Source organism: Diabrotica undecimpunctata, chromosome 3 (assembly GCF_040954645.1).
Source record: "Diabrotica undecimpunctata isolate CICGRU chromosome 3, icDiaUnde3, whole genome shotgun sequence".
NCBI classification, from domain to species: domain Eukaryota; kingdom Metazoa; phylum Arthropoda; class Insecta; order Coleoptera; family Chrysomelidae; genus Diabrotica; species Diabrotica undecimpunctata.
In genome coordinates this window covers 2,485,844-2,630,022 of record NC_092805.1, presented here as the reverse complement: position 1 = coordinate 2,630,022, position 144,179 = coordinate 2,485,844, and the positions used below count along the sequence as shown (strand labels likewise).

Sequence of the window (144,179 nt, the reverse complement as noted above, 5' to 3'; positions counted from 1 at the left end):
ACACATATTTTCTTCTTTACAAAGCTTCTTTACACAGAAAGCTTCTTTACACACATATTTTCTGTCAGAAGAAAACAATATTGAATCTGTATATGTGGAGCAGTGAGGGTTTCTTTTTACATTTGCTCCCTGTACTGGACGCCTCCGAACGACAGCTTTAGGTGTAATAAGATTTTGTAAATACGTATCTTGTTCATCTTTTGTGGTAAATCCTCTAAATTTTGCATACACTTCTAACTTTATTTCATCTGAGAGTTGAGCAATACACTTCTTCCTGCATCCAAAAGTAACATTTTATGATCGACTGTTTGAGGTTATGAAATAAGAAACACTTACTTGCAACTTTTGTCTTTTTCAATTTTGGGAAACATATTTCCATTATAATTTATATACTCGGGAGCTTGCTTGCGAGCTTGCACCCGAGCTTTTTTAACTATTTCACAATTTCACACTTGAAGGTAACATTTTTTACACCCTTTTTACGTCTTTCTTTTGATTTACGTACGTCGGTATCCATTTTCGCATAATTATTGTTGCTTTTAAATAGCAACAATAATTTAGGCTGAGCGCTCTTCCTAACGGGTCATTTAAAAAACAACATATATCCCGGATATATGTGGTTTTCAAATGAACTGAATATTTTTGGAATGCTTATATCACTAACTAAGGATGGGATTAGTGTGATTTGTTCACGAAATGAGAGAGGCTGGTACAAACTACATGATAAGGTTGAAAAGTTATTTTTAATAAAATGTGGATATATGTGGTTTTTAAAATGACCGATTCATATAGTTTATCTATTTAATTGAAAAACAGAATCATTAGGTATATTAAAAACTGGCATTAGAATAAATAAAAATAGATAAAAAATTTCCCAAATTTTTACCGAATAAGAACAGACTAATAAAATCAACATATTTTGGTTTCCAACAGTTCCAAAGAAAAACAAAGCAATGATTGTCCTTTATACCATGCATAGCAAATATGAAATCGACGAAGACACTCGAAAACATAAGCAAATTTGAACTATTATGCCACAAAAAGAGTTGTAGATACGATCGATCTTCTTCTTCTTCTTCTTTTTCTTTTTCCTTTTTATAAGTAATTCTGCTTGTTGCCATATTAATACCTCTATCGAAGGTTGTCACTCAATCTTTTGCGCGGTCGTCCGATACTTCTTCTGCCGATTGGTGACTTATATCTTGCTATTTTGACGAAGCACGTCTCCTACATTCTGCTTATTTGGTTATACCATTCTTTTTTTCTATTTTGTTGTCATTTATTTATACATTTTACGTTACATTTTCTTCTAATGTCTTCACTTCTCTGTCGATATCTCAGCGTATTTCCTGTAATTCTTTAAGTACTGTCATCTTTGCCGTTTCCAGTAGCCTTTGCGTTGTCGCTATGTGGGGTCTTATTTCTGAGGCATATATCATTATTGGTCCTGCACTGGCTTTATAAATTCTTGACTTCATCTGAGTGTTAATGTGTCTGTTTCGCCATATAGTGTTATTAAGATATCCTGTCAGTCTATTTACTTTTTGAACTTGATCTCTCACTTCTTTGTCCAAGTCGCCACACCTGGACAGTGTCATTCCCAGGTATGTTATTTTCATTACTTGTTTAATCCTGATGCCATTAATTTATATTTTACATCTGGTTGGTTCTTTGTTGACGACTCTTATTTTAGTTTTGTGAGATGAGATTGTCATATTAAATCCTTTAATTCTTATGTTAAATCTGTGGACCAGTCTTTGCAGACTATCTTCATCTTAAGCTATAAATATTGCGTCGTCTGTGTAACAGAATATTTTTATTTCTTCGTTTCCCATTCTATATCCTTTTCCTTTGTTAATGCTTTGGATGATTTCATCCATGATTAAATTGAAGAGCATGGGTCTTAATGAGTCCCCTTGTCTTATTTAGCTGCCCATTTCTATAGGTTCTGTAAGTTGTTCATCTATTCTGACTTCCATTTTGTTGTTTTCGTAGATGTTACCGATAGTTTTTATAACATTTAGGAGAACTTCTCCGTTATACAGAAAATGGATTACATCTTACATCGCTCTCTTTAGGTCAATCAGACACAGAAATGCTGGTCTATTATACTGATAATAGTGATTTCTCAGTAATTTGCTTTATAACGAATGTTGCATCTGTACTACCTCCACTACGAAAACCCTGCTGTTCATCTGCTTAACTTATCCTCTGATTTATTAGACATTTGGATATAAGTGGTATAAATGCGAACATGACTTTTATGTTTAAAAACATTAATAACAATGAGAGAAGACGAGTTTTTTTTAAGTCTGCCTTTACAACTCATGGAGGACCACTTAAATGAATGATGGTTTATACAAAGACTTCCTAAAGACAAGAAAAAAGATCAGATTCCTAGAAAAATAGCAAAAACAGTTTAATCAAATACAATTTTAGAGTTTATTAAGAACCAGAAGACTCATCTTCGGACGTCACATCAAAGGTGAAAGTTGATTTTTACTAGACTTGATAATCAATAACGATTTTTAAACGTTTCAACGTAATTATTCCTACAAAGCAAAGTATGTGCACTGGCAGATCCTTAAGATTTTATACATTTAAAATTTTTTATTTCCAAACATCAATTTCAATACATGCACTCTTAAGAAATGATCCGTAAAGTGTATTTTTAGATAGCATATACGTATTTTTTAGTGGAAGCTACTGATAAGACGATCCTACATATTGGTAAATAGAAATTCTTTCGCATTTACGTCATCCCTATGTAAATCCACGTACGATTACTTTATTAAAATAAAGTTTTAAGATAAAAAAATTGTTAACATCTAAATTTATGTTGAAACAATGTTCTACCAAATAGATTATATTTGTTCTAGAGGGAATGGTATTTATGTTTGATTTATTATTATACATTTGTTATGTATAATTTATATATTACCAATGTTATTGTAAATAGCATTTCATATTTTATTTTTGTTATTTGTTAAATAAAAACAATAAACGATAATTTTACATAAATTTACCATATTATGACTTATTAATTTCGTTATCCTTAAACCTTTCCAAATATATACCGAGCTAATTAAAAAAGCTAGATTTACATTCTAGTCAGTCTTGGATTGGCCATATGGGAGATCGTGAAGTTACTGAAAAGAATATTAAAAACTTTAGAGACAATCTTGAGTTAATCAACAACTTATCTTTTTAATTTTAAAACATATTGCGTTTCAAGTTGGCGTTTATGCTACTGGAAAACGCTTGATACAGTCGTTTTTTTCGTAAATTTTCTGCAAAAACGGCTGTATCCTCAGCGTATCCGATATTGTTGATTACTTGTATAGAAAGATGGCGTCCGATAAGGATGATCGTGACAGTGAAAGTGAAAAAACCAAGTTTACTTGTTGCAAAACTAAGAGAATAAGCACAATAATATGTGTAAAGTGTGGAAAAGCCTTCCATAAATCATGCACAGCACGGGATTGGGCCGGAAAACTTCAAATTTTAGAAGAAACGCGTGTGATTTGTTGTGATTCTAACATAACCTTAAATAGTGGGGATGGCATGGAAAATACGATCATTCATCTGCTAAATGAACTAATTTGTGAGTTAAGAAGTAAAAATCAAATCCTAGAGGAAAATAATAAGCTGCTATGGGAAAAAATAGAAAGCATAGAGAAAAAGTTAACAAAAATTCCATGGAGGTAAAAAATGCTGCAAAAACTAAAAATAACAATAACAATCCATTAATTTTAAAAGAACAAAATGATTTGAAAGAGACTACAAACTCAGTTGACACAGTCACAGAACAGCCACTTTGTTCTGTTGATTTGTCTGAGCTGCCACCTAAACCAAGAATATCAAGCAGTTCAATTGCACCCGTGACGCCTGTTAAAAATATCAACCGTCCGCTGATTGAAGATGAAAATGATAAATGGGAAACCCAAAAAAAAAGAGGTTTTTACAAAACAACTCGTCCAACACTTATTGAACGACCAGATCCACTCCAGGGAACCAATGAGAATGCTGGAAGTATCCTGCGTGTGGCCACAAAACATATGGCGATTTTCCTCTCAGGTTTCAGAATGTACAGAGGCACCCCAGTGTCAAAAGACAGTCTACGGCACACACCTAAAGAAATTATCAGTAATTCACTTAAATACGCAATCAATTAAAACAAGTATTGATGCCATTAATTTTATCCTAGAAGATCATGATGAATGCTTTGCTCTTTGTTTAACTGAGCACTGGAAAACAGAAGAACAACTGCGGGACTACAATGTGCGGAATTTTAAACTAATCTCTTCATATTGTAGAAGCAGTTCACAGGAGCATGGTGGCAGTGCGGTATACATTAAAGACACATTTATTGCAAAAGCCCGGGAAGATATTTCTAGTTTATCAGAAAGAACGGTGTTTGAGTGTTCCGCTGCAGAGGTGCGAATTAATAAGAAGAAGATTGTAATCCTATCCATCTACCGAACAGAAGACCCACAAGTTTTAATAAACAAATTGGACCAAATACTTTGTGATTTTGTTGACAAGGACTCCATCATTTTTCTGGCTGGTGATTTTAACTTAGATATGTTGCTTGAGGGTGCGAGGTGGCCAGACACATTAAAAATGTTTTTGAGTTCCTTTGATATTAAACCTTCCATCAAAGACTATACACGCATACAAGGTAACAAAAAATCCTGTATAGATAATATTTTTACAAATCTTGACATATTTGATTCTCTTGTATTCAATCCTTATACATCTGATCATACTGCTCAAAAGGTAAAATTTGAATTAGTTGAATTTAAGTCAAATATAATAAAAAAACGAATATTTGGCAAGGAGAATAAACATTTTTTTAAATTCATGTTAGGTAATGTAGACTGGGTATCTGTTTTTGAGACATTAGATGTAGATAATCAGTGGAATGCTTTTATGAGTATAGTTCAGAAAATTTTTATACAATGTTTCCACTCAAAGAGATAAATTCAGCAAATAAAAAAAATCACAAAAGTACTAAATGATGATATAAAACATTGTAAATCTAGGCTTGATGTTTTGTTTACACTGTCTACCAATAATGTTGATTATAAAGATATTTACAGGACAGAAAAACGCAAATACAATTCTTTACTCACTCAATCTCGAAAAAATTGTTATAAAGAACGAATTGAAAATAGCGAAAATAAAACTAAAGTGGCTTGGCAATTGGTAAAAGAGATTAAGGGTAATTTCAAAAATCAAGGTAATTTCTGTTTAGAGGGTGACCCTCAGGTGCTTTCTAACGAAATAAATCAATTTATGGCAAATGCAGCACCAGGAGCTGTAAAGAAAATAAAGCATGTAAAAAATTTTCAAATTAATATCGAACAAACTAATCATTGCATGTTTTTAACTCCCGTTTCAGAGAAAGAAATAAGTCACATAATAAATATCTTAAAAAACAAGCATAGCTCTGGTTATGATGAAATATCAACCAACTTAATTAAATATGTTTCATCAGAGATTTCTCTTCCTCTTTCTTTTATAGTTAATGCTTCTTTCAGGCAAGGTAAATTTCCTCAAAGTTTAAAACTGGCAATTGTGAAGCCACTACATAAAAAAGGTGATGTTACTAAGATGAAGAACTATAGACCAATAAGCCTTCTTCCATCATTCTCAAAAATATTCGAAAAAGCAATATATTTCAGACTACAAAACTTTTTCACTATAAACAACTTATTTAGTAGTTCACAGCATGGTTTTCTCGCAGGGAGATTTATTGAGACAGCTACCTATGATTTTATATCAAAAATTTTAGAAAAACTGGAGGCAAAGATGAAAACACTAGGTGCTTTTTTGGATCTATCTAAGGCTTTCGATAGCCTAGATCATGTTCTTTTATTACAAAAATTACATCTTTATGGAATACAGGGACCGGCATTAAACTGGATAAAATCATTTCTCACAGATAGGTCGCAAAAGGTATGCCTGGAGAAAAGGGGATGTAAGGTTTACTCTGATCCTATCAATTTAAAATTAGGCATACCACAGGGGAGTGTCCTGGGGCCTTTCCTCTTTTTGGTCTACATAAACGACCTTCCAAATGCGGTGGTTAGTAGTTCCTCAAACCTTGTAAATTTCGCTGATGACTCAAATGTGCTTTTCTGTGAAAAAACTTTAGAAACACTCCTCACAGTGGCAGAGCAAATTCTAAGCAAGGCTGAACAGTGGTTCAGTGGAAATTGGTTGTTGCTTAATACTGATAAGACAGTTTTTGTCTACTTTAGAACCAGCCAATCACGAGAGCAGTTTCCAGATACAATTAATTTCCTATCACAAAACACGGAACCTGATAGATCAGTTAAATTTCTTGGTATTCATATTGACCAGAATCTGAATTGGGGGGAACAAATACAAAATACGACAAAAAAACTGAATAGAGCCTGCTACTCATTAAGGGTGTTAAAGAGCTATCTAGACCAGGGGATTTTACTATCAGTATATTATGCAAACTTTTATTCTATTATGCGATATGGGGTAATCTTCTGGGGTGCTGCAGTAGATAGCTCAACTGTCTTTATAGTCCAAAAAAAGGCAGTCCGTGTGATCTTAGGATTAAAGGCTGAAATCCTGTAGAGGCCGATTCAAATCACTCAATATACTCACTTTCTGAGCCATCTATATATTTGAATGTATTATGTTCCTTTTTAAAAATTTTTCTTTGTATTGTCACCTGCTTCCCAATCATGAATATAATACAAGAAGCCTTAATTTGAATTTGCCACTTCACAGATTGTCTATAACAGAGAGAAGTCCTTTGTATGCGTGTGTTAAATTTTATAATAGTCTACCATCTGACATTCAACAGGAAACGCACTATAGAGCTTTTAAAAGAAAAGTTTTACCTAGTTGACATTGAGCCCTACACTGTGGCGGAGTACCTGGCCTATCCTTCTCCTTGATCAGCATATTTAATTTGTAATGTTAATATATTTTAAATGTGTAATGTCAATATATATATTTTTTTTAATCTGTAATGAATAATGTGACGTTATTTGCTCAATTATGTTTAAAAATTTATGCAAATAAAAATTTACTCTACTCTACTCTACTTTTCCGCATGGTCTTACTCCTTATTGTCTGTCATCAAAAGCCTCCCTAAATATTTCTTCAGAGTATAGATTAAATAAGACATAAGGGTGACAAAACACAACCCTGTTGTACTCCTCTTTTGATGGGTAGTTTTTCTTTACGACTATCTCCGATTTTGATAAAGACCGCTTGATTTTAGCAGTACTACTAACAAATTACTACTACTTACGAGTTACTTACATGTTGTTTCATAATTATTGATACTATGTTTCGATGCATATGGCCTTGGTTTTCAGAAAAATAGACGGCGTACTTGTTTGCTATAAAATTCTCTATATTTTCAAGGCTAGGAGAAAGATATATGGAGAAAGAGAGATTATGGAGATATATGCCATATAGAGAATATAGGTGTATGCTTCATGAGTCTCACAGTCTGGTATAATGAAATCTCATGAGCAGGCGTAGGTGCGGAGATGCTAGCCATAAAGTAGGTCTATTTTTAACGGGATCCTGGAAAGTACCTACCCTCTACCAATAGAGTTTGGGAGATATTATGTCCTTTGTCTTACTCCTACTTATTTACGAGGTCTTCAAATATTTTTTTGTCATAAGATACACCAGCTAGTAACAAAATTTGTGATTTTTACTTTACTAAAGGCGCATAGTATGGATAAACAATGTTTTATATTCCATTCTTAATTGGACACTTTTTAGCTCCATCAATTCTTTCCTCGTGTCGATTTTTCGAATTTTTATTATTAATCTTTACCGAATTTGTCATCATTTTGTATTTATATCTCTGTTCAGATGATCACTCTATATGGAGAGTACCTAAAAAAATTTAAGAAACCGACACTACCAATTTCTCTAATAAGAAACCCTGATTGGGCTCAGACTGACAATAAAAAAGCTAATGTACTTACAGAATATTTAGAAAATGTATTTACTCCAAATTTAGGTCGAACCATAAATGATGATGTAGTTAGCGAATATCTTGATGTACCCTACCAACTATCACCTCCAATAAAAGCATTCGAAGTTCGCAGAATAATAATGAATACCAACTCTCACAAAGCCCCAGGATACGATTTAATCGATGGGAGAATCCTAAAACATCTACCCAGGAAAGCAGTTCTCATGCTTACTATTATCTACAATAGAATATATAATAGAAATGCCTGGAGTTAAGCCATTTTCCAATCCAGTTGAAATATGCTCATAATAGAATGATTAGAAAGTCAGGTAAATCGGCTCTCGTCCGATAAGCTGGTTACCCTTGATTTCTAAGATATTTGAAAGACTCCTGCTAAATACAATAAACGGACTCGAGAACATAATACCCGAACATCAGTTTCGTTTCCGTCAAAAATATTCAACAATCCAACAATGTCAGAAATAAAATCAGGAAAAGTTTGGAAGAAAAGACTATGTGTGCCTCAGTATTTCTAGATATTCAGCAGGCTTTTGATAAAGTCTGATACAACGGTTTGCTATATAAATTAAAATCTTTACTGCCTAGTGATATATACCTTATCCTGAAGTCCTATATTAACGAACGTTCGTTCCAAAGTAACAATTAATAATAATTTCTCAACCTATCACTCAATCCAATCTGGAGTTCCTCGGGGAAGTGTCCTCGGTCCCTTCCTGTACCTAATCTTTACTGCTGACATACATATTACAGATGACGTCATAGAGGCCACTTTTGCCGATGATACAGCCGTTTTAGTTTCAAACAAAGACCCAGACATAGCATCTGAAAAGCTGCAAAATTACTTGCATACATCAGAGAATTGGTTGACAAAATGGAAAAATCAGCCCAGAAAAAAACAATGCCCCCATTCCTGCTAGAGACGCTGTGAGATATCTTGGGTTGCATTTGGACGAAAGCTCACCTAGAAGCAACACATTAACGCCAAAAAACTCAGCTCAATATGAAATTAAAACAAATGAATTGGTTACTTGGCAAAAAGTCACAACTGTCATTGAAGAATAAAATACTGCTTTACAAAGTCATACTAAAACCAATATGGAATTACGGAGTAGAACTTGGGGCTGAAGCAAGTCTGCAAACACAAAAACTTTGCAGACCTTCGAATCAAAAGCACTGCGTATGATAGCTCACGCCCCTTGGCATGTGAGCAATGCAACCATCCACAATGATCTAGGAGCACCATAAAAGCACCGTAAAATATGTTATATCACTTCAAGCCAACAGGGCCAAAAATTCTTAATTCAACGCACCACAGACAAATTTACAGTGAATTATATCAGCCACCAATGGAGGAAGGCATCACATTTACTAATTACTCAATGTACTGTTTATGAGTAGATTGTTTATATGCATTTAACCCTGCAGCGGTGACGCCAAGTCTCTCAGACCCAAGCGTCGTACTAGATGGTTTTCAAAGAGTGGGGTTTAAACTATGAACTTCGTGCTCTTGGTACCTTAGTAATATTTATTATTTCATCGACCGTCGAACCGAGAACTTTTGCCAGATTTTTATCTTTATTGTTATGGTCTATTTGGGTTCATTAGACTTGGCGCTACCACTGAAGTAACTCAGGTGATTGTTGTTTTATTTTCGATTGTTGTTTCTTGGAATTTATTTTACAAGTGATACAAACTATATCTTAAAAACCTCTCATAGCTCTTGATCATATCATTATTTTTTAACTCTTGTTTTGTTTATATTTATTTACATTAAATATTAATTTGTTTTGTTCTATAATCCACTTTTTCAATAATTATGTGACCTATTTGATTTAAAATGGATTCAGGATTTTTTTATACTTTTGCAACGGTAAGTAAATTAGATGGACTGTACGTCGGTATAGTGAGAAAAACATAAGATAGTTACCGTTGTAGTTTATAAACACCAAACCTCGACCTGTTTATTCAAGTATGTTTGGATTCCAAGAAAACACTACAGTAGTATCATCCTATGTACCCAAGAAGGGAAAAATGTCATACTGGCCTCAAGTATGCACAATAATGATCAAATATGAATGTGGCTGGAATAAAATCCCAAATTATATATCTGGCCAATAATCAAAATGGTAATTTGCCTCGTAGAATATACATAAAATGTTAGGCCGCATATCTAATCAACCAGCATCTAAAGCGTCGCTCCATGGTGGAAAATATCTCTGCAGCTATTCGCAACCGACGCCAAGAAGTGGCTGGAACTTCAATTGAACTTCCAAGAGTTATTTGAGTTCCTTGTTATTTTTGTCAAATGTGCAAAAAATTTATTTGTTTAACACATGCCCAGTTTCAGTGCCCTGATTGTATATAGCCCCACAAAATGTTTAAAAATGCAACTCATAGGATCAAGTTTGTCAAATAAATCTTATTTTTTAATGTTTTGTACCCTTAATAAAATAAAAGTTAATTTGCATAAACTCTTGTTTTATTTTTCACACTTCATCACCAATCCGTCCTTTATTAATTATTTTGGAAGGTTATATTATTTATTGGGCACAAATTACATTTTATTGTTTAAATGATATTCATAAAAAGTAAAGCTAGATAATACACCAGTATTGTTTTGATTTTCTAATTAATAAATTATTGAATTTTGGGTCTGTCAGACTTGGCGCCACTATTGATGTTCCGATATGGGTCGCCACCAGGGCAGCGTTAAAAAAATAAAAAAAAAATTGTGTTTATGACCAGTTCTTCTCTGTTCGCTACTTTAACAAATTTGTTTGTTTTCAAACTTTTATCTTTTCGCTGATTACCATAATTATTGTACATCGCTAATTTATCCGAATCTACATGCAGTCCGTTATTAAGTCATTATAATCAACAAAATAGTAAACAATAATAATTGTCGATACGACATAAAAGTGTTTATAATTAAAGTGAGTACCTAAATATTATTTACTGGAACTTTTAAAAGTTTTATTTTTATTATCAATGAAATTGCCACGTGAGGGTGACTCATTGATATGCATAATGGGTCTCGACTGACGTACACAAATGAAACGTGCTATTTACCCGGCCACCTATATTCTTAATCTTCAGATCTTACTACTTTCACCAAAGTAAGAGTCAATTTTTACGCAATTGTAAGCAAAGAAGCGGTGCTGTCTGAGGTCATTAGTATGCACTTTTTGTATATTATGGTTTTTTATGTAGTGAAACTGAAGAATCTGAATCGACAATATTTTAAGACCACTTACACTTTATTTATACCGATGCATCCAAAACTTTTAAATCCAAAAACCTTTTTATTTTTATCACAATTTTTATTATTTGAAATATTTCTTGAATGCTTTTCGAAAGAAATGGAACATGATTTTTACGGTCTGCAAAAGGAAATAAGGCGCTTCATAAGAGATCAAAGAACTAAGAGGTAAAGGAACTAATAGAACCAAAACCCCTAGAAAAGGATACGTGGATTGACTACCTAAAAAATCTCTATGCAGAGGAAGAACAAACGACGCTAGAACAAAAAAAACCAAAAATTACCACAAATAAAGAACTTAATATAAATGTACAGGAAGTTCGGAAAATACTTGAAAACTTGAAGATCAGAAAAGCAGCAGGTATAGACGGGATACCAAACGAATTACTGAAATATTGTGGAGCAGCAAAACTAAAACAAGTAACGAAGAAGAATGGAGAACGAGCGAACTAATTCTACTATCCAAAAAAGGAGATAAAAAACAGCCAGAAAATTAGGTATAGGTAACAACAGGGTTTTCGTAGTGGAAGATCGTATACGATGCAATATTCGTTATAAAGCATATTACTGAGAAATCACTAGAGTATAATAGACCAGCATTTCTGTGTCTGATTGACCTAAAGAAAGCGTTTGACAGAGTTAGTCTCAAAGATGTAATCCATCTTCTTTATAATAGAGAAGTTCCCAATGGAAGTCAGAATAGATGGACAACTTACAGAACTTTCATGGACTAATAAAATACTCATATTAATATTCATATCAATAAAATTTATATTATCTAAGTACCTACATATTTAAAATTTTTAAATCTGATACATATTTTGCATAAGGTCGACGTATGTGCCCGTATATAATACACCGTTATTATAAAGCAATCTTCTCTGCGCTAGGAAATGAGCCGCAACAATGACCATCATCAATTTTTGGCGAGTAAACGACAAATGATAACAAAAGGTAATCTGCGGTTATTATGTGACGCAACCATTTGTGATAGCAAATAACTAATGCAAAATCCCATTATTTTATTACGTTGCAGTATATCCCAATAATTGGATTCATACATAACAAAATTGTACGTGTGAATTTTATTACACTTTATATATATATATATATAGTGAATATAGTGAGTATAAAAAGTTTAAGTAGCACTATAAATCAACAATACCATTAAAGAAAACACTGGCTTATGAGAATTTCTTTTCCAATTCAGAAAATTTATCTTGTGACAGTGGGAAAGTTATAAATTATCACAGAAATAAATTTCAAAATAAAAAAGTCTGTCCAAGCGCGATTACATCAAACGATTTCAATAATTACTTTACTTCAGTAGCTAAACATATTAGTTTTTTTTAATTCTATAAATGGACCTGCAAATGTATCGGACCCGGAAATGTTTCGTATACCTTAAGAAGGCATTTGACTGGGTCAAATTAAAAGACGTTATCCACTTATTGTACGCAAGAAAGATACCTCTAGGAATAATCAAAACGATCGAAAATATCTACCAAAACAACACAATGAAAGTAAAAGTTGAAGAAGAACTAACCGACCCTATTGAAGCTGGCAATAGGATAAGACAGGGAGACTCCCTGAGTCCTCTATTGTTCAACCTGATATATATATATACCCGGTATTTAGGCGGCACACGCCCTTCCGGTAGGGATCTATGGAGGAGTATCACCGAGCCGCAAGCCCTTATCTCTTGCCGTACTGCTCCACCATAGGCCGATCAGATACCAGCATATTCCAGACTAAGCCGCAGATTCATTTAGAATTTTAAACTGCTGCGTTAGCCTTTTTGTTTTCTGTTCACCGAGCTGGGGATTGAACTGACATCTCTCGCATTGAAGCGAAGGAGAAGCCAGCCGCCCAGCCCGCTTGGCTATCCGATCGGCGTTCAACCTGATTATGGATGAAAAAACCTTCCCCCCCCCCCCAGGACCCTATTCCGACATTGTTACTCACACATTTTAAGGACTCAAAATGGAGGTAACATCATAAAAAAAAATTCGGTGACCAACCAAAACCACCTATAGAGGCAAATTCTAGATGCGCTACTAAATGCCATCAAGGAAATGAATCGTTTAAATGTCAACGTATCTTAAAAGGGGATTGCCCAAATTTAACACTTTGATATTAAAGAACATCGAATATACTACTCAGGTCAACTTATCAACTATAAATATTAAGTGGGAGATATATACAAAAATCTATTGCAAAAATGTCCCGAACTTTATACCAATCAATGAAAACATTTCCAGTAAATGTCAACAACGCATAGAATTTGCAATGACAGATGACCATGAAGAAGATATACATGATCTTTACATTCAAGTAATCATCCTCATCAAAAAAATCCCTAAAAAAGACTGCTTACAATAATGAGTGATTTCTATGCTAATGTGGAAAGAGATAGATCTTTAAAACATATTGGACACCATGGCATAGGAAAAAGAAATGCCAGTGGCGTACAACTGTGTACATTTTAGATTATGTATCTAGAAATCATCAAAAGACAGTAAAGATGATACTTTTATACGAAATCAAATTGGTTATTATAATGATAAATCAAAGGTATATAGATACCTGTAAAGCAGCCAAAACTTATCCAGAAGTGGATATAAATTCTGATCACAATTTGTTAGTAGCAGGAAAAACTAAAAACAAAACAAGACCCAACTACTTAGGTACAATGGAAGAACAATTAATGATCCAGAACTTAAATCATCGTTAGGCTCAATAATGCTTTGGTTGATGTAAAAAAAAGGTCATGAGTGAAAAAATAAATAAATAAAATAGTCTCAAAAGTCACGAACATTGTAAAGAAAGAATTATCGTTATAATCCTTTAGTCTTTTCACCATCTTTTAATGATAACTTGTTGTCACTAACTTATAACTTATCGATTCACACCTAAACATGCTTATTATTCGATGTTGACATATGAAGTTATTGGTTATTAGTTAATAACCACGGCAATTAACTATTTTCAGCCAACATTTTTTTATAACAAATAAATCATGGTGTAATTGAACCAATTTGTGGTTTATTGCATATTATTCTGTGGAAAAGACGTACAAACCTTGACTATTATTTTAATTTAAAAAATCCATTATAAAAATGATTTGCACATGTTCCCTTTGTATAACAATATGATTATACGTTAGATATTATATTTTTAAATTAGCACCGAGACGATTTTGTACTTGGAGATCACCATAAGCTAGTCCAAATAATATTGTTAAATCAGATTGATTTTAAATAATTGATCGATTCCATCGTTCTTCTTCTTCTTCTACGGCACTACAGCCCAAAATGAGCCTTGGCCTCCTTTATTTTTTGCCTCCACCCTTGTCTGTCTGTGGCTGCTCTTCTCCATACACGGACTCCTAAAAGTGCTTGTGCGTCGCTGCTTACTGTGTCTTCCCAGCGCTTTCTTGGCTTTCCAACTGGTCTCTTTCCCTGCATTCTGGCGTTCAGTGCTCGTTTTGGTAGCCTATCCTCTCCCATTCGTATCACATGTCCGGCCCATTGCAATCTTTGTATTCTAATGAAGTCTGACAGGGGTGTTTCCTTATACAGTTGATAGAGCTCGTTGTTATATCGAATTCTGATTCCATCGTTACTTGATGGAAATTCATTTTATGTAACAATAAAACACTGAAAACTTTGTTTTCAAAACTTCCACAAAATTTATTTTAAATTCTTATCACTACAGCTGTTTCGGCTGCTTGCCTTTCTCAAGTGATCTGTTTTTGGCATGGGTTTACACTTTATAGTCTCTAATGAAATAGGTTGAGGAGGGGAGAACTGTTTGTTTCAAGCTGGTCATTCAGAATTATATCTGTGTTTTTTAATTTCTTGATTTCCATAGATTCTAACAAAGATAGCTTAAGGCCTTTATTTTGAATGTGAAGAATTTTAAATTCGTCATTAAAAGAATGATACAGGAGAACAACAGATACAGGAGAATTTAAATACCGAAATATCAAAAATCCTTAAAAATAACAATGAACCGCTGGAAAAGTGGAGTGAAATTAAAGAAGAGATTAGGACTTCAAGCACTAAGTTTTTACTACCTGATAAGAGAAAAAAGAAAGACTGGATGACTGCAGAAATCCTTGACATGATGGAAGAGAGACGGATATATAAAACTAAAGATACTGCCAAATACCGCGAAACCCATAGACGAATTAGAGCTGAGATAAGAAAAACTAAAGAGAAATGGTTCTCGGAGAGATGCGAAGAAATCGAACAGTGCGAAAAGGTATACGACTATCACAATATGCATAAGAAGAAAAGGAACTCACAACAAAGAAAAGCTACAATATTTTATCGAAAGGGCTATGCGATGATAATGGAAATCTACAACTAGACCCCGACAAAATAGTTAGAATCTGGGAAACTTATGTGGAACAACTGTTTAATGATGACCGTCCTAGTGGGTATACACTGAGCAATGATGATACTGGCCCTTCTATTCTAAAATCAGAAGTGGAGAATGCTATAAAGGGTCTTAAAAATAACAAAAGACCAGGCAACGATAACGTATACGGGGAAGTATTGAAAATGCTGTGCGAAACAAACAGTCAATTTCTAGACTCACTCGTCAAACTCTTTAACAATATTTATAACAGCGGGGAGTTTCCTGAAGACTGGCTAGTCAACTTTTGTTGCCATACCGAAAAAACCAAAAGCAAAGTCTTGTGATCAACATCGGATGATAAGTCTAATTAACCACATTTCGAAGGCATACACCAAGGTTATTTACAACAGAATAAGCAAAAAATGCGAGGATAACATTGGAGATTCGCAGTTTGGGTTTCGGAATTCTCTTGGGACAAGAGAAGCACTTTTTAGTCTACAGGTACTCATCCAGCGCTGCAGAGATATGAACAAAGACGTGTACATATGCTTTATAGACTACGCAAAAGCATTCGATAACGTAAAGTACGAAAAGATAAATGAAGTTCTCCATAAGATCGGAGTCGACTACAGAGACATTCGAACAATAGCGAGTCTCTATTGGGGCCAAACAGCTAAAGTGAAAGTAGGATCTACATTGACCAATAAAATTGAGATCAAGAAAGGGGTACGACAGGGCTGTATCTTGTCTCCTATTGTCTTTAATATATACTCAGAAGAAGTATTTAAGACAGCGCTGGAGGAAAGCACAGAAGGCATAAAGATAAATGGAGAAATAATTAATAACATAAGGTATGCTGATGACACTGTGATTCTAGCAAGTAGCATGGAGGAACTGAGTTGCCTAATGAGTAAGATACAAAAAACAAGTGCACAATACGGACTCAGACTAAATATCACAAAAACCAAATGGATGTTAGTAAGCAAAACCCAACAACCACCACAGCAACTGATATTAGACAATGAAAGAATTGAACACGTGGATTCGTACATCTACTTGGGAACAACAGTTAACTCAAATTGGGATCAAGCGAAGGAAATACGTATAAGAGTAGAAAAGGTATTCCCGGTTTTGTTATATGGAATGGAGGCGTGGACAATGACCGCAACATTGATGAAAAAAGTAGAGGCCTTCGAAATGTGGGCTTACCGACGTATATTACGTATATCCTGGACTGAGCACGTGACCAACGAAGAGGTACTACGCCGGATAGGTAAAGAGAGAGAGGTAGGAATAAGTATAAAGAAAAGAAAGTTGGAATACTTGGGTCACGTTATGAGACATAATACATATAGAGTACTACAACTGATCGTTTAAGGGAAAATAGACAGCAGAAGGGGTCCAGGGAGGAGAAGACACTCGTGGCTCCAAAACTTGCGGCAATGGTTCGGATTGTCATCTGCTGAACTATTCAGACTGCCGTAAACAAAGTCAGAATAGCCATGTTGATTGCCAACGTTCGGAACGGACAAGGCACATGAAGAAGATAATGGTAGATACTTTTTGATAGAAGATGAATGCATTGAAAAGAAAATCGAATTAATAAGACCGCCATTTTTGGGAAAAAGAAAACAATTATCAATGAAAGATGCTCTTTGTACTGCTGATATTGTTTCAGCAAGAGTAAACGTTGAAAGAACAATACAACGACTAAACATCTTTAAAATTCTTAAAGCAAGAGTTAATTTATTCCTAGTTCCTTATATAGACTCTGTTATAAACATTATTTCAGGTATTGTTAACCTTCCTGCACCAATACTTAATAATGATAAATATTAATTTATATTTGTATATATCTAAATTAACAGATGTGAGTGTAGTGAAGTCTAAATATTTTTTCCAAGTAAAAGAATATATAAGAAATAAAACAATCTTTTAAAACAAGTTTTTTATTTGTATAATTGGAATAAAACTGATATAGTAAAAAAAATATACGCCTATCAAAACGTTTAACATGTTTTGTATAGATTCTACATCAAATGGTACTTTAATAATAAGTGTGGACTTATCGAATGGACAAAAAACTACAAATGACATATTTGTGGTCCGGTAAGTAACATTTGCAATTGTACTTGTCCATAATACATATGGTTTTTCTTTAAAGTAATATTATTTTCCTTAATTATGCATAAATATTTAAGGTAGCGTAAAATTGATTGCACAGATTTTGTTTTGCCTGTCAGAGAACACTTTATTTCTACACAACATTTTCCTGAAACAATTCCAGCGACATTTACTGCCAGCCATGGTACATCATATGAGATAAGACCATGTATCAGTAAAGACTGGTAAAACTTTATTGTTACCAATAATACTATGACATAGATATATCTAAAACATTTCTTCCTCATAGAACTTTGTGTTTTGATGTATAGGAACCACACTTTTTAAACTCAGACTTAATTCTGAATCTTCTGCATCGGAGAGTAATTATAATAACACATGTATCTCATAACATATATAAACAATTAACATTTCTAGTAAATTTTTCATTTCAGGAAGGGATTTTTCCTCAAATTCTAAATACTGCTTTAGTTGTGCCAATACATAAAAAAAGGCGACAAATCAAAATTTGGTAACTATCGAGGCCTATCACTTTTATCTGTGTTTTCAAAAATATATGACAAGGCATTTCATACACGTCTCCTTTCGTATATTAACAAGAACAACATTATAGAAAAGTCTCAATTTGGTTTCCGTGAAGGTATAAGTGTGCAAGATGCACTACTAGCGCTGTGCAATCTTTTATCGAACTTTGATAAGGGTAATAAAGTTATCTGTTTTTTTTTGACTTAGCACGAGCTTTTGAAACTGTAAATCATCCAATACTGCTGGAAAAACTTTATCATAGTGGTGTTAGAGGAACTGCGTTAAAGTGGATCCACACCTTTTTATCGAAAAGGTTTCAAAAAATTAAGGTCAATGTAAATGGGAATATAATATTTTCTTCAGAAGAAAGTGTCCTCTCCGGAGTTCCACAGGTAAGTATCATTGGCCCTCTTTTATTTTTGATTTTCGTCAATGATATAAATCAATTGATAAACGATAGCTCAACATGTTTGGTTCGGAATCCATTAGATAATTTATTTGATGCAAGTGTTCGAGTAGAAAACGTGGAACAGCAATCAGGCTGTTATGTCACTCAATTTGCTGACGATACCACAGTTGCACTAAATTCCAATAATTTTTTTCATGTAGTACAAACAGCAAACTATCTTGTAACAAGTATGACTCATTACTGTTTAAATAATGCCCTCATCTTAAATGGATCAAAGACCAATATGGTAACCTTTTCACCTTCTACTATGCAGATGAGTCCATTAGTAAAACTTGACAATGGGTCAGTGGTAAATAGCCACTAAGTTGTTAGGTGTTTACCTTGATTCTAATTTGTCTTGGAGCTCTCACGTTAATTATGTAGTGGGAAGATTGTCTGTGCACTGTTATGTTCTATGGCAACTTAGGAATTTTGTCTCCCTAGATATCTTAAAACTTTACTATTTTGCTCATGTACAGTCAATTTTGCAATATTGCTTAGTTTGTTGGGGAAATTGCTCGCGAATTAATGAGGTGCTTGTTCTTCAAAAAAAAAAAAAAAAAAATATTCGTACCATGACGTTTAGAAGGCGCTTAGATTCCTGTAGACCAGTTTTTAAACAATTAAATATTTTAACTGTAATTTCGCTGTATATTTTTAGTTGTGTTGTTTATGTAAAGTCACGTAGATGCAATTTTATTTGCAGAAATGATGTTTCCTTAATGAGTAGTTACAATTTTCGTTACAGAAATGATTTGGTGAACCCTGTTCGTCACTTGACCGTTGTAGGCAAGGGTCCTTACCCAACATGCGTTCGTTTGTATAATAAATTACCTAATTATGTTAAAGAGTCAAATATTTATGTATTTAAAAGAACAGTTAAGGATTTACTTCTGGTAAACACTTTCTATTCGATAGAGGAATACTTGCAGGCATCTTTTTAACAATTTGTATGTTTTTTTGCTCTTTAAAATATACGTCCAAGAAGCATTGAGGAATTGGAGAAATAAATGTAGATTTATGGGCATCGAAGTGGGACAAGAAACTCTGTATACATTGTTGTTTGCAGATGATCAGGTGATGGTTGCAACCGATGAGGAAGATATAAATTATATGAATCGAAAATTATTTGGGGAATATGCCAAATGGGGGCTTACTGTAAACATAAGCAAAACAGAATATTTAAAAATTGGAGGAAATACTACAGATCTGAGGCTTGAAAACGCAGTCATAAAAGGCTGCAACCAGTATAAATATCTAGGAAGCATCATATCAGCAGATGGCAGAGTTAAGATAGATGTACAAAACCGAATAATCCAAGGGAAAAAATGCATACTGAATTCATTACTGTGGTCTAATAAAATAAAGATGCATACCAAATTTCGCGTATACAGAGCAATTGTAGAACCAATTACCACATATGGTGCCGAATGTTGGACGATGACAAAGAATGAACGAGATAAAGTAGACGTTGTGGAAATGGATTATCTTAGAAGGTTATGTCGAGTATCGAGAATGGAAAGAATCAGGAATGAGGAAATACGAAACCGTACAGGAATTAGAGATATTCTTTCAGATAGAATACAAGGAAGGCAATTACAATGGTATGGTCACGTGATAAGAATGGAGGAGGAGCGGTGGCCAAAGAAAGCCTTAATGTATGTTCCTCCAGAAAGATGGAAAAGGTGAAGACCACCAAATTCCTGAAGAAGTGAAATTACAAAAGCAATGCAATCTAGAGGCTTAGAAGAGGGAGATAGGAAAAGATGGAGGCTGAAATGCGGGAAGCGGCAATCGCCGTAGGACCCCCGTTATAATATGATGGGATGTTTTTTTGTATATTTTATATGTTTTTATGTTAACTGTATTTATGTACTTATATTTTTTACTGAGCATAGATTGTATTTGTAATACTTGTAAAAGTCAGATGAAATAAAGAATATTGATTGATTGATTGATTGATAATTCTCTTCTTGCAGTGTTTTTTTTTCATGTGCCAAAACTGGTTAATTGGCACCATACTTTCATAGACATTGTTCTTTTTATTTCCCCACGGTTGCTTGATTTTTGTGGTGCTTGACTTTTCCAATTTTTCCATCGTATGCCTGTAAATAATAAAAAGGAATTATGAACATGAAGTTATAGCAAAATGGTTCTTTTACTTTTATCAAATCACTTACCGAAGAGTATATAGTAATGTGCAAATTATATGTTTGCAGTTGCCTGAATTTCCAGACTTACATGTACAATATTACAAACAACATTTTTAATATTATCAATCACTTCAATTTTCACTTGTCTTTGGTGGGGTACTCCTCTCAAATTGCTCATTTGAAGGTACAATGCTTGTATCACTGCAATTTCCCACTACATGATAATATTCCGCAAGTAATAATATGGTTGGAATCTAAAATTGCTTGCCCTTCAGCTAGGGGTCTTTTAAAATTCCCTTCAAATTTACAATGTCAACAAACGATATTCCTATTTCGTCCGCCATCTTTTTAAGCAAGTGCTGCAACCTATAGTCGTTTGAGAACGCGAATAACACAAGTTACCAGCTTTCTTTGAGTATCGATATTAATGATCATACAAGTTTGGTGTAGAATACTCACGGGCAGCAACCCCATCTTAGTTCACCGGTGGTGATGCTGCGATCAAGCAGGCAACGGGAAACTACCCGATTATCTTTCGAGTGAGCGCTGTAAAATGACGACTATGCAAGACAAGTCTGTGCTCTGTAATCCGAAAAGCAACCGGCACCATATCGATTCCGGGTAGAATGGTGAGAAATAGGCGACTAGCAGGCGATTCTGGAAGACAAGGCAGTATCCGCCATGATACTGGAAGATTAAACTTGGCTTTACGTAGAAAACACAGCATCACAACGTGGAACGTTAGAGAGCTGTTAGAGCCAGGTAAACTGTTTATATTAGAAAATGAAATCAAGTAACAGGTAGATTTCTGCAAGATATCTGAGACACACTGGCAAGACAATTGAGATGCCACCCATTACAAAATTTTCATGTCAGGATCTAACAAATCAGGACAAAAAGGCGTATCAGTATTAATTCAAAAACATTAAAAAAAATAGATAGGAGAATTGTAAAAGAAAGACGAAAACTGTGCCGAAGCGGCACATCAACTTCAATACAAAAAGAAATAGAGAAATACATCAAATAAAGTTGTTAGTGAATGAGATACCTGAAGAATGAACCCTTATATTTTAAACATATAAGATATTTAATCGTATTATTGGATAGAGTTTTTGTGGATTCATCCTTAAACATGTATAAAAATTACCAAACTGTCATGCACTACTAGCACAGACAACAGGATTACAATAATTTGAAACATCGTCAGGGGTTTATTAGAAATCGATTTTTTGAGGAGGCGTCAAGTTGGCGTCGTGAAAACACATTTCAAGGGAATTTACTCTGAGTAATAACAAGCGTCTAAAAGATCACAAACAATATGTATGTTTACCAACTTTTAATAACGTTTTTATGGCGTCCTTCAAGTGAACAATAATATTGAGGATAAAAAATTAATGATTATTTTCACCAAAAGGTAATAGGTGATAAAATATTCTGTGAACGAATTATGACAAAACGTGTCGCCTCGTTTTGAAAAATAAAAATTAATAGATGTAACCTTTAATCAATCAAATGAACACGAACTACACTGAGCAGCAAAATTATCGCATCACCTCAAAAATGGGAGATTTTTATTGTCTCGGATTTCCTAAACCTGTTGTCCGATTTAAGTGATTTTTTTAGTAAGTGATAGCCTTATTATTCAAGAATAAAGCAGATAGTATCAGCAGACAAACTTTTACTAAACGCCTGACGAGCATTTGTAACCTGGTTATCTCGGTAAACTTTATTACAAAATGTCCTTCAAAACTATGGTTTCATCAATGTTAAAAATATTAGTGCCATTTTTACTCGTCTCTTGCAACAAATTATTAATTAATGAAATGTTTGCTGGTGTGAGCACATATTCATGAATTTTGGGGAAATAAGTCTTTTACTCACAATCCGTAATAGGTTTTTTAAATGTTGTAAAAGTTTGTAATTTTTCAATTTCAATAAAAACCTATTACTGATTGTGAGTAGAAAACTTATTTCCCTAACAATCAAAAATTATTAATTATTTCTCTATTAATTAATAATAAGCACGCAACCACAAATCCTACGTCCCCTCATTATAGAAAACGACATCATCGAAGCATGTAACGAGTCCGTCACTTCAATAATTCTTTAATCACTTTTAAATAAAACTTTTAAATCCATATTCCATTAATGTTTCTTAATTCTTAATTTCTAAGTTGGTATTAAGCAGCGACTCCAAGCGGCAGTTTTGGCAGACATGCTCATCCGACTAGCAGCGAGTGGTCACCGTTCACTATTGTTCTGACTCCGGGGAAGGAAAGTTGGGCTTAAGAAGTAGGTGGCCAGGGATGGCTTAGAAGTTGTTTTTAGAATATTAAAGTTTTTTTTGAGGAAACAGAAGTTGTAGAAGGTTTTGGTTTGTTTTTTTTTAAGTCCCGTTTGGTTTGTAGCCACTCCGAGCCGGTAAGTGGATCCAATTATAAATAAAAATAATTTAAAAAATATAAAATTAAAAAAATAATATAAATATAAAAAAAATATATAAGGTTAAATGCTCGAATAAATGAACTTTGATCAGATAAAAGGCATATATCGAGCACAGTTTAATTTAATCTTGCCCAAGTACTTTCGATCCCTAGATCATCTTCAGGGGCATTTCGTCAATTGCGGCCTATCCGACAAGAACAAAATGTCATAAACATATAAATGTACATCACACTACACTACAAAAGGACAAACAAACACTTTAAAATTATTTAAGAAAGGCTACATTACTTGCAGAAGCCAGAGACAGAATGGCTCCCGATCTAACGGAAAAAAAGGTTTAAATATATACGTATAAGGCATTATTATCGAGGGTCTATGTAGGTGGTCCGATAAGTACTTAGTCTCACCGTCCGAAGGCGCCACTATCTTAAGAGAAATCCACTATCGTGTAATACATATTCGTATACGGCTAATGGCAAAATTTAATTGCAGTAAAACCGATGATCACCTATCACAAGTTTAACATAACAGTTTTCTATGTTTTCTCAAACATTAAATAATAATCTTTGTATCGGCATGTAAGTAATATTTATTAATTATTTATTTATTTAATTTTAATAGGTTGTTTTTTTCACTTAATTTTTATTTTGTTTATTTAATCAATTTTAAAGTCATATTTAATAATCACACACCTATAATATTGGCATAATTGCTATATATTCTGTACCAGACAGTACCCTAATACGGGTTATTATATTTTCAGCATTTAGTTTATCATGTACCGTTGACCTGAAGATGCAGACAATATGCGAAACCGGTTGTTGGTGGTAGAATAAATTAATTGTAAGTAAGTCTTATTCTTATTTCTTTTTACCTATTTGAACTGGACTCACACAGGCAGCATATTCAAGATTTGATATGAAAATATGTAGAAAATAACACCCATTTTTTACGAGTCACCTTGTACATGTATAACTTTGTCTAGTGTAATTTTGTCAGTGGAAATATAAAAGTGGTAACAATTAAACCTCAATTTATTCAAATATTCATTAATTAATTGATTATGGTGTTTGTCTGTTTGTATAATGAATTTTGACGAAGTTTTATTGAATGGCATATGTTTTTGAATTACAGGTATTTAACGTCATTGATACTATAAAGAAATCATTACTATGTGCTATGTTTATTAAATGGTAATTAATGTCAATTTGTTTATATTATTATTTAATTAATGATAACATGTATGATTATATTGCTTTAAGTAGATACCTCTTAATGATTTGGTAACAATACATTATGTACTGGTGAAAATTCTATAGCGCTAAGTACTCAATACCTATCTGTCTATTACCTTTTTATATCTTCTAACTTGTAACTTAGATATATTCTATAATTTATAAGTTACTACCCGTTCTTATTATGACGAACCGTCTGTTTAGACCAGCGGTTCTCAACCACCGTGTCGCGACACACTGGTGTGTCGGAGGAACCTATCAGGTGTGTCGCGAGATTTACAAATACAATATTTTTATTTATATTTTTTAGGTACTTGTTATAATATACCAATCATGCATTCAACCATTTTGTTTAACTATTAGGTATATACCACGTTATACCAATCAATAAAGTTCCAATCCGTAATTGTTTGATGAAAAGACATTTGAAACAAAATCATCAAAGCGTTTCCCAAAAACCGTGCGAGTATTTTCAACGTCTACATTGTTCCATTCAATCATCCTTAGTTATAATGGAAAAATAAATAAAACTCTCAGATAAGGCACTTTTAGCATCATTAACGTTTCTGAATTGATTGCCAAAAAACAGAATGTCCATACTATTGGTGAAGAGCTTATTTTACCGGCATGTAAAGAATTAGTTGCTACAATGTTAGTCCCGGAAGCTGTTGAACAAATAACAAAGGTACCTTTATCAAATGACACAGTCCATCGACGTATATTAGATATGTCAATCGATATTCAAAGTAATGTTAGGGAGGTATTGGCAAATACACAATTTGCTTTACAACTGGACGAAAGCACGGACATTTCGGGAAAGGCCCAATTGATATCTTTTGTAAGATTTGTGTACGGACCAGAAATTATTGAACAGTTCTATTCTGTCGTGAATTGGAAACAACAACCACTAGAACTGATATATTTTCTACTGTTGACACCATCTTTCAGGATCACGGACATAAGTGGACGGATTGTATTGCGATATGTACAGATGGTGCTGCTGCAGTGACGGGAAATGTCAGGGTCAGGTAAAAAGGATTTTTAAGTTTCGCACTAAAGAAAAACCAGTTAATAATAATTACTCGTTGCTTTTTACATCGAGAAGCTCTGGTAGTAAAAACTACGGATGGAAGCCAACTGGGTGAAGTTATTCATACTGTTGTTTCTATGATCAACTATATCAAAACTCGTTCGGTGAAATCAAGGGTGTTTGAGAAACTTTGTAAAGACATGGGCTCAGATGATAAAGTCTTATTATTTCATAGTAAAATTCGTTGGCTTTCGAAAGGAAAAATACTAAACAGAGTTTTAGAACTTAAAGACGAACTACTCGAATTTTTTAAAACAGAAGATGGCCAAAGTGGTTTTTGTAAAAACCTTTTTTGGTGTGCTAAGTTGGCTTACCTTTCTGACATTTTTAATAAGCTAAATTCTTTGAATGCAACTATGCAAGGACGAAAGGAAACCATAATATCATCAACTGATAAAATAAGGGCATTCTCCAAAAAAACTTACATTCTGGAAATCGGTTATAGAAAAAAACGATTTGACTGCTTTTCCCGAAACCTCTATAACTTTAATTAATTTGAAATCTGAAAAACAAACTCTACTAAAAGAGCATTTATGTAAGTTGCAAGTTGCAAGAAGGGATAACTAAATACTTTCCCTCTGTCTTGAGTGCTAATTGTGAATGGTTAATTGCATTTGACGAGAACAACGTAAGAAAGGCAGAATCAATCAGTTCTGAAAAGGAACAACTTATTGAAGTGTATTCTGACACAGTTTTAAAATCAAAATTTAGATTTAGAGAAGTAGCTTCGAATGTTATTTGGATTTCAGTTAAGAATGAATACCCAGAATTAGCAAAGAAAGCAGTGTCCCTTTTACTGCCGTTTTCGACCTCGTACTTATGTGAATCTACATTTTCTGCGATGAAAAATATAAAATCTAGCTACCGGTCTCAACTACTTGATGTGGACAGCGAGATGAGAGTGTGTCTGTCTACAATTCGTCCTCTGATAGATATACTTTGCAAAAGTCATCAGGGTCAAATTTCACACTAATTTTATGTATTCTTTCTGTTTTGTTTTTTGCTTGTTATGTTCTTACGAAATAAAAAATAATATGTTTAATATATTCGTCTGTACTTACCTACCACTAGCAAAAATTTGTACATATAAGGGTGTCGAGAATCTGTAAGGAGTACGTTAGTGCGTCGCTGAGTAAAAAAGGTTGAGAACCGCTGGTTTAGACGGAAGACGGCAGCCGGGCGTGAGTGTTCTCACTTACGACGGGCCGTCTGTTTAGACGGAAGACGTCAGCATGCACCGGTCGGCTCAGATCAGTAGTTTAATCTTCGTACACGGTATACCATGGACGACGACGATATTCCACTACTGTGGTGATATTTAAGACAAAGAAGAAGAAGACGACGTAAAAGAAAACATTGGGTGCATGCAAACAAAGTTTTTTAACTACTTCTGAGTGTCTATTTCTGCTTTTAATGATCTCTTTGGACGAATTGCAATGGACGTATTAGTACAAAACACACGATTCAGAGATTGCATTTGTCCACAATAAAGACTGTCCATATGTTTAAGGTAAAATTTTTTGTTTAATTCTAAAACTAATTCTTTACATTGCTTTGTTTAGCAATGTACATTGCAAGAACAACAAGACCAGAGTTATAATGCCAACAGGGGAAACAGAATGCATATAACTAAAAGAAGGAATCCGCCAAGGAGACTCGCTCAGCCCTTTTGTTATTCAATATGGTGATGAATCAAATAATTCACGAAGTAAGAAAACGACACAGATACCACATGGAAGCGCATAAAATCACGATACTATGCTATGACGATGATGCAGTACTAATTGCTGATAACGAAGATAACCTACAAAGGCAGCTCCACACCTTCAATATCACAGCAAACAAACTTAATATGAGAATATCAGTAGAAAAAACTAAATCTATAGTGATCAGTAAAGAGCCGCGTAGATGCAAACTAGAAATAGACGGCAAAATTGTAGAACAAGTAATGAAATTCAATTACCTAGGAGTAGAGATCACCAGTGACAGGGATATATGAACATAGACCACAAGGCAAGCATCAAAAGCGGCAAGAGTAAGTGCAGGATGCAGCTGTATGAATATGTTTTTACCTAGATATTATTTATATACTTACACGGTGTTCTAACGAAAATTTGTACATCCCTAGAACTTGGCAAAATAAAAGTTTTGACAGAAATCCAAATACAGGTAGTTTTTTATATCGAGTAAAAAAAACTAACCTTTATGTCACTTCAAACAAAAATATTTCTATACATTGATTAACTTATAGCTAAAAAATAAAAAAAAAATAGAATAAGTAGGTACCTATATTCTACTTAATATAAAAAAATAGTAAATAAAAAATTGAAACAAACTCACCAAATTCTTTTCTTTTTTTTCTTCAAGTTGTTCAAAATCAGGATTTAATATTGTATTTTACATATTTCGTGCCATGCTGCTAATCTTAAGTTTTTATCTTTATATCCTTCTATCGTTTTGTCCCACAAGAGTTTTATTTTCGATAAGCGATATCAATGCAAACGTATTAAACTCCAATTTTTCACGAGCGTAGAAGCCAAAATGATGTTTGCAAGGTAATTCTCGGGGACCGCAGATTAAGAAGGGAAGTACATCGGTGCCGTCTGATTGGCAGACCCGTTCACATTACATCCGATCTGGTAGTTTATACGGCTCTTCGCAGTGGCAAAACGTCCGTCTAAAAACTCGGTTCCGTCCTTTTTCTCAGAATGTCTTAATGTGAACATGGTCATATAAATTGTATTGTCACTGGCATATCTGTCTCTTCAGACGGGCCGAGAGAACAGACGGAACGGGCTCTTCTACGTAACTTATAAGTTTGAGCTTATGTAGAGCTCATTCTCAATCTTTTTTTTTTTTAATATTTAAATGAAAAAGTCAAGGAACAGTGTATAAATGGAATTAGGTCAGTTTTTTACATGTAGAAATCTTCGTATTTTCCTCACACAGTTTTTTCTTGTTTTCGGAAAGTTTTAGTTTTGTGACTTATGGGGTTTTTCAAATACGTGATTCAAATAGCTTTTTTACGTGCCATAAAATTATACAGATAGTCAAATAAAACGATTGTATAATATGGACGAAACTTATATTCATGCTGTGCATACCGTTGCTACTTGTTAGAACGATAATTCCAATGAAGGACTAGCAAGACCATTCAAAAAGGGCAAAGATTAATTATTGTTCATGCTGGCAGCGAGAAGGGCTTTATTCCCAACGCTCAATTGATTTTTAAATCAAATTCAAATACCGGAGACTACCATCACACAAAATTAATTCTGCAAATTACAAAAAATGGTTGGAAGAAAAATTAATTCCTAACCTATCTCCAAAGTCGGTTGTGGTTAATAACAATGCTCCAATGTTCACAGTGTCCAAAAAGATCAACCAGAGCAGAGCAAAGATGAATTCTATCAGTAGAAAACAAATTATGATGGTTAAGGTCTAAGAATATTTATTGTGACAGGAGTATGTTAAAACCTGATTTGTATAATATCATTAAACATAACATATGTTCGAAAAGTTCCTATTCGTGGCAATATTGCAGATGAGGTCCTTCAATCAGGTGTAGTTGCTGTTCAGGCAGAAAAATTAGATGACTCTTCATTACAAAATAATGATGAACAAGAAATAAATCTCTTATCTCGGGCGAAAGCCTATCTTTATCGAAGAACAGGAGAAAGCATTAACTAAACATATCTTGCAGCTATCTAAAATGTATTATAATATCACTATTAGAGAGCTGAGGCAATTGGTGTTCAAATATGCAGATAGAAATTTGCTGGAAAAGACTGAGTGACTTTGTTCTTAAAGAGAAACCAAGAAGTCTGAGAAAACCAGAAGGGACAAGTATTAATCGAATAATCGCCTTTAATAAAATCAAGATCAAGAAATTTTTTTGAATGACATACCGGTAGTACAAAGACCTTTTAGAATTTTGGGCTCAAAGGAACAGAAAGAAGAAGGTTCTGCAAAGTTAGTTACAGTAGTTTGTGCGATGAGTGCGTCTGAAGGAAACATTCCACCGATGTTCATCTTTCCCAGGAAGAGGATCAATGCTCAACTTCAAAATAATAGCCCGATAGATGCGGTATATCACTGCTCCGACAATGGCTGGGTAAATGACTAGCTGTTTTACGAGTGGTTAAAGCACTTTAAATATCATGTCCATCCTAATGCACAGTCTCCTATTTTATTTTACTTCACAATCAGACCAGTCATATTTCATTGGAGATATATTCTTTTGTAAAACTAATTCAATTTACCTCATATCCATACTTCCGGACACTTCCCATAGGCTACAACCCCTCGACCTTTTATTTTTTAGCTCTCTTAAGAGAGCCTATAATAAGAAATGTGAATTATATCTCAGATCACATCCACATCAAAGAATAAGTAACTTTCAGTTAGCTGAGATTTTTAACAAAGCCTATATAAAAGTTGCTACAATAAAGAAAGAGATTTCTGGTTTTAGGTGTGCTGGTATTTATCCTTTCGATCCAGATATATTTAGAACTGAAGATTTTTGCCTGCTCAATAGTTTCTACCAGTCGTAAAAATGGTATCAAAGTTTGATACCAAGCAACTGGGAGATCAGGTTATTAAAACGACACCATTACTGAAATACATCCAATCCCTAGAGCATCAAAAGCCATTGTTGCTTTTTCAGATTTATGACCACTACCAAAAGTCCACACAACCTCAAAAAAATCCTGACATTCACACCGATAAAGAATATTCTCGAAGAAGCTGACTTAAAGAAGAAAGAAAGAAATGAGAAGAAGCCAGCTGCTACAAAAAAAAAATGGTTGGTAAAGAGGTCAAAAATTCACCCATGTTAAGAAGATTACATTTCAGGAAAGTAAAACGGAGGACGGGAGGAATCGGAATTCGACGAGTAAGACATCTGTGATGATGAACTAGACGATGTGGATCCGACTAACCCAGAGAACAATCTACCTGATTTGTGGAGAATTCGGGAAGGACAGAGAATTGTGGTATCAATGTGCATTTGATTGGGTTGGGCTCATGCCCCTTGCACTGTCAGAGAAAGTTCAAAGGACTATAGGTGATATATGAGTTGAATAAATACTCAGTGTAAAATAAAAAAAGGTTTGTAATAAAAAAATCAATCAAAACTGTATAATTTTTATAATTTGCATAAAATTACCCACATAGATGGGTAATTTTGCGCACCAATCAAAAAAATTTAATTGATAATTTCAGAAAGTGTACTATGTGTCCTATATACGTATAGGATTAACTTTTGTGAGTTAACTATATTAATTTGTATAGTTTTAATAACTTAATAGACAACGATAAAGACGGTTTTGCATAAGTGCGTAGGATTCCCCCACCTTCCCTTACCGTCCCGCTATTTATAATATTTCTTATTTTTTCAATGAAAGAAATCTGCAACAGTAAGTTTATTTAAGCTGTTAATTCTGTGAGGAAGGAATTTCTGAGTTTTCGACTATGAATCTGTCAAAATATTCTCGAGCTGAGCCAATGAACTAGAGCAGATTTGGCACGTGTTGTAAGTGCACGTGTCCAATTCTGTTTGAACCATTATATAATGTACATATTGTTTTGCTTTTTTTGTAAGTAATCAATACTTATCTGATACTTTTAACCTATTACCTTCGTAGGTGATCATCTTCATAGTACGTGATAGCTAAACATCTTTGAAAGAAAACATTTAATACACGAACATATTTGTCGTGCATCCAACAAACCTTACAATTAAAGCTATAATAATGAATATATTTATTCTAGTATGATAGGAGGGTATCGCTTCTTGATTTACTTGATTTACAAATAATAATAAGTTGCGTAATAATGATGGAATGTTCATGTTATAATTACCAACAGAAAAATTACCAACCACAATTAAAATTTTCCGTACGACCCATAAAGCAAAACTATTTATAATTAGATAGTAACGAAACAGAATTTCCGTTTGTTGATTACAATTGATAATGTTAATGATTGTATGTAATAAAATTTATTAAAAATTGAACACAGGATCGCCGTAGATATATATATATATATATATATATATATATATATATATATATATATATATATATATATATATATATAAAGATATAATTATAATTTATTCTCTTTCAGCCCTGAAGAAGCCAAATTAATTCTCTTTGGCGAAAACGTTCGGCGAAACAATTGATACACATTAGAGTATTTCTTGCAGATTTCCCCAATATTTAAGAGTTTACTATTTAACTAATCTGCAAAGATTAAATTTCTTTTCTTTTTAGAGGAACATGGGGTTCTATAACAACATACGGGTTAATTATGGTGCTGAGGCGTTGAGGTTGCTCAAGGATTACCAAAAAACTAATGTAAGACTAGCAAAAGAAAGGAATCGGAGACTTTTTTTATTGTCATGTCATTCTAAAGGTATAACACCAAAACACATTGTTCATGCCACCTCCTCTGTCCAAAACTATATTCACAGAAATGGTTTCTGGCAATTGCAGGGATGTCAACAAATTATCAGGTTAGATAGCAAACTTTTAAATGTTGAGATTGCAACCAATCATAGAGTTCTCAAACAGTTAGAAAAATCACTCACTGAACAAAAAACCGAAATCATTAGATCAACCTCGGAATATGATTGGATGCAATTTTCACATATTCAATCTATTAGATATAATAAAATATTTTATTCAATTAAATCAGACAATATCAAAAAAATTAACTCACTATATCAGTCCTGTTGTAAATCTGTTCTTAAAACTGATCCAAAATGGATTAAAAATTTATCTACCACAACTATTCCTGATGATATTCTAGGTTTCTTGGCATTAGGAAATAAATTTAGCATCGAACCAAAGTTAGGAAAAGATTTTCAAGTAAAAACACTTTTAGCAGACTTAGAATACATAATTTCTTCATTGCCATCTGAATTAGAACAAAACTTAATCCGATCAAGAACCACCAACATTATCACTAATCACATTTTGAATACTTCTAAATCATCTAATACTTTTTTTCATAACTTATATACTAAAACTAAAAAATTTCTTAAATACAATCCTGACAACTCTTAGTGACAAAAGCAGACAAAGGTAATGTTACAGTCATCTTAGAAAGAACTCACTACTTACAACTGTGTTCTTCTCTTATAGATAATGATAGATCTTATGTTTCACTTACATCCAATCCCACTTCTTCTCTGCAAAGGAAATGCAATACATTAATCGCATCCTTAGCCTCTTCCAATGAGATTGACCGTAACACAAAGAAAAAACTAACAACATATAATGGAAACATTGCAAAGTTTTATGCTTTGCCAAAAATCCACAAACCAACACTATCGGTTCGTCCCATAGTAGCTTCCATTGGAACACCCACTGAAAATATCTCAGCTTTTGTTACAGACATACTTACTAATGCATATAATTATGAAAGTCAATATTACATTAAAGATTCTTTTGAGATGGTAAATAAATATAATGGCTACATACTTCCATCACATTATGTCCTCGTTAGCCTTGACGTTGTATCCTTATTCAGCAATGTTCATCTAGGAATATGTTTGACATCAATAGAGATCAACTGGGACCGTATTAGAGGTTGTTGTTCCATGTCTTACGACAGATTCATCGGCATCGTCGAATTTCTCTTTAACAACACTTACTTCTCATTTAATGATAAATTCTATCAACAAACTTTCGGTACCCCTATGGGAGCTAAGATTTCTCCTATCATTGCAACTTACGTTATGGATTATGTATTAGACTCAGTCATTCCTTTACTATCTTTTAATATTCCATTTATTAAAAAATATGTTGATGATATCATATTGGCTATACCCAATGACAAGGTAGATGAACTATTAGACACTTTTAATGGTTATGACCCCTACATCCAGTTCACTATAGAGAGTGAAGATGGTAATTGGTCCGTCCCCTTTCTCGACATAAGGATGATCAGGGAACCAACAACATCAAAATAGATTGGTATCAAAAACCGACCCATTCTGGTAGATACCTTAACTACAACTCATACCATAATAATTCTACCAAAGTCAACTTAATCAAACAGATGAAAAATAGAGTAACAAAACTATCAGATCCTTCATTTCATACAAAAAACCTACAAATCCTACAGAAACTTTTTATTTCAAACGCTTATCCAACACCATTAGTTAATAAGATTTTGTTTAATACTATCCATGACGAAGATATTTCATCTTCCTTCGCGACTAACAATGCTGATCCTGATGTCTTAAGTGGGAACCCAGTCTCTGATACTCCTATAAACAAATATTTTTCATTACCATATTTCAGAGATATCACGCCGGGGTTAACAAGGATTCTGAAAAGTGTTGAAAATAGCTTTGGCAATAATAATAACAACATTAAACTTAATGTATCTTGTAGATCAGCCCTAACAATTAATAATCTTTATTCTAAGATAAAAGATAAGACTCCCATAGATAGGCTTAGTAATATTGTCTACAACATTCCATGTCTCTCTTGCAACAACTCCTACATCGGTCAAACATCTCAATTATTGAAATCACGTATTACACTACACAAAAGTGATTCTCGACTTCACCCTGACCGTTGTGCATTAGCCAAACATGTCCATTCCACTGGTCATCTCATGGACTATACTAACACCACAATTCTCCACCGTGAGAACAATAAATCTAAAAGAGAGTTCATTGAAATGTCTTACATTTTCCTTAACGATTTCTCCATTAATGTTAAGAGTGACATCAAGAATCTAAGCGATATATACCACCTGTTACTTAAATCAGATACCAAGAACAATACTATATCACAGATTACTAACTTGACTGATATATCCATTAACAACTAACATACCTTTATAATTAATTTTCATTAACAAAAAATATATAACATTCCCTTGCTTTTCTTAGATACGTCTCAATAATACATGAACAATATAATATAATTAAATAAAGAAAATCAAAATAATATTTCCCTTTACTGGGATTTAAATTCATTCGTTTTTTACCAATGAACCTTAACGACATAAAGATTCAAACCAACTAATAATGAAGTTGTCAGCGCTTGCGTTCTGGCTTAAACAGAACCTCACTTTTAACTATCTAAAAATCAAAAATTTAGTTATTGCCGACATTTCAAAGAATTACCTCCTTTTAAATGTAGTTGCATTGGGTTTTTCGATTAACCTTGGGTAAGCCTTTACGTGTCAAGTTCGAAGCTACCATACATTTCAATCCTTATAAAAAAACTTTTTTTGCACATAGTAACAAAAAACACCACTATGTTACTAGCAAAGTTTTTTAATATTCTAACTCTACAATTCTAAGTTACGGTAAGATCAATAATGTTTTAATAGATAATATATGGTAGCTAATTATAATTTATTCTCTTTCAGCCCTGAAGAAGCCAAATTAATTCGCTTTGGCGAAAACTTTCGGCGAAACAATTGATACACATTAGAGTATTTCTTGCAGATTTCCCCAATATTTAAGAGTTTACTATATATATATATATATATATATATATATATATATATATATACACTAACAACAAAGTTTATTAGGGTACAGTCAGAAAATTGGCCGGGATGTTAATGAAACACTCTTATGACTTTTTGTCTAGCTTTCGGAATGGTTTTATTCCTTTTTCAAGACATAGTCGTTGAGATTATTTATAAAAGCATAGACACTCAACATTAATAACCCACACAAAATATAAAATAGTGGACAAAATACATTTTAAAATTCTTTAAAATTTAGGTAAAAATAGTAAAAATTTTGTTGTCATCTTTTACTGGTGTGTTTTAACTCTGGCACATAAAGAACTAATTGTCACTTATTTTGCAGTTTGCGAAGCAACAAATCGACTTTTCAACTTTCAAAAATTGGCATTTTGAAGCTTTGTCAATATTCTAAAAAATAAAATTTTGTAATTTTATGTCAATTATTTAGCTTTCTAATGGAGTGCAAAAAATAGAAAAAACCGCGTTTTTTGCATTAAATTGTTAATCATTTAAAAACGGCTCCGAACTTTAGGCAGGAAACAGATAGGTTTTCTTCTTATAGGTCTACAATAACTAAAAAAGTTGTCAGCTACCTGGATTATTGAGTGTCACGAGAAAATCCTTATTATCCTGGACTAATATGACTGGACAAGGAAGTGACGAAACAAACTTCATATATTATGTAAACTTTACTAACAAAAACGTTTAAAATAAATATTCCAATAACTATAAATAATCAAATTCCATATTCAAATACTGCAAAATATTTGGGTATTACTCTTTAATAAGCCCTAATAATGTTATTCAACATTATTTATGAGAGAGTGTATATTTCTTACCTACCTGTCGGCGAGAATCCAGAAGCTATCGACAAAGACAGCTTGTACTGACCGAGAGAGAGTAACATTTAGCAGAACTTTGAGATTTTTTACACTTTATGTTAAAAATAAAAACAGATTCGGAAAGTGGGTCAAATTCTGTAGTGCCCTATTTCAAAAAAAAAAATTTTACGTTTATTTTAACCAAATATATTTGAAAAAAAATATTGTTTAAACAATTTATTAATTTACAACCAAATAGTGCACTAGAACTTTTTAAGACCTTTCATATAAAAAAAGAATCATCTCAATATCTGCCATAGTTTTTGCGTTATTTGATATAAACTTTTACATTGGAATTTAGCTATGCCCAGAATCGCGAGGAACGGCCTTAAATGGAAGTAAAAAATATTTATGATAGTCTATATTATTATTAGATTAATGAAGAAGAAATCATGGATGACAGATCAGATCCTAAAACTAATGGACGAGAGAAGAGAAGCCAGAAATGACCCAGGCAAATATAAAACCTTAAATATATTAATAAGAATGAAAATCAGAGAAGCGAAAGAAAAATAAGCAAGGGAAAGATGCGAAGAAATTGAGACTCTGCAGTCAAAGTACGACAGTCACAATGTACATAGGAAAGTTCAAGAACTCACAGGGGGACTAAGACGAAGGCAGAAAGGAAATATAACTGATTCTGACGGAAGCATCACCTTGGACAAACAGAGTAAAATAAGAAAAAAAATAAGATAAGATGGAAAGAATATCTAGAAAAACTGTTTGAAGATCAAAGCGATAACATTTTTGAGCTAGAAGAAGAGGTAATTGATGGACCAAGAATATTACAGCAGGAAGTTTATTCCGCAATAACACAGTTCAATGATGGCAAAGCGGCAGGCCCTCATATACAAGCAGAACTACTCAAACTAATGGACAACGAATCAATAGCAATAATCGCAAAGATATTCAACAACATATATAACTCTAGAAAAATACCATCAGAATGGCTAAAATCTGAGTTTATTGCACTTCCAAAAAAACCAGGAGCCAAAAAATGCGAATATTACCGTACTATAAGCCTCATGAGTTATCTCCTAAAATTGTTCCCAAAGATAATTCATAAGAGAATCTACAAGCTGTGGAAAGTCATATTTCATACGCATGTCTGGTTGGTTACGAGAAATCGTTTGATTGAGTACAGCACGCCAAGTTGATGCAAATACTAAAAGAAACGGGAATTAACAACCAAGATCTGGAAATAATTAGAAATCTTTACTGGATTCAGACAGCAAATCTCAGAATTGAAGGTGAACACACTGACTATGTGAAAATCAGGCGTGTTAGGCAAGGCTGTATTTTGTCTCCTCTAATCTTCAATCTGTACTTTGAAAGAATATTTATCGAAGCTTTGCATGAAACTGAAAAAGGTATTCTACTAAATGGTTACCGGCTAAGCAACATCAGATATGCAGATGACACCATAGTATTTGCGGACAACTTAAAAGACCTACAAGTTCTTATGAACAAAATCACGTATTACAGTAAACAATATGGACTCAATATAAACGTTAAGAAGACAGAGCTTATAATAATTAGCATGAAAAGGATAACAGGTCAACTCTACGTCAACCAATCCCCTATAGAAAGAGTGACGACGCACTACAACTACCTCGGCACCAAAATGAAGAATTGATCAACAACCAGGAGATTAGAGCACGCATCGGGAAAGCTAGATCCACCTTCAATCGGATGGGGGCCTTCTTCAAGAGTCACAACCTCTCTCTTTATTCAAAAGTAAGAATGCTGCGATGCTACGTCTTCTCTGTCCTTTTTTATGGTGTTGAATCGTGGACCTTGAACGAAGATATGTGCAGAAAACTGGAAGCATTTGAGATGTGGCTATATCGGAGAATGCTTAAGATACCGTGGACTGACCGAGTCACAAATGAGGAGGCGCTCAGAAGAATAAATAAGAATCGAGAGGTACTGACCGCTATGAAATCTCGAAAGTTACAGTTCTTCGGACATATTATGCGAAATGAATCCAAATACGCTCTCCTTCAAGCCATCCTGCAAGGAAAAATATTTGGAAAACGAGGTCCAGGAAGAAGAAGAACATCTTGGTTAACCCTTATCCGGACACTTATTTTTTCTAACGTAGTAGGACAGAGTGTGTCCATCGGACACACGGCGACGATATTACGGCGTTTCATGTTATAATTAATAAAATGTGTATCAAACCTTTTGAATATTTATTTTTAACTAATAAAGTAATAATTATTGAGTGCTTGCTTTATAAAAATTTAAAAAACAATACATATCTTAACCTATAATAATTCCAAAGTATCTACAATATATAGGACATTTATTTATTACTTTATTAGGCAACTACTACACTCACGTTTTACACTGCTGTGTTCGTTACAAACGTTCTTACTGCAACTATTACACGTTTGTTTTTGTGGTGTTCTTGATTTTTTTGATGGACATAAGTAACATCTTTTTTGTGTTGACTGAGTTGTAGCATTTGTGGCAGTTGCTTCTCCTGCAAAGTTCGCCTTAACGGATCTGGTTGATTTAGACAGTCCTACGTTTGATCTGCGGATAATATGGGGCTTTATAAGTTGTTCTGCTGTTTTAATTATGAATAGACGTCTTTTTTCGTGTCTTTTTATGTTCCATTTTGGATGCAGGTTGGTTCAAATAACATAAGATGCTAGACAGCATACATCCAACATATACATAAAAAATTTGCGAAAGTCCAACGGTTTGTTCTACATTTGCACATATATTGATGCACCATCTGGTCAGGCGAGTCAACTCCACCTTTTATTTTATTATAGTAGAGAATAATCTCTGGTTTATGGTTCACCTTTTCTCTAGTGTCATTCGAGTAATGCATTGTTGATAACACTATGACACTTTTCTTAGGCTTAAGCACGTATGATACCAATGTCGCCTTTTTTGTGAATCCAAATGTAGAAGACAATTGCTCCTTGTTCTTACATGGTTGAAATTCAGGAGGAATAAACTTTTTATTTTTTCTAACTGTGCTAACAATTGTTAAACCAGATAGCATATTATAAGCCATATTTAAGTCCGTAAAATAGTTATCTAATGTTATGTTCCTGTTGGTTCGGTAATAAAGATCGCTTAGTAATTCTACTACTTTACGTCCCAAATCAGTAGCTACTTGGTTACCTTCTTTGCCGAGATATGGAATCGCATTTAGAGTATAAAAAGTTTCTAAGTCACATGCACACCATATTTTCATCCCATACTTGTCGGGTTTTGAGGGAATATACTGTTTGAACGGACATCTTCCACGATTGTTATATTTCGTCCTGGCAAATAATCCTTTTCAAATTTCCTAATATTTTATCCCATATATCCCGTATAGCAGCCAGTTTATCTTTTTTGCGTCTCTCGGATCTTGTCGTTTTGTCGTCGAAACGAATGAAACGCAAAAGCTACTTGAACCGATTTATACCCATAGTGGCTCGAAAAAATCTGTGGTCCATAAAGTGAATTCCACAAAGCTTCATAACTTGCATAGTTTGATTTTAGATGCCCGGCGGTGAACAGGAGGCCAAAGAAAGCATACATTTGCAGAAAGCATTGATGTAACGGACAATGTCATCCACAATATTTTCAGTCAAATATAAACGAAATGTATCTATTGGTTCTTCAATGAGTGTTACAGGTGGAAGTTGAACTCTGTGTAATGGTCCTTTTACCATATTCTGAATTCGTGTTCGTCCAGTCGGAAAAGGTTATGATAACCACTCAGTTTTATTTTTTGAAACGTATATTTCTGGTTGACTGTTTCTGATATGTTCTTCAACAGCTGAAATTTTATTATAAAGTATTCTAGTCGATATCTACGTTTTATTTTATACTTACATGGATTTTCCTCTGATATTTGTTCATTCTCCTCTTCACTAGCTTCCGACAAAAAATAATCATCATCTGATTCGGATTCGTCGTCTAAATCCGCTACGCAGTGTCCGTCTTCATCAAAATCAGACAAGTTCTCAATTATATTTTCAAGCTCCGTTACGGTTAACTTTATTTTGGCCATATTTACTATTTTATATATTAGTTTAGTAGATGTGTGAAAACTACAACGTGAAGATATTTCTACGTAAGGAATAAACACCAGTAAAAGAAATTGAAAAACCTACCCGAAACTGCAGGACTACGAAAATATGAAAAATAACAAACAAAGTAAACTGCAATAGCAGAAATGCAACTGAATGACTAGTTAGACAAGTCAGAGCTTGTTTGGTACTTCACGTGACCGATAGTCGATAAATATTGATGACCAGTGGCGTAACCGCATCCAATTATTACTGTGTCCAGTAATAATCGAGAAAAGCGTGTTCCAACTTTAAAGAAAATTGCTAAAAAATACTGAAATCTAATAGTGAAACGTGTTACTCATCATTGGCGCTTAGTTTCATCGTTATCGCCTTCGTGACGTCAAATCTCATGAACGTACGGTCAGTTAGTTCGTGTTAAAACTAATTTGTATGGCGAATAATGTATTTGTTGTCATTAAACTACCCGTCGGCACTGAGTAAAGATGGTCTCGCGTAAGCGGTGTAGAAAAGTAAGCGATACGCCCATTTCAAATCGCAGTGTGCTTGAACTGCTAAAACAGCCTTAAGTAGACTAACAAAGCGATCGAATGGAATGGACATGCGCAGGAGATATAAATAATAAATAAAAGAAAATAATTAAGTAATTTAATTAAGAATATTAAGGTATTATTATAATAACAGTTGGACCTAAACTACGTAAATATTTTTGGTACTGGAAGCCATTTTATGCATATAACTTCATTTTCAAAAATTGTGTGCTGTTTTGTACTCAAATGATATTCATATTATTACAAAAATAAATCACACTTACCTAGTTTCCAGGTTGAGCATGTTGAACTTTTGACTCCATTTCTGTAGTCATAAACAAGACTCGGTTTGCCATTCACTTTACTACTACTGGTGTCATCGACACTATACACGGCTATTTTTCGTCTATTTCCGGATGTGTAACTGATTAAAAAGTATTTCTTCTTCTGTGAAATAATTCGTCCGGTGCAAAGCCCATATATGGGAGGATGGGGCATCATGGACCATGGGGGTAATGTAAACCACATCGGTTATTTTGTTTAAAATTGGCAACACTGCATCTAGTAACTACTACAAATATGCGTAGACAAGACATCTTATCTACTTTTAGTATGAGTGTGAACGCACGGGGAGTACGTTCAGACGTGTTATAATTAAAAACACGTGTTTCGTCGCTGCTGATCTAAGGAATTTACTACTTTTGACTAAAGATTTCTCGGTAAGTAGACATGATTATTTTAACTTTTTGATACTGTGGTGTTGCTTGTAAAATGTGCTTTTAATAATTAAGATTTGCTTTTGATACGTTGTGAACTGGTACGTTAATTTCCATATTTTGAATGTGTACTACGCATGGGGCAACGTGGAGTAGGAGTGGTTCACATTGCCCCATTATATTTTCTTGACACTTTTTTAATTATATGCTTCTTTTGCAGTTAGAAATGGTACGAAATTATGTGAGGAAAACTGAGCAACAATCCTGGTCTCTTGTTGCCTTGAAGAATGCTATCCGGACAGTTAAAGCTGGGGAAATGGGCTATTTAAAAGCTAGTAAAGTTTATGGTATCCCGAAAGCAACGTTAATTCGCAGATGCAAAGAAAAAGTGACAAGAATTTCTCCTGACGAAAAGGGTCTAGGTTTCTACAAAACGGTTTTTACCAAGGAACAGGAAGAAGAATTGTATAATTATATCTTAGATATGGAGAAGCGTTTATACGGAATTACTTTGCTTGATCTTCGTCACCTAGCTTTCCAGTTAGCCGAAAAAAATAACATAGACCATCCATATAATAAAACAAACAAACTTGCAGGTTTAGATTGGGCGTACAGATTTCGAAAACGGCACCCAGGGCTTTCATTACGTAAACCCGAATCAACATCTGCTGCAAGAGCTGAAGCTTTTAATCGTTACAATGTAAAACAAGTTTTTGATCTGTATAAAGCTACTTTGGATTCTAAACATGTCAATCCAACGCGTGTTTTTAACTGTGACGAAACAGGTCTAGGTACAGTCCCCAAATGTAATAGTAAAATCTTGGCGCATAAAGGACGGAAACAAGTTGGACGGCTTCTGCTGATAGAAGTGGAATAACAACAGCCGTTATTTGCATGTCATCATCAGGAATCTTCATACCGCCGATGTTAATCTTTGCAAGAAAGAGAATGAAAGTTGAACTCCAAGCTGGTGCACCTCCAGGTTCAATATTCGCCTGTAGCGATAGTGGCTGGATAAATAGTGAACTCTTTTTAATATGGTTTCAATATTTTCTTCAACAAACGAAACCAAGTGAAGACGATCCGATCTTATTGATTTTGGATGGACACAGCAGCCATACAAAAAACATAGAAGTAATTAATTTGGCTAGGGAAAAACATGTACATATCATTTGTTTGCCTCCACATTCCACCCATCGAATGCAGCCAACCGATGTTGGTGTCATGGCTCCTTTAGCACGATATTATGATATGGCATTAGAAAAGTTTCTTAATAACAACCCAGGCAGAGTGGTAACAGCTTTCCAAATCTCTAAAAATTTTGGTGAGGCTTTCTTACAAGCTGCAACACCTTTGACTGCTAGTAACGCTTTTAAAAAATGTGGGATAGTACCTTATGATCCCAATATATTTACAGACCTCGATTTTGCACCATCTGCTACGACTGAAATAGATTTGGAGAATAATAGTCTACCAGTGTCAAGTCAAGATGAGGCAATTCCTTCAACTTCAACTGCAGAGCCTCACTTAAGAAGTCAAGATGAGGTAATTGCTTCAACCTCAGTTGCAAAGCTTCATGAAGAAGCCAATGAAGAAGGATGGGTACGTTGCTCGGCCTGTCTGAAATGGGCTCATGAAGCATGTGCGGGAATAGATCCAGAAGATGATGAAGAATTTCAGTGTGAATTTTGTATTTCTGAATAAATATAACATGTGTCTATTTTTACTAATGTTCTGTTACCGGTTTTCTAAGTATTTTTAATAAAAAAATTCTTTTTACTTGATTTTATTTACCAAACATAGCCATTAGATAATGAAATAGTGTGACTTTCCTCAGTAGTTCACATTGCCCCACCCTATGGGGCAATGTGAACTTTTGACATATAGTCAGTTGTCATTTTTTTGTTGAAAATACGTTAAATAAATTATGTTTCAATTGCAACTAAATGACAGTTAAATGTTTAATGAACGTCCCTAATTAATTAAACAAAACAAAATCATTTCTGGTTTAACAGTATGTGCATATCTTCCTTAGATGGTTCACAATGCCCCATCCTCCCCTACTTTTCCTATATCTCCGGAATTTAAACCAGTAAAGTTGTTTTCTCTTGTGTGAAGGTTTGTCAGTCGTTCCAGCACTCTCAATTCCTTTATCGATTGTGATTACTGCTAACTTGCTGTATGTATTTCTCAGGGGATCATGCAGTTCAGGACTTTTGCTGAAGCCGTTCCGCTTGTTTCTATTATAGATCTTTTTGTTGTTCTGGTATTAGTTATTGGGGTCTGAATTATTGCTTCTAGCATTGAGAGTGTCTAAAACCTTCTCCGCAATAGAATAACTGGTTCGAGCAACCAAAAAGGTAATAAATTACGAAATGCTTATATAATCATTTTATTTTTGTATATTTTAACATATTAACACTATAACCGCCTAAGAATCACAACCCATCTTGCGGTGGCCATTCTAATTCCACTCCAGTCACGTCTAATGCTACTACGTCTGTCAAATATCCCGTACACTGCGTTAAATTGGGACACGTTCTGTCGAAGTCACCGTGCACGAATTCCTTGACGTAAGTTCCGGCTTGCGTTACCAACTTTAGGCAAAATAAGTCAGGTCGACCTGAAAAAAAAAAAAAAAAAATTGTACATTGTTTCGTACACGTAAGAGTATACAGGTAACTACAATAAATCGAAATCAAAGACTTGCCATCTTATATAAATGCCATAAAGTTTCATGGCTGGACTACAGAGTCCAGTCAAATGATGAATATAAGGCGACTACTGTCACCATTTTTATTAGGATAAACATTGAATAACAGAAATGTAGAAATAAAGAAAAAGTTTTACAAGACAACTTCTATAAGAACATAGATGAGATGAGATAAAGAGTCGAAAGACTTAGCACGTTTTATCCCGAAATAGCAGTCATTGCTGTTGTTTTCTTCTAAAATTCTTCATAAATTTAAATCATACATTACCTTCGACCGCAGTAGCTTCAAAATCGTAGATGAGTCTTTCCCTAACCAACTGTGACCTTCGATGTAAGACCCTTATTGGCGTTTTTTGTTGAAGTACGAGTGGTTTGCTGAGACGGTTGATTAAATCGACCGTTTGGGGAAGATCTGGGGATTGTGTTTTACACAAAGCTAAATAGGTTTTTCTTTTTTCTTGTTCGCCCTCTTTGACAATTTTTAAATCTTTCTGAAAAACCTAAAAAAATAAAAGTTAGATTAAGGGGTATGTTCAAGCCGCATTTAAAATAAGTGGCATTCAAATAAACAAACGTTTAACAATCCTTTGAGCAGATGGCAGCACGTACATCATATTCTAATATTTTAATTTTTCCGAAATTTAATTCTCTGAACAGCGACATTGTTGCCAGCGATGCCAAGTACTGGAACATTGTTCGCTCTCAATCGGCAGTAATCTTGAAGTTGATATTAGTTATTATATATTATAGTTGAAGTATTGGATCATTCCATATAATTTTTGTATTGTGTTGTTTATTTACGTTTGAGGTTAAGTTGCTGTTTTGATTTTGAGTGTTGTTTTTCAATTTTATAAACATTTTAAATAGTGTATACCATCTTGTTTCCTAATATTGATTGACTGAATATTTTTTAACAATTCTAAGTATTAGAAAAAAGATGTAAACACTAAACAGTGTATTTATCCTACTATACACATTTTTAATTATTTTTAAATGTTTACTGATTTTTCAAATTAAAATTTAATAAAATAATCATATTTTTTTCATTCTTTTTTGTGTAGAAAATTATGAGAATAGGAAAAACTGATGTTATATAAACAAAATTTTACTAATCGCTCTAATCAATAACAAAAACCTTTTTATAATTTGATGACCATGATACTTCAACAAAAGCGGCTTTTTGATAATGTATAGCTGGTTCCTAAAAAAACTAATACGACTCTTGGTAAGGTTTGATCATTTTGAGCAGTGTATTTGATTGGTCTGACATTATATTACATTTATTTTGAAAGACAAATAATAAAATAAACAAACAAACAACAAACAATTGATTACATATTTATGTTAATTCATAAATTGTAATATATTATTAAGGTCCAAATTTTGATATTATTTTGAATTCCTGCATTTTATAAAGAGTATATAAATGATTTTTTTTAAAGAAATTTTACAGATAACGCACGAATATTATAAAAATCTCTATAAAAGAGAACAAAAACCAACCCAAGAAATCCGTAATCAGTTACAACTGAAAATAAAGAACGTTAACTCTGACATAAAAAAGGCACTCAAAGAAATGAAGAATAACAAATCTCCTGGGAAAGATGGAATTAGTGTGGAAATGCTAAAAAATGGGGGGAAAACTACAGTGGAAGTCCTTTATGTACTAATGAATAAAAGACTGAACACAAAACAAATACCCACAACATAGAACGAGGCAATAACCCTATTACTATTTAAGAAAGGCGATAGAAAAGATCTGAAAAACTATAGGCCCATAACGCTACTGAATGTATTGTACAAACTGTTAACTAAACTACTAACAAACAGATTAACAACTAAGTTAGATAATTACCAGTCAAGAGAGCAAGCCGGTTTTAGAAAAGGATTCAGTACAAGCGACCATCCGCTTACGATCAAAATATTAATTGAAAAGGACAACGAATATCAAATCCCAATGTATATGGCATTTGTAGACTTTGAAAAAGCATTCGATAAGGTGGAACATTGGGCAGTAAAGAAGTCTTTACATAATGGGAGAATAGACTATAGATATACGGACCTAATTTCCAATATATGATCAAGCAACAACATCCATCATAATAGTTGAACAAACGGAGCCCATTAAGATAGGGCAAGGGATCAGACAGGGTGACACTATATCACTCAAACTATTCAATCAAGCTTTGGAAGACGTTATGAGGAAATTACAATGGAAAAACGGGGTATTAACATAAATGGCCAATACTTGAATCACTTGAGATATGCAGACAACATTGTATTAATAACAGATAAAAGGGAAGAATTACGAAATATGATGGATGGATTAAATAGCGAATCAACAAAAATAGGTCTACAAATGAATTATAATAAAAAGAAAATTATGACCAACCAACCAGAAGAATTAGAACAATAGAACAAGTAAAAGAATATGTATATTTGCAACAACTAGTTAAATTAAATAAAGAAAGTCAGACCGGAGAAATAAAGAGAAGGATACGGTTGGCTTGGGTATCCTTCGGAAAACTTTCCTATATACTAAAAAATAGAAAATACCCCCAATATTTAAAAACAAGAGTCTTCAACCAATGTATACTTCCTGTTCTCACCTACGGTTCTCAAACTTGGACGTTTACAAAGGAAAACATGAAACAATAGCAAAGAGCCATGAAAAGGCAAATGCTGAACATCAGGCTATCAGACAAGAAAAGAAATACTTGGATCCTGGTTGGTTTTATAATAACCAACCACATATTCTCGATTGTGTTTAAATCTGGACTGTAGCTGGGCCATGGTAAGGTTTCGATGTTGTTATTCTGGAGCCACTGGTTTATTATATTTGTAGAGTGAACAGGACAATTATCTTGTTTGAGGATAAAATTATTTACTGGATACAACTGTTCTATACTGGGAAACATAATGATTTCTAGAATATTCAGATAAGTTTGCCCAACAAACCTGCCATCAATACGCCACACCATTCCCATTCCTCTAGATGAAATCCATCTCCATACATTGGCGCTAAAATGACCAGCTGCTCGATATCTATCAACATATAGAGGATTAAATCTATTAGTATCTGGTCTATACACCCCAATTTTGCCCTTTTTAGAAGATTGAAAAATTTTTTCATAAATATTACCCTCTCCCAAAAATCTTGATTTTGTAGCTGATGGTTTAAAGCAAATATAAGTCTTGATTGCTTCTGTTGTGATGTAAGAGCTTGTTTTAATTCTGCGCCAAGTTGTTGTCTTTCTTCCCGGAAACTGTGACATAATTCTTGCAGTTTTCGTATCTTCAAAAGGATTCTCTTCTAATCTCTCCAAAAGCGTACGATCTTTATTAGCGGTAGATATTTTTGGTCCTCCAGAACCTTGCTTACTTTCGAGAGTTTCTTGTTCTCTCCATCTTTTATTAATATTAAAAACTGTTGTTCTGCTTACGTTAAAATGGTTCGCTACCGCAGATAGTGGCCAACCATCCTCTAATTTCGTCACAACTCTTGCTTTTAGTTCGTTGATAGCATGTGGAGCCATTTGTGGAGATTGAACAGAATAAGTTATCTGAGAAATTTTAAGATTTTGCAGTGATAGTGACAGTATGTACTTCAAAATATACTGCTCAATTTTCTACAAAATACGCTTTAAGAGTCGTATCAGTTTTTTAGGAACCAGCTGTACTCAAGGGTAAATTCTTATTAATAAATACAAAACGTTCATTAATTTGTAAATATTTTATTATTAACTGTATTTAGACAGCATTCAGACGGCAATTTTTAATTCTTTACCCGCTCAAAAATATTTATTTTAAACTGATAAAGAAATCTGCAATTGTTTGAAATACAAGTAAAAAATGATCCAAAAAGGAATTATGCTATTTCTCAAGTGAATGAAGATTGGGTTACTATTATTTATAAGAATATTATTTGTAAGAAATCTAAAATATGAATGTCAACAGGGAAAATTTTTTCCTCAGAAAATTTGACATTTTCATCTCATTTCTAATTATTACTCAAGTAAATTTCAATAATTTTTTTCATCATCATCAGTGGCGTTACAGCTCTTTATGAGCCAAAGCCTTCTTCAGAACAATCCTCCATTCGCCCCTGTCTCTGGCAACTCTTCTCCATGCTCTAATTCCGATAGACTTCAAATCATTTTCTAGGTTGTCTTGGTACTTAAGTCTCGGTCTTCTTCTTCTTCGTTGTCCGATCGGCCCTCTTCGGTCAAAAACTTTTCTGACTATGACATCTTCCTCTCATCTGATTACATGACCTATCCATCTGAGGCGTGCTACCTTAATGAATTTTACAACGTCAGGTTCTCCAAATCTTCTATACAACTCAAAATTGTAACACCTGCGCCACAAACCTTGTTCTTTTATGCCTCCACATATTCGTCTTAGTATTTTTCGCTCAAAACGTTTGAGCAATTCTTGGTCATTCTGTGTTAGTGTCCAAGTTTCTGAACCATATGTTAGCACACTGGTCTTATTAGTGTTTTGTATACAGTCAGTTTAATTTTTCTAGGCATTTTTGAGGCCATCTGTCTTCTTAAGCCATAGTAACACTTATTAGCGAGCACTATTCTTCTTTTTATTTCTTCACTGACGTTGTTATCTTTGGTTAGCAGCGACCCTAAGTATATGAAGGTGTCAACACCTTCCAGTTCTAGGTCATCAATTATTATTCGTGTAGGTGTCGGGTTGCTTGACCTAGTGCAACACATATATTTGGTCTTTTGAACATTTATATTTAGTCCCATTCTGTGTGCAGATGCTCTTAACGACCGAAATGCTTCAGTCAGAGATTCTGTGGACCTACCTATGATGACTATGTCATCTGCGTATCCGACAATTTGTACTGATTTGTTAAAGATAGTACCATTCGTAGTAATCTGTGACTCTCGAATTATTTTTTCTAATGCCAGGTTAAATAAGAGACACGATAGTCCATCACCCTGTCTTAGTCCATTTTTGCAATGGAAGGGTCTTGAGAGATCGTTTTGGATTTTTACCATGCTCTCTGCACCTGTGAGTGTAAGTTCAGTTAACCGGACAAGATCAAATGGAATGCGAAATTCTACCATAGCAAGTAGAAGTTTATTTCTATTAACGGAGTTGTATGCGGCTTTGAAGTCAACAAATATGTGGTGGGTGTCGACGCCGAACTCTAGGGTTTTTTCAAGGATCTGCCTCACTGTAAATATCTGGTCCGTTGTTGATTTATTAGGACGGAAACCGCACTGATATCCTCCCACTATTTGTTCGGCGTAGGGGAGGAGTCTTTTGTACAATACGTTGGACAACACTTTATATGCCATATTGAGTAGAGTGATGCCTCTATAATTATCACACACCATCATGTCTCCCTTTTTGTGTATAGGACACAGTACACCTAACTTCCAGTCTGTGGGTGTTTCTGTCTGTTGCCAGATTGCAGTTATCAGTTTATGCATGTGTTTCATGAGGGGGTCGCCGCCATTTTTGAAAAGTTCGGCAGGGAGATTATCTGAACCGGGAGCTTTATTATTTTCAGTGTTGCGATGGCTTCTCTAATTTCTTCTTCGGTGGGGGGTGGTTGCCGATCATCTTCATTCATTTGAAACATGGGATCCTCAATCTCGCCATCTTCGTGGTTGCCGCTAAGCAGTTCTTCAAAATGGTCCGCCCATCTGTTTAGTATCTGTTCTTTGTTACTAATTATAGAACCGTCCCTATCTTTACAGGCTATTATTCTGGGTTTGAATCCTTTTCTGCAGCTGTTTATCTGTTGGTAGAATTTTCGTGAGTCTTTTCCATTATAGTGGTTAACAATTTCGTTTAGAGCGTGTTCGTATTGTTCTTTCTTTTTTCTTCTAAACATTCTCTTTTCTTCTCTTCTAAGATTTTCATAATCTTCCAGAGTTAATCTCGTTCTGCGCTGCTGGAGTCTCTTATATGCTTCGTTTTTTTGTTGGTTGATATGTCTGCACTCTTCATCGAACCAATCTTCATGTTTTTTGGTCTTGATAGGTTTTAATACAGTTTCCAATTCCACGAAACATGTGATTCGTATTTCCATGGTTACTTACATAACCACAAAACTAGTTTTCAATATTTTGCAGATTTTTCTTAAATCCGACAAACGCGTATCTGTCATTTAATGACACGTGAATTAATTTTTCCATCTATTAAGTGACATTCGAACTAATTTCTCACTACCAAAATGATAACTTGTTACTGTAATATCAACAAAATCCCTAGTTTGTAGATTTTAATTGTAATTTTATATTTAGGTACAATTAATTTAAGAATTACGGCAGCATGGATAATGAACGTTTGTTTAAAATAAAGCTTGTTGGATACTTAATCATTTAATATAGTTATTTTGTACCTAAGTTCAAAAATTATTACACAATACCAAATTTTAGGCAGATTACCAAGACATTGATTCATTTAAGTAGAGTTATGAAAAATTTACTACTTTCTTTGGAAATTTAAACTAGATATCATTAAAAAAGAAAGTTTACAGTTTACGTACATAATCACAAGTTGAGGATTTGTTTTGAAATAGTGACGATAGCTATACCTAAAAAGTATATAAATTTTAACATTGTGACATACCACCTTAAGTAACGCCTTAATATCTTTATTATTTTTTAACCTTTAGTATTAGAAACTGTGTAAACGTAACTTATACAGTTAATTTTTCTAAAAAGTCACTTACCTCTTGAAGTTTTCTCACTACTACAGTGTTTGACAGCATTATTAATTTTTCGATAGTCCTACACTGCTCTCTACTAACAGAATTAAATTTTGGCTGTTTAATTTGTATATAGAACGGCCTACCGGTGCCTAGCATCCTAGTATCACTATCTTCTCGACCGCTCGCTGAAAACACCATTTGGTCCCCTGAACACCTAAAACCATTTCCTAGTAAAACCTCTCTGAAACCAATTTAATAAACTATGAAACTTACCCCAATACTTCACTTATTGCAGGAAATATAGTTTCTTGGACGCTGGATTCCGTCACAGCTACATTATTAACGATGAACGGCGTTTGCCCCATTTCCCGAGAAAATTTCAAATATCTTCCTCCTAAATATACGGGATCAGTCGTATAGCTTATTTCCGCCGAAACGGATTTGTTCGGAATTTCGGGTGGCACTGGAAAAACTTCTTTGAACTTGTCATCCCTGTAAGTATTAAGAAAGGCAGCCAAATTTAATTTGGCGGTTACTTTTGGATGTGCTTTAATGAATCCTTCTGTGTCCTAGAATAAAGAATATTAAATTATTATTTTAACTGATAAGGAACAATATAAAAATTGTAGAATGTTTAGTTAATGAGCATTGGATAGCAAGTTACCTTATGGTTTGTTTCTTAACCAGGAGGAATAAACTAAAAAGACAGATTCACACCCAAGAAAGTTAATAGAAAAGTCGCCAAATACATTTGCTTTTTTGGTTGATTATCTCTGCCTTACGGTAATCCAGTAGTCAGTATTTGACAACCTCACACGTTGATTCTAACCTAACTTTGTTTATGTTTGGGGAAGGATAGAAGGTTGACCGCCAATATTTTTAGGACATTTTACTGTTCCAGTTCCAGTCTGCTTATATTCCTTAATTGTTCTGTAAATAGTTAAATTCGCAACACCTAAAATTAGCACAGTACTTAGTACTTAGTAAGTCTTGATTTTAACAATAACTATTGTGCAAAACACATATTGCCTGTTTTATTTTTGCTACCATGGCTGTTATTTTCATTCCAAGATTATCAATTTTTATTTGTTTGTACATGTTTATAATGCATTGTTTTTCATTTGACGATAAATGACCCAAATCTACTCGGCATCTTTTTAGGTGGAGAAGGATAATTACCACTAGTACTTGGCATTGAATCCATATTGTTATCTTAATAACACTAATATGTCACTCAATAGTTCTGAACAGAACTGTTTTTTATAAAAATGCAAACGAAAAATCTAAAAATTAAAGGAATAACTCAGAAAATACAAAAAAATCATCGATATAAATTTTGAAATTTAAAATTTCATAAATGTCATTATTGTCAAAATGTTATAATTTAATGGAGTAAACTTGCCTGCGGTTGGACCAATTACTAACAAGCATTAAGGCGCGGTAAATTTGAATTACTCCTCCTGGTTAAAAAACAAACCATTTATATTATTGATCTATAATTGAACATACCTTAGTGTCATCTTCATATTTTATATTTATATTAACTTGAAATTTTGCAGTAGGAGAATAAGCTTTGTTAATTTTTTGGCTTATCAACAATGATGATGTTGTTTTAAAAATTCTCTTTGAACACTCCAAGTCTAAATAAAAAAAAATAAATGTATAAAATATAATTTTAATTTATATACCTTAAATTGATTTTTATCTCCTATATAAACACTGAAAATTGTTCACAAAATCTAAGTTTAGAATGCAAATCATGTATTTTCAAAAATTTAAAGGTTAACTACTGACGTCAGGATCAACAGCAACAATAAAATTAAAGTTTACTAAGAAATCATGCCAAAGGCTGTAAGTTTTAACATCAGAAATAAGTTGGCTGATAACAGATGATTCAAAAAATTTCAAGAGCAGAGGTAAAAGAATTAATAGACAAAAAAAAACATTGAAAAGAAAAACACCATTTGAGTTGTGGTACCAACCACTTCAAATAAGGTAAAATAGAATTTCTGATCAAAAATTGTGTAAAACGATCAAATCCATTCTATTATAAAAAAAAAAACAGGAAACTCCATGAATATCCACAGAGTATTTTGTAGAATAAGATGGGGAGCTGACCCGAATATTGCATTGCTATTCTATCCCTCAATGATTCATCCAATTTTTGACTATAGTTGTCATTTATATGGGTCCAAGTCAACAGGATATTTTAATAAAATTGAAACCCAAAAGAATAAATGTTTGGGGCTGTGCCTTAGTTACTTAAAATCTACTCCAATTACTATTATTGAAATTGAAAATAAGGAACCACCACTTACAATACCCAGACAGTTTTGCAAAGATAAGTTTGTAATTAGGGCTACCTCAAAAAACTTCTGCTACTCAAAAAATATTCGTAACTTGAAGATAATAGATTTAAGCCACAAATTTTGGTGTAATAAAAATCAGGCATATGCATTGAAACTACAGGAAACTAACAAGATATGAAGACTAATTGTACAAAAATAAAATACCGCCAATTTACACTCAATTTCTCGATACTCTTTTTTCTAAAGTAATACAAACATATTACATAGATTCAATCCATCTAGGCAGCACTGTCAACAAAATAATTAAAGATAAGTGGCCTGCATTTAAATATATTTTATTTATGGCTTCAAAAATAAAAAAGCAGGTTGTGTAATATATTACTTGGTATGGACTTACCTTTGGATTTTTAGATTACTTTTGGTATGGACATTACTTATGGAAAGAAAAATAATACTCACCTTTTAGATTTACACCTGCATATATATTGGGAAATTTGTTCCTTAAAGCAACTAGCATACTGTGCTCCCTGAGTATCACAGAAGTAGGAAGTGTTGCACATGTTGTAACACTAGGAATTTTATAATCTTCAAAGTCAGAAGGAAATGTAGTTAAATAATTTTCCATTGATTGTTCACTCAAAATATCCAAACAGACCCTACACGGGTTTGCTTTCATTTTCTTAGCTGGGTTTTGAGACTCTAAATTGTCAGTGTTTTCAGTAACACCATTCTAAAAGGAAATTATACTTGAAATAATTTTAGTATTAATCATTTTACAACTATTCAGCAGGTGATAAACTATTGTGACATTTGCCCATATCACTAATGCCTGGAATAGTGCCATTTTTATTAATGACAATATAATATCAAGGTATAGCGAAAGTAGATATTAACAAAGAAATACAGAATAATATAAACAATCACATAAAATTTGGTCAAATTAAAGTACAGAATAAAATAATTTCTTACATTAAAGAACTGAAAATACCTAAATACTCATTAAGGAAGCACTATAGGTTATTATAAGAGTGGAAACAATTGTGAAAATCTCTAGGCTATATAATATGCTTTGATTGAAAGAATCATGCAAAAGTATGTGAATCACAAAAGATGTGTAGAAATTTGATGAGGCTGCATTTTCATCTAATAAAAAATGTTCAGCTTTTAACTTATATTTGCGAAAACTTGAAAGACATTTTACATAAATCTACTACTCATAGATACAAGATATAGTACATTTCATGAGGTAAACAAAAAGTATGGAGAGTATATAACATACATATTAGTTCAAATATTTATTTACTCACCTGTTCTTCAGCATAAATTCTTTCACCTTCATCATATATTGAATATCCTAGGTATCGTAAAACGCATCGTTTGCAGCATTCAAGTTCTTCTAAATAACTTTTGACGGACGATTTTATATCGTCAGGTATATTAACTTTCATATTAACTTATTGCTGAATTTTTTTAGATCTCAAATTGTGTTGTTTTGTATTAGAACAGAACACAGCATTAGAATTAATTCTTTACTTTGTTTTTTTTTAATATAACCAAACCGGGTATGTAAACTTGTGAGATGAATTTATCTATGGTTATGTTATGTTCTTCGTTCTTCTTCTTCTTTTTTAATATTTATACATTGTGTACAATAAACACAATCTGTCCATTGTATGCATAGTAAATAAAAAAATTCTCTGATTGTATGTCATATCCCTTAGGCTCTGATGTTATGATTCACTAGGCACTCAAAACTTTTAGTTTGTTTAAATTACTGATTTATTTATTTATATTATATAATGATCATTTTTGTGGTAGTAATTTTCTCATACATATTTCTTACAATCGTTACATATGCAGGGGATTTGCTTATTAAGTGCCTACCAAAAAAAAAACGGGGAACCCCATTAATGTTTTCTCAAGATCAATATGAGTGACATGAACGCTTTGATCTTTTTCCGAAATTTTTCCATCAGCTGCCTTATAATGAAAATTGCACCTATTGTTACTCAGCATCGCATAAATTTATAATGATTTTTGGATATTTCGTTCTCTTCACGTATTCTTCTTAGAGTGCCAGTCCGCTCCAAACGTAGGCGATTATTCTGCTGGCTATGATGACTTTGTTGGTTGCTATACGAAATAGTTGTGTTGAGGTCTTTCTATTACCATGCTCTCAGGTTAGCAAGCCAGGATATTCTTCTTCGTCCTGGGGCCCTTTTTCCCGGCTATGAATTACTCTCTCATATATTTATTATTATATAAGTAGTATTATTTTGTTTTGGAATTCAATTTAGACTTTTTGTAGATTTTGCTCATTTAATTGGCACTCTTTCGTAATTTTCGTTGAATTACTAAACATTTACTTACTTACTTACTTACTCCGTGGCGTTACAACCCTTCGTGGGTTTTAGCCGACTCGACAACATGCCTCCACTGTTTTCTGTCTTGAGCAACCTCCATCCAATTCTCCACGCCCATAGTGCTTAGGTCTCCTGCTATATTATCTCGCCACCGGAGACGAGGACGTCCGCGTGGTCTCCTTCCAGTTGGGACTTCCTCCCACACGTCTTACTGTTCGTTCATCAGAATGTCTTTTGAGGTGTCCTGCCCACTTTATTTCTTTTATGATGTTGGCGTCTTCGAGCTCTTTGTTAGTTCTTATCCTATATTGTCCTGATGCTTCATCTAGCACAGGGCCAAAGATCTTCCTTAGAATTTTTCTTTTCCAAACACATAGCCTCTCTTCGTTTGCTTTTGTTATTGTCCTTTATTATCGTCCACGTTTCGCTTTCATACGTCACAACGGGTCGTATGATTGTTTTATAGACCTGTATCTTCGTACGTCTTGTTAGTTGTTTCAATTTTATTAGGTTTTGGAGGGCAAAAACACATCTGTTGCCGGTCTGGATCCTGTTGTTTATTTCTTGTGATCTGTTATTGCCTTCAGTTATTGTTGTTCCAAGATACTTGAATTCTCTAACGCGCTCAAAGTTAAAGTCATCGATGGTGATGTTCTGACCGATTCTGTCTCTGCTTTGGTTATTGCGGCTCATATACATATATTTCGTCTTGTTTTCGTTGATTTGGAGCCTTATCTACTCTAATGGGGAAATTACTAAACTTTTTAAATTTACTTGGGAAAAAGTGATATATGTACCTACCCAGACCCAGAGCACATATGGAGGCTTATAGAGAAATAAAATTAGGGAAGCGGACCTTGCATAAGTATAAAGACAAAGATAAGATGAGTAATAAGACAAAATACTCTTCTAGTTATTTTATTAGAATGAGTCAATAAAAATATATAAATATCTGTACAATAATACTAATAACAATACACTAAAATTGCTTATTCATTACACTTTTGTGTTTTCAATACCGTTCTTCGTTATATCTATATCTTCAAATGCTGTATTTTCTATGCCGTCAGCGCTTTTCTTTTCGTCCACTTCATTCCAAACTTGAGTTTCTCCGGTGCCAAATACACAGAAGATTAGTCCACAAGCAATGTAAACCGAGGATCCGATGTAGAAGACAGTATGCCACTCGTCCAGGCCGTTCTAAAAAATATATTAAATTTAACATTAACTCTGTTAATGAATTTTAATAAAATACCAAATATGAATACACTGAAATTCTTGATAGAGCAAGCCTGAAGGCTTATGCACGTGAGTTTAATTTATTATAGAGAAATAGATAATTATGTGATTATGTAGCATCATCATAATTATTACCATTCGTAGATTTCGTCATTTTCCAAAGAAATTATAATTAACGAATAGCTTCGTTTAAATATGGTATCATTTTTCGCGATTTATCATTTCTTTTTAGCGCAGCTTTGTTCAATAACCCAGTCCATTTCTTATGATATTATTTATTTGTTTTTACAAAGTTAAAACCTCCAAATCTGCGTAGATATAGCAATGTATATTCCGATACATGCTACAGAATAATCACTAGCATCTCCAATGCTATGTTAAGTCTGCATTAGGTACTTCTCTTTAAAATAGAAAGTGGCACATATTATACTCATTCAAAAACCTGGTAAAGATCCAAAATATGTCAACTCATACCAACCGATTAGTCTACTACCAGTCATTTCTAAGGTTTTTGAAAAACTTTTGTTGAGAAAAATCAAACCAATATTGGACAAAAAGGATCTTATACCTGAACATCAATTCGGATTTCGTAACCAACACGCTACACTAGAACAAGCAATACTGTACTGCAGCCTTTTTAGATGCCTGTCAAGCTTTTGACAAGATGTGGCACACAGGACTTCTGTACAAGTTAAAGAAAAACCTACCTTACACTTACTTCAAACTGCTTAAACCATACCTTACAGAAAGAAGATATCTAGTAAGGTATAGTGAAGCTCACACAAAACTACCCCATCAAATCTGGTGTACCTCAGTGTAGCATGTTCGGACCGATCTTGTACCTGTTATATACGACTGACTTACCAACAACAATAACCTAACGCTTGCAACATTTGCAGATGATACTGCTTTCCTAAGATCTCATAGTAATCCAACAATAGCATCAGAGATACTGCAGCTACATTTAAACAAGACTAATGAATGGTTTAAACTCTGGAGAATTAAAGTAAATTCCTCAAAATCTACATTATCATTCTGGCTTTACATCCCTGCGTGGGTCCTACAGCCTTCTCAAGAATTTCTCTCTAGTTTCTCACAAGGAACCTTGTTCTGGGTCTTCCTTTTCTTCTCTGACCAATGGATATATCAAGGAGCGTTTTTCTAGCTGGGTCATTATGTTCCATCCGTATTACATGTCCTTTCCACCTTAGATCGTAATATGTTTTACGATATCAGGTTCCTGGTATATTCTATAAAGTTCTAAGTTGTATCATCTTCTCCACACTCCATTGTCATTCACTGCTCCATAGATTTGCCTTAGTACTTTTCTTTCGAAACATCCTAAAATGTTTTCATTATTTTTTGTTAGACTCCAGGTCTCTGAATAACATGTTAGGACTGGGGGTATTATGTTTTTGTAGAGTTTTATTTTTGTATTTCTAGATATAATTCTGGAATTAAGGAGATTGAGCCCAAAGTAGCATCTGTTGGCCATGCAAATTCAGCGGTTTATCTCTGCGGTAGTATTATTTTCAGTATTAAAGATCGCTCCCAGTGTTCATTATTAAACCCATTTTTGTAGCTGATTTTTTTAATGCTACATATGCCTCTCGTACAGCGTTTTCGTTCTCCCAACAATATTGATATCAGCATAGGCCAGGATTTGCACTGATTATTATATATTGAACCAGTGATTGTGACTTGTGACATACGTATTACTTTTTCCAGAGCCAGATTGAACAGTATACAGAAGAAAGGGTCTCCCCGAAGCAGCCCATTATTTGTTTTACAAGGTTCAGACAGTTATGTATCAGTATCAATGCCATATTCCTGTGTTTTTTCCAAAATTTGTTTCAGGGTTGCAATCTGATGAATTGTAGATTTACCACCCCTGAAACCAGCCTAGTATTTTCCTACTATCCGTTCTGCGTATGGTACCATACGCTGACATAGTACTGTAGAAAATATTTTATAAGCTGCATTTAGAAGCGTAATTCCTCTGTGGTTAGAGTATTCAAAGATATCTTCTTTTTTGTGTATGGTGCAAAGTATTCCAATCATTGGGGAGGGATTTCTGTGTCCATATTTCTTTTATAAGCTGCTGTAATGCCATAATGACCAACGATTAACATGAATAAAATATATATGGACTAAAAGACTACAACTAGGAATTCTATACAGAAAACTTTACTGAATGCTGAAAACAAAATTCACACCTATCGGTTGACAACAAGCCGCTTATATACAAAAAATAATAAAATTTGTTTGAAACATATGCTTCTCAGCTCTGGGAATCAGCTAGCAAATCTAATGTTATGAAAATACAAAGATTTCAATGTAAAACTCGTAAGAACAATCGCCAATGCCCCTTGGTGTATCCAGAATGACGTCTTACATAGAGATCTGCAAGTACTAACAGTGTCTGAAGAGTACAAAAGAATTTCTGAACAATATCAAAACAAGTTGCGCGTGCATTCTAACACCCTGGCATACAATCTTCTCAACAATCAACAAGCGAAGAGGTTGAAGCGATATGATCCCTTGGACCTATCAAACCGTTCCTGACAGTGCCTACAGTAGTGGAAGCTACGCCTTCAACAGCGCCCAGCCATTGCGATCTGTGCCGCTTTTAGCACTCGTGTTCCTATAAGCCAATATTTGTGTTCTGATGCTTTGGTTACTGGACCTTTCATCTCTCTGACAATGTAAAGACAAAAAATTTTACTTATTGTTTTTATTGTGAAACATATTGTAAAAAATCTTAGATGTTGATAAAAAAAGACTAACGAAAAATATATAGATCAAATAAAAATATAATAAAGTAAAGAGACATCCCAACAATAACACAAAGAATAAATTTTATATAATATACGTACGTGTTGGGATGTAATGTATCCCACGATGGCAGGATTTATGAACCCTGTGGTACTTCCTACGCTGTTAATGATACCATAAAGCGTTCCAGCGAAATTTGGAGATAGGTCTTGAGAATTCTGCAAATTTGTCAATGTAGAAGCCCCGTTCATTCCCAATGAGAGAGATATTAAAACTATAGCCCAGGTAACATCACATCCGGTTAAAGTTTGTATGAATAAGAATACTCCTGGTAGCAAATGAGCTGCAAAATATACAATTATATTTACTTAAATGTAGTTTATTTATATCTAATTTATCTTACAAAAATACTATAACATAAATAGGAAATGTTTATTTTGGATGTATCATTTTTTCTCAACCCATTAATGCCCAAAATTAAATGTTTATCAAAACGAAATCAAAACTTCAGAATGAAATAACGAGAGGTTGTTTTTGTTGTGCAAAATTTATGTTCTTTTTTTTCTTTGTAACTGTATTTTTTTGACGTATGATATATCATATGCTGGTCAGTGAAGGACACAATATTTCATCAAACATTATTTATTTCAATTTAAAATAACAAGAAATGTATTTAAAAAACCTATTATTTACGTCTTTTATGTTCAGTTCAGTTCAGTTCAGTTTTCTTAATTCTTTTGGTTGGTATTTAATTGGAAGTTTCCAAAGTTAGAAGTTCACTCCTCCTCCCAAGGCAAATGTTTGACAAAATGTTCGAACTTCTCAATTCTTCAGAATACACACGCGTCTCAAACGATCCCGCCACCTATCTAGAAAAAACGACCAAATCCAATATAAATAAGTCTACTGTACCTCCATACGTCAAAAAATCTCTTTTGCTCAGAGAAAAATCATCCCAAATTCATCACCGAAATCATCACCTGAATGAAATATATCCCAGTATTCAGCTCAGTCTGATGCTTCTTTGCCATTCTTTGATGTTCTTATTCAGAAATTCCCACCTCACAGTTTTTTCTAATACGTGTACTGGAAACCAACCCATACAAATCGTTATCTCAATGTCCAGTCACGTCATCACCCCGCCCAACTCAATTCACTTATCAACACTCTTGTTTCCTGTTCCATAAGACTTATAAGACAATAAGGTAAAAACTCTTACACAACGGCTATCACAAAATCCAAATCAATAGGAGCATTAAAAAACATCTAAACCCCATTCACTACTCACTTCAAGCTGTCCAATCTCGCCAGATCCGTAAAAGACCAGATCCCCAATGAAGACCATGGTATCTATGAGATATCTTGTTCCTGGTGTCCACGTACATACATAGAACAGACAAACCGAATCCACAACCGTATTTACGAACATTCTATATCTGTAAAACATTCCGATACTATTTTAGCCCTAGCCCAACATCAGACGGGTCACAAAATATATTTCGAAAAAGCAAAAACCATCTTCTTCTTCTTCAAGTGCCCTGTCCGTTGCGAACGTTGGCTATTAACATGGCAATTCTGATCTTATTTGCGGCGCTTCTGAATAGTTCGACCGATGTGAGCCCGAACCACTTCCTCAGATTTTGGAGCCACGAGTGTCTTCTCCTGCCTGGCCCTCGCTTACTGTCTATTTTCCCTGGACAATCAATTGCAGTAGACGGTACTTATCGTGTCTCAATATGTGGCCTAGATATTCAAGCTTTCTTTGTTTAATTGTATTCACGATTTCTTTCTCCTTTCCGATTCTTTGGATTACCTCTGTGTTGGTGACATGTTCGGTCCAGGATATACGAAGAATGCGTCGGTACACCCACATTTCGAATGCTTCTAGTTTTCTCGTGAGCGTCTCCGTCAGCGTCCAGGCCTCCACACCATACAGTAAGATCGGAAAAATGTAGCATTTAACTAGACGTAGTTTTAGGGGAAGAGACAAATCCCTGCTTATGAGGAGCTTTTTCATATTGCTAAATGCTGCTCTAGCTCGTTCTATTCTCGCCTTAATTTCTGTGGCCTGTTCCCATTTTGCATTTACGTTGGTGCCAAGGTACACATAAGATTCTACATGGTCAATTAGCATGTTACTTATCCGTAACTGTCGAGCAGGCTGTTGCTTCCTGCTTATCAGCATCCACTTTGTCTTCTTGAAGTTGAGGCTCAGGCCGTATTCCTCACTAACTGAATAAACTCTTTCCATTACCTGCTGTAATTCGTCTATGGTACTGGCAAGGATCACCGTGTCGTCGGCATATCTTATATTGTTTGTTAACTCGCCGTTTATTTTTATGCCCTCATTTGCATTTTCCATACATTTATTAAATATTTCTTCGGAATAAATATTGAATAGGAGTGGGGATAATATACAACCCTGACGGGCACCTCTTTTGATCTGCACACTTTTAGTGAGTTCGTTGCCAATTTTTGCTCTTGCTGTTTGACCCCAGTATAGGTTTGCCACAATTCGAATGTCCTTGTCGTCAATACCTGTCTTTCGCAGAATATCTATCAATTGTTCATGATTGACATTGTCAAATGCTTTTCTAAAATCCACAAAGCACAAATACACGTCCTTATCAACGTCTCTACACCGCTGTATAAGCACCTGGAGAGCGAAAATTGCTTCTCTAGTTCCAAGTGCTTTCCGAAAGCCAAACTGCGATCTATCAATATTTGACTCACATTTATCATATATTCTTCTATGAATGATCTTAGTGAACGCTTTAGTGACATGATTAATCAAGCTTATAAGCCGGTAGTCATCACAGATCTGAGCCTTTGGTTTCTTCGGGATTGTAATAAATGTTGACTGCAGCCAGTTCTCCGGGATTTTACCGCTATTATATATGTTGTTAAAAAGTTCAACTAGATTATCAAGGAACTGTTTGTCTGATTTACATAGGATCTTTAATATTTCGCAGGGTACATTGTCCGGACCTGCTGACTTATTGTTTTTTAGTGCTGCAATGGCATCTTCTATCTCCGATTTAAGGATTGAAGGTCCTGTTTCTCCTTCTCCATATAGGTGATCATCAGTCCTGTCAGATGCAAATAATTTTTCTATGTATGATTTCCATGTTTCTAAGATCGCTGATGGCTCCGAGATAAGATTTCCATCGCCATCTTTTATGCTGTTGAGTGACTTATTGAATTTCCTCTTGTTTGTCATTTGTTTTATTTTTTTGTGCATATTGTAACTGTCGTATTTTCGTTCGTATTGTTCTATTTCCCTGCATTCGTTGGAAAACCATTTTTCTTTGGCTTCTCGAATTTTCGTTCGCTCCATCGCTCTTTAAAATCGAGAATTATTCGTAAAGCCATCGAAATTTAAAAAAGACCTTACAGACTAAAAGACTGCCAGCAACATGGCGATCTCTGCTTCAGCGACCCCCTCCCCAACCGATCCCTCTCAGACAGACCATTTCAGACAGCTACACAGGGTGAGACTGGGCGAATACTAGGTACGATGTCGGAAAACAAGTACAGAAAAAGATGCCAAGGAATCAATGACAGAAAAAGCCAAAGTACGAGAGAAAGCAGTTCAACCAGTAGGCGTTGTAAAAGCGGGACGTCAAGAAAGAGGACTATGATATATTAGGTTGAAATATCTTAAGTGTGAAATGTTAATTATACTATTAGGGCAATAAACGTTTTTATTTTTAAAATCGTAGACTAATTTTCGAAACCAAATTCAAGAATTCCGCTTTAATCTGTGCCTTCTAAGAATTGCAAGGCAAAACAGACGTTGATAAAGATGTTAAGAGAGACATGGGGAATCTAAAAATTGCATTCCACAACATATCTCCTCAACTAAGCAAAATTCTTAGCGAATTGGTTTCTAGTACTCGTACAGAGTATATCGAAATAAAAAGGAAAAGACAGTTAAGATTTTATTTCATGTATAGGGAGCTTGCGCATCCGTTTATACGTATTTCAGCCCAATAGGCATCATCAGAACGGCTTTCGCAAACGCTCTGAACGTGAAATAAATCTTTTCTGTCTTAGGAAGCAACTCTAACATGGCTTCGTATAGACGCAATGTAGCGACATCTAATAATAAAATCGTAGACTAATTTTCGAAACCAAATTCAAGAATTCCGCTTTAATCTGTACCTTCTAAGAATTGCAAGGCAAAACAGACGTTGATAAAGATGTTAAGAGAGACATGGGGAATCTAAAAATTGCATTCCACAACATATCTCATCAAGGGGAGATATCTCTCACACTGAGGAGTAAGCAGATTGAAGCCTCAGTGCCGTTTGACGATACTGGTACGTCACGAGTGAGGGGAGTAGGCAAATTGAGACCCTGAACTCTAAAAAATACCTATACTTTCCAACCCCAAATTTCGACTAATAAAAATACTTACAAAATACGACGAAACTCTTCCTTATCATAGTCTTCCTCATCAGATCCTTTTTAATGATATAGTCGCCGATCTGTCCAAATATTATTCCCAGTATCAACCTAACTAAATATGGCAACGCTGCTAAAATTCCAGTATGTCCTAACGTGAATCCTAGTACCGACGAAAGAAAATTGGGTCCTGCTGTCATCAGGAAAAATAGGCCCCACAGGTTACCGAAATGTAAAATCAATAACGCCCAAAATGGGACAGTAAGGAATATATCTTTATATGGTGGAAGTCTCTAAAATACAGAAAAAGCTTATGAAATTATATATAATCCATAATAATATATTATAACATATACAGGGTGAGTCATGAGGAACTTTACATACTTCTACCATATGTAGAGTTCCTCAGGGAGCATATCACGTGGCCACTAAAAAATGTCAACTCCTCTTCTTTATTAATTAACAGGGTGATTTGTGTAATTGACCATTTATTTCATTTTACTGTAGTGTTTATACGGCTCATTTGATTTTTTAAATTTTTGCATGATACAGTACACTACTATCAAGCATTCGACTGGTATTAGCTAAACTAAAAATTCCAGGACTGGCTTTGGAAAAATTAATTTAGGGATTCGTATTAAATATTACACCCTGTATAATTTTTTTTTAAAATGCAATAAGTGATTTTCAAACTACATAAATAGCCAATGAAAACGACATATGCGACAATGTTGTCGCACTTTTATTAAATTTTTAGTGAACGATCAAATCTTACCAAAAATAGAACAACCATAATGAAGTATCAAATTATAAGGTATTAATTTAAACAAATGTTATAAATTTCAAACATTTTAATTAAAATGAGTTCCTACAACATAATCTAATACGTAGAAAATTAACATCTTTACTGTCACTTTGTATTATCTTTACGATAGAATCAATTGTTTTTCAATTTTAAATTTTTACTCATAGATCGTATTGGGGCATTATTTTCGATAAATAATAAATTAAATTGATTAAAAAGTCAAACCTCTTGTATGTGTTAGTTTTTGTTGATTGTAAATGATTAAAATTTTATGTCAAATAATAATACATTGCATCAACTGTACTAAATAAAAATAAATCTAAAAAAGTTTAAAATGAAGGTTGGAGTTGACCGTTTGACGTTTCTTGATATTTTATACCCATTGTCATTATTGTCATTATCAATTGTTATTTATGTGTACAAGAATACATATTTCTTCTGTTATATCTACGTTAAGTACATTGTGTTAGTTTTGGTAGAGCTTTTGTTACTTTCGTTCAAAATGCCACATCAGTTTTCGACCACAGAATATGCAGACATAATATTTGTTTATGGATTCTGTAATGGGAATGGTAGGGCTGCTAGTAGAGAATATCGCAGGAGATTTCCTAATCGTCGAACTCCCAGTCATCCAACATTTGGGTCAGTTTTTAATTATTTGCGAGAAAATGGCACTTTTCCTAGTGGAACAACAGAGCGACATGTAGATGAAGCGCAGGAAGATGACATTATGGACGCCGTTACTATGAACCCTACAATAAGCACTAGACAAGTAAGTCGAGAACTCAATGGTACTCAATCAAAAGTAAGTAGAGTCTTACAAAAAAATAATCTATACCCATATCACATTCAAATGGTTCAGCGACTACATGCTGGAGATAAGATCGATAGGTTGGAATTTTGTAGATGGATTAACAATAATCGACCAACGCTATACAGGACACTATTTACAGATGAAGCCCAATTTACCAGAGACGAAATAAATAATTCACGAAATTCACATGTGTGGGCAGAAGAAAATCCCCATGCTATTCGAGAACGTCGTTCTCAGTTAAGGTTTTCGGTTAACGTGTGGATTGGTGTCATAAATAACCAATTAGTAGGTCCTCACTTTTTTGATGGTCCTTTAACAGGGCAGGTCTATTTGAACTTTCTACAAAATATTTTGCCGAATTTGCTTGCCAACGCGAACGTTGCTATCCGAGATATGTATTTTCAGCATGATGGGGCACCCCCACACTTTTTACTGGCAGTGAGACAACATCTCAATAATGTTTATGGCAACAGGTGGATAGGACGTGCAGGTCCTATTTCGTGGCCTTCAAGATCCCCTGATTTCAATCCCGTTGATTACCATATTTGGGGACGATTGAAGCAACTAGTTTACGCAGTGAATATTAATAACCGACAACAATTAATTGATAGAATTATACATTGTTGTAATACTATTAGAAACGATCCCCAGAGTATCCGTATAAACACTACAGTAAAATGAAATAAATGGTCAATTCCACAAATCACCCTGTTAATTAATAAAGAAGAGGAGTTGACATTTTTTAGTGGCCACATGATATGCTCCCTGAGGGACTCTACATATGGTAGAAGTATGTAAAGTTCCTCATGACTCACCCTGTATAGAACATGTTATTTAAATATTTGAATAAGCTTATTTAGATAGAAAATATATTATTTTTATGACGAGTCCATATCACAGAAGTGTTATTTTTAGTAGAAATTTTACAAAAAAAATCCTTACAGCATACAGCAAAAATGTTTACTATTTGAGGATAAATTCACGTGTAGTCGATAATTAGTTATTCACGATTTCAAGTACTTATTAAAAGTAACGCAGATGTAATACGTGCATCTTAACATATCCTGTTGTATGTTAAATTGCATGTAATTATCAAGGTATCAATTAGGTATCAATGCATGAAGCTTCGTTACTTTCTAAAGATTCTGGTCGCAATTCAGCAGCTATATTTCTGAGTAACTTTTGGTTTTAAAGAGATTTACAGCTGGTTCCTATAGTGTATTTTTATGTATGAGAGAGTAATAAAACAATAAATTATGTATGCAAATCCCTAAACTGTTGATACGGGTGACTCAATGAAAAACAGATATTTGTCAACAAGTTTACAGAAGTATATAGGAAAACAATTTTAAATTGAGTATGACCACCAGGTATAAAGGTTGGAGCAGAATAGAATACAATAGTTGTGAGGATTACTAATCCCTAAATAAGATTGCCAGTGTCGGAGTGATGGAGGTTAACAGGTACTAATGAATTTGCGAGAAATGTAAGATGTTTATTTTATTGGTTATATATAACCAATAAAAGTTTAATAAGTACCTACCTATTTGCAAAATAAAGTTTAATTCTTTAGATAAAATAAAACGTTTTATTTTATCTATTTGCAAAATAAAGTTTAATTCTTTGCCTATTTGCAAAATAAAGTTTAATTCTTTAGATAAAATAAAACGTTTAATTTTATCTGAAATGAGTGCATTCCACGAAGTAAGGGTTTCAACAATCAAACATTTAATTCTTTAATTCCAGGAATCTACGACAGTAATTGACTAGATAATTACCTTCTAAACTTATTCCACAGAAAATGTGATAGTGGGTTTTTCCATTTTGTATATAGGAAGGTCCAAGTGGCGTATTCAAAATTCTTAACAGTTCACTAAAAGTAGGTACTTCAGTTGCAAGGTGCAGTTTATTGTGTATACTAGTGTTATGGAAAATTTGGAAGTGCCGTGTAAACGCCGAAAAATTGGTCCTCTAACAGTTAATGAAAAAACATTAATATTTAATTGTTTTAAATCATTTACAGACAAACGTTTATGTGAAAGTGTTGATGAGACCGTTGAGTTAGTTAGCAGTACACTTGGTGTTGGGAAATCTACGATTTACAGAGTTATTAAAGAAGAGAAATGTGGTAGTTTTCAAATGCCACGTAATGCTCCAGGGAAACCAAAATTTCAAATAGAATATCATTTTAAAGAAGGACTTCGACGAAAAGTGCATGAATTCTTCTTTAGACAAGAATTTCCAACATTGGATAAAGTTCTTGTCTCAGTTCGAGATGATAAGGATTACCCAGAAATGAGTCGAAGTACGTTATGGAAACTTTTAAAAGAAATAGGCTTCCGCTGGAAAAAGAATCCCAGAAAGTCTATTTTATTAGAAAGAAGCGATATTGTCATATGGAGAAGACATTTTCTAAGAACCATAAAGGAAATGAGAAACCAAAAAAGAAAAATATTTTATCTTGATGAAACATGGATCAACGAGGGTCATACACCAAATAAATTTTGGCAGGATGAAACTGTTACAAGTCAAAGGCACGCTTTTGTAAATAACTTATCTACTGGTTTAAACCCACCATCAGGAAAGGGACGCAGGCTGATAATAGTACACATTGGCAGTTCAGACGGTTTTGTTGAAGGTGGTTTATTAACTTTTGAATCAACTCGTACCGGTGACTACCATGAAGACATGAACGCTGATGTCTTTCAAGAATGGTTCGAACAAATGATAGATCTTCTTCCTAAGAACTGTGTAATAGTAATGGATAATGCAAGTTATCACTCCAGACTTATAGAAGGACTGCCCACAACCAAGTGGTTAAAAAAAGACTTGCAGAATTGGCTGAGATCAAAAAATATTACGTACCATCCCGGATCTATAAGAAAGGAACTTTATTCGTTGTGTGCCCTTCATAAAGAAAAATTTAAACAATACGAAATTGATGAAATTGCCAAAAATCGTGGAATGACAGTACTTAGATCCCCACCATATCATTGTGAATTAAACCCGATTAAACTGGTATGGGCACAGATAAAGAGTGAAGTGTCAAGAAAAAATACCACTTTTAAAATTCATGATGTTAAACAGTTGTTTTTGGAGGCCGTAAATAATGTAAAACCTGAAAACTGGGAAAAGGCAGTAAATCACACTATTAAAGAAGATAAAAAAATGTGGAAGCTGGACAATATTACTGATAAAATGATCGAGCCAGTTATTATAAATCTTGGTTCTGAAAGTTCATCTTCTGAATCTGATTTGGATTTGTAACAAGTAGCTGTAAGTTTTATATTAATATTTTTATTCATCTATTTAACATACCTTAGACGGTTTTAAAAACTCTTTTTCTCTTTTGTAATTTTTAAAAATTAAAAAAAATGTGAATTTTTTAAAACCCTTTTTGATGTAGGCCAGTCAGTTCTAATATAGTGTGTGATAAAAGAGGTCACTTTTGTTTACATACACATAACACTTTATAACACTGAAATAATTTATTTATTTTTTACAATTATTCAAAGTAATTTTTCAATTAATCTTGAGCACGCCCATGGAGTGGTCGGAGCTACCAGTTAAAATTATGCTAATTACTCTCTCGTTCATAAAAATAAACTATAAAAAACTGATACGACTCTTAGTAAGATTTGACCATTTTGAGCAGTGTATTTGATTGGTCTGACATTATATTATATTTATTATTATAAATATTAACAAACAAACAATTGATTATATATGTTAATTCATAAATTTTAATAATTATTAAGGTCTAAATTTTGATATTATTGTGAATTCCTGCATTATATAAAGAGTACATAAATGATAGTTTTTACATAAAAACGGTTGTTGTTATTATTTTTATTATTATTGCAGAACCAAAGTTTTTCTATTAATAAAAAATGGAGGGGACAAGAAACTCTCGAAAGAAAGCGGGGGTCTGGAAGACCAAAACCATACTAAATTTAGGTATGTAAAAATAAAATTCTTCAGAGAGCTCTTCCCAAACCTGTTGTATACCATGCCACAGCTCTTCAATTTTGAGGTATAAAATTGCGCCGATACAACGGTTTTATAATACCCCCCCCCGCACATTCTCGATTGGGTTCAAATCTGGACTGTAGCTGGGCCATGGTAAGTTTTCGATGTTGTTATTCTGGTGTCACTGGTTTATTATATTTGCAGTGTGAACAGGACAATTATCTTGGTGGAGGATAAAATTATTTTCTGAATACAACTGTTTTACAATGGGAAACATGATGTTTTCTAGAATATTCAGATAAGTCTGCCCAACAAACCTGTCATCAATACGCCACACCATTCCCAGTCCTCTAGATGAAATTCATTTCCATACATTGGCGCTAAAATGACCAGCTGCTCGATATCTATCAACATATAGAGGATTAAATCTATTATTATCTGGCCTATACACCCCAATTTTGCCCTTTTTAGAAGATTGAAAAATTTTCTCATTTGTATATTCTTCTTCTTCAAGTGCCATCTCCGCGGCGGAGGTCGGCAATCATCATAGCTATTCGGACTTTTGAGACGGCTACTCTGAAAAGTTCAATTGATGTACATCCGTACCACTCTCTCAGGTTGCGCAGCCATGACATTCTACGTCTCTCTATGCTTCTCTTTCCTTGGATCTTTCCCTGCATAATCAGTTGGAGCAAGGTGTATTTCTCTCCACGTGTAATATGTCCGAGATATTCTAATTTTCTTGTTTTTATTGAATTTAAAATTTCCATTTCTTTGTTCATCCTTCCCAGAACCTCTTTGTTTGTAACGTGTTCTGTCCATGATATTTTCAGAATTCTTCTGTACACCCACAGCTCAAATGATTCCAGTTTTTTCATTGATGTCGCATTCAAGGTCCAAGATTCCATTCCATATGTAATTGTAAATATTACCTTGCCGCAAAAATCTTGATTTTGTAGCTGATGGTTTAAAGCAAATATAAGTCTTGATTGCTTCTGTTGTGGTGTAAGAGCTTATTTTTTTTGCTGCAGTTCGGTACCTAAGACGCGATGCTTTAGTTCTGCGCCAAGTTGTTGTCTTCCTTCTGGAAACTGTGACCTTCCATGACCGATAGTGACTAACCATATTCTAATTTTGTTACAGTTCTTGCTTTTAGTTCTTTGCTAGTATGCGAAGTCATTTTTTGAGGTTGAACAGAATAAGTTATCTAATAAATTTTAAGATTTGACAGTGACAGTGACAGTATGTAAATCTTACTTAGTTATTTAGTCCTAAGCCTTTCTACCGTTAGGTGTAAGGCTGGTGGAGTTAAGTTTTGCACTGTTGTCTCCATGCTTTCCGGTCTTGTGTTAGTTCGTGCACTTTCCCATGTCAATTCTTTCTTCTCAACTTCTTTTCTGATTTCGTCTATCCACTAATTCTTGGTCTTCCTCCTTTGTTTTTCCCTTGCACTCTCGTTTCAAACATTCGTTTTGTTAATTTTTCATTCGACATTCTACACACGTGCCCGAACCATCTTAGTTGCCCCTCTACTATTTTTTCGTTTATTGGTTCTAGTTTTAGGTTTTGTCTGATTGTTTCATTACGTATTTTGTCTGTCCTCTTTCTGTTTGCTATTTTCCTCAGGAACCTCATTTCCATAGTATTGACTCGAGATTTTTGTCTTCCAGTCAATGTCCATGACTCGCTATTATACATGATTGTAGGTCTAACTACTGATTTAACGACTGGTGTTTTTACCTTCTCCGGTATTTCTTTTTTTCCCAAAAATGTTGTTTTCATAGTATTAAATAAGCTTCCTGTTCATCCCATTCTCCCATTTATTTCCCTGTCTTGTTTACCGTTTGATTCAATTATTACTCCTAGGTATTTAAAATGTTTCACTTGTTCTAGTTGTTTTCCGTTTAATTGTATTGCGTGTGTCTTTCTCTTATTTGAAATTATCATTGTTTTTGTTTTCTCTGTATTTATTTTCATATTTATGTTTAGCAGTTCTTCTTCTAGGATTTCAAGGTTGTTCTGTAGGTCTTCTCTGTTTTCTGGTATGAAAACCATGTCGTCTGCAAATAGAAGCTCTGATAGTTGAGGTTGTTTCATTTGCCAGTATCCTAATGTTAGTTTTCTCATTCTTCTCTTGGCTTTCTTTATTGCTTCATCCAGTACCACTGAGAACAGCAGTGGGCTCAACACGCATCCCTGTTTGACGCCTTGACTTGTAGTAAATTCTTCGGATTCCTCGTTGTTGGTTCTTACCGTATTTGTATTATTATTGTACATATCCTTTATTACATCAATTGTTATCCTGTCAACTCCTCTTTCCTTTAATGTCCTCCATACGTCCTTTCTTTGTATTCTGTCAAACGCCTTTTCCAGATCGATAAAGCATAAATGTATTTCTCTATTTTTATTAATTACTTTCACACTTACTTGTCTTATTGTGAATATGTGGTCTTGCGTGCTTCTGTCCTTCCTGAATCCACATTGTGTATCTTCCATAGTTGGTTCTATTTGGGTTTTTATTCTTGTTTTTATTATTCTTGCGAATACCTTCCCAGGAATACTTGATATAGTAATACCTCGGTAATTATTATAGTTTCCCTTGTCGCCCTTTTTGTGTATTGGTAGTATAATGTCTTTCTTCCAGTCCTGTGGTATTTCTGCTCTCTTTATGATATCATTCATTAGTTCTTTCATGCTGTCCACTCCCTCTATTCCCATAAATTTTATCATTTTCGGGGTGATATGATCCTTGCCTGGTGCTTTGCCTAATTTAACTCTTTCAATTGCCTTTTCTAGTTCCTCTGTTGTTATGGGTTCTACTTTTTGTTCTTCATTTATTTCTTGTATATCCATTATGTTGTCTACGTCTGTATGAGTTAGCTCTTTGAAATGTTCTCTCCATCTTTCCATTATTTGGTTTTCTTCTGTTATTACCTTTCCATTCTTATCTTTCATATTCGGCATTATGTGTTCTTTCTTTTGTCTGAGCCGTTTTAATGCGCCATAGAAGAGTTTTTGATTTTTTCTATAATTATTTGTCATTTTTAGTCCAAACTTTTCCCATGACCTTTCTTTTTCTGCTTTCACAGCTATTTTAACCTCTTTTCTTTTTTCTTTATATGCCTCATAATCTTCAGGGCGCTTTGTACTTAGTATGTAAATAATAAGTATTTATCCTTCAAAATATACTGCTTAATTTTCTACAAAATACGCTTTAGGAGTCGTATAAGTTTTTTTAGAAACCAGCTGTACATATAAATAGAAGAGGTTTCGAAACAATATGACATCTGTCAAAACATACCATTGTGCCGACATAAATTCAACCTACAATTTACTCTGCTCTAATTCCTCTCCTTCTTTTCCCTTTATTCTATTCTACTTTTAGCTAACCTTAACTTTAAACTTACCTTAACTTTAGATACTCTTCCCGACAAACTCTGCACTATATAATTCTTCTCATCTTCGGAGATTCGCGGGTGTTGCTCTGGCGAATCGGTGACGAAAACATACCACAAACCAGTCCAACAAATGACAAATATTCCACATCCAATAAACGCCCACGACCATCCGAATTTTTCGATAATGGCCCCTAAAAGAGGCCACGTTATCACAGTTCCTAGTGAGCCACCCAAAAGTGCTCCTATAAATTTGCCCTTTTCATCCGGCGGCGCCCAGCGAGCAACCAAACAGTGAAGACTTGGAAAAACTACACCCTAAAAATAAACTAAATCAGTATTGAACGTAATTCAGTAAATTGCGTTTGGAATTTTTAGATTTCTTGAAATTGTTTCGAGCTGTGCTTCTTTGTAATATTTGTTATAATATTCGTTGAAAATCATGGAGGATATTTTTTGTTTATCAGTGCTCTATATAGGTACAAATTACTTAAAAGTATCATTTAAGACAGTGTGGTCCAACCTTTTAGACGTTGCGGGCCATATTAAATTTAAAATTATTATGAAGGGCCAGAAAACTAGACTCGTTCAAAAAAAGTTTATTTTAAAAAATAATATACAAACGAAATATTATTTGCAAGTATTTTATTATGGTTTACAATTTACATGTAATGTTTAAAATTTAACATAAAATAAAAAAATCAATGGTATATTTGAGGCAAGTTTTTATCGTCTACTAAGTTTTGCACATCTATATCTATGCTAGTCGTAGTGAGTCTAATACACGCTTCCAGAGAATTGTTTTCCATGCGATTACGTATTTTAGATTTAATATGCTTCAAAGCAGAAAATGTACTTTCGCATATATACGTACTACCAAACATTGAATATAGTTTCAACGCAAAGTTACGAAGTTTAGGAAAACGATCCTTGGAGACTAACTTCCAAAATAGGTACTAATGTCTTCATTTTTCTTTGCTTAAAAAAAAAACGAATCGGACTGTAGTTCGCACAGCTCTAATTGGTATTCTGCTGATTGGTTCTGTATGTTGACTCCCATTGGGTTGTTAAAAAGCTCAAGATCGGGTTTTAGTGCATCAAATTCCAAAAACCATACTTCGAATTCTCTTTTTATCTCTGTAAGAACTTGTGCAAACCTCGAGAAATCGACCATGGTTTCTTCTTGATTTATTTCGAAACACGCAGGAAAATGTGTGAGGTAGTTTATTTTTATGCAGTTCTCGAAAAGATCAAGTTTTTTGCGAAATGTTCAATTTGACCAATCAACTGTGATGCTGTCTTATTTTTCCCCTGAAGTTATAGGTTTAATATGTTTAATTGAGAGGTAATGTCTGTTAGAAATGCCAGTTCACGAAAAAATGTTTTGTTCTAGATCTTTGTTATAAATACGTCTGTGTTAATAACAATTTCCGTTTCAAAAAACAGTAAGATCTCTTTTCTTAAAGAAAAAAAAATTTCTAAGGCATTTACCTGCACTTAACCAGCGTATCTCTGAATGTAGGGGGACGTTCTTATATTCAGTATTTAATTCCTTCAAGAAAGAGATGAATTTTCGGTGTCGCTGATCTCTGTTTTCTCTTCTTAAGCTGTTTACTATCTGCACTACAGTTTTTATAGTATCGTTGATTTTAATAATCTTTCCGCAAAGAGTCTCTTGATGGATAATGCAATGAAACACAATGAACACCATTTTCCCCCAAAAGTCTAACCAATCCCGTTATGCGTCCCGTCATTGCTTTTGTTACGTCGATGCAAACGCACGAGAACTTTTGAAAACCGCCTATATTTTTCACAGCGTTACTAACTGCTTTAAATATATTTATACCTTTCCTTAGCTGCAAACTTCATATAAAAAATTTGATTTTATCTTGTCCAAAGCGATTAAATCTTCTAAAAATTCTGGCCAATAAAGAATGGGGTGCGGATCGCCAGGCACTTTTGATGTTATAAAGAACATTAATCAGATGAAAATTAGATTATGGATCTACTGTATACTCTACAGCCATTGCTGTACAGATATTGCTAAAAAAACTTGACAGTCTTCACAATCTCTCTTTACGTATAATATCTTGAGCTTTTCGCACAACACCAATCGAAAGTATTTATTGTGAAATTGGTGAACCGTCCCTACAAGACAGAAGACTTTATTTAATGCAAAAATCAGGTCTAACTCAAAAAACCCTAGTATTCAAAACTTCTCATAAATAAGCCAAGAATGGCCAAACCCTTCTACGCAAAGATTAGAAGTTACTTAGATCAATTAAACTACACGTTCCCAGAATGTTTTCCCTCCCAATTGTCCTCAATTCCTCCATAGCAAATAAAGAAACTTCAGTGCCTAACCCGCCTCATTTCTTTCAATAATATGCTTTACAACTGCAAGGATTATACACATATACACAGATGCATCTAAATCAAATAAAGGTACTGGTGCTGCAGTCATAACCCCAACATCATCATCATCATCACGTAGCGCTACAACCCTGGGTGGGTCTTGGCTGACTGTACAACTTTTTTCCAATTTGTGCGGTCTTCCATCAACCTAGGGTCAAATGGAATGTTCATTTTCCGGAGATCTGCTTGGATGTTATCTCTCCATCGCATTCTGGGACGTCCGAGTGGTCTTTTGCCTGTGGGAATCTCTTCCCATACCAGTTTTACAAGTCTATCGTTATGCAGTCTGTGCACGTGGCCTGCCCATCTTAGTCGCTGTGATTTAATTTCTTGGGCAATATCGGCGTCATTGTAGAGTGCTTTTCCCCCAGGAGTCATAACCCCAACATCTCGACAAATAAATACAAGCTCCCTTCAGAGTACTACATTTACGCTCCTGAACTATACGCTCTATACCAGGTCACCCTTGCTGTCCACGCATCCAATAATACCAATTATATCATACTCACAGACTCTCTAAGTTCCGTATAGTCAATCCAATATGTGTACCCAACTAATCCTTTGGTCGTATTCTTTATCCTTTAATAATGTAATCCTTTAAAGCTGTATTTATGGTTTGACGGACTGTAGACGTAACAGACGGACTGTAAATAATATTTCAATTTATAAATCGACTGAGTGGAATTTTTGCGCATGAGTAGAAACAGTGGCTAGAGTTGGTAACCATGATACTATCTTCTTCTTCTTGTGCCACTCCTATCGGAGATTGGAAATCATCAAGGCTATCCTGACCTTGTTTACAGCTGACCTAACATGATACTATAATATCCTTTTATTATATTTATTATTATTATTTTATAAATTCTTAACGTCCATTGTAACAAATAATCAACAAAATCAAAATTCGAATATGTTGATAAACAACTTTACAAAATGGTGAGCAGGCCAGAGAGTTCACTTTGGTTGACAGCACAAAATTCTTCCTTTTAATTGGCCAGCCGCAAGTAACGCATTGTAAAATATGAAAGTTGACCAACTCTTCGTTTAAGGCGGTTTCACTTACTTTCCGTTAAGCGTTTACGTTCATTTATAAATAAGAATACACAAAATTCTATGTTGATCTTTTTCCAGTGCGTCTACGTTTACAGTCCGTCAAACTATAAATCCAGCTTAATCCTTTGACTCCTCAACTGCATGGAAAAAATATTATATTCTTTTGGATACCATCCGATATTAGAATTCAAAGAAATGAAGAGACAGACAACGATGCAAACGAAGCTGCAACTAGTGATATTGCAGAGTGTACTGAAACATTTACGAATGCGAACATGAAAGCTGCGGTCAAACGTAAAGTGCGATATATGTGGGAAGAAAAGTGAAAAGTGTCATCGGCCAAGTTACGCGATAGTAAAAAATCGATAAAACTCTGGCCCACATTACCAACAAGTCGGAGAGACCAGGTAATATTAACGCGACTTTGGCTGGGTCATACGCTATTAACTAATAGCCATGTGTTTTCAAACAAAAAAGAACCAAGGTGTGGCAACTGTGAAGAAAATTTAACAATCATACATATATTAGAGAAATGTCGAACATTAACGCCAAAACGCATGTTTTACAATATACACAACAAACTAAGTAGGTAATATTTTAGGTCTGCAGTGCAATATGTCAAACCTAAAAAGTTTCTTATCTTAAATTTACATTCTAAACGCTATCTAAACAAATAAATGTAATAGAAATTATTGTTCGCAAGTATTGTTTCGCTAATAGCCAATTTTGTTGATGAGATTTACGTTCAATTCAGAACAAAATTTTTTAAAGCTATACAAGTTGTATCGTCTATATATACTGCAAAAGAAGGTACATTAAAAACTTCACAAACAACTTCACAATCAATAAAAGTGTTAAAATAATATCTCCTATAATGTATCATCTGATAATGTATATAACCTTGAAGTGCCATTTCATTAAACCTTTTGCTCTGTGTTAAAATATTAATTAGATGAATAATTAATTATATTTTTTATCACTGTTTTACGTGTTCATAATATAAGAATTATTTAAATCTATTTCTGGTATTGTTCAATCTATACGATGCTGTAAAATATTATTAATTTGCAACATTAAATGTGGTATCCAGACCTTGACATCGTCGTAAGCTTTGTAAAATTGTTTACTGTTGCATATGAATATATAACTTTAATTGTTAATTGGTATTGTGTAAAATCCGAATGAAAACACATATATGTAATAACAAAACACCAGAATATACCACAAAGATAAAAGTCGAAAGCGCACACGATGACTTCACAAGATAAATATTCCAAAAAAGAATAACCGAAAAAGGCAGAAACACGTATATCACAGGAAGTGATTGGCTCGAAGAAAGCTGGACAAAAATTTAGTCTAATATCTTAGCCTCGGCCAAGGACGTTTTTGGTGAAAGAAATATAAATGAAAATAAATCGTTCCCAAGGCGAACAACTTCAAGGTTTTCTATAAAAGTGAAGGAAAAATGTAAAGAAAAGAAAGAAGCTTACATGTCAACCAAAACACAAAAGGCATACCATAATTACAAGACAATTAGAAGTGAAACACTTCTAATTGTCTTGATGCACTTGTAAGAAAAATGGAAAATGATCACTGGATACGCTTTTCGAAAGAAACGGAATATGATTTTTACGGTCTGCAAAAGGAAATATGGCGCTTTATAGAAGGGCAAAGAACGGAGGTAAATGAACTAATAAAACCAAACACATAGAAAAGGATATGTGGATTGACTACCTAATAAAGCTCTATGCAAAGGAAGAACAAACGACGCTAGAACCGGAAATACCAGAAATTACTACAAATGAAGAAAATATAAATGTACAAGAAGTTAGGAAAATACTTCAAAATCTGAAGAATAAAAAAGCAGCAGGGAAAGACGGGATACCAAACAAATTATTGAAATATTGTTGAGCAGCAATGACAGAACAATTAACAACATTAATTATTAAAATTCTAAAACACAATAAAATACCGGAAGAATGGAGAACGAGCGAACTAATTCTACTATTCAAAAAAGGAGATAAAAAACAGCCAGAAAACTACAGAGGTATAAACTTGTTAAATACTACGCTAAAACTTACACTAAAATTTTACAAGCGCTAATAAATCAAAGGATAAGTTTAGCAGATGAACAAGTGGTTTCCGTAGTGGAAGATCGTGTACAGGTGCAATATTCGTTATAAAGCAAATTACTGAAAAATCACTAGAGTATAATAGACCAGCATTTCTGTGTCTGATTGACCTAAAGAAAGCGTTTGACAGAGTAAGACTCAAAGATGTAATCCATTTTATGTATAATAGAGAACTTCCCCTAAATATTATAAAAACTATCAACCAAAACAACAAAATGGAAGTCAGAATAGATAGACAACTTACTTACTTACAAGGGGATTCAATAAGCCCCATGCTCTTCAATTTGATCATGGATGAAATGATCAAAAGCGTTAACACAGGAAGAGGATACAGAATGGGAAACAAAGAAATAAAAATACTCTCTTGAGCAGACGACCCAATATTGATAGTCCAAGATGAAGATAGTCTGCAAAGACTGGTCTAGAGATTTAACATAAGAAAAACATCTCAGAAAACTAAAACAATGGTAGTTAGCAAAGAACCAACAAGATGTAAAATAGAAATTGATAACATCAGTATTGAAAAAGTAATTAAAATAAAATAACTGAGAATTACACTGTCTGGCTATGGAGACCTGGACAAAGAAGTGAGAGATCAAGTACAAAAAGCAAGTAGACTGGCAGGATGCCTTAATAACACTATAGGGCGAAACAGACACATTAACACTGAGATGAAGTCAAGAATTTATAAAACCAGTGTAAGACCAATAATAACATATGCCTCGGAAACAAGACCCGACACAGCCACACCGCAAAGGGTACTAGAAACTGCAAAGATGAAAGTACTGAGAAGAATTACAGGAAATACGCAGAGAGATCAAAAGAGAAGTGAAGACATTAGAAGAAAATGTAACGTAGTGTATAATTGAATGGACACAAAATAGAAAAAGGAATGGAATAACCACATAAGCAGAATGGAGGAGACGTGTGTCATCAAAATAGCAAGAAATAAGTCACCAATTGGCAGAAGAAGTATCGGACAACCGTGCAAAAGATGGAGTCACAACCTTCCATATAGGTATTAATCCACCAATGTACAAGCAGAATTTCTTATAGAGGGTACTAGACGCAAAGGGTACTAGAAACTGCAGAGATGAAAGTACTGAGAAGAATTACAGGAAATACGCAGAGAGATCAAAAGAGAAGTGAAGACATTAGAAGAAAATGTAACGTAGTGTATAATTGAATGGACACAAAATAGAAAAAGGAATGGAATAACCACATAAGCAGAATGGAGGAGGCGTGTGTCATCAAAATAGCAAGAAATAAGTCACCAATTGGCAGAAGAAGTATCGGACAACCGTGCAAAAGATGGAGTCACAACCTTCCATATAGGTATTAATCCACCAATGTACAAGCAGAATTTCTTATAGAGGAAGAAGAAGAAGAAGAAGAATTATTAATTGTTACTGAAAACTTGCAAGTCTACAATAAATCATATTATGAGAAACAAGGAGGAAGCTCTGACGTGAGATAGCTTGAATATCCAACGAAACATTCTACAATTTATCTATTAAAAGTTTATCGAATTGGAAAGTGCCACTTTACTTTTGCTATTTCTTCTATTGCTTCACGTAAATCCTTATACTTTTTATCGCCGAGTTGTTTATTTGAATGTTAGTAGGTTATCCATGGTATAGGGCAGCAGCTAGGCCATTACTAATTTCAAGGATAGAGAAGACTGGCTTTTTAATAAGCTTGGAATAGTTGCTTACGGCAACAATCAGAGATTGGTTTAATACGCTGTAATACTGTGGTGTGTAAGGCAAGGAGAAACCAACACATTGAACCTTCTGAAGATAATTATGATTGTGACAAATTATGGAAAATAAAAAGTATCTATTCAGTGGCACACCTTAAATAGCCATAGCCAATGAGAGCTTAGAATCCCCGCGTTAAACACTAGGTACCACCCGAAAGCAGTGGCGGCTAGTCCTTAAGAGCCACAGGGCCATGGCACTGGCTTTGAAAAATATATTGATCGAAAAATATATTGTTCACTAAAAATACTTTTAAACTTTGATCAAATGAAAGGCAGATATCGAGCACAGTTTATTAAATCTTGCCCAAGTACTTTCGCTTCCTAGAGCATTCTCTCAACAGGAGAGAAAATCAAAAATACTTTTGTTTTTACTATGTTTTTTAAATATCAATGCATTATCTATATACATTATTTATCATTACGTAATGTAATCTCATTATGTAATGTAATATCAAATAATTCAAGCGAATTGACTACCCGAGCCCATTTCAGCATGGCTCGAGATTTGACTTCAAACGAATAGGAAAAGGTTAGACGCGGTCATCTTACGGACGTTGTATCGATACGAAAACTGGATTGTACGAATTATTTACATTTCTATGCACATCAGATGAATCTTATAATGAGCAGTGCGGCTTCAACTAATGCATCTATTCTGATTTTTTTCGCGCATTTAACTGGGATTTGTTCTTTTTTTACTACATCACCTCAAATAACAATGGTATTAGATGAGATAGCTCATAAACAGTTACCACGATCATCACAAACTAGATGGAATTTTCAATCACGTGGAGTCAATACAGTTCATGAATACCAAATGTATGAATGACAAAAGTATTAAATTGAATTAAACGATTGAGCAAGCCGGTGGATATAAACTTAGAATAAAGAATAAAGATTTTATATTTTGTGGAGCCAAGGAGGATGTGCATATTCATATAATGTGCAGCAGAAGAATATCCAGTCTTTACAGTAGTAGGGCTAGATATACAGTATGGTGGAAATGAAAGGAATAAATTCGTTATTTCGTAAACCGGAGACTTTAAGGAAAAATCCTGAAACCCGTCGATTTTTATTTTTAAATAAGCTATTCGTAAGAGTACATTTTTATTTTTGACGTCATCTATGTGAGCGTGATGACGTCATTGCTAAAATTTTTAAATGGAAAGGGGGGTATTGTAATACATCATTTGAAAGGTCTTTTAAATACCTATTGAGCCATATCAATATGTCTGAGTATTTGATGTTTGTAACTATTGATATGATGTATTATTGACACCCAGAAATAAATTTTATAAAGGCCATCACTGGTAATGAAATGTCTTTTGTATCTACTTTTTACCTTTTTAAAAAAACTAGTTACCTTATCAATATGAACATTGATAGTTGGACATTGAAACTTAATTATCTTTCTGTCAAGTGATTAATAGTATTATTGTAGTAAACGTATTCAAAAAGTCTTTGTATCTTTGAACATGAAGCTAACTGAAACGCAAAGAATTGAAATTCTCATAATGATTGGTTATGGAGATAAAACACGTACGCAGAAAGAAGTATGTGCGTTATTTAATAATAAATACCCCCGTCGAGAACCAACTTCACAATCCACTGTAAGCAAAATTGAGAAAAAATTTAGAGAAACGGGTCATGTTAAAGATCTTCCTAAAGGTCTAAACCAATATCTGAAAACCAACAAGTAGACGTTCTGTTAGCTTTTCAAGATAATCCTCATAACAGTTCACGGCAAGTAGCATTAGATAATGACATGGACCATTCAACAGTTCTTAAACAGCTAAAGAAGGAAAAGTGGCATCCCTACAAAGTAAGTTTAGTACAAGAACTTATGAAGATGATTTTGATAGACGAATTGAATTTTGTGACATTATAATGGAACGAAATAACAGAGATCCGATGTTTTTAAAAAAGATTATTTTCTCTGATGAAGCTACATTTCTACTAAACGGTCATGTCAATCGTCAAACTTATCGGTACTGGGCTACGGAAAATCCACACTGGATGCCAGATTACCGTACTCAATACCCAGAGAAAATTAATGTTTGGGTGGGAATAATAGATAATAGGTGTATTGGACCATACTTTTTCGAAGAAAACTTAACAGGTCCTCGATATTTAGAATTTCTTCAAAATTTCTTGCTTCCAGAATTGAACCGGTTGTTTCCAAACAGAAATGATTTATGGCTACAGCAAGATGGTGCGCCTCCACACTATGCTGTTTTGGTACGCAACTACTTAAACAACGTCTTTCCAAATTGGTGGATAGGTCGAAGAGGAACAATAGAATGGTCGCCTAGGTCACCTGATTTGACTCCTCTTGATTTCTTTTTATGGGGATATTTAAAAAGTAAGGTGTATCAAAATAGACCACAAAATATTAATGAACTGAAAGAAAGAATACGTAATGAGGTTGTTCAAATAACTCCGGAAGTTTTAGAGAATGTTAGAGAAGAGTTCGCGGCACGCCTTTCTCATTTTATTTTAGCTGAAGGTAAACAATTTGAGCACTTAATTTAGGTTTCGTTGTATTTATTGAATAATACTTAATAAATATTTATTGTAATAATAAAAATTTAATTATTTTTTTAAACAATTACAAACTTTAATTACTTAGACATATTGATATAGCTGAATAGGTATTTAAAAGACCTTTCAAAGTATGTAATACAATACCCCCCTTTCTATTCAAAAATTTTAGCAATGACGTCATCACGCTCACATAGATGACGTCAAAAATAAAAATGTATTCTTACGAATAGCTTATTTAAAAATAAAAATCGACGGGTTTCAGGATTTTTCCTTAAAGTCTCCGGTTTACGAAATAACGAATTTATTCCTTTCATTTCCACCATACTGTATACCGTCTGGTTCTGGTGACTTAAAAGGGGTGAAGCACAATATGGCCCATTTCAACTTTTCCTCATTAATCATTATTTTGGCGAGATGCCAGTCGTTCAGTCAGGTTATGATTGTTTTTTCCGTCCAGGTAGGTGCTGTTGCGACGCTATAATCAGGGAAGTGGTTTTATCAGGATCTAAGCACTTTCGCAAAGGCCGAAAGTTTTACTTCCATCTTCCTTCATTAATATGCCGATGTGGGTCCTTTAAGAGCGCTATTTGTAGCCTGGAAGTGTTCTTAAACTATCTGAGGTTAACTAGCATAATTTCGATAAAAAAATCTAAGAACCTTTTCCACTATAGGGCAATTTACAAGAAAGGAAAGAAATTTTTTGTGTTTTTAAAAAATTTACTATATCTGAATACAATAAATAAAAAATTGACTTACCCCAAATAATCCTATCAAAAATCTGGATGCTATTAAAACCCAGGCATCCCAACTGGCAGCCCATGGACCTAATAAGGTCAAAAATCCACACAGTAGAAAAGAAATGGTGATACATTTCGACGGGCCAAATCGTTCCGCTAAAACTCCTCCAGGGATTGCGGAAATCGTGAATCCCCAAAAGTAAGATCCCAGAATTAGCCCTTGCAGTTCTGTGCTCCATTCAAATTTAGTACCATACTGAAATAAAATAAAAATTAAATAAAAGATAGATCGATTTGATACGATAGCCATTAAACATTAATTTACATTAAATATTAATTTTTCCATTTCTTCATTTTCTTTTCCATTTCACACTTCTTTTTTTGATTATTTATTTTTGTCTGTCTGGGCCCATAACCTGTTAGAATTTATTGTTTTCCAGTTATGGTAATTAATAGTTCTCAGTGAATTATTTAAAAGGTTTATTCTACTGTAAGAAATATGTGCTACATTACTAAATAAGATTACAAGGGGCGGTTCACAACCGGAATCACTGACATTTGATATTTTGAACCAGTGCTATCATAACATACCTATTTACAACTTGTATATCGATTTCAAACAGGCGTTTGATGGAGTAGATCGACAAAAGATGTTAAAGCAACTATCTATGTTAGGGATACCCAATAAGTTGGTTAAACTTATACGAATGACTCTGGAGGGTTCCAAAGCTATGGTGAGAATAGATGGAGATATGACGCAGGCCTTTGATATTGAAAATGGAGTTAGACAAGGGGATGCCTTATCAACAACACTGTTTAATCTAACTTTAGAAGCTGTTGTTAGAAAACTGGATATAAACGGCTGTATTAATACAAGATCTATGCAAATATGCGCATATGCGGATGATGTTGCCATAATAAGCCGCAACAAAAGGGTATTAAGCGAAAAAGTTATAGAACTGAAACGAGGAGCTGCTACGTTTGGTCTATATATAAATGAAAGCAAAACAAAATATATGGAGTGCACAAAATCGAATGAACATGAGAATCTGAAGGTAGATAAGCATACCTACAAATATGCCTCCACTTTTCCCTACCTAGGCTCAATAATAAATGACAACAACAACATCAGTCAAGAAATACAAGCACGGATTCTTAGCGGTAATAAGTGCTTTTATGCATACAAAGACTTAATGAAAAGTAAGTTACTGAATCGTGAGTCTAAGCTGAGAATCTACAAAACAGTAATTAGACCAGTGGTCACATATGGATGTGAAACGTGGACCCTCTCAACCACTGATGAAAATCAACTGAGAATATTTGAGCGCAAAATACTAAGGAAGATATTTGGACCAACCCAATGCAGCGATAGTTCGTGGAGAATTAAAATGAACCACGAGCTGGATGAACTAATGCAGAGCGCAGATATTGTCAGATTTGTAAAATCACAAAGACTAAACTGGCTTGGTCACCTAGAAAGAATGCCAGATAATCGAGCTGTAAAAGTAGTCCAGAGATGAAAGCCCCAAGGAAACAGAACAAGAGGAAGGCCCCGTAAAAGATGGATAGACGACGTAGAGAGGGATCTTAAAACCATGAACATCAGGCAGTGGCGAAGGAAAGTATCCGACAGGGCAGAATGGAAGAACATTGTTAAGCAGGCCAAGACTCACAAAGGGTTGTAGCGCTATTAGAAGAAGAAGAAGAAGCTGTCAAATACAATTTGGATAAAAACTGGGAAAGAGTACATTTAAATACGATTTATGATAATCAGTATTATTTTACTGCTAACTAAAGTTAGTCTTTTATATTTTAACAATATTTAACATAGTTAATTATACTTAACATATATTTATATGTAGAAATCAAATATACTTACATCCGGTTCGTCAGAATGAAGAGCTTCAGCTACGATACTATCGTTGCTTGTAGATTGTCTAAGTAGTTTACATTCCGGTACAAAAGTAGTGTTGCCTTTGGTCATAGGCTGTACCATAGCCAGAATTATAATGGACAAATTTATTCTTAACATGTACAGGAATAATGTGCAGGTGAAGCACATTATCCATATTATAGCTCGCACTGGTATACATTCTGAAAAGAGAAAAATAAAAATTTGTGACTTACTAAATTAATATAGCGCGAATAAACCTAAAATAAATTTACATATTGGCTTTCTATCTAAAATTGTAAAACGAGGCGTAGTTTTCATGGTTTTATACTATTATTTTCATTCATGGTTGTTAATTTAGATGCCAATGATTGACATTTCAGCTATTTTGCAAACCGTAAATGTCATTAAAATCTGGTCAGTAAGACCAATTATCAATTTGTTTCTAACTTAAATTACTAATGAAATCTTAAAATTAGGTGTCTACTCACTAGTATCGTTCCTATTATTTCTAATAACTAGCATTAAATTTAGCATGCATACTCGCACAACACTTTACTCTACTTTTCACTCACTCATTATACCAGTTCAAAAGGCTTTGTTCTTTTGAGCCTTCTTTCTAGGTTCGTATTGTCGAGGAGCTGGATAGCCTCGACGTTTACATGATGATGTGAGTCGTTGTTCATGGCTCCCTGCAAATTTCTTGATTATCTGATTGACGTCTTCCATCTTGAGGTCCCGGTGAAGGTCGTTGTTCCTAACGTACCAAGGCGCATCTACGATGTTCCTCAGTACTTTATTCCGGAATATCTGGATTACTTTGATGTTACTAGGCTTGGCACAGCCATAGAGTTGGCAGCCATAGGTCCATACTGGTCTCAGTATTTGTTTATAGATTAGGAGTTTATTATTTATGGATAGAGAGGAATGTCTTCCCATTAACCAATACATTTTCTTGTAGCGGATGCCTAGTTCTTCTCTTTTCTTCTTCACGTGAGCTTTCCAGCGAAGTTTCGCATCAAGAGTGATCCCCAAGTACTTTGCTGATGTTGCAATAGGCACTTGGACATCATTTATTCTAATAGGAATATTATTAATTCTCTTATTGGTAAAATTTATATGGACTGATTTATTCTCATTCAGTTTAATTTTCCATTTTTTGGTCCATTCATGGATTTTATTTATTGAATTTTGTAGTTTTTCTGTGGCTTCTTCGACGGTGTCACTTACCGCTAAGACAGCAGTGTCATCTGCGAAGGTAGCTATGGTGTCGTCTTCTAGTTCAGGTATATCACACGTGTATATTAGATATAGGACTGGACCCAATACCCTCCCTTGTGGAACACCTGCTTCAATATCCTTAAGATCAGTGTATGCATCTTCTTGTTTAACTCTAAAATGTCTGTTCGCTAGATATGATTGTAATATATTTGAATATTGTTTAGGCATGAATGATTTAAGTTTATGTATCAAACCCTTATGCCAGACTTTATCAAACGCCTGTGCCACATCTAGGAAGGTTGCAGAACAGACTTTTCTTTTCTCTAATGATCTTTCAATTATAGCAGTTATTCTATGCACCTGGTCAATTGTCGAATGCTTATTTCTAAATCCAAATTGATGATCTGGAATTATTTTCTTTTCTTCAATTATTGGTAGGATTCTTCGCAGGAGGAGTTTTTCAAACACCTTGGACATCACAGGTAGGAGTGATATTGGTCTATATGATGTCACCTCATTGGGGGGTTTCCCAGGCTTTGGTATCATGATCACCTCAGCTATCCTCAGTTTCGATATGATCGCCATGTTTTGCTGCCTGTACGTTCCCATAACTACCTCTCGCAGGGTTACCAGGTCTACTGATTTTTCAGTAGATCTACTGTTTTCAACTTCAGTTTACTGATTTACTGAAACACTATATCGATCTATTAAAAATATGTAATGATAAAATCATGTTCAAAAAGTGATCATTAAGTCAGTGTTTAATTATAAATTTTGAAAAAAATCTATTTATTAATATATATCCATTATTCTCAATCTACTGAAGAAATAAAATATGACCTGGCAACTTTTCTGGTGCCGCTTTGGCTTCAGTCAATTCCATAGTCTAAAAATTTAATTTTATTTGTCTCGTTTATATTAACAATACAGACATGTATTATACAGGGTGTCCAGAAACTCTAATGACAAACGCAGACCAGAGATTCCTCAGATAATTTTAAGACAATTTTATCCAATTCACCTAGTCCAATAATGCTTCCTAAGGAAGCTGGACCTCTTTGAAGATGGCTCCTTGTAATTAGTTTTATTTTAATACCTCCAGAATGTTTCTACTTACAAAATCTAAAATTGCTACGATTATATTATAGTCTCCCGTTTTATACCGCTTCGCGGCTTTGGGAGTATAGCAGGGTAGTTCGCTATATCTAGGGCCTACGGTATACAAGGAAGGTAACATGGCCAGTGCTACGCTTCAACCGCCTATTATTACCCCTGGTTTTACCCAAGGTACTCATTTTATTCAGGCTGAGTCGACCTGGGGCCTATAGACATTTTTAAAAATGTCTAGTTGTTCTTGCCGGCGGTAGGATTCGAACTCCGGGCCACCGGCATGCGAGGCAAGCATCCTACCGCTTGCGCTAGGCAGGCCCTACGATTATATATCATCTATAGTTGAATCATAGGCGTCCGTTTTGTGTGGGTCAACGGTTATTTTAACGCATACCTTTTTTGTCTTTATTTTTTAAGCGTTTGTTACACTACCTCACAGCAGAAAGACCATGCATAGACCACATATACACACTGGAACAACTGTTGGAAATGAAAAATGCAAAAAATAGAGATATTCATTTGGCATTTGTGGACCTGAAAAAGGCATATGACTCTGTACCAAGGTCAGAACTATGGGAGGCAATGTACAAATTAGAAATACAGACGGAACTCATAAAAGCTACAAAAGCTCTGTATAAAGAAAATAAAGTATCCATTAAAATGGGAGATCATGTTAATGGGTGTGGAACAACTGTAGGGTTGTTCCACATCTCCAACACTATTCAAAATATACTTAGAGAAAATCTTGACTAGATGGAAAAGAAAATGCGAAGGCATAGGAGTACCGGTACGAAACGAATATCTATATACCTACGTTAAGCTTTACAGACGATCAAGTAGTTATTGCACAAGACCAAGGAGACCTCAGTTACATGATAAAGAATCTACAAGAAGAATATACCTAGGATGGCCTAGATATTAACCTCGCAAAAACAGAGTACCTATCTACAAGTGAAGAAGACATAGAAGATCTACAGATTGACGAAAACGTAACAATCAAAGGAAAGGATAAATAAAAAAGGCAACAATAGAGGAAGAAATTACACAAAGATTAGGACAAACAAGAACAGCAATCCGACAACTTAACCCAGTATGGTGGGATAGACACCTAAATATGAAGACAAAAACACAGATCTATAAAACATTAGTCCAAAGTATTATGACATATGGGTTGAAAAGTTTATTATAAACAAGAAAAACAGCAGTAAGATATTAGCAGCAGACATAGAATGCCTACGAAGATGCTGCAGGTTAACAAGAATGGATAGGAGAAGTTATGGCAAAATAAAGCAAAGAACATCAATAGACACAGACATACTAAAGTCATGAACCAAAAACCAAATATTTTTCTCAGAGAGCCCTAATGAGTCACACTAACTTTAAAAGTTATTTTTCTAAAAAAAAATCTTGGTTTTTTGAAATAGTTTCAGTAATATAGATTCAAATAAGGTATAGCTACTCTATTTTGTTAAGAAGAATTCCAAATGAGGAAAATTAAGCTAGTTTTTGTCTAGTTAAGTCACACATAAAAATTGACGCTATAGTTTCTAAAGTTATTACATATATTGTAGTATTGATTGAGTCAAATGACCCGTCAAAAACGTCCCATGGGCTTGTAGTCTATAAGAACCACTGAATATACGTTTTCCATGTACGTGATTCTATTAGTTTAGTTCAATTTAAATCAATTAGTCACAATCATAATTATATTAATAACACTAATAACCTTTAAAAATTTCATTTCAAGGATTAGCTATATTAAAAAACCAAATTAACAATATTTCGCGATGAGTATACCACTAAACAATATGAAAACAATTTCATAAGTTTTAGTTTAATTGATATTAAAACACTATTGTGTTGTTTTCTGGAAACTATTTATGTCATATAAAAAAGATTAATGATGTATTTAATTATACTTTATGAATCTGCTATTTTCGTTGCCATTTACGAGACAAAGTGAATAAATGTATAAGGAATTTTATATATAACATTTACACTGTTTTATCTATGACTAACATCGTGACTAACTTATCCATGACTAACATTGGTCAACATCGTGAAGGGCCGTAAGCTGCAGTACTGGGGACAGGTAATGAGAAATCAAGGCAGATACGAACTACTCCAATGAATTTTTCAAGGTAAAATGGAAGGGAAAAGGGTCCCAGGACGAAGAAGAAAGTCCTGGCTTGCAAACCTGAGAGCATGGTATAGAAAGACCTCAACACAGCTATTTCGTATAGCAACCAACAAAGTCATCATAGCCAGAATGATCGCCAACGCTCGGAACGGACAAGCACCCTAAGAAGAAGAATCTATGACTAACATATAAAGTAAACAATGTAGTTTTTGTAGTAAAATGCCAGTAGGATCACTGCGAACTCCCAAAAGGTGCTTTAGATTTTGATAAACCCATAACTCACTCTGAACCTGACAAATTTGACACCAAAATATTTTTAGTAAAAATTTTGCATAACTTTTTTAATTCAAATTTTTTTATTGGACTCGAGAAACATGTAAAAAACAAGAAAAAAAGCAAAAATTTTGCTTTTATAATTTTATTGAAACTTTTTATTTACAGTATGTTAAGTTTTGAACTAAATATTTCACACTGCCTACAGCGTCAAAATTCTCAACATTGCCTCTTCGACCTACTTAATTGTAATTCTCCAATTCTGTCCGACACATAACAATGCATGAGATATACACCTTCTCATTTCATTTCTTATAACATAAACTCGATAAAAATACACTGACCTTTCTAAGGCGGTGCATTTGTATCGGTTTTAAATACTGTAAACAATTTTTTTGTGGTTGAATTAAAAATAAAAGCGCATTTCTTTAAAATGATAAAACAAAAATATACTTTTATTGAAAATAAAAAATAATTCCTAATAAAATAGGAAATAATTCTTTATGCTCTACAGAAATGATTTAAATATTTGACCTTCTATGCCTAAACAGTATCCCAATCTGTCATAAAAACTTCTGCGAACAGAGTTTTTGTTGTAACATAATTGGTAACTTTCTTATTCGGTTTTTTAATTCATCCAAATTTTGGGCTCTAGTCTCAGGATGACCGTAGATGATGCTTTTTAAATGTCCTCAAAAAAAGAAGTCCATGGGTGTAAGATCTGGTGATAGCGCAGGCCACTTAATATCGCCTGTTTCACTGATAACTCGATGCAGGAAAGTATTGTTTAAGTACTGCGTAATTATTCGAGCGTTGTGAACTGAACAGGCATCTTAATTAAACCAAATATTCTCCAGATTTACATGTTTACCAATGGACAGATTTGATGTAAATATCAGGATCGAAATTGTTTTGTAATGCCCTTTTGTCCGATTCTTCTCGATCGACGATGGTAATACAATAAAATGTTGAAGTCGTGGAGTAAAAATTTTAGTTTTATTGACAGCTACTGATAAAATTACACTATAGTTGTTGGTTAGGTAACTTTCTATAATAGACTGCATGATGAGGAAGGTAATACTTTATTCAATTTCATGTGATAAGTCTTCATATTCCTTCATAAATTTCCTGTACTCTTTTTCTATGTCTCTGTCTCTTTGAAATTTCTTCTCTAATTGCAGCAGTCTCGCATATGCTTGCTGTTTTGAATCCCCTAATAGGCTTGTATTAGAATTAAAGGGTATTTTAATTTCAAATCTTCCTTCGTTATCCCTTTTTACGGTTCTTTTACAATATTCTTCACACTCTTTTTCTTCTACTGAAAAAGTACTGCTTTGATCTACTTCTTCTAACTCTCAGTATTTTTTTATTTCTTTATCCATCTGTCGTCAAGATATGCTGAGTACTTGTATATTAGGGATATTCTCTTGCTGTGCTATCCCTGATATTATCCAACCGAATTTTGTATTTTGGGTGAGCAAACCATCCTGTGTTCGATCTACTCCATCCAGTAATATCAAACTATATTCTTTGGCTCCTAATAGAATATCTATTGAACCTGTTTCATTAAAATTTGGATCCGCCAGGACTAAGTTCATATGGTTCCTTTCTTTCATCTTTATCTCCTGCTCCCGTAGATTTTTTGTTATTTTTCGTAGTACAACAGCTTCGGTCCTCATTTCAAATTCATTTTTGAAATGCGCCTCTAAGTTTAATGTCACGCTCCATTTCGACGTCCTTTGGTCTTCATTGCCAATTTCAGATATCTGAGCGTGGACAGTCTTTCTTTTTATTCCGAGACTTGTAGCGGACTGCTCCGTAATGAATTACGACTACGATCCTTGGCCAATCAATGCTCTCATCAATTGTGAGCTTCCCTTTAAGTTTCTTACTCGTACTAATGCCGTTGCAAGTAGCACTTCTTCATTCTGATGACTTAAACAGCTCACAGTATTCTCTTGTCTCCTTGACGACCTTCTAACCCACTAGAATTTGGTCTATTTTGTGGCCTTCTGTTTTCAGAATTCCTTCTGTTATCATACTGACCTTCTAACATATGTAGTAATGAATGGTGTTGTCCACCACATTCTGCACATCTATAAGAGGAATAACATGGTACTTCCCTTTTGTGTAGTAGGCATCTACCGCACCATTGCTTTTCCTTTTACGATTTTGTTTCTTTCACGTACTTAAAGACTTAGAAACTTTGTACATTTGACCAGTTTGTGTTCTTAATGACACACCACACAGGTTATTTTTTTCTTTAGCTGTTGTCTGTGATCTGTTCCTTTGCTTTCTGCTTCCAACATCTCTAATGTCTGGAATCTTCCTTGTAGGCATTCCTGTGTTAACTTATATGTCGGAATGCCCCTACTGTCTTGAATTGATGTTTCATATATTCTCCTGGTTTCTGTCTCCCACTTTAACATGCTTATCCTTGCTATAAGAGGGCTCCAAGACTTTGTCATTATACCTAGTCCACTAATTGCTTCTAAGTATCTAGAAGATTGAGAATAGCGGGAAGAACATATTTCTGTAACAAATCGACGTATACTCTACTATTTAAGTTGTCCTCAATAAAAAATAGACCTATTATGTGGTCTCCTAAAATGCCAGTCCAGACGTTAACTTTTTGAGGACGTTGAATTCGGTAAAGAACAGTTCTGTGCTGGTTTTCCCGCTCCCAATACCTCGTAATGGAAGGATTGTGTCTCCCCACTAATGAAACAGAAGATTCAACAGTGAATAAAATGTTTTTAATGAAATTTGATTCATTATTAGCCTTCATTATTAGAGTTTCACAAAACTCCATTCTTCGAAAGTAGTCGTCTGGATATAGTCGTCTGCGTTTTTGACTATTTAAAATTCTTGTAATCGTGCTTTTTTCATACTTTCGTTATAGTCCACTTCCTAAGATTAACCAGCCAGGATATACGTCTACGTCCAGGGGATCTCTTACCCTCAATCTTGCCTTGTCGAATCAACTGTAAAAGTCGGTATATATTATTACGCATGAGTGCAAGTAAGTCAATTTTCTGTTCTTTACGGTGCTAATTTCTTTGTTTTTCTTAGTCTCTGGCGAATAGTTATATTACTGTTGTTTACAAAATTAAAAATCTACGCTGTTATTGCTTTAAACAAGCACGATGTAATGACAAATGATTGTAGACAGGTCAACGGAGGTTTGTGTAAAGTTATGTTGCCATTTATAGGGTGTATATCTACTTTACCATTAAAGGCACAACAGTTTAAGTTGCCTTCTGAGCAGGAGCTGATTGTTTACTGAGTACTGAGCAGTATACTTACTTTTGATAACTAATTGAGCCATTTCCACGCTAATGTTTGTTGTGCCTTAAACGAAACATTGGGAATCACCGGTGAGAACAGGAAACTCCTGCAACAGAAAAATTATACAGAATTATACAGAAAAATTATACTGTAATATTACATTACTTTGTAATGTATTACAAAAAATAGGTTTGTTCAATTTAGCAAACCAAATAGTATATTAAACTGATGAGTTTTTAATCTGTGAAAAATTACAAACAAAACAAATTTTAAAAGAGTATTATAAAATATTTTATAATACATTATATAATTAATATTATATAATTATAAAATTTATAATACTCTTACTAATACTTAGACAAACAAATTCCCCAAGAACAAGCAGGCTTTGTCAAAGGGAAGGGTACGAGAGAGCAAATCCTTAATATGCGGCAGCTCATAGAAAAGGCCCGCGAATTTAAAATTCCAATAATAATCTGTTTTCTAGACTACCAAAAGGCATTTGATTGTGTGAAGTGGGAAGTTCTCTGGACAGTTCTTCATGAGATGCGAGTTCCAGATCATTTGGCAATATTAATTAAAAACTTATACGAAGATAACTCAGTTAAAATAAGAATTGAAAACCAGCAATCTGATACCTTCAAAACCAGCAGAGGTGTACGACAAGGGTGCATACTATCTCCAGACCTGTTCAATTTATATGGAGAATACATAATGAGGAACGCACTCGATGGATGGAGAGGCGGCATCTCCATTGCAGGAAAAAAGATCTCAAACTTAAGATTCGCAGACGATACAACACTGATAGCAACATCTGAAGAGGAGATGTCGAGACTGATAAAGAGAGTAGAAACCGAAAGCAACAAGTGTGGGCTCAAGATTAATAATCAGATAACAAAAATCATGATTGTGGACCACGCAAATATCCTCCAAACAACAGGCGCCCTAAATCAATTCGAGAAAGTAAACGAGTTCACGTATCTAGGATCTTCCTTAAGCAATGCAGCCTCCTCCCATACGGAAATTCGCAGAAGAATAGGGATGGCCAAGAACGCGATGAGTCGACTGTCAAAAATATGGAAGGACCGCTCTTTATCCAAAAAACTCAAAATGAGACTGGTACGGACACTCATTTTTTCAATCTTCAGTTACGGTGCCGAAACATGGACAATAAAATCAGAGGATAGGAAAAGGATTGACGCATTCGAAATGTGGTGCTGGAGACGAATGCTACGCGTCTCGTGGACGGAGCACAGATCCAATCAGTCGATTCTCGAAGAGCTAAACATTCAGACCAGACTCTCCTCTCAGTGTCTTGCAAATGTTTTAAAGTTTTTTGCCCACATTGCGAGAAGAGACAATGACAACTTAGAAAGACTAATTGTATGCGGAAACGTAGACGGACGTAGAGGCAGAGGACGCTCACCTATCCGATGGTTAGATCAAGTACAGAAAGCCACTGGGGAGACGTTTTCCGAGTCCATGAGAGCAGCCCAAAATCGCAAGAGATGGAGAGAATTAACAGCCCGCATTGTAGGAAATCACGATCCTCAGCAATGAGGAAACGACAAGAGAGAGAGAGAGATAAAATATTTAGTTTTGGCAAAGTTATTAACGGAAAAATTTATAAATAAATTAAACAATTTTTCAGCGGCCATTTTGCATGAATTTACATCTCTTATTATACATCTTGTAAATATAATTCTAAACGAAAATAATTCGTCCTTGTGGAAATCTGAAATATCACTGCATTTTTAAGTTGCATTTAATAAATATTTTAATAAACAAATAGAATCGTAGAACTCGTAAACGAATTAGTATTTTTCCACCAAATTTTGTGGGTACCTTAAGGGTATCTAAAGCTAATTGGTGAGAAAAGTTTTGAAATTATTTATGCATTTTGGTTTATTGTAATGCCAATTGTAATTTTAATTTAAACGGTTTTGTAAATTATTTAACCTTCCATCGGGCGCGGCTATTCAAATTAATACAACACAAAATGTTTTGTGCCAGTATGTGTGTCTCGTAAACAGTCGGAAATTGTCGTCACTATCATCAGTAACTATTCTTTGCTAGAACGAAGATATTTGAATATTTTTCATTTTAATGTACCGCGCCCATTATTGTAACTAAATTAATTTTGTAAATTTGTGAAATTTATTAGTTTGGTAAGTACTATTTCTTTATACTACTATTATCTTTACTTTTTTTATTCAAAATTACATAATTATACTTACACTTACTTACTTCATAAACATGAAACTGATTCACTGCGCCTGGTTGGAGATTTTTTTTGTAAGTTAACAAACTTATATTTGTTTTAGGTCGGAAATACGCTTATCATGGCAAGCTGTAGTAAAAAATATAACTTTGAGGATCCTAAGATGTTGAAGAACTACAAAGATTGATGTTTGTCAACGACGAAGGTAATTCACATCACGATTTTGATGATGAAGAGGATACACATGCAGAATATGAAGTCGAACCTCGTGACGGCGATTCAGATACTGAGCAAGAAGTTAGTAACAATGATGATTACGATGGATCTAACGCAGATGATAACAACTTTTTTTTGAGAGAGAAAAGTAAAGAAAAGAAGCCCTTTGAAAAAACAAAATGGAATAAAAATCCTCCATCACAAAGAGTTCGTTCAAAACAACATAATCTTATTCGCAAGTTACCAGGTGTAATTGGTGCTACAAGAATAACAAAAACACCTTTGTAATGCTGGGGTTGCTGGGGTTGTAATGTTGGGTTAAGAGTATTATGGATGACGAAATATTGCGTATAATTGTACAACAGACCAACCAATACATTCAAAGTGTTATATCGCTCTTCAAACGTAATAGAGATGCCAAGACTGTAGACATTGTTGAACTGAAAGCATTTATAGGTTTCTTATACTTTACTGGTGTTCACAGAAATAACAGACAGAGTGTGGAAGACCTGTGGGGATCCGATGGGGATGGTATTAAAAAATTCTGACTTGTCATGAACATCAAAAGATTTAAGTTCATTATAGTTCAGGAAATGATGCTCGAAAAAAGTTAAAACCTCGCAATTTTTTCGTCCTGCATGGATTGAGATGAAATTTTAACAGAAGGTAGGTGATAGCCCAAGGATCAAAATCTATATCGAACCGAAGTGCGCTGAAGGGTTTTAGGGGTGAAAACTACCCCTAATTGTCAAAAATTATAAAATAACATATTAAACCTGAATATGGGTAAGATTTGGTTTGAATTAGTTAAATAATGATTATTTTATACTTTTGAATAGAGTTCCATCATATTTCAACCTTTAAAAAGCAACCCTTGTTAGAGATTAATGTAAAAAAATTACCAATTCTAAAAAAATGATTTCGCCTTAGATCGATTTGGATAAAAATTTGGATTTAAGCTCAACTCACCCTCTGCTTTATAGTTTATGTCATGCCGATGAACCCTGATTGTTCTTAGGGGTGAAAACTACCCCTAATTTTCAAAAATTGTAAAATAACATTACAAATCTTAAGATGAGTGAAATTTGGTTTGGATTAGTTAAATAGTGATTTTTTTATACTTTAAAATACAATTTCATAAATTTTCAACCCTTAAAAATCAATTGTTATGAGTGCTATAGGTGAAAACAATTTTTTGCCAAAATTTTGCAACTTTTCAACTTTTGAAAATCACACTTTACAACATTGCAGTTTTTATAAACTAATTTAATAGATATAAATTAAAAAAAGTAAAATTAAATACAAAAAAATTTATCAACATAAAAAGGCACCATATATTCTTATACATTTACATAAATAGTAAAAGATTTACATTTATAGGTAAAACAATTATAATATTAAAAAAAATTAATTGGGTTTTTTAACGTATTTCCTTCATTTTTAACGATAGAGTGTTTCTTCAAAAACGATTTTGTAGAGGTTTTTAAGAGCTACAAGGATCTGTGAATTAAATCTTTTTGGAACCCTTGGTTTTTAAATAGGGTGAGTTTAAAGGGCTCGAAAAAGATGGTGCTTGATCGTAAATCGATGCTTTAAACGGCTATATCTCGCCAAATATTCATTGTACAACAAATCTAAATAAAGAAAAATTTTAGTCATTAAAAAAGATACAATTTAGTACATTTTATTTTTTTTATATATTCAGTATTTTCGGGGATATTTAAAAAAAGAAGGGTAAAAAATATGAAATTGTAAATCGTTTCTCGCTTTAAGCTATACTTTTTCTAAAACTAAGCATTTTAAATGGGTCAAACTTCTTGGACGTATTAACAATACATGTACAAAGAGAATTGCAGAAGAGTGAAGATCGATTTTAATTATGCTGGTAGTTAAGGGGTTGTTTTCATCGATTTTTTCGTAAAAAAATGAGGTATTGACCTTATTTTCATCATAACTCACTCAATTTTTGAGCTAGAGTCTTTTTTTATGATAGGTCTATTTATGGTCTTAAAAAGGTTCTATGAGTTTTCTTCCAAAAATGCATCATTTTCCCGATATTTGACTTTGAATCTTTCAAATTTGGCATTTGAAGAAAGCCGCTGAATATTGATAGGCCGTATTTCGGTTCCTATTATACCGCAAAAACATTTTAAAAAATGAATTGTATTTGTCTTTTTAAAAGCTACAAATTTGTTTTCTACAATTTTTTTGATAAAATGCACCATTTTCGAGTTATTCGCGAAAAATCGATTAAAAACGTCGATTTTTTCGTCTAAAAGTTGTTACTTTCAATCGCGAATAACTTGAAAAATATCAGTTTTACAAAAAAAATGTATCAAATATTTTTTGTTTAGAATCTTTTTTTTTAATCGAAACCTGTGGTTAAAACATAAAAAAAAATTTCACCCCCGAGATGGGGTGGCAACCACCCCCAAGGCTTTGGCGCACTTTGGTTCGATATAGATTTTGATCCTTAGACTATTACCTATCTTCTGTTAAAATTTCAAGTTAATCCACGCAGGATGAAAAAATTGCGAGGTGAAATGCTTCATTTCCTGGACTATTATGCGATTTGATGATCGTACCAGAAATGAAAAAAAAAACCGATAAAATGGCAGCAATTCGTGAAATTTTTATAATGTTAGTAAACAATTCACAGAAATCCTACAGTTTAGGATACAACGTTACGATTGATTAAAAGGAAGATTGGAGAAATTAGAAGGTTTTCGTGAACGGTGCGGTTTTTGTGCAACACATACCGAATAAACCTAATAAATATGGTGTGAAAATCTACGCAGTTGTAGATTCCCAGGTTTATTATCTATATAATTTGGAAATACATGCAGAATTACAACCTGAAGGCCCATTTCGATTGAGCAATTTATCAACGGATGTTATTCTGCAACTTTGCCAACCTATTTATCAGACGGGACGAAATGTTACTGCTGGTAACTGGTTCGCCAGTATTCCCTTTATAGATGAGTTACGACGTAGGTCGAAATTCCACTTGAAGTCCTACCAACTAAGACGAGAGCTGGTAATAGTAGCTTGTTTACCTTCAAAAATGGGGGCAATTTGATTTCTTACGTTCCCAAAAAATTAAAATGTGTAATTTTGGCTTCAAGTCTACATAAAGATTCCTCTATTGATCTTATAACAGGAGATAAAAAAAAGCCATATATTATCACCTTTTACAATCGCATCAAAGGCGGAGTTGGCCTTTAACAGATAAATTATATGGATCATACAACGTAGCTAGAAATGTTCATCGTTGGCCAATGGTGGTATTTTTCGCTATGCTCTATATTGGTGGAATCAATGCTGAGGTAATAAATTTTGGCAATTATCAAAATAAAGAAAAAAATTTTGAAAGATTTGTCACATGCATGAGTTTTATCTCATATGGTTCGACGGAGTTCAGAAACGTCAGGAATTCATATTGGCCTGCAACAACGTCTAAAAGAATTTGCCCCAGTAGAACAAGGAGAACAGAAAATGAACATGTCGGAAAACGCAAGAGATGTCATACATGCATTGGACAAAGACGTTTGCCTAAGTATCACTGCAAAAAATGTAAAAAACCCATTTGGCTGATTTACATAGACAGCTTTTGCAATATTTGCAGTCAGATATTTACAGAAATACCACAAAATGCCATAAATGAGGGAAAGGCACAATATACAGAACTTTATACTTTTTTACGAGTACTACGCCAGATTTTAGACAAAAGTAGTGAGTAGACTTCGGCAAATATGCATATTGCATATTTTGCATATTGTGCATATTTTATGCAAATATTTCATATTTTGGCATATTTGTATAAAAGTTTGCATAAAGTGCATAAAAGTTCAGATTTTTATACTGTATGTGAAAATTTTTAAACATACCAATTTATTTCAATTCTTGTATAAAATTTTGTAGTCATTTTAATCAAGAAATGATCTAAGTACGTAATCTCTACAGGTACAAAACATTTACAATTTCAAAGAAGATCAATTTAAGTAGCCCTCAACATTCTTAGAAAGTCTCGGTCACTGAGGCATTCAGTTATTGGATAATCGCTAAGGGTTCGCTCATTTGCATTTTATGATCTAATCCCCAAATCTATCTACAATTTATTGTATCTTAACAGCAGGTAAACGGCTAATAGTTTTGTTCCTAATTTAGGGATTTTCCAAAATCTCCCAGTTTATTGAATTAGGTACCTAAACATTTCTAATTTGATGCTCAGATTTGTAAATCATTTTTGTTTTGATATTCAAAGCGTAAACACTCGTTGTGCGTAACAAACAGGAAGATTGTGATTTTATAATGCCTAAAACAACCAGTGCTTCAACTTGGATTAAACCTTATAAAGAGCTGTCTATGGATATGGGAAAAATCTACTGTTCAGTCTGTGGCAAAATTGTAAGTATCTAATATTTTCTATTAAATATCTAATATTTCATACATACAGGGTGTTTCCAAATGACACTTACAACGTTTGACTGTAGATACTTCTCGAAAAATTGAACAAAACGATATAGTTAATAAGGGGTCAAACTTATTTACTTTTCGAGATACAGGGTGTTAAAATTAAAAAAAATTAAATTCTTTTAGTTAATAACAACAATAACTTTAAAACCAATAAACGTATTTACTTGAAATTTAGTACTCGTAGGTTGTTTTTAAATGAAAAATAGCTTCCTTTAGTGAGAAAAAATTGTCCATGGTACAATACAATGGTGTGTATTTAGAAAAATTTTTCACCTTTACTTTTTTTTATGAAATCAGCTATTCTAAAACACAATTATTTTTATTGTAATTGAATTAACAAAAAAAAAACTTTTGTTGAATTTTAAAATAAGTTATATGATGTACTAATGGTTAGTAACAAAAACTAATTTGTGGATTAATACTGCATTTAAAACACTTAGCGAGTGTTTTTTTTTCCAAACCAGTTATTTGATTAACCAAAAACACCTTGTATATTTTTATATTTTAAAGGTTGGGTTAAAATAAAGGTTTTTATTTTTATTTATAGATAGCATGTGAGAAGAAATTTCAGATAGACCAACATGTGAGAACTGCTTCACACATTGCAAGGAAAAATAGGAGGAAAACATCAAACTTCAATGGCTAAATGTTTCCAATCTACTTCAAAAAAATTAGATGAGCAAGAAACTTTTAATGAAGACTTGTGTCGCGCATTAGTGTCTGCAAACATACCGCTTTCAAAATTAGCAAATGTAAATTTTAGTTCGTTTCTAAAAAAATATTGCAAACTTAATGTTCCAAGTGATCGGTCTCTAAGAAGAAATAATGTGAACGGGCTATACTCGTCGGTGTTAATTAATATTAAGGAAGAAATTGCAGATAATTATTTTTACATATCTGTAGACGAAACCACTGATTCCTCAGGAAAGTATATTGCTCATTTATTGATTGGTGTTCTTAAAGAAGATACCTTACCAAAATCTCATCTTATTTCATGCCAGCAACTTGAGAAAACAAATGCTTTAACAATTTCGCGTTTTATACAAGAAACATTAGCAACTTTTTTTCTTCCGACAACTATTCCTTCTAATAAATTACTGCTTATTTTATCGGATGCTGCTCCTTATATGGTGAAAGCAGGACAAAATTTAAAAATATTTTTCCCAGATTTAATACATGTTACTTGTGTAGCGCATGGATTAAACAGAGTTGCAGAGGAAATACGAAAAAAGTTTCCTCTTGTAAATACCATGATATCCAGTGTCAAAAAAGTATTTCTTAAATCTCCTATAAGAATTCAACTTTATAAAGAAATGCTACCTAACATTCCTCTTCCACCACAACCTATTTTAACGCGATGGGGAACATGGTTAGAAGCAGCTAATTTTTATGCAGATCATTTTGTTAAAATAAAGAACATAATTGATACGTTAACAGATGAAAGTTCCCAATCTCTTTTGGATTCTAAACAAACTTTTCAGAGTAACTTGCTTTAACAAGAACTTTCATTTATAAAATCAAATTTTAGTTTTGTTCAAAAAACAATTACTCAGTTAGAATCACCAAAACTGTCATTGTTCGAAAGTACAGCATTAATAAAAGAATTTGCATCATGTTGTCGGAACGTTAGAGGTAATATTGGAAAAGATATTTTAAAAAAATTTGAAGCTACTATGGAAAAAAATAAAGGTTACCATATTCTTTCTGAAGTAGTCAGTGTTCTAGCTGGAAATATTTCGGAAACAATTAATTTAGAACCAAATGTTTTGGTTAGTTTGAAAAATGCTCTCGTTACATCAGTTGATGTTGAACGAAGTTTTTCCATATATAAATATATGTACTCAGACAGAAGCCACAAGTTTTTGTTAGAAAATTTTGAACACCACTTGGTCATTTATTGTTACCATAATTCTAAATAAGTTTATTCATACTTAAAAATGATGTAGTTACTTAAAATAAATGTAAATCTTAATGAATAGTAGGAAATATTTAGTTATGTACACTTTTTTTTTTAAATAAAATTGTTACTATTTTACGATTTTTTTATTTATTTGTATGCATATTTTGTAAAATATTTGCATATTTTCGGGTAAACACGTGCATATTTATGCGCATATTTTCTACATTTTTATTTGCATATTTGCCGAAGTCTAGTAGTGAGTTAACTTTTGCGTTAATCATTTGTATTCGAATGTATGTTTAAGTATTTTTTATATATAAACATACATAGATGACATGTATTAGATGCATAGTATTAAAATAAGTTGTTATTAAAAATAAGAGGCGTAAACAGCCGCGTAATCAATTTGATACACCGCGCCCATTTCTTTTGGTTTGAAGACCGCACCCGACGGAATGTTAAACAAATTACATGTAAAATTTTATTAAGAAAGTCTAAAAAGATGGCTTTTAACAAAACACTTCTAAGAAAAAAACTAATAACTTCTATGGGAACACCGATGAAGAAAAATGTGTAGCGAATTCTGGTTGAAAATACTAAAAGAAAAATTAAATTAAAAAACAAAATTTGTTTAATTTACTAATGTTTGTATTTTGAGAACGATTTCCGAAGTGGAAATTGAAACGTCAATAAACGTATTTTAACCTTTAATTGTGGCTTATTCCCATTTAAGTATAAATTAAGTAAAAGAAGAGGTCAGCAACAAGAGCAAATCAACATTAAGGGATTAAGAGAAAGTCCTAGTGACATCATCTACAATTATACATATACAACACAAAATACATTAACATATAATAAAGAAATTCTAAAATTACAACAAGACATATATTTCTTCCAAAATAGTTAAGACTTGAAGTTATGTGGATCAGAATAATCGCCAAGATCCAATGAGAAAGAATGAAAATACAAAAAATTTATATAAAACAAGAAAAATTTATGAAAAATTTGAAGAATCAAAAGAATTTATTGGTGGAATATTCAATAATTGAATATTAATTTTATATCAAAACAATTTGTGGTTGTGTGAAGTGGGAATACAATGTTGTTTGATTTACCAGTAATTTTGTTTTGCTAAGAAAATGATACTCATTACCTTGGAATTGTAATAATGTAAATTACATGTCAATTTTCTGGTCACACGGTTTTAAAATAACATTTGTAATATATATATATATATATATATATATATATATATATATATACAGGGTGAGTTTTTAGTGGTCGATAACTCCATTGTGGTACAAGATATCCAAAAAACTTTTCAGAAAAAATGGAGGCTGATATTCTCCTTACTCGGAAAATATATAAAATTCTACAGAGTGATTAATAACTACGTCTATATTTTTTCATATTTATATTTCACTCTTACCTCTTGTTCTTATAGTATTGGTCTTTGCATTACTATACAGAGTATTTGACAAGTTATGACCATTTTTATTTCGAAATCTCTATGAAATCAAAACCATGTATATAAAGAAGTAGGTAATGCATAAACAATTATTTATTATATATAATAAGCTAAACAATATATTGTAGTTTTTAAATTAAGTTTAACTGAAATTATTGACTAAAATTTGTATACAGGGTGAACTTATTAAAAGCTTCTCTTATTCTATTTTTTATATTGTAGCATTTGCAAATTCTTTGGTACATAAATTCCTTGATATATATTGGAATCTCCTCGTATAAGCATTAAATTTAAATCCCATCATAATGTATTAAAATAACGAAGATTGTTTTCCATGTATCTCTGTTCCTATCGTACAAGTTAAAATACCCGAAATATATTTCAATTCCTTCTTAGGTCGGCTCGAGTTAATATAAACCATTTTAGAGTTGTGGTATATAATACCCCATGTGGTAGGCAAAAATATCATCGTTACAATATTATCTAGCGTCGTTGGAGGCTTCTGGTATACAAGGTATTTTATATAGCTTCACATAAAAAAATCAATTTTGGAGAATTCCGGCGATCGCGATAGTCAAACAGTTGGTCCTCCTCTACCTATCTACCTCTCAGGAAAGTTATTATTTAGATGATTGTGAATAGGAGCAGTGTTGTGAACTGGAGCACCGTCGTGTACAACCACATTCGTTATCGAATATTAAGGGGTACATTTTGCGGTAGTATATTTAGGAAATCCAGATATATGGCACCACTCACACGACCGTCGTAAAAATGTGGACCAATCACATAATCGCCAACAATACCACCCCAAAAATTTATAGACCAAAAGTTATGTCGAAAAAGCACATAATCGAAAAAAAAATCGGTCTCTTTGCACTTGCTGCTGAGACCATTGACAAAAAGCTAATCTTCGATGATAATCATCGACTGTCAATTTTTGATGTAATTGTATACGGTAAGGATGCAGTTTATGTTTACGAAGAATTTTTGCCACCGAAGTTTGACTAATGTCATGTTGACGTGAAATTTCACGAGTGCTGATGTGAGGATCTTCAGCAGTAGCTATCAGTACATCATATTTCTTTTCGTCACTCAGAACAGCTTTGGTTCTCTCATTTTTTCACATACAACTGACCCAGTGCGAACAAAACAAACCATTAATTTCTGGTAAACAGCTACCAAAACATGCCTATTGCAAATACATTCTTTAAGAAAAAATCGAATAGAAAATATGGACTTGGGTAGCACCAAGTGAAACCACCAAGAAGAAATTGACTTGACAATTGACGAGCGATGTATAACAATGTATAACAAAGAGAGATCGAAAACGAATAGAATGGATCAGAGAGAAAACCACGGTCACTGATGTAATCCAAAGAATTAAATTTTAAAAATGGCAGTGAGCGGACATCGAGAAGAATTGATAATATATGGAATACTAGACGTGCACTGAAGGTATCCAAGAGACCAAGAAAACGTCCAAATTTAAGATAGGATTATGAAATACTGAAACGATCCGGTACAACATGGAAAAGAAAAGCGAATAATAGATAATGGTGGGCAGAAATGAAGATCGACTATGTAAAAGAGGCTGCACCATAATTGGTAGAATACGCTGAAAATGATGATGATAATATATACTTGTTATTCATCTTTTTGTCATGTTTTCTCTCCTTTATTTCAAGGTTTAGGCATTTATTGTCTGTTTCTGCCTTTACAATTCGATCCATACTTTCAAGGAGCACTCTTCACTTTTGTTTTCAATTGAGATTGAGATCAATGAGATTTTTTGTTATTACCAAGACATTTGAGAGTTCCCAGAGCTATAATTTGGGAATGTTTTTCAATTTAAATATTAACCATAAACTTATACAGCCTTAAAGAGATAATAAACTGTATCCTAAGCAAAAATGTAAGCTCAGAGCTTTTCAGAACCAAGGAAAGAGTGAGACAAAGAGTATATTTAATTCCCTTGTTGTACTTATATTATGGATGAAATAATCAAGCCAGTCAGACAATCCAGCTGTGAGCAAAAACTATAATCCCAACATAAAGAATAATTTTTTAACAACAAAACATAACATTTTTTTCTTTTACGGATACACTTTAATTATTTCTTCTTATCTGAGTGATATTAAATTGTTTGCAATCGACTCAGTATTTAAATTTTTCCAGCTATTAAATCACATCATCATCATCACCCAGCCCTTTGCGTATACTGCTGGGCATAGGCCTCCCTCATTTTTGTCCATTGTGCTCTATCTTGGGCACTTTTCGTCCAATTTCTTGAGATCGTCAGTCCAACGAGTAGTGGGTCTTCCTCTACTTCTTTTGTCTAACCTCAGCCTTCACTCAAGCAATCTCTTCGTCCACCTTTCATCACTGATTCGGGCGCCGTATCCAGCCCAGTACCATTTAAGTGTCGCAATTCGGGAAATTATATCGGTAACTCCTATTCTTTGACTTAAGTCTTCAGTTCTAACTGTCACGAAGCGATATACTTAGCATTGATTTTTCCATTTTCCTCTGAGCTATTTGCAGCGTTTTAGAAGTTGTAGCTGTCAATGTCGAAGTTTCGGCACCATAGCTCATCACAGGCAACACACAAAGGTGAAATGTTGTACGTTTTAAAGAAGCTGGTATATCGCTTTTAAAGATGTCTTTGAGTTTTCCATAGGCTACCCATGCTAGGTTTATTCTTCTTCGTAGTTGGCGTGTTTGGTTGTCTCTTGTGATCTTTATTTCGTGTCCAAGGTATATGTATTTTTCCACCAGCTCGACTTCGTTGTCTCCAATATTGATATTTCCGCTAGGTACTAGTAAACTGGACTTCACTGGACTGTGGAATTTCTGGGAGAACTGGACTGAGAATCTCTGACACATGAACAAAAGGACTGCATCAATGGTCTGGAAAGACGACCAGGAAAAAATAAGTGAGGTTGAAACTTTTAGCGGCACCTTGGACACACCCTGGAAACGGCTTTTTAAAAAACTGGAACCATCTTATTTACTTTTCAAATTTGTTGTATTCGACACAAATCTCTTAGAAACATAGTGATTACTCTTCCAAATTTAACATATTACATAGAGTAAAATTTCACTATTTTCAACAAATTTTGTCGGTTTCTTTACCGACTAACTAAAACGTCTGCTTACAACCGTCCCCCTTTTCAACCTAAAACTTGAATTTATTCGACCCTCGATATCGGCCGGGGCCAGTTTTGCGTACGACCTCTCTACCGTTTCTTCAAACATCAAACGACCCAAAATTCCTGTTAAACCGCTATCACATCGCAGAAAGACCTTGAATCAAACAACTTTTCAAATTGTAGAAATAACACGTACAAATCAATAAAACCATATATAATCATATTTAACTTAATTGCTAGCCGCTCATTGTGTGTACCGACGCTGTTAGAAGCCGCCCACTCCGGGTCAGACGCTTCTAGGTTTGTGATCAAGTGGTAGAATTGACGGAAAAGTACATATATCTTGGTCATGAAATCAGAATAGGCAAGGACAACCAGACCTGCGAATTTTAACGACGAATAACACTTGCTTAGGCGGCGTGTGGTTCACTAAGAGACAACTTTAAGAGCAACATCCCGATAGCTATGGAACTGAAGACATTTGACCAATGCGTTCTTAAAAGTAAAAGGTGAAACTGGAACAAACCATGAAGTGGAAATATCCAGGAGAGGCTAGTATACCTGTTGAATACAAAGCACGTGGTGTTCGTGTGTATTAAGGTATAAAAAAATTGCTTATTACAAGCTTAAATTTTTTATTTTAAGAAGATCTTTTCGGAATTAAATCATTCCATCATCAGTTAACTAAAAGAGAGAGTAAAAATACCAATATTAAAAAACACAAGTTAAAATTTAAATATATAGAAATAACAGGTTGGTTTTTTACTACTTACATAAAAAGTTGTTAAAAAAACATTGTATGGCCACTTAAAAAAACTTTCGAAGGACATCCGTATTAAAATATAATCCTCATGGTTTTATCAAGGTAAATGCAATAGACTTAACTTATTGATTATTAAAAACTGAAGATGGGGGCATCTTACATGACCCCCTGTAGCTGGTGAAGTTTTTTCGACTTACATTACCTCTGATCTGTTCTGGAGTCTTGGGCTAACTGATATAAAGATGGTATGAAAAATCAGTTAGTACCCATCAATGTCAAGTGGAATGATGTAGTAGGAGCAAAAGTCATTGTGCTTAAGTTTGTGAATAGGCAGTTTTTAGTGAAGTATTGTGTTTTGTGTGTAGTAAAATGAATAGCAATTTTTGGTATTTTAAAGAGGTGGTAGAATGTAAAACAATGAGTGACTGTGATGTAAAATAAATTTGGTATACCAGGGTAAGGCAAAATTTAAGTTAGGTAGTTGAAATTAAAATTGAATGAAAAATTTAAGCTTGTAATAAGCAATTTTTTTGTACCTTAATACACATGAACACCACGTGCTTTGTTTTGAAAAATTTAAGCTTGTAATAAGCAATTTTTTTATACCTTAATACACACGAACACCACGTGCTTTGTTTTCAATGCGTTCTTCCTATTATGACATACGGAGCACAAACTCTCACGCTCACAAAAACAACAGCACTAAAAATGCGAGTGGCACAAAGGCGCATGGAAAGATCAATTCTCGGCGTGACAAAAAAAGACAAAATAAGGAATCAAGACTTAAGGAAAAGAACAGGTATCAGTGATGTCGTCGAACGTATAGCCAAGCTGAAATGGAATTGGGCAGGTCACATAGCGAGACTGAAAGACACAAGATGGACCAGAACACTAATTGACTAGCGCGCACGAGAAGACAAACGCAGCAGAGGACGACCACCAACACGCTGGATGGACGACATTAGACGAATATCCAAGAAATGGCAACAAGAAGCACAGAACCATGAAGAGTGGCGAAAAATGGGAGAGACCTATGTCCAGCAGTGGACAGAAGAGGTTGCATGATGATGATGAACTTAATTGCAGAATTCTTTCTTGGGGAGTGTGGGATGTGTACACAAAGACACCAAAAGTTATATATAGCCCAGGAGCGTACTAGATAATTTTTACACCTATTCGATATTACCAATATTCGATAGTTCTTTAAGGAATTTGCTGCATGCTACAAGCATTGTGCTATTTGTCGGGTATATTACTGTCCAAATTACAAACTACACAATCTTCGACTGGAGATTTGTTATTCTCAGCTTTTCTTAGGGCTAGTTTTATTTCGTCTATTGTGATTTCCGGTAATAGTTCTGATCCTTGGTTGATAATGCTCTTTTTCCTTGTTAATATTTCTGGTACTTGATCTTCTCTGCTATTTGCTTTGTGTTGCCTTGTGTACAGCAATTTGTAGAAGTCTTCAAATATTTTAAGGGTTTCCTCTCTGTTGGTTGTAAGATGACCATTTCCATCTTAAATCTTTATTATCTGCCTTGTCTCCGTTCTTAGTCTTTTTCTCAATACTTTTATACTTCTATTGTTCTCAATGGTATGTTAATTTGTTAGCAGCTTTAGATATTTCTTTATTTAATTGTTGTAGTTCGTCGAGTTTAGTTTCCGTCTCGCTTCTAATTTCTCTTCTTTTTTGCATTAGTTGCCTGGTATTTTGGCTAATCTTCTCTTCTTTTTGAGTTTTAGGACAGAATTTGTTTTGACTTTCCAGTAAGGCATTTGTTAATTTATTATTTAAGTCGTTATATTATTTTCTGTTTCAAGACTACCAAGTATGTCGGAAATACATTGCTGAAAACTATCTACATCTGATGGTTCCATCCATGGTTTTCATCCAGCTATTACATAGTGGTCAGATAATGTTACAGAATAATTTTAAACAGGATAGAACGGCAGACCACCTTGTCTTTGATAATATTGATTTAAAACTTTGAACTCTTGAAAGTTTTTGACTTCCACCTCAAATTCACATTTGCCAAAACTTTGCCATATTTGCCAAAGTTGATATTATTAATTTTGTAGGTATAACCACATTAGCAAGTACTTGATATATCTTTTCTCTAATTATTGTATCATAAGTCTTTTTAAAACTCTAAAATTCATATAAATATATTAAATAATGTAGACTTCTAAATTTATAATGTGGAATACAGATATATACGCTTATATGGCGGCAATTGTGGAAGTTATACACCTAGATTGCAACAAAACAAGGTTATTGGTAATTGCATTTGTATTATAGGAAAACATTATACTAAAGAGTTCATTGAAAAATAAATTATATCTTCATGTTAGCCGATAAAACAGGCAATTTGTTGGGTTTATTAGGTTGTTTAGTAAACCACACAATTACAATGAAATAAATTCACTAAAAATATTTTATAAAAATATTTTATAATGCGGATACAACACACCAAAGAATTACCATGGATTTGGAACAGGTTTTGTTATAGGAAACAATATATTGGATTCTTTCGTGAAATTTAAGTCAATAGATAAATAATTGAAAATAGTAGATATACTATATATGTCTGAGCGCAACCCCTAAAATCGCAACCCCCGGTCGTAAGTTCCAAACGGCTTAACGTAGGATGACGTACGAGGGCTCGTTGGAAAGGGGATGAAAAATGGGGTTGAACGCAGTATGTGCCGTGCGCATCGGAGCATGCCAAAAGGTCATTACGTCATATCTTTGTTTCTATTGGTCCGATCGTGACGTACGAGGGCTCGTTGGAACGGGGAGGAGACAGGGAATACTTTGACACAAAAAACAAAGATGGCAGCATTGCCAAATGGGCGCTAAAACGTACCTTTGTTGCTATTGGGACTACTGCTATGAGACTCATAGGTCAAAATCAGGCCAATAGCAACGAAGATACGTTTTAGCGCCCATTTGGCAATGCTGCCATCTTAGTTTTTTGTGTCAAAGTATTCCCCTTCTCCTCCCCGTTCCAACGAGCCCTCGTACGTCACGATCGGACCAATAGAAAAGAAGATATGACGTAATGACCTTTTGGCATGCTCCGATGCGCACGACACATACTGCGTTCAACCCCATTTTTCATCCCCTTTCCAACGAGCCCTCGTACGTCATCCTACGTTAAGCCGTTTAGAACTTACGACCGGGGGTTGCAATTTTAGGGGTTGCGCTCAGACATTTATAGTATATCTACTTCTAAGCCACCGCTATCAGTCACAACATGTAACCTAAATAGTAGTGTTAAAAGGGATAGGACAGATGGGGAGAGTACTATGCTCAATTCATTCTTCCTAATGGCGTCGACGCTACAAGGTGGGGGATGACATGGCAAGTGACGTATGACGTTGACATAAATATATTGTTGCCAAAATTTCACCATTCAACCAACTTACACCTCTAAACGATTAATGGAATTAGCAGAAAACCTTTTGTTGTAGTAAAAGACACGGTAAACTGCACTGGAACTCTCCATAATCTATTTAATTACCTACTTTGTTTAGAATTTTTGCCTCTATTATCACTTAGAGTTAATTTGTATAAAATGAGGAGCAAAAAATCAAATGGAATTTTAAATATTATTGTTTATTTGGCTAATAATGAATGTATAAATATAATGGTTAATTTGCTGTACAATTATTTTGTAAATAACATTATAATAATGTACTTACTGAATATTTAAATTTATAAATCATCATCATCATCACTAAACTCACTACCGCTATCATTATGTAAATATATAATCATTGGACTAATTTCACTAATTTTATTTTCTCGGATCCACCACTCTTCTATTAATTTTTCACATTTATTTACAGTTTTGGCCCATATTTCTGGAGTTGTACTTTTAAGAGCTTCTTACTACATTTCTCTAACTGCATCGTCACTGTATCCACTGCATCCAACGTGATTATCATAATACGTTTTACATAATATACTCCAGATGTGTTCGATGGGATTAAACTGGCAGTGATACGGCGGTAACCGTAGTACTTGATGTCCATAACTTGATACAATTTGGTCAACTATATAAACTATTGGTTTTTCATTACTTTTCGAAATTTCCAGTGAAGGTGTATTCCGTAAAATTTATATATTTTTAACTAACCAATTTTTTATGCTCGGTACGTTCCACGACTGTTTTGGTTGTTTCTCCAAAATCTCCTATTGGTAAGGTGCATTATTTAAAACTATAACTGATGGTTCACTCAGACTAGGTAACAGTTTCTCCTCAAGCCATTTAACAAACATATCTACATTCATGTTTTCATCAGCAGATTTTGATTTTGCAGCAAAAATTAAATATGCGTTTTCTGTAAAGCCTTCTTTCCCTCCTGTATGAAGAATTATGTGTCTTTTGCCTTCACTATCTGTGTGTTTGATTGATTTTATGCTGTTGTCTTGCCAAATTCTTTTAATTCCATCCTTTGCAAATATTCATGTATCATCTAAGTATACGAATGTTGCATTTTCAGATTTAAGTCTAGTATATTCTTTCAACCACACTTTCGCATAAAAGTAACCTATTATTTTCTTTTTTGAATTTAAATCCTTAATCTCTCAACTCTCTCCAAATGCTAGTCCTTTTAATTTCAGAAACTTGTCTTTCTTTTATTTTGACCAGTAAAGTATCTAAACTGATATGTTGATTGTTTTCAGGCATTCGATACCAAATATTGCGAATTTCAAATTTTTCTCCATCAGATAAATCAATGCTACTAGAATGTTTACCAGTTGTTTTCTTGTCTTCGTGATACTCAGTCACAGTAAGATCTTCTTGAGAATCTCTGACAGTTTTAATTACACTTTTTAGCTTACTGTTACGATAAATATCATGGCCTAAAATAACTGTAAATATATTATGACTGATTCTGTTTTGTTGTAGAAATTTCGGCGAAGGATCTAGACCCAAATTATGATGAATCATCCGACTAGAGGTTTCCAGGTAGGCCGAATGAGACCGGTCTGAGCTTCTGGTTACTTCGATGGGAGATCGCCGCTGTTCTCGAATAACAGGATTTCGTATATAATAACGGAACTTTAATTGAAGAGGGTCAGTTAATTTTGAAGACGCGCTCGCGATTTTAATTGTTACGTTCGTCCAGATAAATTATGTTAAATAAATTGATTGTTATTAGTTAAATAAATTGATATAAATTATAGTGCTTTTTAATAAATTAAAGTAGGAACAATATAATAAATTAGTAAAGACATTATAAATTAAATAAAGACATAGCAGTTAAATAAATTCATTACATTACTTTCACTCTAACACAGACATTTATGGTCAATCTAACTACCACTATTTAAATTGACAAAATGTTCTAGTTTACTCCGAAGTACTTTTCAATAAAAATTAAGAGTAATATTTTAGTACTTTGTATATCTAGTCTGAATATAAATAAATCCATAGCACCGTAGTATTTGTTTCAGAAAAAAATTATTAAACAAGTAGGTTAAAGAAATTTACGTTAAATAACATTATGCAAGAAAAATGTATTTTTATGTAAAATTTAGCAAAGTGTTAAACATTATGAAGAAGACCAGTGCAGTTTACCGTGTCTTTTACTACAACTAAAGGTTTTCTGCGAATTCCATTAATCGTTTAGAGGTGTAAGTTGGTTGAAGGTATTGTACATATACATACATATTGGTTTTGGCACTCAGTACCCAGAAAGGATCTTCGACATCCATAAAATTTGCTTGTCATTTGTTTAAATCTGTTTGTTTTTCTATATTTAGTCTATTTCGAACTTTTCCATCTGTTTTTCATACAAAAATTTTTAAAATTCTTTGGTACACCCACATTGTAACAGCTTCCACCCATAAATTTCAAATGCAACGCCGCCAGCAGTTCTGTTCGGTGGACCAAGCTTAACAGTACTGCTGCCGGCCCCAAGCCTATATAAAGAAGGAGGGAGTTTTCAGCAAGGTTAGCACTCTACTGATGGACTATAGATATTTTGTTCATAGAGACAGGGTAATGTCTTGGAACAGGATAAGTTAAAAAATAACAACTGATTATTACTATGTCTCAAAAAGAATAATTTACATAAAGATTAAACTAGAGGTCAAGGCGTTAATCTTAGATGACGTTAACGTCATTAGAGACGTTAAGATGTGATAGCAATCTATTCGCCGGAGACTAACATAGATGTGAATAGAAAGAGAAAGCTTCTATGAACACGGCCAGAGCACAGTAAACAAAATTGCACAGAAGTATACAAAGGAATACTACTGAATACTACTCCGGTCAAATTAAATGTTTTACAAGTATTCCCCAACCAGCGATAAACCAGAAGAATATGCAGAGCAATTCTATGAGTAGTTGATAAATTCGCTTAAAAAATTAAAAAAGAAGATATAAATATTATTATGGGACTTAAATGCGAAAAATGGTAAAGAGAAAAGAGGTGAATTCATCGGTGACTTTGGTTTAGGAAAGAGAAATGAAAGGTGAGAAAGATTAAAGCTATTTGTAGAGAAAGAAGAATTTGCAATACTAAATACGTTTTTCAAACTACCACCAAGACGTTTGTATACTTGGGTCTCTCGGCAATATCAACCAGGAAATATAATAAGGAATCAAATTGATTACAAAATGGTGACTAAAAGATTCCGTAATGGATGCCTATCAGTTAAAACTTACCCTCGTGCTGACATATCGGCAGATCATGTTCCTGTTATTGGTAAATTTAGATTTAGATTTAAAAAGGTTACAAAAAAAATAATAACAAAAAATGTGATATGAGAAGACTAAAAGATAACGAAACAAAAAAGACAGTCGCACCGATTATTTCCGAAAAGCTAAGTAACACATAATCCACCAAAATCACTCCAGAATATATGTGAAACCTTTAACAAGATCAGAGAAGGGCATCTAATAGAAACGAAAGAAAAGGAGAGAAGTTGGATGAATGACAGTATACTGCAAATCATTGAAAAAAAAAAGAAAATCAAAGAACAACAAAAAAATGTACAAAAATATTCAGAGACAAATAAGAACCAAAATACGAAAGACCAAAGAAAATTGGTTAAAAATACAGTGTGAAGAGAAAGAGTTATTGGAACAAAAACACGATACATTTATTATGCATAAAAAGGTAAAACAAGCAGCTGGTTTTCAAAAACCTACTACAGCTAGCAAGCTGCAAGATCAACAGAGGAATACATTCAAGAACTCGTTGATGATAATAGGTCCAAACAAACTAATAAGTCCTATATATGTAATGACCACTTACCAATCACATCAGATGAAGTGGTAAAAGCAATATCACAACTAAAAGATGGCAAAACTCCTGGACCTAACAATGCATATGATGAACTCATAAAGCTATTTAACACCGATGGTACTCAACGACTAACAAAAATATTTAATGACATATATTTAAACGGAGTAATACCAAGATCATGGCTTAAGTCAACGTTTATTGCTCTACCAAACAAAACAAAATCCGTATCCTACAATAATTTCCGGACCATCAGCTTAATGGACCACATTTTAAAATTATTTCGAAAAATTGTAAATCAAAGGATATATAGACTACACAAAGAAAAAATCAGTTGTACACAGTTTGGTTTTCAGAACGCAGTGCGTACGAGAGACGCTCTCTGTAGCATACAAGTGCTATTTCAACGATGTAGAGATATGAATTGCGATATTTATGCATGCTTCATTGATTTCCATAAAGCATTTGATATAGTAAAACACGACAAGCTGACGGAGATATTAACAAATATTGTTACAACCAGCTGGCCCGACCAAAGTGGGGGGGGGGGCAGGGGGGGCAAAATCCCGGGGCCCGGGCCCGGCCGTTAGCAAATTTTAAAACATTCCTTTTATTAAAATATTTTACAACAGATTGAATTTGCTTGCGGTTTTAATTATGAAATTATTATAAGGAATATTATGCATTTGGAAAAGGCAATATGCAAGAAATTATTTCTTTGCATAAGTTACAATTAATAAAAATATATCGGTAATACATTGCGCGTGGAAGCTCCTGATCAATGGGGTTTAAGAATATCTTAACACCTTCAAGTGCATCCTCATGGCGTCAATTTGGGTTAAAGTGTTGGTACCCATCAACTACAGAAGTCAACTACTTCAAACTATGGACGCTACTTTGGATGTTGAGAGTAGTAATATAGAGAGCCTAATTGATGATTTAAGTGCCTTAAGAAATAACTGGGACAAGATATTGTCTGAATGCAAACATGTTGCAAATGCTTATGGTATCGAACCGGAACTCTCCACTTCCCGTGCGAGAAAGAGGAAGACTTTTCACGGTGAAACAGCTACAGAAGATGTAATGTTAAATTTATCCCCGGAAGAACGCTTCAAAACAGAAGTTTTTTACACAATAATTGATGTTTTGGTGGCCAACCTGAAAACGAGGTTCACAGCACTGAGAGAAATCGAAATGAAATTTTCATTTTTATTGAAGTTTAACGAAATGGACGAGAATACGATCTCAGAAAGTTGTGTAAGATTCGCCGAAGAGTACAATTCAGATGTAAGCAGGGATCTAGTTGATGAAATGATTTACTTGAAAACTGTTAGTAAATCAAACATCTCAGATACGTCGCTGAAACCATCAAAACTTTTGAACAAGCTCGTGTCCCTTAATGTGACAAATCTTTTCCCCAATGTGTGCATTGCTCTTCGCATATTATGTTGCCTACCAGTATCCGTTGCTCAGGCCGAGAGATCATTTAGTGTTTTGAGCCGAATTAAGAATTGTTTAAGATCTACTATGGGTCAACAACGATTATCTGATTTGGGACTGTTAAGCATAGAGTCGAAACTTGCAAAACTCTTGATTTCGACCACGTGATCCAAAACTTTGCGGATATGAAAGCAAGAAAAGTTATGTTGTAACTAACAGTTCTATTGTAAATAATTAAAAACAAAGTTTAATTGTTAAAACTGTTTTAATTTTCTTCCTTCCTGTGTCAATAGCATGAGTGTTCACTATTACATATCCCAGTTTATGAGTTATCAGATTTTTGGGAATTTTCGTTCAACTGGGTTAGGGGAGGAAGAGCGAAAGATATAGGTTTATGCAATTAGTTCTTCAAGAAAAAGTAGAAGGAAAACGAGGACCAGGAAGACGAAGAATTTCCTGGCTGAAAAATCTACGTATGTGGTTCAACACAACAACCACAAATCTTTTCAGAGTAGCAGCTTGCAAAACACAGATTGCCATGATAGTCCAACATCCGAAACGGATAGGCACTACAAGAAGAAGATATAAAGGAAGAAAAACAAAAGAATAAATTTGTTTTAATTTTTCTATTGCACTTATCGAATCGCACTATACATCAAGTTTTTAAAAACTTCCTTATTTAATAAGGTAAATAGATATAGTTTATCAGACATGCGGTTTATGTCCTTGACAAGATTGCTTCAGGTATTTCTATATTATCATTTTAATTTTGTCATTTGAAACTGTGTTAATTTCTTGTATTTTATCGTTTTGATATAAACACGAATTTGCTTTGAATAATTTGAACAAAAATACTACTAAATTGCTGAACGGGTTAGGATCGAAGGCAGGTTGCAATAAAAGTCTTAAAAAACGAAATATTTAAATCAACCTGTCCTATAATCCAAGAATCGTATATTAAAAACGGGTTTAAAGAAATTAATGAACCACTTTTATATTTGACATAAATTTCTGGACAGGTTTATACCGGATATTTATCTTCAAGTTTTCTTTCTCCCTTCGAATTCAACATCTTATTATTCGGCCGAACAGGCATGCGAAAATGTAGTCTTTACCTGTTTTGAAGCCACAGCAATATATCATAAAAATCATTCAATGCAATATATGTATGTTTGTCGAGATTTCAGTAAAGGTTGTATAAATCTTTAATTAAATGGTTTTTTATTACACTTATTACGATAAAAATTTCACACACTTGTTAGATATAAATGTAATTCAAGTAAACACCTTAATTAAATCATAAAATCCATTGTTTTGGTGGCACGTTAATTATTAGCAAAGGTTGTTCAATACAAGTAAAATTAACAATGCGATATAAAAAATAAACCAACGATAATTTTAGTTTTTTTACAAAAGTAATAATCGTTTTATAAAATTTTATTCTTTACCTATCCACGGAATGTTTATACCAAAAAAGAATATCAGAGAAAATTGCAGGGAATGACTTATTAGAAAACGATTACATTAGTAAACGTAGTAAAAACTCAAAAATGACATAATTAACGCAGCAACAGAATCACTTGGAGAGAGGAAAGTAACAAACACTAACATATCAAAAAAGAAAACATCATGGTTTAGAGAAGAAGTGAAGACAAAACGTGAAGAAAATACCTTTTTACAATACAGAACACAACAGGCTTACAACCACTTTAAACCAATTAGAAATGAATATGCAGATTGAACAGAGGACCAGAAGATCCAGAAGAATCACTCCAGAATATATGTGAAAACTTTAACAAGATCGGAGGAGAACATCTTGTCACCTCGGGGGAACAAATAAAGGTCTAACCACCTTCTGTTATCTCCGGGTGCTCTGTAGAGGGCTTCGAATATCGCAGTCGAGAGCTCCTCTACCCAAGTCCATTTACTGGGTATGGACTTGTAAATATTTATCTTCTGATGGCTATTCTTGAAAAAGACAAGATATTTCTTACATGACAAAATATAGATCGAAATAAAACATCAGATTGTAGTTGAATAATATCTCAGCCACAGAGTATAATTGGAACAGCAGGAAGCAGCGCCCCAAGAGCACTAAGCTCTCGGAGAGCCCGTGAGGGACTGACATGGCTGATCTGAAAATCGCCAATATTTATATGCGCTGTTCGAGCGATAAATAGGGATTTCCAGGTCAAAAGCCAATGGGAAAATTCGAGGCGGGGCGATGCGCATCGAAATGCGTACTAGTCCACAGACTATGGCATTCGATGACATCCCTCCTCCTCTGGAGACTCTGCGGCTGGGAAAAATATTTATTAATTAAAAAATACAAATGTGAAAATACACAAGAAAATATGCATAAAAATACAAGTAAAATGTTCAAAAAGAAATTCACACAACACTGCACTACTTACAGGGGGAGATCGGTGGTGATGAAGGTATCTCAAGCTCCTACAGGTTCATTCTCGATCGGCGTGCCAACTCCTCCAACGGGTTCGTCTTCTTCTCGGTCGTCCGGATCCCATCTGCCATATCCAACGGGGTTTCGTAGAGTACCAGTGTGCCGAAGCCTACGTGGTCGTCCAACCACTTTCAGTAGGGGGGCGATGACTGGGTCTACTCCGGGACTTCCATCGGCATCTGGGGCTTCTAACTTCGAATAAGCCTGGCTCGTCAAAGGTGTCTGCACGTCGAAGGCGTCAGGTCTGCAGAAGGCCTCGATGTCGGAATGTTAGAGTATTGCTTTCTAACACTACGTGGTTCTCCCCATTATTCTCTTGATTTCAACCCATGTTGAAGTCAATGGTGTGTTGCCTTCTGTGAATTCGAGCTGGGTCGTGGGTTCGGATTTTAACCACGTTGTCGGGCGCCATGTCACCTCGGGCGAACAAATAAGGGTCTAACCACCTTCTGTTATCTCCGGGTGCTCTGTAGAGTGCTTCGAATATCGCAGTCGAGAGCTCCTCTACCCAAGTCCATTTACTGGGTATGGACTTGTAAATATTTATCTTCTGATGGCTATTCTTGAAAAAGACAAGATATTTCTTACATGACAAAATATAGATCGAAATAAAACATCAGATTGTAGTTGAATAATATCTCAGCCACAGAGTATAATTGGAACAGCAGGAAGCAGCGCCCCAAGAGCACTAAGCTCTCGGAGAGCCCGTGAGGGACTGACCTGGCTGACCTGAAAATCGCCAATATTTATATGCGCTGTTCGCGCGATAAATAGGGATTTCCAGGTCAAGAGCCAATGGGAAATTTCGAGGCAGGGCGATGCGAATCGAAATGCGTACTAGTCCACAGACTATGGCATTCGATGACAATATAATAGAAGATAAAGAGAAGAGAAAAGAGGAGGGAGGACTGTGGCACAGGCAACTGGATTAGTTCCTGGCGCAGGTGCTCACAAGACACGGGTGTTTTAGGGCCTACCTCTCTAGGTTCGGAAAGGCTGACACAGATGAATGCCTATACTCTGGATACTAGGACACTGTGACACATACGATGTTAGATTGCAGCAGATGGATAGTCGAAAGGAACAGAATGGAAAGAGAGACAGTTGTGAATTTTGTGAGAAACAGAAATGATTCAGAGAATCATTCAAAATAAATCAGGTTGGACTAACATACACAGCTATATCCGTGCAGTGATCAAGAAAAAGAAAAAGGAAGAAAGACAGCTGGACCAACGGCAAGAGTAAGAGTGAAAAATGCTGAAAGTTGAAGCTAGAAAAGTGGGTCACACTGTATGAGTTAGATAGGCGTGAGTCAGACTGTGGGAAAGGAGGAAATGCCCGGTCGGGAATGATGCCGTACAAAAAGCGCGATGAGGGTCTTCTACGCGCTACCTGGAACGACACAGGGAGCCTCCTTGCTGATGAATGGAGTGTGGATATGTATGGATGGAGAATGAATGAATTAAGGTAGTGCTTTGAAAGTGATGCCGGCCTTACAGCGGCCATTTAGCTTCAGGATCGCTGAATGAAAGAGGAGGGTCTGGTTTAGCAGGTAGGCGTTCGGCGTAGACTCGGCGACGAGAGGGCATTTTGAAGTACCTCGGGAACTATCGCCGGAAGTACGAAGAACGAATCCTGCACTAAGGTCAGTCAGGCGGCGTCCTGGACTGAGGTGTCTTTTGAAGATTCCAGACCCCCCCCTCTATAAAGACGAAAAAAAGATGCAAATTCGATGTTGAAGTAATTGTAAATTGTGAGTTGTAAAAAAAAACCTTTTAGTAACAATAAAACGTTAAAAAAATACAGGTGTGTGATTTATGGCTTACAATTACGTATTTAAAAGCAATAAAATATTTTATGATCGGCTAATAAAACCTTTTAACGGGAATAGATCATGCAGGTGTCCAGGACTCAGTAAAAATTACTTCTTTTGTGATGACTGCTCGGAGTAATACACTTATAGATGTATGAGATAAAAAAATTAGATATTTAACAAAAATCTCGAGCCTTTTTTGCGAGTTAAATAGATATCTTCTTCTTTCAGTGCCTATTCGTTCCGAATATTGGCAATCATTCTGGCTATAATTATTTTATTGACTGATGCTTTAAATAGATTCGTTGTTGTTGTGGAGAACCATTTCCTCAGGCTCTTCAACCATGATATTCTCCTTCTCCCAATTCCTCGCTTTCCGAATACTTTACCCTGTAGGATTACCTTCAGTAATCTGTATTTAGTGCTGTTTCTCATTATATGTCCGAGATATTCCAACTTTCTCCTTTTAATGGTATACATCACCTCCCTTTCTTTGCCCACTCTTCGTAATACGGTCTCGTTGGTTATCTTGTCTGTCCATGATATCCTTAGAATTCGCCTGTATAGCCACATCTCGAAGGCTTCAAGTTTTTTCTCCATTGCTTCAGTTAGTGTCCAGGATTCAACTCCGTAATACAATATTGAGAAGATATAACATCGTAGGAGCCTTACTTTTATCTCCAGATTAAGATTGTGGCTTTTAAAGAGTTTGGCCATGTTATTGAATGCACTCCTAGCCTTCTCTATTCTACATTTTATTTCCTGTGAGTGATCCCATTGTTCATTTACTGTTGTTCCAAGATAGTTATACTGTTTTACTCGGTCCACTGGTGTATTATTGATAAGTAGTTGAGCGTCTCTAACTTTATTTTTGCTGATGATCATAAATTTAGTTTTAAAAAGATATAATGTTATAGTTGTAATATATAGTTTTTTAAATAGATATAATGGAAGGAAAAAGAATACAGAGCTGGAGTATGTTTGTAGAGAATGAAATACGGAGCAGTATTTAGGAAGACGTAAGTTTTGTCGATATATTAAAAAGGGTGCAACAGATATCTTAATAAAAGAAGAAGTGATAGCAATTAGCAGTAACGAAGAACTTAAGGTAGAGTTCAGAAATGAGTACCAGTAGTTCTGGGATCTAAAAGCTATAACTTTTTCTTATTCTTTATTTTAACTGTTGTAGAAAGGTTTTTGATGGTTTTTCCATTTTTTCCCTAGGGGATTACCAATCTGTTTAAGAAAAAAAGAGAGGCATTTTTTTTTTATTTAAATTAATGTGTCTCGGCTGCAAAGACCATTGACACAAACAATATTGTGTACAATAATTACAATAAGCACATGTTACTAATTGCTACAGTTAATCTGTAAGCTTAGAACCTATGACTAAATAATACAACAGTTTTATCACTAAGTTATAAGTTAAAAGTAAAGTACATGGAAAACAAGGGGTCATACTCTGTTGAAAAACTGAATGTCTTTCAAGAAAAAAAAAACTCGGTTTTTGTTAAGTTGTAATTAGGTGGAATATATGTATTTTATATGGTTATTTGGTCGTGACACCAGACAGTTATTGCTTCTTCTTCTCATTGCGCCGTCTCCTTTCGAAGGTTGGCGATCCAAATGGCAATTGTAGTTTTGGAAACTGCTGCGCGAAAGATCTCTGCGGATGAGCGGTCGAACCATCTCCTCAGGTCTTTCAGCCACGAGTTCTGGCGTCTTTCTACTGATCTTTTGCCCTGTACTTTTCCTTCCAGTATAACTTGAAGTAATTCATATCTTTCGCCTCTCAACACATGACCCAAGTATTGCATTTTCCTCTCTTTGATTATTCTTAGTAATTCTTTTTGTTTACACATGCGACGAAGTACCTCAACATTAGTAACTCTTTGTACCCATGGAATCCTCAACATTCGTCTGTATATATACATCTCAAAGGCATCTATTCTTTTTTCTATTTCAGAGTCCATTGTCCAACTTTCACAGCCATACGGTAAGACAGAAAAAACGTAACATCTGATCATTCGGATTCTAAGCTGTAGACTAAAGTCTGATCTTGTAAAAAATGTTTTCATGCTCATGAATGTTTTCCTTGATTGTTCGATTCTTGATAACATTTCTTTTTTTGGATTACACTGACTATTGATATTTGTTCCCAAATATTTTATGGAATTTACCTGTTCTATTATTTGACCCTTGGCATACACCTGTACGTTTATTGGTGTCTTTGAAAATACTAAAGTTTTGGTTTTGGAAACGTTTAGATGTAAACCGAACATTTCGCTGTGGTGAACTACCGCTTTATTATATTTTGTAGTTCTTGTGAGTTGCTTGCTATTAAGACGGTATCATCAGCATATCTGATGTTGTCTATGCTGATTCCGTTAATCTTAATTCCGCCTTGGACCTCGTCTAATGCTTCTCTGAATATAGACTCCGAATACAAATTAAAAAGTAGCGTTGATAAGACGCAACCCTGTCTCACTCCTCGTCGGATTTGTATGTCTTCGGATGTTGTGTGTTCTATTTCAATTGTTGCCGTTTGGTGCCAGTATAGTTCTGAGATAATTCGCAAGTCTTGTTCGTCAACAGTTATTGCTATGGCCTCTAAATTGGTAGTTAGGATATATTGTATAGAAAATAAATGATAGATGCTCCTCCACTTGTTCTTGTATACTTAGTCCAAAGGAAATGGTAACCTTCAAAATTTTTAAGATCACGTCTCTGAGTTTCCTTGAAATTGGTTTCTTGAAGGCAGATGATATCTGCTTTTGTATTTGTAAATGACGAAATGTAGATATTTAAGACACGATTTGAACTAGAATAATTTATCTTTCTGTGTATTTTCAATAAAAAATGAGTTAAACTTTTATATATTTTTTTCAATTATTGCCTACACAAAAAATGAAATAATAAAATATAAAATAAATAAATAAATTCTATAAAAATGAATTATAATTCTATATTGATACAACCTTAACATTATGATATTTCCTAATAATCAAAACTAGCAATCTGACAACGATTTCGTCAAATTCTTTGGAAATTCATCGAAACTATTAATTACAAATTTTGAATACAACTTTTTGGGTCAATCCTAAAAGCGTTTATTGAATACTAATAGTCATTTTTTAAACAACTCATTTAATTATATACAATTTCTAACAAAGAGATATTCCCAAATAAAACGTATCATGATTTTTGTTCAAGGTGATTCTTTTGGTAATTGATTGTGCAATCAATATTCAATCATGCGTTGTGTTATCGGTGTTTAATTAGGTATGTATATATAGTTTTTATTTACATAAAGGTTATAAAAGTTGCAATATCAACAATGTAATGTTAATGACAAATTTATCGGAAAGTGGTTACTATTTTAATGGGAATAAGCCACAATTGAAGTTTAAAATAACCAATTTCCACTTCGGAAATCGTTCTCAATATACAAACATTTTGTATTAAACGACATCGTACGAGAGAAGCGTACCAGATCGTTCCTATAGACTCCCCTTCGTAATCCGACTTCCCATGGTGGGTCAGAACGCAAGAAGAAGTCACTAATACTTGAAATATACCTTTCTTCTTACAAGGTCCAATACATTTTTGTTATTCTACATTTCCATTAGAATAATATTTCGTTTACTTCATTTACCTTTTAATATCATTCTTTTATAAAAAAAAATTGTTTTCTAATAAAGCTTATGTATCATTTTTGTACCATGCCGTTTTACTTTCTCCAAAACGAAAGTCCAATTTTACTGACTTAAACAAAGCTTTTAGATGTCTCAAATTTGCCTACAGGTTGTCTTATAACTGAGGGGTTCAAAATGAGACATAGAAATATCATTTTTAAATGATACTTTATTGACAAATTGACCATATGAGAAGGTTCTGTATTTACGAGTATATTTCTGTACATAAACATGTTTTTCGCTTTTAATTATATTGCCGTTTTGGCATCAAAAATGAAAAGAATTAAATATTGTCTCATAATTGTCCCACTTAACCCTATCTCTTAGAAGTCAAAATACACAATCAAAATAAATTCAATTAAATGTAATCTAATTCTGTTTTTTGTTTTTACAAATTTATTACACATACAGTGTGTTTCAAAAAAAGGTGTCTCTAGGGTAGGTAAAAAACTGAAAAAAAATTGGGGTTTGCTTAGTAAAAAAATTTTGTAACGCCATCCGTTTTCAAGATACAGGGCGTTGAAGAAAAAAAAATTTACGCATTTTTTACGATTTTGTCGAAACTACTGGCAACATTGTAATGAAATTTTATACGAATATGTTTTGGAAGCTAATACATCCCATGAATTTGTTTTTATATCTGATTCTCATAGAGGGCGCTAGTTACCCGGATCATACTAAGTATTAGTCAATATAACTTTTTTAAGAGTATAATTATTAATCAAAATTTCAAGTAAACTTAAATATCATTCAATTTTACACGAAAAAGGTACTCTTGGTAAAACTCGATACTGTGTACCGTTTTCGGAATATTTTGATTTGAAAATTATAAAGTAATAATTGATGCTGGTATAAAATAGTTAGTAATTAAACAAAACTCACAAGAAGAAAATTAAATTAATGACTAAGAACATAAAATAAAATTCAATTACAGTAAGTGTTCAAAATGCCCTCTCTTTTCGCGAATACAAAAGTCTATTCTTTTTTCTAAAGATTCCATTAACCTTCTAAACGGTAGGAGATCAGCTATGATGTCATTAAATTGACGTTGAATTCTTTCTTCCAATTCTTGGCGTGAATTTACCTCTGTAGCATAGAGTTTTTCCTTAATATACAACCAAACTGCGTAGTCCAAAGGGTTAAAATCGCATGACCGAGGAGGCCAATGAATCGGAGCTTCTGCACCTCTACCAATCCATCGATTCGGAAAATGATTACTCAACCAATTACGACACCTTCTATCAAAGTGTGGTGGAGCTCCATCGTGCATAAAAAATAAAGATCTTCGCTCGTTTAGCGTTAAATCTTCTAATATCTCGAATAAGGAATTGTTTAAAAAATCAAGATACATATCACCATTTAAATTTCCAGGTAGAATATGATAACCTATTAATTTGTTACCTAAAGTTGCTGCCCAAACATTAACTTTAAATGAGTGTTGGTAATGTGATACCCTTTTGACTCGTGGATTCTCCTCACACCAGTAGTGTGCATTATGGGAGTTAAACATACCTTGTCGCGTAAAGGTGGCCTCGTCCGTAAAAAAATGCATTTTAAAAAATTTGGATTGTGGGCTGCCCTTTGTTGCAATGTTTCACAAAAATCCACTCTAACCGGTAGATCATCTGGCAAGAGCTCTTGGACTTGTCTGTAATGATAAGGATGTAATTGCTGTTCTTTCAGTATCCGCCAAGTACTTGAAGAAGAAGTATTTGTTTGTCTTGATCAAGTACATTGATGGCGTTACAAAAATTTTTTACTAAGCAAACCCAATTATTTTTCAGTTTTTTACCTACCCTAGAGACGGGGTTACCTTTTTTTGAAACACCCTGTATAACTTTACAGAATTAAGAGCAAGTGCAATAAAAGTGGGCATCACACAAACCATGACCGAAAGACATCTACAGGATGATGACTGGCGAGATAGAAAGCGCTGGACATTACGAGCTACGAGTATACCTATATATTTCCCCGTCTAAATGTTTTATTTGCGATGTTTATAGTAGCATTGTTTATAAATGTTTATGCAGCAATATGATTCATTAAGCAATAAAATTATCGACTATTAATCATATACAAAATACAAATTGTACAAACAAACGACCTGTAGCAACAATCAGTAAAGAAAATTGATTAAATGTAAATTTAAATAATATTAAAGGAAATTTTTTTAATTAAATATCACAAGGAGAAATGTGGAAAAACATTATAATTTAACATACAAGCAAAAGTAAAAGAAAATATAAGAGTCAGAAAAATTAACTTAAATCAATAAAAATGTCGAATTCATATGGTTCAACATAGGAGTCAGAGATTTGGAGAAGAGAAGGTCATCTCTACAATAATCTAGCAGTAAACTAAATAACACCTGCCAGTAATACAAAGATAGAAGAAACAAGAAGATAAGCAAAGACAGGGAACACGACCTATCTTTTTCTTCTTGCAGTGCCTATCCGTCGTGTATTCTGGTTCTTATTTGTCTCATTTCGAATATTTTTGTACATTCTTTTGTTATTCTTTGATTTTCTTCTTTCTTCCATGAGTTGCAATATATTGTCATTTATCCAACGTTTCCTCTTCTCTTTATTTTCTATTAGATATTCTTCACTAATGTTGTTAAAGGTTTCACATATATTCTCGAGTGATTCTTCTGCATCATATGTCTGCTCAATGCTACTTAGCTTTCCTGAAAGAATCCGTGCAACTGTCTCCTTTTCTTTTAGTCTTCTCATCACATTTTTTTGTTACTATTCTTTTTTGTAACCTTTTTAAATTTAAACTTAAATTTACCAATAATAGGAATATGATCTGACGATATGTCAGCACCGGGATAACACGACCTATGTAAAATCAAAAAAGTGGAAGAAAACTTAATAATGAATATAAACATCTAAACAAAATAGAAACATAACAATGAATATCTAATATAAAAGAACTTTACAGTAAATAATATTAGACCTACAAAAGCAGCAGCTGAAGAACTGATACTGATGACAAAATGGAAATCACTTAAGAAGAAATCAGAGATAGCCTATGTAAACTAAAAAAAAACTTTATGATAATTAAAAGCATAGACGTACTTTTTCAGGAAATTAAAAACATCAAGCAAGTACCAGATCAGTGGAGAACCAGCATTAAAATAACAGTACACAAAATAAAATAAATCATTAAATCCTACCAATTGTCGTACAATTCACCTTACTCCACAAAACTCTTAAAACGCTAACGTGGATATTTGTCAATATAATTAATGAAATATATATATAATCAGTGAAGAGCAACAAGGCTTTCGACAAAATAAATCAACCATAGATGCTATTATACCTAATAAACCTTTTTGTGCAAAATTACCTTAGCTACATTTTTTATTTGAAATATTTTTTCCATGGCCTACAGATTCTTGGTAAATCGTTTTTTTTTGTTTTCCCCCCTCTACGAGGGGATTTAAGGAGAAAGCCCAAGGGTAAAAGTGGTAAACTTTTTTACATCTTTTTTGACGTCCTAAATATTACGTTCTCGGCAAAATTCAGCTTGTTCGTATGATTTTTAGAGGTTCATTGGCATTTTCGTCTCTGATGACTGGAGTATAAATTTACAGCCTTGTAAACTTATTAGATTAGAATATACGTTTCAATACGGAAATGAAAGATCTATAGGAAATGAAAGACGGTAAAGAGTAGGGTAGCTTTACACAGCAGTAGCAGCAGCTCCACGAAATATTTTACGGCGTAAACAATAAAGGACATTTGCTTTTACAAAGATTGTTTTATTTTGAAAAACCTTTATTATATTGGGGCATACAAAAAACTGTTACGAATTATATTTAAGAACTTTGACATACTGGATTTAAAACGAGTTTGCAATAGTTTTCCAGTCTTATAAAGAACAGAAACGAAAAAGATTCAAAACAAACCAGAAAAAACCAAAACTAGACATAAACTTACTGAAGAAAGAAGAAACGAAGCAAAATATAACATATGGCTTGTTATAAATTACATCTTTATCCGCTTTTCGTATATCCTGGTGCATGTACTGAAATTAGCATCAGAGATAACACACGTATACCCAATACGAGGACATTCATACCTACCTTGCGATAGTGACTTTCGTCTCATTTCTCAGGTAAAAAAAGTAGTTGTTCCAGAAGAATGGGATGATCTTATTCGGTAGTCAAGGTCTAAACCTTCTCCATTTAAAGTGGTTAATGCTGGGAAAGCAACTGACTGGTTTCTTATAAACGAAAGTTCTAAGAATTTATGTTTTAAGATCAAAAAGGAATTATCATAGGAGGAGAAATAATTAACAATATACGGTACGCCGACGATACTGTGATTCTAGCTGAAAACATCGACGATCTGCAGGAGCTAATCAATAGAGTTAACATGGAATGCACAAATTGGGGACTGTCGATAAATCTCGATAAAACTAAATACATGGTGACCAGTAAAGTGGATATCGGCGCAACCCAACTGATATTAAACCAACAACCGCTGCAGAGAGTTCAGAGATTCAAATACCTTGGATGTTGGATTACCCAAAATCTAGATCCATCCTTCGAAATTCGATGTAGAATTGAACAGGCAAGAAACTCATTTCAAAAATTCAAGCCTCTATTATCCAATAACCCATTAAATTTAGAAATCCGTGAAAAGTTTACAAGATGTTACGTGTGGTCTGTACTTTTGTATGGATGTGAAACTTGGACTTTAAACGCCGATATCATGAATAAAATCGAGGCGTTTGAGATGTGGTTGTATCGAAGGATACTAAAAATTCCATGGACTAGCAGAACTAGAAACGAAGAAGTTCTTCGAAGAATGGGGCATCAACGAACTCTATTAAATATTATTAAGAGGCGTAAACTAGAATATCTTGGACATATAATCAGAGGACCAAGATACGAGTTCCTTCGGCTAATTCTCAACGGTAAAATCGAAGGAAAGAAATGGATAGGACGGAAGAAACTCTCTTGGTTGAGGAATTTGCGGCAGTGGACAGGTTTGACAGCGAACCAATTGCTACACGTAGCGCAAGACCGAGATCAGTATAAAAATATTATAAGCATGGTAGTCGCCGACGTTCCGTAGGGATATGGCACTCTAAGAAGAAGAAGATGTTTTAAGAATACATCAAAAATTTCATTGAAACCAGCAAGAATGTACCGAATACCTGAGAAGTATCCTGGACAAATTTTAATAAGTCAAACTTATCACGGCCCATGGACGTTCCACACCATCACTGGAAAACAACACCAAAACAAATAACACTGATACCAAATAAAGCGAAAAATAAAATAAGTCAACCAAAGTTTCGCGATCTAATGAAGCTAACTTAATCAGAACCAGAATCCGGGGAAACCAAGGACCATACTCCAGTCGTAGAACTATTTAGCGATGATAATAGCAGTGGTGGCGAATAAACATCATAGAATTTTTTGTTGTTTCTATGAGAATATTATATATGTTCATTTTCCAATACATTTTGCTAAGTTTCTACCGATTTTTGTTTAAAATATTAATAAAAATATGAAATCAACTTGTACAATTATTTTAATATCCACATTTCTTCTAATGAATCTCAAAATAAATTGAAACTGGGCAGTTTTTCTTGATTTGATAAGATTTTAATTTTTGGACAAGTGTTTTTCAAATAAACGCTTCAATTTCGAAAGAAAAAATGAAATGTTCAAATGAGTAGAATAGCAGAAAATAGAAAATATAGTTAGAATAGCTCGATATAAGTCCTTTATCGGAAGAAGAAGGACTGGTTGATGTAAAAAGAGATAAAATAAATGCAGTAATCCATTCATCAAATTGCAAATTGATGCAAATAAAGGCAATGTCTTAAAATTTTCTGAAAAAGGGTTTTCTTAAATATCTTTTTCAGGTCTCATATATATGTCTCTATAACATACAATCTCAAATGTTGATTTTTTCGTTTATTAGAGTTTCCATTAACTACAAGAACTACTTACAATAGAAACAGTTAGAAACTTCCGTATGTATAAACAAAGTATATATCAGCGTTGAAAACCCTAATTGTTATTTAAATAAAAAATTTACGAAGTATTGTTACTTTACCTTATCTTTGTATTGTGTTGTTTTCAAAATCACTCAAACTGTAATTAAAAACCACCTCACGAAAAAAATATTTTATTCACATTGAAAAACAAATACAATTGAAGTTGTAAATCACCGAGATCCTAATGAAACATTGAAATCAGCTCGCTCACGTTTACTCGCACACGTTAATGTGGTATGACTACCTACTACAGGTACTACTGCAATTCTAAGGTACCACCACTACCGGTACTTCTTGCTTGCAAAATTAATTCTGTTGCCGTTGGATTCTGCAGCCTGACCAAAATCTTTAAGAGTGCATTAACACCGCAGATTTTCTTTCGATCGATATTTTAGCCGCACAAAGTACCAGCGCCACATTGGTACATAAAGACATATTATATTCAAGGTAAAGGTCTGCATTAAAGATTTCAATATATTTCTTCGGATATTTGTTGCACCAATTCGAATGGTGTCTTCATTTTTAGTCATCTTCACTGTCTTGTACCATTAAGGCTTTATCTTTTTTTTACATGACACACACATACACACACTTACATATATTTTTGAATTTGAAAGATATTTAAGAGTAAATGGTAATATTACATGAAAATAAGTATAAGTATAAGTATGAATATAAAGTTACATATTGTGCAAGACTAGTGGTAGATCTGCAAGTAGATCTCAGCCAAGTAGATTAAATCCATGAAAATTTACAATGCAGTTGCAACCAGGTTTTATACACTGCCTAAAGTTCACAAACCCACTATTTCAATGAGGCCTATTGTCTCTTCTATTGATGCTCCCAATAGTAAACTTGCACTTGCCTTACGCCTTACAGATATTCTCACAATTTCCTACAACAAATCCAATGAATTCTATATTAGAGGTTCTTTCACATTTAGTAAGTTCATTAACAATGTTAAAGTTCCGAATAATTATATATTGATTAGTGTAGATGTTATGTCACTGTTTACAAAGTTACCACTATTCTGAACAGCATCAAAAATAACTGGAACAGCATCTCTCCGCATACCAAGAATTTTAACATTTATATTTGACTCTAACATCTTTTTGTTTAACGACAATTTCTTTAAACAAATATTTGGCACTCCAATGGGCAGTAAAATATCCCCAATACTATGTAACTTTGTTTTGAATGAACTTATAACAACGTGTAAAGAAAATATACCATTTCAACTGATGTTTAAAACACATTTAACTCCCAATGTGATCACACCTAAAGTTTACGGTTGAGAGAGAGGCAGATGGTATGATTCCTTTTTTAGACATGCTTAAGACCCGTTTACACAGATAGAGTCATGATGCAAGTACTTGGTAGAGTATAGTAACTCTACCCGTAAAAACGCTCAGCGCAGTAGAGTAGCAAGTAGAGTGCATAGTACGTGGTAGAGTAGAGTGACTAGCAACATGTGGCAAAGTAACTCTACTCTACTACCACCACCACCGCCAAAATATCCACTCGCACTCTACCCATGGAACGCGGTCAATTCTGGTAGAGTAGAGTAGGTAGGAGAGTGCATAGGGACGCTGTCATTCCGTCTGGAGTTGTGTTTTGTGTAAATAGTGAAAATGAAGTTCACCGAAGATGAATGAATTTAGGTAGTGTACACTACAGAAATAAAAGTATGAGGCAAGCTGCGGAGGATGAAATCGTCGAAAGAATGGCAAACGGGGGCTTTGGAGTAAACGAGCTCAAGCACAAAATTAAGAATATAAGGTGCACTTATAATCAATAGTGTTTAAAAATACAAAAATAAAAAAAAATGGGGTTCAGGTTCAGCCGATGTATACGTTCCGAACGTGAAATGGTTCATTCCTATGGAAGCAATCATGAAAGGTGCAAAAAGAAACAAGAAAACTAAAGGCTCACGGGCAAGTTACAAATTATTATTACTTGTTAATAAAAAATATAATAAGAAATAAAAAATGTATTCTTATCAAGATAAAAGAGCTGAGGCCCCGTGTGTATTCCTTCTTTTAAGCCACTCTCTCATCCACTGTTTTCTTTGTTACAAAGCGACCTCAGTTACAAATGCATTTGCAACAGTAGCTAAACAATTTTGAATCAATTTTCTTTTTCTTGAATTCATTTTGTACCAAACAAACAGCTACTCCACAGTATACTAGCATAAGTACTAAGTAGATAGACTATGTATATCCTGGCACATCCCCTAAATCGCATCCCCTAAAATCGCAACCCCCGGTCGTAAGTTCCAAACGGCTTAACGTAGGATGACGTACGAGGGCTCGTTGGAAAGGGGATGAAAAATGGGGTTGAATGCAGTATGTGCCGTGCGCATCGGAGCATGCCAAAAGGTCATTACGTCATATCTTTGTTTCTATTGGTCCGATCGTGACGTACGAGGGCTCGTTGGAACGGGGAGAAGGCAGGGAGACAAAAAACAAAGATGGCGACGTTGCCAAATGGGCGCTAAAACGTATCTTCGTTGCTATTGGCATGATTTTGACGTATGAGGTGTCAAATGAAAGCGTAGGTGACACACAGAAGCCATGTCAACGATCAGTATGAACATTCTTCTTCTTCTTGTCCATACAGTGCCTAATAGAACGTGACATCCGACGTAGAACGTGACATTCGAGACAGGACGTGACGTTTGACGTAGAACGTGAAATGCCACGTGACATTCGACGCAGGACGTGACATTCGACGTAGAACGTGACAGTTATGTGACATGCAACGCAGGACGTGACATTCGACGCAGGACGTGACATTCGACGCAGAACGTGAAATGTCACGCGACATTCGACGTAGAACGTGACAGTTATGTGACATTCAACGCAGGACGTGACATTCGATGCAGAACGTGACATTCGACGCAGGACGTGACATTCGACGTAGAACGTGACATTCGACGCAGGACGTGACATTCGACGCAGAACGTGAAATGTCACGCGACATTCGACGTAGAACGTGACAGTTATGTGACATTCAACGCAGGACGTGACATTCGATGCAGAACGTGAAATGTCACGTGACATTCGACGTAGAACGTGACAGTTATGTGACATTCAACGCAGGACGTGACATTCGACGCAGAACGTGAAATGTCACGTGACATTCGACGCAGAACGTGAAATGTCACGTGACATTCGACGTAGAACGTGACAGCTATGTGACATTCAACGCAGAACGTGACATCCGACGTAGAACGTGACATTCGACGCAGGACGTGACATTCGACGCAGAACGTGAAATGTCACGCGACATTCGATGTAGAACGTGACAGTTATGTGACATTCAACGCAGGACGTGACATTCGATGCAGAACGTGAAATGTCACGTGACATTCGACGTAGAACGTGACAGTTATGTGACATTCAACGCAGGACGTGACATTCGACGCAGAACGTGGCAGTTATGTGTGTTAGTCAAGATGTTGCTTGACATAAAATGTGACATTCTACATAGGACATAGTTAGTAGTAATATGAATCCCATCGAGTACATACATAGAGTAATAGAATTTCAAAGAAAACTTGATCGGTTAAAGATCGACATTAAATCATATGAGGATTTTAAACATATTACAAGACAATTAGATAACCTGCATTTTGACAACAAAACGTGGAAACCCGAAGCGTTGAATCTACAGCAGCAGCAGCAAGACACCTGGGCCTGTAGAAAACTGCCACCAGCTACATATCCATTAAGACGTATTCAACCAATACCATGTTTGTCAGCAACAACAACACCACGGGTGTCAGCAGCAACAACAACAACAACAACACAACCAGCGAGTATATGAAAAGTGAAATAGATAATGTCTTTACAATGTCCTGTGTAATATTAGCATCTGTATTTATCTTAATTTTAAAAATTATTTTTGAAATTGTAAGAAGAAAATTTGAATCTTCATGTAATATAAAACTCAATCAATAAAGATGTTTTAAATAAAAAAAAAAGCGTTTAATTTCTAATATATTTATTTATACATATACAAAAATTACAATGGTATTATGTTATTGGCAAACCAGTGACGTAGACGATCCACATTTCTTTCGGTGCATGAAAATAATCCAGCGGCATGACATGGGTTTGCAGTAGGGCCAACGTTTCCAGTAGCACGAGGCGTACCATCAAACTTGCAAACATCAATAATAATGGGAAAAACTCCAAAAACGTGACGTTTCTTATCCAAATATTCTGCTTTTTGTTCTCCTCGAACGTAGATGTAATCTGCTGCATACAACAACTTGGTTTCTAGTATTTCATTGATTTTGGACAATTCTACTTGCCCATCAGAGTATCGAATTCCAAGCAGTTTTTTCTCCACGTATGAGGCAGTCTTCTTATCCCCATTACTTAGCGCATTAAATGGTCTCTGAGGCAAAAAGATGTAATGACTTCGTTTAAAACCTATTTCAATGGTAAGTTCTTTGGGAACAAACCATCCGTCCACATCGAATCCCTGAATGTCTACGAATGCTACTCTCATGATGACTGCTCGTTCACTACTGGCAATTTATGCATCTAATTTAGACTTTTTACAATTTCGGTGAGAGGGAAGTACTCCATTACACAATCATGAATTATAATGCAATAAGCCTTGGTATTTTCGGGAAAACCATTATTCGCTTCAATATCGAGTTTTACGTCAACAGTGGATGCTTTCATGCTTTCTTCTTGTTTCGAACAATCGATGACAAACAATGCGTGATTCTTGAAAGCTGAGAAATCGAGTAGAGGTCGCTTTTGTTGGGAATGTATGTAGCTAGGATAAAATTCGGTATAGTTGAAATAGGCCTCATTGTAGTCAGTTTTGCTAAAATCCAACTGCATTCGCTCGTTTGGCCAATATTCACCATTTAAAGATAATCTGATACTTTGAATATCGACATTGTCAAATAAGGTGGGATCAGCTGAATTCTTGTCACGTTTGTTGGTTTGAAAGAAAACAATGACATAACGGGGTCTTTCCACTGCATTGCTAGTTTTTACAGCCCAAACTTCACGTCTAGCGCCTTTGGTAAGTGCTGGTAATTCATGCAATTCCCACTTTCTAAACGGAATAACTATAGGTTGATCTTGTTGAATGGATTTCATAAGTTCCAATTTAATATCATCATTGGGAAATATGTGCTTGACTCTGAGCTCAATATTGGTAATGTTAATCTTAACAGTAGTAACTTGGCCTTGAGTTTTTTCTTTGACAATTATGCAATCGTTGTCGTTTCGAGCTCGAACTAGTCTTATTGTTTGACGGCCACACGTAATCAAAGGATAATCATTGAAAATGTTGAACACATGCTTAAGAGGCATCTGTATGTTGAATGAATGATCAGCAGCGTGTAGAATTGGATCCCTAGGGTAATTCCAGCCTGCCATTGCCATATGACCGGAATCTTCTTGAGTATAACATGTCATAGCACGTACAGCGCTTACGATACCAGGATCCCGCACTGTTTCCATCTCCCTTGCGCTTTCGCTGTACGTACACGAATCGAAAAGAAAAGCACCAACATTATTTGCTAGTTTAACGTCACCAGTTCCGTTAATTGCGAGCGATCCTTTAATGCATAACAAGGTTTCGCTCATTGCAAAGAACGAGTCGACTTGATTGATGCTAAATTCCACAATGTCATTGCAATTGAATGATTTGATGAATGGTGCATATGTTCGGTATTCGGCCTTTCGAATCGACTCGTCAAACATCGGCTTACGATAAATATCAAATATTGGTGGCATTATGCTGTTTGAACGTGATCGTTTTCCATACATAGTTGTCATGTTTTCAGTTTAAAACCAAGTGATTGCAAAAATAATTTGTTTGCAAACGTAAGATGTTGCCGCTTAGATGAAGACGTAAGATGTTGCCGCTTAGACGGTTGCTCAACTAATGGTGTACTATGAGCAGTAGATTGCCTTATTAATAATCCCATTTCCCTCTTGATCTAAGTTCCAGCACCAATGTGCTCTGTTCTCCTCTAAAGTTTACAGGTCGTCCTTCTTGATCGACAGCCAACACTGTGATATTGGTGATTTCTCGTTGCGGTACAACAGGTAAATACAACAAATTGTGTGGAGTTTCGTCAATTGCGTACCCAGGATTTGATTGTATGACAAATTCGTAGATCGTGTGAGCAGGTCTGTTACCATCGAAGGCTCCGGTACTAATGTTGCATTCAAAGCGTATGCTAGATACTTTAATAATCCTAACAGGTCGATCTGAAGAATGCGTCTGTCCTGGATTTAGTAGTGCAGGAGAAAATCCCAATACTGTACCAAGACTGTCAGGTTGCTTAAACGAAATCTTATATTTGCTGAAAATTTGACACTGCAACGTGTTATGGTTAGGTTTTAGACTAAATATCGTTTCGGGTTTAAGCACATTATCAGCACCCAATTTCTGTTGTATGTATTCTTCAATATCGGCAATTTCATAACATCCATCGGGGATATCAAATTGTTGCAATTTGTTTTTGTCATTGTAGTAATAAAACTTGTTATTTTCAATGTTTGGTATACTGTTGTAGGAATGGAAAAATCGAAGAGCTATCTCATAATCTTTGTTCGGATCCAACACGATCGGTGTGGGAGGTTGAAATGAGAATATGTAATTGGTGCTGTCTACTCTCAACAACTGCGACATGATGACTGACTCACGTCAATGTATTAATAGGTTATTATATTAGAAAAAAAACAACAATATTTACTTTAATAGTTTTACTTGTTCCAAAGCAAGTTTACAAAAATAACATGAAGCTTGAGAATCAGGTGGGCCATCCCAGTGAGTCCTCCAATCCGGTCTGTTATAATGTACGAAGCAAGGAAGTAGTATCTGTAGGTTAAATTCTCTTCGATATTCTTCAGGCAATTTATGCCATATTTGTAACAATTCGTAAGGTCGTACAGTTCGTTTAATATAATCTAGCGGTATGTATTTTAGTTCTTCTTCACTGAATTCTGTAAAACATTTTTTGTAAAACATATGGCCCATAAGCAGTTCTGTACTTTTAGTAGGCTCCATTATATAAAAACTTTAAGCATAAATGTCCACAAATAATTTGATTGTATGTTTGATACTGATGGTTATTATAGGAAATGTTGGCACGTGCACCACCCAGATACTTAACAAGTTCTTTGGTCGGCTTCAAATTACCAAATGAATCGAAATACTCTACGTTGTTGTTTATCTTTCTGTATGCTACCCAATGTGTTCCGTTATGTGTGGACACATCCAAGTTTACTATTGCACATTCTCGTTGTCGAGGACCGTCTCTAGGCAGAGCGTCATTCATGAAAACACCTCGAAAATGTGGTATTTTAAGGATCTTCTTCGCATAATGTGCAATCTCCACATCATATAGCGGACGATTGGGTAGCTTTATTGGAAGTTTTTTTTCAAATATAAGCCGAATCCACCTCTGGGTTTCTTACGTAGGTACAGACCCGAACCGATGTGTTCCATTGCCCTGTTATGGCGAATATCCTCTTCCAATTTCTTTTGAGCATTCTTAGCGTCGACTACTGTCTTCGCCACCCCAGCTGCACCCCCCGCTAAAGCCCCCAAAGCGGAAAGGCCTGCAAATAGAGGTATGAGGGGTAGAAAACCTCCGGATTTTAGTGGTAGCACTCGTGGAACATCAACTTCTTTACGACCGCCAAGTCCTTTGATTATGGATTTTGCTATTCGTACAGCCGTCAAAGCAGTATCTGTTAACGATGCTCCTCTTTTCATGGACTTTGCAATTTTTGGGACAACATCTCGATTGAAAGAGTAACGTCCTCGTCTTCCACGACGACGAGAGCATCCCATCCCCAACTTTCTTTTCGTTTTCATTCCGCCAGTTACAATTAAAGCAGCACTTTTTTCACCAAAGCTAGCGTCTTTCGACTTGAAGCGCTCCCAAGCTCTATCTTCCAATTCTTTATCGGCCTTGTGGCGTTCTTCGAGAGATGAATGCTGCGAATAAGCGATATCGTGTCGTTTGCAAGCTGCGTCTAATGGATTAATTCCTGGATCTCCACGTGCAAGACGTTTTTTTAGTTTTGTTCCGGGTCCACAATACTGATAACCAGGAATATGTAGTTCAACTGGAAGTTTATTAATTAGAGAGTTCACGAGACCTCCTCCTTCAACGACCAACATTGGACTGATACCATGCAAGTGGTGACATCTATAATATATATATTACCGTACTTATGTACTACACTTGCCACATGATGAAGGTCGTTCAGCAAGAGCAGACGCTACCAATTGATAATTTGGACATTGTCCAAAAAACAACCAACAGTAAACATGGTAAATTACTACCGAATTCATTCAGAGCGATTATTTGCGGTCCAAGTGGGTGCGGCAAAACGAATGTTATGCTATCTCTTCTATTCAATCCGAATGGCGTCAAGTTTAAAAATGTCTATGTTTATTCGAAATCCCTCTTTCAACCGAAATACCAACTACTGCAAGATGTAATAGCGCAAGTTAAAGGTGTAGGATATTACCCATTTAAAGACAATGAAGAAATTATTAGTCCCAGCGAAGCTAAACCTCACTCTGTGTTTTTATTTGACGATGTTGCATGCGATGGTCAGCAAAAGATTCGCGAGTATTATTCCATGTGCAGACATAAAGATATCGATGCCGCTTATTTATGCCAAACATATTCAAAAATACCGAAGCAGTTAATTAGAGACAACTGTAACATGATTGTACTATTCAAGCAAGATGAGATAAATTTAAAGCATGTATTTGATGAGCATGTATCACCAGACATGTCATTTGATGAATTTAAAAAAATTTGTTCTGAATGTTGGTGTGATAGGTATGGTACTCTGGTAATTATAAAAGATTTTGCTCTCAATAATGGCCGATATCGCAAAGGATTTGATAAATATATAAAATTGTAAGATAATTGTTTAGTTGTCATCACAATGTCAGATGATACGGTTGCCATTGCGCTTCGCAAGAAGAAAGTCGCCGAATTGGCTAGATCAATTCGCAAAAAATATTTGGCATTAAAATTAGGCCGAACAGAACAAGATGAGTCCCTAAATAAACTGTTTAAACCACTCTCGAAACCTCTCAAAGATATTGCACAATCATCAAAAACGTTACATCATACTATCACTAACAAGTTTGAACAAGTTAAAAAAGAAGAAATGAAAAAGGAAGAGGAGGAGGAGGAGAATGGTGATGATGATGATGTATTTCTTGATGCACCTGATCTAGCGGTACCTAATGAAAACATTATTCAAGAACCAATCGAGATTTCGATGGATGCCACAGACGAATATATTGATCAATATCCTTCAATAAGTCACAAGTACATAAAAGAATATTTAATAAAAGACGATAAAATTGATAAAAACTATGGACCATTTTACGATTCTATTAGTGGCTGGATAATGGGAAAACGTCGAATAAACTTTGACAAACGCAATGGAGACATAATAATAATTCGAGAACGTGATTTAGAAGAACGTAGGTTAGGTGGTACGCCAGGTCTATATCAACTTTTATTTTATGCCAACCCTGAACAGTATAATGATGAGGATTTACAAAAGTATAAAACACTGTTGAAAAACACAGAGATTCATCTGGATACCTTAGGACGTCTTAAAGGTTCTAGTGGAGAAAAATACCATTCTATTATTAAACCTCTATTCAAACCATCTGATGCAGCAATGAAAAAGCATGCAACTCGATCCAAAAAAGAACTCGAACACAGAACGAAAACAACAGCAACAACAACACGATCATCTTCATCTACGGCCAAAGGAACGGGATTGGATGACTCTCGTTTAACATACAACACTGCTCCCATGGAGTATATTTATTGGGATGATCCAAATGAGTTAGTTGAACGTCTTAAACTATTGGTGGCTTCGAAAGACGCCGGCAACACATCTCTCGACAACGAAATCGTAGCAATCATCAATGAACTAAAAGAAGCTAATATAATAGAGTAACTGGGAATGTCAGTATCATTTCCACTATGAGTGTCGACAAATTCGGTCATCACTCTCGTAACAGTAGTAGTAGTAATGCCCAAAAGGTGGCACGAGTTACATTTCCACATACGTCTGACGGAAATATTAATGCCGAAAATGTGAAAATTTGTAATGTCAAGGATCCATCAGACAATGACGATGCTGCAACGAAAAAATACGTTGATAAACAAATCAATGAGTTGCGTAACCTGCACTATCCATTAATTCAAACACATGGTGTGATATTGCAGCAAAAAACTAATGACATACAAGATATAGCAATCGGACTAAACGATGTGAGAAAGGAGCTTCATAAAACTACAGTTCCACTTCTCGAGCAAAAATTGCAGCAAAAAACTAATGACATACAGGATTTAGCAATCGGACTAAACGATGTGAGAAAGGAGCTTCATAAAACTACAGTTCCACTGCTCGAGCAAAAGTTACAAAAAATAATCAAAGATGATTTGAATACACTGAAAAAGGATATGGAGAACAATCTAAAATCTGCTGCAGAAACAGTTGCAAAGCATACGATGTACGATATAAAGATGGAACAGAGGATAAAACAAGTGGAACAATCATTAAAAAGCCTAGTAGATAGCGTTCATTCATGGGATATAGACAAACGTCTTAAGGTAGTGGAAGGTGCGATGAAAAAATAATGTCTAAAGAAAAGAAAGAGGTGGTGAACGAATTGCATAAACCAGCACGAAAAAACTATCCTCGTCGTCGAACAATAATCAAAGGAATCGATGACTTGTGGCAAATGGATTTGGCTGAAATGCGTCCTTATGCACATCAAAATAAAAATTACAAACTAATACTAGTTGTAATTGATTGTTTTTCAAAATTTGTGTGGACACGTCCTCTAAAAACGAAGACTGGTGAGGAAATTACTCGGGCATTTTCGGATATTCTCGCTCATACTCGACGAGTCCCAAAAAACTTACAATCTGATCAGGGAACCGAATTTTACAACAGAAAATTTCAAAATTTAATGAAAAAACATGAAATTAATCATTACAGCACCTACACGATCAAAAAAGCTGCTATTTGCGAAAGAGTTATTAGAACGTTGAAAGCAAAGTTGTACAAGTATTTCAGTTTACATGGATCGTACAAATGGTTAGATGCTCTACCCATAATCACCGAGGAATACAACAACACAAAACACAGTAAAACAGGATACAAACCGTCTAAGGTTAACAAATCCAACGAAAAAGCCATTTTAAACAAAAGTTATACTCATTTAAAGATTGCCGGTCCACGAAAGTTTAAAGTTGGCGACATTGTACGTGTATCAAAGGCAAAACATTTCTTCGAAAAGGCATACACGCCCAATTGGACTACTGAATTATTTAAAATTGTACAAGTTAAGATAACAAATCCTATAACGTATTTGCTCGAAGACATGCAAGGTGCGCCGATTAGTGGCGGTTTTTACGAAGAAGAATTGCAGAAAACATCAAACCCTGACATATATCTGGTCGAAAAAGTACTCAGACGAAAAGGCAATAAGATGTATGTGAAATGGTTAGGAATGGATAGCAAACACAACAGCTGGATAAATAAATCGAATATAGTTTGAGGATCTATATTTCGATTCGCCGCGTAGACATACACTTTTCTAAAAAAGGCTTACAATTAACCACAAGGAGTGGGGAATGACAAAAGTATAAATTTAAGACAAACTACGATGTTCAGTTTACACCCATTTCGTCCACGGTATTCGAAACAAGAAGATGATGAGCTCTCAAGATAGTGGTTATGACAGTCAGCCTGTTAATTTCGATGATGATAGCAGTGAATTTAGTATAGAATTTGACTACGATGAAGATGGTCAACCACCTAGTCCTGGCGCCGAATTAGATCGAGTATTGGCAAAATTTGAAGCAGCAGCCACAAATGAAGTATATTGTTTATTGGAAACTACATATCCAATGAGCTCTCTCCATATAAAAATTGGTCTATCTCCAGCTCGAGATTTTTCACCATCCATCATTCTGTGTAAACATGGTAATTTTAACAGAATCAGTTTAAGCACATTCGAGTGGGAAGCCATAATTGAGTGGTTTAAAGAAAAAATGAGTGATTTTTTCCAAGCAGATCTACCGACTTATGCAGATGAGTATGATCCCATCTAATTTATGTGTGGTGATTTTTGCAAACTAAGACAATTGGTGATGGAAAATGTAAAGCTGCTGACAATCGAGAAATTTGGAGCCGCATTTTATTTGTGGGAAGATGACGTCAACCAAATTATAGAAGCATACCAGAGCATGATGTCGCATAGAGTGGTGCTGTTAAAGAGTTTACAATTTCACGAATACTATATAAACATTTCAACTTTCATCAAGAACAATTTTGGTGCTATAGACTCTTTACATGGACCAGTTGAAGCCTTCGCAGCATATTGCAATATTTGTCCAAACACTTTGTTAAGTTTAGCTTTAAAGGAATTTGTATATTATTATAAAATTAAAGTTGTAAATGATTTAACTGAATAAATAATATTAATATAAATATGTTGTCTTTTATTTGTAATCTAACATAAATAAAACCAAAAAATGTAAGATTACACAAATTTATTATTAAAACTTACATTATAAAATTAATACTATTTTTTATATTTACAAAAACTACAATTTACAAAAACTTTGCGATAAGTGATCTTTTCTTTTTTTTGTGATCTTATGAGTAGCCATATACTAAAAGAAGATAATTATTTATGCATAGTGCGTCTACATTGAAAGAACCAAGTAGTATTAAACAAGACATAATCAAACGAATTTTGACACCAATTATCTGTTTTTCTGCAACAACAAATACATGTTATTCAACAAGATAATGTCCCCACGGAAGCGTATTAAATGATTTTGGTATTAAGTACCGCTTATCGTCATAAGGACTTAGAGCCGTTTTGGATTGCTCGATGCTGAATACTGAGTGTTGGTACGACCGAATACATCTTTGGCTCGCGGTTTGAAGTTTGAATTCTTTAAGACATTTTTCATAGTCTTCGTACGTAATTTTATTTCGAACGATGTTATATTTCACTCCTTTTGCTTTTTTCGTTATTCCCAAATTTCCCAAGTCACATTCAATTCTCTCTTTGTTTAGTTGTTTTCTTTCTAGACGCTGTCTCTCTTTTTCCCTCTCCTCGTCAGTTATTTGCAGTTTAAATGTGTACATTTTTGATCGTAATCCAATAAAATGTGTAATTATTTTCCCATTTGCCTCATCCTTCATTAATCCGGGGATTTTTTTATTTAACCTTTCTATTTCGTATGGGTTGTTTTCGGCATAGTCTGAGGTATCGAATTTACTTGGATGCGCCTTTAAAACCTCTCTATATGCATCTGAACATTGCAATTCATAAATAAAGCTATCTGTATCCATGTACAGCAATGAACAGTTTTTCTCTCCCATCGTTGGAAGCATAAAGTTGTAGTGAAAATCATACATACATAATTTGGATATATCGAGGATTGCTGCGCCTATATACAGGGGTTTATTAAAACATACTTCTGATTTCTTAAGTTCGATAGCTACCAAATTTTCGCTAAAGATCGTACGACTGTGAAATCGACTACTCGCAATCAAATTTTTGGCTCCGTACCTTCCATGCCACTTTTTACATAATTTTACAATACGATGACGTCTTTGATTCTCCATGGTCTTGCCGAACACAGCATTATTCATTAATTTGAACAAATTTTTCTCAAAACTGTTGGTGGCTGCCGCCCGTAAATTTGTATTTAACTCGATATACGGTCGCAGCCACGCAGATTGATTAAATTTCAAAACTTTATGTATTTTTGTTAAAATTAACCCGTTGGCTAATGCCTGTTTAAGATTTCTATAATGCATAATATATTTGGTTTTGTGATATAAAGTTGGTATTAACTTTGGCA

The 144,179-nt window shown here is 34.2% G+C and overlaps 2 protein-coding genes across 3 annotated transcripts; both read right to left on the bottom strand.

The window, feature by feature from the left end:
• Positions 1-43,699: 43,699 nt before the first annotated feature.
• Pus10 (Pseudouridine synthase 10) lies at positions 43,700-54,653 on the bottom strand. The gene is made up of 7 exons (XM_072525080.1): positions 54,338-54,653; positions 53,490-53,760; positions 52,231-52,361; positions 50,995-51,290; positions 50,743-50,935; positions 44,305-44,536; positions 43,700-43,946 (listed from the first exon to the last, which is right to left on the bottom strand). The coding sequence occupies exons 1-7, from the start codon at positions 54,476-54,478 to the stop codon at positions 43,762-43,764; spliced, it is 1,449 nt and encodes a 482-aa protein (XP_072381181.1). The 5' UTR covers positions 54,479-54,653; the 3' UTR covers positions 43,700-43,761.
• A 1,642-nt stretch (positions 54,654-56,295) lies between these two features.
• On the bottom strand, positions 56,296-130,518 carry LOC140436350 (sialin-like). Of its 2 annotated transcripts, XM_072525078.1 has the most exons (8): positions 130,309-130,518; positions 93,382-93,469; positions 85,320-85,534; positions 83,460-83,696; positions 72,810-73,115; positions 63,828-64,107; positions 59,509-59,750; positions 56,296-56,593 (listed from the first exon to the last, which is right to left on the bottom strand). In XM_072525078.1, exons 2-8 carry the CDS (start codon positions 93,401-93,403, stop codon positions 56,390-56,392), a joined length of 1,506 nt encoding a protein of 501 aa, XP_072381179.1. In that variant the 5' UTR covers positions 93,404-93,469; positions 130,309-130,518; the 3' UTR covers positions 56,296-56,389. The 2 variants fall into 2 exon arrangements, with proteins under 2 accessions (XP_072381179.1, XP_072381178.1); XM_072525077.1 differs by lacking the exons at positions 93,382-93,469; positions 130,309-130,518 and adding an exon at positions 85,592-85,732.
• Between the last annotated feature and the right edge of the window lie 13,661 nt (positions 130,519-144,179).

Coding starts and splice junctions, on each gene's coding strand:
- Pus10 (XM_072525080.1), bottom strand. CDS start 54,478: ATGAAAGTTAATATACCTGACGATATAAAATCGTCCGTCAAAAGTTAT. Junction 50,936..50,994: donor GCAATAAGTGAAGTATTGGG/GTAAGTTTCATA, acceptor AAATGGTTTTAG/GTGTTCAGGGGACCAAATGG. Junction 44,537..50,742: donor TAGTGAGAAAACTTCAAGAG/GTAAGTGACTTT, acceptor TTATTTTTTTAG/GTTTTTCAGAAAGATTTAAA.
- LOC140436350 (XM_072525077.1), bottom strand. CDS start 85,652: ATGAAAACTACGCCTCGTTTTACAATTTTAGATAGAAAGCCAATATGT. Junction 73,116..83,459: donor TTTTGATAGGATTATTTGGG/GTAAGTCAATTT, acceptor GTTTATTTTTAG/GGTGTAGTTTTTCCAAGTCT. Junction 64,108..72,809: donor GAAGAGTATCTAAAGTTAAG/GTAAGTTTAAAG, acceptor TCTGTATTTTAG/AGACTTCCACCATATAAAGA.